The sequence below is a fragment of the Chrysemys picta genome, chromosome 1, assembly GCF_011386835.1.
Source record: "Chrysemys picta bellii isolate R12L10 chromosome 1, ASM1138683v2, whole genome shotgun sequence".
NCBI classification, from domain to species: domain Eukaryota; kingdom Metazoa; phylum Chordata; order Testudines; family Emydidae; genus Chrysemys; species Chrysemys picta.
In genome coordinates this window covers 344035300-344179478 of record NC_088791.1, presented here as the reverse complement: position 1 = coordinate 344179478, position 144179 = coordinate 344035300, and the positions used below count along the sequence as shown (strand labels likewise).

The following is a 144179-nucleotide window of genomic DNA, read 5'->3' as shown; positions in this document are numbered from 1 at the left end:
ATGATACGTTGCTTTTGTATCGGAGATGGGTCTGACTTGCCCTCAGTTACCATGAGGATGAATGAGTCAGGTTGAGTGACTCACCCCATTTATTATCAGGTATTTGCACTGCGGTAGCACATACAGGTCAGGGCCCCATTGTGCGAGGTGCTGTACAGACACATAGCAGGAGACAGTCCCGGCCTTGAGGAGCTTACAATCTTAACAGACAAGCCAAAGAGAGCCTGGGAGGGGAAACACGAGCACGGAGTGGGGCAGTCACTTGCCCAAGGGCCCACAGAAAGTCAATGGCAGAGCCTAGAATCCGGGTCTCCTGGCTCCCAATCTAGTACCTTATCCATTGGGCTCTGCTCCCTAGTTTTATTCCTGTCTGTGGAGTGCCTTTCATTCCAAAATATCTTTCACACACCACACTACACACACTACACCCCCACCCACCCCCGACTGACTGTACTTCACCCACCGTTGCCAGGCAGTGGAACATGGCAGCCGTCTGGCCATGGACAGCCATAGTGCATGACAGAGGCAGAAGATGCCTGGAACTACACTTCACTATACCACAGAGCAGCCTGGCGATTTCCATCCCTCGCATCAGACCCATCATTAACCACTTCATGGCTGGCCTGTTGCTTCAGGAGCTGAGACACCATTGCCGCCCATCGATAACCCACTGACAACCCAACGGTGCCTCAGGCCTTGGCTGGCCCAAGCGGCAGCATTGGAGACGTGCCTGGCACGTGAGGAAGCGGGGAAGTATAAAAAACCCATCACCGTCCGCAGACAGACTTCACAGTCCTGAGGGAACAGAATCCGAGACCTTCTGTTCCCGAACCAGCTAACTGACATTTACCACAGTGGCCTCAGGTTTTGGGCGCCCAACGTGGGACATGGTTGCTCTGATTTACAAACGTGCTGAGCACCCTCCCAATGGCTTTAAGCTCGGTTCACAGAGTGCCTCTATGTGTCTCCGATGCAAGATGTTCTGCACTGTGCCACACTCTCTCATGGTCTAGGGGCAACATTTCTTATCACAACTCTTCTCCCTCAGGCCGTTTATTAACACACAGCTAGGTGTCAATATATATCAAAGTCAGCTAAGATATCATGGTCATGATACTGCATTACAGCCACTGAAGACTTAATTCAGCAACAGGAATAAAACAGGATGTACTTGCTTCCACACACCAGCCCTACCACTTGATCTAAAGACGCATCGCCATTAGCTGTTTTGTCAGATGAAGTGGGTATTCACCGTCGCTTTTTACAGATCCAGACTAACATGGCTACCCCTCTGATCATTAGTTGTTAACATTATAAGGCATATGACACAGTTGAGAAGTTTTGATTGCATCCAGTAGAGGGCAGTGGTGCATGCAGACACCCCCCACAAAGGATGGGCTAGCTGTCATAAGAGACCTTTGCAGCTCCAATTTCTCTGATCTAACCGCACATGCTGCATTAGCTAGCCATCATATTGCCCAATGCATGCCCATCTTGGGAGATTAGGGGGTTGGAAGCTGCACAATGAATTGGTTGGTGTGGGTACCAATTTCATATTTCTGCCTATACCCTGATATAGATCAACCACCATTACTAGAAGCACAAGCAAGGCTAGAAACACAAATAGAAGAAAAAGGGCATCACCCATCAGAAAAATGGCTCTGATATGATTCTCGTGGTGTTTATTTAGGACAGGATTAAGGGGAAGACATTGGCGGTTACATGCAATTAGGGGGAGAAAGAAAAGAGTATTTGGCCCTAAATAAATCAACAATTATATCAAGTACCATGATTCATCCTCTTTCTCCACATATCAGATGCAGCTCCTAATCAGCAAAGGAGAATACAAAGCCACAAAAAAATAATCCAAACTACACATATATAATGATGGGTTACCGCTCACAAAAGAGATCTTGGAGTCATCATTGATAGTTAACTTCTCCTCAATGTGCAGCAGTGGTCAAAAAGGCTAACAGAATGTTAGGAACTATTAGGAAAGGGACAGAAAATATCATAATGCCAATATATAAGAACTGTCATACTGGGTCAGACCAAAGGTCCATCTAGCCCAGTATCCTGTCTTCCCACAGTGGCCAATGCCAGGTGCTTCAGAGGGAATGAGCAGAACTGGTAATCATCAAGTGAACCATCCTCTGTCACCCATTCCCAGCTTCTGGCAAACAGAGACTAGGGACACCATCATGCCCATGCTGGCTAATAGCCATTGATGGACCTATCCTCCATGAACTTATCTAGTTCTTTTTTGAACTTTTTTATAGTCTTGGCCTTCACAACATCCTCTGGCTCAGAGTTCTACAGGTTGACGCAAAAAGAACAGGAGTATTTGTGGCACCTTAGAGACTAACAAATTTATTATAGCATAAGCTTTCGTGGGCTACAACCCACTTCTTCGGATGCATATAGAGTGAAACATATATTGAGGAGATATATATACACACATACAGAGAGCATGAACAGATGGGAGTTGTCTTACCAACTCTGAGAAGCCAATTAAGTAGGAGAATTAAGCAGGTTGACTGCGTGTTGTGTGAAGAAATACTTCCTTTTGTTTGTTTTAAACCAGCTGCCTATTAATTTCATTTGGTGACCCCTAGTTCTTGTGTTATGAGAAGTAGTAAATAACACTTCCAGGTTCACTTTCTCCACACCTGTCATGACTTTATAGACCTCAATCATATCCCCTCTTAGTCCTCTCTTTTCCAAGATGAAAAGTCCCAGTCTTATTAATCTCTCCTCATATGAAAGCTATTCCATACCCCTAATAATTTTTGTTGCCCTTTTCTGAACCTTTTCCAATTCCAATACAAATCCATGGTTTACTCACACCTTGAATTCTGCGTCCAGTTCTGGTCGCCCCATCTTGAAAAGGATATAGTGGAACTGAAAAAGGTTCAGAAAAGGGTAACAAAAATGATCAAGGATATGGAACGGACTCCATACGAGGAGAGACTAAAAATATTATGGCTGTTCATCTTAGAAAAGAGATGATTCAGGGGGCTATGATGGTGGTCTATAAAATCATGGATAGTGTGGAAAAAGTGAATGGAGAAGTGTTTACACTTTCCCACAATAAAAAAAAACCAGGGGTCACCCAATGAAATTAAGAGGTCGTAGGTTTAATACAAACAAGAGGAAGTACTTTTCCAACACAATGCACAATTAACCTGTGGAACTCATTGCCATAGGATGTTGCGAAGGTCAAAAGTATAACAACTGGATCAGTTCATGGAGGATAGATCCAGCAATGTCTATTGGCCAAGGTGGTCAGGAATGCAAACTCATCCTTGAGGCAATCCTAAACCTTTGATTGCCAGAAGCTGGGATGGGAAGACATGGATGGATCTGACCAAAACTGCCCTGTTCTGTACCGTCTCCTGGAAGCTCTGGTACTAGCCACTGTTAGAGACAGGTATGGCCCAGGGAGTCCCCCATACCAACCAGTGCACCATACCATAATTCTCTTCAGGCATGACACAGTCATTGCCCCAACTCATGGTTGTCATAATCTGTATATAAAAAGTGTCATGTAAGGTACCATATGCAAACCAGTAACACGCTGGTCATTAATATTAGTGCATGATGTATGTATGGGGGATGTATAAAGAACCATAGGTGTGTGCTGGAAATAGGTTGCTAAAAATATGTGCCCAAGTCCAGCCGGTCCTAGACAAAGGAACGTGGTTTCACCAGCTTGACTGGGTCTCCAATGTAAATTAAGCAGGGTGAGACCAAAAACAATGAAAAGCACATTTACGTGTGAGGCAAACAAACCCGTCAGGTGAGCAAGTGGGGGGAAGACGACCATTTAACGATTTCAACGGGGGATGGAGATTGCCTCCTGCCTCTTGAAACAGGGTCATGATAGAAGCAGAGGCTAAAGGCCATTTGCTTACCCATCAGTGGCCGGGCACAAGGAGCCAGGGTGCTTGTAATCCAAGACGGTTGGATCCTTCAACCAAGGGGGCTGAAGTCTCTGGGAACTAGGGTGACCAGATGTCCTGATTTTATAGGGACAGTCCTGATTTTGGGGTCTTTTTTTTAATATAGGCTCCTATTACCCCCCACCCTCTGTCCCGATTTTTCACATTTGCTGTCTGGTCATCCTACTGGGAGCTGATTACAGATGCAAAACCTGCTTAGACAAAGATTGTAACTTGCTGAAGGTAAATTCTAGTCACTAGAAAACATGTTTAGTTTTACTTGTAACCATATCTGTGTCTTCTGTTCTGATTGCTTATCACTTACATCCCCGTCCTTTGTTAATAAACGCCTTGTTTTATTACAGAAGCATCTCAGCAACGTGTACTAAAGCAAAGAGTAAAATCCTCAGCCAATCTCACAGGCTGGTGTGTGCCCTGTCTCTTTGGAGGCAGCTTAACTTCTGTGAGGGTCCAGTGGGAGGGACTGGACACTGCAGGGCGACGTCTCTGGGGAACGCAGGGATTGGGGTTCACTGCTTGGTACCTGCGAGGCAAGGTTTGGACTGGCAGAGTCCTGAGGAGTTTGCTAGCAAGGCAGACAAGCTGGCACATCAGGGAGCCGACTCACAGCTTAGCAGGAGCACAGCTCACTCCTGATGCAGCAGGGCAAGAACACGGCGGCTCACAGTTCTGGAGGAGTGGAGCAAGGTGTCCCAACAGGATACTGGGCTAGAAGAGCCATTGGTCTGACCCAGTACGGCTGTTCTTATGTATGAAACATGCCATGGAATCTTAAGCATTAGTCTGGTTTCCAAAGTCTCCATTGGCGCTTGGGTGAAGAGACGAGCCATTATTGCAATAGTGTCTTCTCTTTTCCCTCTTGATTTCTTTCTTTCTGGTATTCCTGTCAACGGGACCTTCAGTAGCTGATGTCCAAAATTTGGTGGGAATTTACTTTGGTGAAAGAAAAGAACTTAAAAAAAAAACAAAAAAGCTTGACTGAGAAGAACAGTGTTCTGGTGGGCGAGGCTGTAACTTCGGGGCGCCAGGTTCAAATCCCCATTCTGCCAGTGCTCCTTTGCAACCCTAGATGTGTCACTGAACACTACATCTCTGTCCCCCATTTGTAAAATATAGATTCTTTCTCTTACCCTGCCTTGTCTACCGAGTTCAATATGTGTTCGTACAGCACCTCGCTCAATGGGGCCCCGATCTCAATGGGCACCTCTTGGTGTTATTATCATCAAATAATAATAAAAATGCTTTTATGGTTTTTTAAAACGTCATAAATAAATAATAAATGTTTGCCTCTATTCTTTTGTCGTGTTCTTATGCCACACCCACCACCGTGGTATTGAGTATTTGGATTTAAACATTCTCCTGCAGAGTCTGCAACCCAAACATTGCAGGATCAGGTTAGTGAACAAGAACTAGGAAGCGAAACTGACTAGACGCTAGTTTCTCCTTTCTGTGGTCCAAGAGAAGGAGAATGTAAGAATGTACAGAAACAACATAAATAGTTTAAAAAAAAATAAGCTTTTTATATACTTTTCAGGTTTGAATCGTGCGGGTTGTCATTATTCACACAGGTAAGGCCAAAGTTTTTATTATATGATTTTTAGAATGACATTAAACTGGCAACTTTCAGATCTAGCTCCAGCTGCACACATTCCTGAGGTTTGGAGTGATCTGGATCTGGGGAGGTTTGGCTCAATCCTTTTAGAGATGTCGCCAGCAGAAATTGAAAAACACGACTCGTGTTAGAAAGGCCGTAAAGGAGCCTGATTTTCAAAAAGTGCTGTGCACCTGCTGTGACGGATAGGGCAGTTTCCTTCAAGAGCCTTGCAAAGCCTCATTGGAGTGAGCTTAATCTTTACAGTCCATTGTATTAAATGCAAAGTATATGTATTATTATGAGACTGTATGTAACTTCTCTGGAGACAGAGATGTGGCCAATGTAAATCTTGGGAAGCGACATGAGCTTCAAAAGATTATTTCAACAATGTGCCAGACAACAGGGAACTTTTGGGACAAAGTTAAGTGGGATTCCTAGGAAATACCCAGGGAGAGGTGAATGCAAACTCCCACCTCTGGATCCAGCCCTTTGAAGCTATACTCTGAGAAGAGAACCGTTGCTTACCTGCTCCTGGAATTAGATCAGAGGCCTGAATGGTGTAATGGAGAAACTGACTTATTCATAGTTGTTCTTGTTCTGAGCAACAGCGGTTAGGAATTTATACCCACAGAATAATCCTGGGGAGGGGTTTGAAGGACTGATCATGCCCCAGGATCCTTGCTTGAGCTGGGGTGATCTCAGGTAAGCTTATTAGCATGTGTGTAGATTCTTTTATTGTTTAAATATGTTTTCTCTTTCTTGCTTTCACCTTAAGAATATATGGGCTTGCTTAGCAAGGGCTGTGTAGTCACTTATAACTGGGAGCAGTTACACTGCATACCACTCTGGAGAGAAAGCAAAGTGCAGCTGCCGGCCAGAGAGGCTGTCTGGCGTGTAGACAGGAGACTGTGCAGCCTGGAAGTACTCCAGGCAGGAGGGCGAGAGATGCATGTCTCCACCCAAGAAAGGCAGTGACTGGGGAGCCAGAAGCAAAGAGTGGGTGCCCTTGCTGGCAGGGCCGGCTCTGGCTTTTTTGCCGCCGTAGGCAAAAAAGCCACCCGCCGCCCTGCCCGCCAGCGCGGCAGAGGAGGGCGCCGAGCAATCCCCGACCGGGGGGAGGGCGGCGAGCCCGCCGCGGCTCTGCTCTCCCCGGTGGCCAGAGCGCCGGGGGAAGGCGGAGAGCCCCCGGCGGCCAGAGCGCCGGGAGGAGGGCGGAGAGCCCAGCCGGGGCTCCCCGCTCTCCCCGGCGGCCAGAGCGCCGGGAGCAGGGCGGGGAGCCCGACCGGGGCTCTCCACTCTCCCCGGTGGCCAGAGCGCCGGGAGGAGGGCCGCTCTCCCCGGCCGGGGCTCTCCGCTCTCCCCGGCGGCCAGAGTGGCGAGGGGAGGGCGGAGAGCCCCCGGCGGCCGGAGCGCCGCGGGGAGGGTGGCGAGCCCAGTCGCGGCCCTCTCTCGGGCAGGAGCGCCCCGCCGCGCCACCCCCCTCCAGGTGCCGCCCCAAGCACATGCTTGGTGGGCTGGTGCCTGGAGCCGGCCCTGCTTGCTGGACCACTAGAGGGAAATACAACTGCCTGAGCCGTGACATCTGCCTGCTGAAAATAAAGGCCCTTTAAGGTGTCTCAAGTGGGGCACTGGAAAACTGAGGCCCCCTAAAATCACCAGTGACTTTTGCAAATCTTGGCCAGTGAGTTTGATTCTGAGCTCAGCTACCCTGGTGTAAATCTGGAGTCACTCCATTGACCTCATTTACACCAGGGTAATGGAGATCAGACTCTAGTGAAAAGATGTGAGAGAGACACTGAAAGGGAACGTTCTAATGTCATCCAGAAACGAGCTGTGGAGATTGTAGCTTTATTGTACCATCACTCACATGCTATCAAGGAGGGGCCTTGCATCCAGAGCTTCTGCCTGTTCTTTGTTGCATTCATGAATGACTCATGGGGGTGATAATAAGCGAGGGATCGTGCAGAGAGGGGCTGTGCAGGTTCCCTACGCAGCTCTGACAATGCACTTCAGCCCTGACATGCTGCATTCCTGCTGTCCCAGTTCTGGGCCTCCCACTCCCCCCACAGCTCTACCAAAGCACCCGAGGCCATGGCGACACTTAAAAATTAGATCGACTTAGTGATGTTGCTCAGGCTGTGAAAAGTTTGCACCCTGCGCGACATAACTAGGTCGACCTAACTGCCTGTGTGGATGCAGCGAAGGTTGATGGAAAAATTCTTACGTCAACCTTGCTGTCACCTCTCGGGGAGGTGGATTAACTACATCAGTGGATAAACCCCTTCTGTCAGTGCCAGAAGCATCTATTCTACAGCACTACAGTGACACAGTTGCAGAGTCCTAGCTGCTGTGGTCTAGACATACACTCTGTCTTAACCTGCAGCTCCTCTTGGAATTCCAGTTCTGGGCCTCATTTCATCTCCGTCGTGACCGTCAGAATTCCCCGCCACTCCAATTCCGGTGCTCGCACAGCTCTGCTAATGCTCCTTCATTTCGCCAAGCAGCATCCATCGCTATTCCTGTTTCGGACCCCATACGAACCCCGCTAAGGCATCTCAACCTGAACTTCAGTGCCGTTGGCTCCTCCAGGGCTGGGCTCCATACATCTTTGCCAATGCATCCCCATCCTGCTCTGCAAACTTCCTCCTTTTCCTGGCCTGGGCCCCACAGAGCTCTGCCAACGTACGTCAGTATTGACCTGTAACAGCCCCCTGCCATTCCTGTCCTGGACGCCACACAGCTCTGCCATTACACCTGATTCCTGACCTGTAGCCACCCCCTGCTGGTCTAGTGCAGGACCCCACACTGCTCTAGCAATGCACCTCCATCCTGACCTGCAACAACCCCTGCTAGCCCGGCTGCAGGCCCCACGCAGCTTTTGTCAATGTACGTCAGTGCTGACCTGCACCAGCCCCCTGCTAGCTCCGTCCCGGGGTTTAGCAGTTGCAGACCTGTAATTCTTTTGTAACGTTGTGTTTATTGTTGTTATCCACGTTGCTATTGTACGGAGGGTAATCTGGGGAGAATCTGGAGCAATTCCCAGATGGCTAAAAAGCAAAAGACCTTCATGCTGCTATTAATGAGAAAGTTGCCTTTTTTGAGGGGGATGAGATAGTAGTTTCATGATATCCCAGACAAGATGCATATAGCTCCAGATTTCCTCGCACTGTCTTACACACCAGTTAGGAGCGTTTTTTGCCAGGATTGTTCTCTCAGCAACCTCTGATTTGCCCCTCTGTGATTCCAGCAGCCCAGTCAATCCAGGAAGGAACCTCCTGTGCAAAGCCACAGAGGTTCATCTAGACGCAGCAAGCGACCTCACTGCCCTGCACTAACAGTCCTTCCGGCGCCATCCTCGGAGACGTGCATGAGGGTTGTCTGTATCATCGCAAGCCGCTCACTCACCAAGCACTTACAACACTGTCTGCAAGTCTTCGCGTACCTTCTTCTGTACCAGGTGGTGTTGGCCACGGTCGGAGACAGGATACAGGACTAGATGGACAGTGGATCTGATCAGGTACAGCAATTCCTATGGAGGAGAGATGGAGCTTCGCACACATGCCCAGCGTGACCTAGTAGTGCAGGTGGCAATCTCAGGATGTTGAGAGACCCTGTGTGATGAGCAGAGGTTGTGTCCAGCATCAGTCGGACTGGGAGCTAGGGAGACCTGCAGAGTCTCTGTGTCCAGCAGCCTCAATATTGAATCTACTTTCGATCTGTTAGAGCCAAGTTGTGTCTGTTCTCTGCTGCACCCCAGAAACCACTGGAGGAAGGCAGTGGGGAGAGCTGTGCTTCTCTCACAGGGGTAGGGCTGCCCCCTGCTCAGGTTTTCCAGGATTGTCCCTTGTTTCTGAGTTAGCTGTCCTGGGAAGTCTGTCAGGGCGCCCCATACACCCTGCCAGCTGTCCAGTTTGATGGGCTCAGATTCGTCCCTGCTGGCCAATCTTTTTGTACTCCAGAGGGGCAGCCCGCCTGAGGGTTAATGAAAAGTAAACTCAAAATGGGCCATGCCTATTAAAAGGAAGCAAGCGGGAGATCTTCTCCTTACAAGCGCACACAGCCTAACCACGCAAGCCCACTGATGTCTAATGCACCTTCTATGCCACATAATGAGCCAAAGCCAAATCCCAGGGCAAGCAGGCAGGATGAGGAAGGCTGCTCTTCAGTTTGGTGCACTGGACTAGGACTCTGGAGATCAGAGCTCAGTTCCTGGCTGTGCCACAGATTCACCGTGTAGCCTTGGACAAATCACTTAATCTCTCTGGCCCAGATCCTCAGCGCCACTGACTTCAGTGGACCTTAGGAGCCTAGATACCTTTGTGGATCTGGGCCTCAGGTTGCCATCTGTAAAATAGGGATAATCTACTGTATTTCTCCTATCCTTTGTTTCCCTGGGCTACATAAGTTGTCAGCACTTTTGGGGCAGGGGCTGTCTCTTGCTTTGCATTGACACTGGTCGCAGTCCATCACCCACTTGTGGCCGCTCACAAGATCCCTAGGCACGCTCATAAGGTGAAGATGTTTTCTCTGGCATCCTCTCCTGATGTTCTGACCCTTCACACTCTACCATTTGGCTGAGGACTCTAAACTCTACTGCTCTTTTACTTAACAGATAAAACAGAGAGCACATCTCATGTAGAAAACAAGTCACCTTAACGGCAGTGCCTCTAGCTCACCCTGTCCAGGGATCCATCTGGGATCAGGCAGGCACATCCTCACCCCTGCTTCATCCGGCTCCTCTAACAGCTCTCATCAGTAGGCGTTGCTGAAAATGGCCAAAGACCAAGAGCAAATAAAAACAGTTTCTGTCTTTTTATTACTTTCTAGTCCCTGTATCAGGTGACTCCCTGGTCAGGCTCTACAGATGACCACAGAGTGCTACCATGTGACTTCATTGCCAAGGCAACCTCTGCCCTGATGAACCAGTTCTGGTTGGGATCTGTTCTGTTGTTGAAAGCTATTTCATTTCAACAGGAGAGCACTTTCAGTCAACAACCCACTTGTTGTTCTTTTGCCACCAGCCCTTGGAATTTCAGTGTAACACGGAGGCAAACAGACGGCAGAGAAGGCCAAGGGGACGGACATTCAAAATGGAGTTTGAAACTTGGTAAAGATACAGACAGAGGATTCATTGGCTCACACAGACTTCATAAATTGAACTGCTAGATCCCCCAAATTGTCATGCACCTGGGCGGTACTGTGGCCTAATGGACAGAGTGTTGCCCTGGGAATCCAGATATTTGTGTTCTAATCACAGCTCTGCCACTGATCTGCTGTGTGACTTTGGCCAAGTCATTTGGCCTCTGTTGCCCTTCCCTCCCTATGTCTACTTAGGCTGTAAATGCTCAGCAGAAGGGACTGTCTCCTGCTGTGTGTATGTACAGCGCCTGGCACACTGGGGGCTTGACCTCAGTGGGGCCATGAGGCATACAAATAAATATAAGATTCTGGTGGTTTAGTGAATATGCGTGTACTTACACAGCTTTGGATTTGACTCATTGGTCTTATAAGGCTGGGGACTGGCAGCTAGATTGCCAAACATGGCTTAGAGGTGACTCATGATTAATTATATTTGAGTAAAATTTTCAAAAGCATCTAAGTGTCTTAGGAGCTTAAGTCCCATTTTCAAAAGGGACTTTGGAGGACTCACTGGAGTCCATGGAACTTAGGGTCTTCACTGCCTAGGTGACTTTTCACAACATTACTCCCTGTGTTTTGTGGCTTTGCCTTCCAGTCCCTCTCAGCTTCAGGTGGATCAACTAGTTCTACCTTATGCATTTCCAAACCATCATTTATAAGGCACTAGAATCATACAATCATAGGCCTGGAAGGGACCTCGAGAGGTCATCGAATCCAGTCCCCTGCATTCGTGGCAGGACTAAGTATTATCTAGACCATCCCTGACAGGTGTTTGTCTAATCTGCTCTTAAAAATCTTCAATGATGGAGATTCCACAACCTCCCTATGCAATGTATTCCAGTGCTTAACCACCCTGACAGGAATTTTTTCCTAATGTCCAACCTAAACTGCCCTTGCTGCAATTTAAGCCCATTGCTTCTTCTCCTGTCCTCAGAGGTCAATGAGAACAATTTTTCTCCCTCCTCCTTGTAACAACCTTTTATGTATTTGAAAACTGTTATCATCTCCCTTCTCAGACTTCTCTTCTCCAGACTAAACAACCCCAATTTTTTCAGTCTTTCATTGTAGGTCATGTTCTCAAGACCTTTAATCATTTTTGTTGCTCTTCTCTGGACCTTCTCCAATTTGTCCACATCTTTCCTGAAATGTGACACCCAGAACTGGACACAATAATCCAGCTGAGGCCTAACCAGCACGCAGTAGAGCGGAAGAATAACTTCTCGTGTCATGCTGACAACGCTCCTGCTAATATATCCCAGAACGATGTTTGCTTTTTTTTGCAATAGTGTTACACTGTTGGCTCATATTAAGCTTGTGATCCACTATAACCCACAGATCCTTTCTGTAGTCATTTCCCATCTTGTATGTGTGCAATTGATTGTTCCCTCCTAAGTGGAGTACTTTGCATTTGTCCTTATTGAATTTCATCCTATTTACTTCAGACCATTTCTCCAGTTTGTCCAGATCATTCTGAATTTTAATCCAATCATCCAAAGCACTTGCAACCCCTCCCAGTTTGGTATCGTCCATCAATTTTATAAGTATATTCTCTATGCCATTATCTAAATCATTTATGAAGATATTGAACAGAACCGGACCCAGGATTGATATCTGCCGGACACCACTCAATATGCCCTTCCAGCTTGACTGTGAACCACTGATAATTACTCTCTGGGAATGGTTTTCCAACCAGTTATGCACCCACCTTATAGTACCTCCATCTAGGTTGTATTTCCTTAGTTTGTTTATGAGGGGGCATGCGAGACAGTATAAAAGCCTTACTAAAGTCAAGATATACCACACCTACCGCTTCCCCCCTATCCACAAAGCTTGTTACCCTGTCAAAGAAAGCTATTAGGTTGGTTTGACAAGATTTATTTGTGACAAATCCATGCTTACTGTTACTTATCACGTTATTATCTTCTAGGTATTGATTGCTTAATTATTTGCTCCATTATCTTTCCAGGTACAGAAGATAAGTGGACTGGTCTGTAATTCCCTGGGTTGTTGTTATTTCCTTTTGTATATATTGGCACTATATTTGCCCTTTTCCAGTCTTCTGGAATCTCTCCCATCTTCCATGATTTTTTTAAGATAATCGATAATAGCTCAGATATCTCTTCAGTCAGCTCCTTGAGTATTCTAGGATGCATTTCATCTGGCCCTGGTGACTTGAAGACATTGAACTTGTCTAAGTAATTTTTATCTTGTTATTCCTCTATTTTAGCCTCTGATCCTACCTCATTTTCACTGGCATTCACTATGTTAGATGTCCAATTGCTACTAACCTTTCTGGTGAAAACTGAAACAAAAAAGTATTTTAGCATTTCTGCCATTTCCACATTTTCTGTTATTATTTTTCCCCCTCATTGAGTAATGGGCCCACCCTGTCCTTGGTCTTCCTCTTACTTCGAATGTATTTTTAGAATGTTTTATTGTCAACCTTTATGTCTCTAGCTAGTTTAATCTCGTTTATGCCTTGGCCTTTCTAATTTTGTCCCTACACACTTGTGTTATTTGGTTATATTCATCCTTTATAATCTGACCTAGTTTCCACTTCCACTTTCTCTTTTTTGAGTTTCAGATGATTGAAGATCTCCTGGTTAAGCCAGGGTAGTCTCTTGCCATACTGCCTATCTTTCCTACACAGTTGGCTCTTGAAAAACAGCCAACTCTCTTGAACTGTTTTTCCCTTTAGACTTGCTTCCCATGGGATCTTACATACCAACTCCCTAGGTTTGCTAAATCTGCCTTCTTGGAATCCATTATCTTGATTGTGCTGTTTTCCTTCTTACCATTCCTTAGAATCATGAGCTCTACCGTTTCATGATCACTTTCACACAAGCTGCCTTCCACTTTCAAATTCTCAACCAGTTCCTTCCTATTTGTCAAAATCAAATCTAGAACAAAATCAAATCTAGAACAGCCTCTCCCCGGTAGCTGTCTCCACCTTCTGAAAAAAAATATTGTCTCCAATACATTTCAATAACTTCTTGGATAATCTGTGCCCTGCTGTGTTATTTTCCCAACAGATGTCTGGGTAATTGAAGTCGCCCATCACCACCACGTCCTGTGCTTTGGATGATTTTGTTAGTTGTTTAAAAAAACATCATCCACCTCTTCTATCTGGTTAGGTGGTCTGTAGTAGACCCCTACCATGACATCACCCTTGTTATTTACCCCTTTTATCCTTACCCAGAGACTTTCAATAAGTCTGTCTCCTGTTTCCATCTATACCTGCTCAGGCCAAGTGTATACATTTTTGATATAAAGCAACACCTCCTCCCTTTTTTTCCCAGCCTATCCTTCCTGAGCAAGCTGTACCCTACTATACCAATATTCCAGTCATGCGTATTATCCCACAGTGTGATGTCAACTGTATCACAGTTGTGTTTATAACTAGCATTTCAAGTTCTTCCTGCTTGTTCCCCATACTTCTCGCATTAGTATACAAACATCTAAGATACTGATTTGATTTCCCCCCCATGTTCTTTCTTGTCTCTCCCTTAAACCTGCTATCACAGCCCATGCTCCCCCCCAGATTCCAACCCTTCTCCCAGGTCTCCATGTTTTTGACGTACCTGTAGGCTTTTGTCACCTGCCCTGTTGAATCTAGTTTAAATCTCTCCTTGCTTGGTTAGCCAGTCTGTATCCAAATATGGTCTTCCCCTTCCTCAACAGGTGAACCCCATCTCTGCTTAGCAGTCCTTCTTCCTGGAGCAGCATCATGGTCAAGGAAAACAAAGCCCTCCTGGCGACACTATCTTTGCAGCCGGACATTCACTTCCAGGATGCATCTGTCTCTGCCTGGGCCTCTACCCTTGACCTCTGGGAAACAGAAAGCCTCTAAATGGACAGAGCAGTCTCATCTCAGTGTCATTTTGCTCTTTAGCACAGTCTAGGCTTTATCTAATGGGAAATCTTGGCTCTTTCGCCATGTTTTTTCTTATTGGGCTGTCCCAACCCCTGCCCAGGAGCATCGCTGAAACAAGCCACGCCCGCATAATCGTTCTTACCACGCACTGAAAAACCACTCAGCCGCTAGGACATTGTGCCGCTCGTCCCCCTGCGGCAATGCCCCAGCGTGGAGGCACTAGAGGTGCTGTCTTTGGGAGCAGAGCTGTAACTCTTCTGCACTTCATTGACCCCACAGATCTCATGGTGTTTTTCAGAAGAGCCGGAGTGGTAGAACCTGCTGAGTTGGCCAGGTTCCAGATCAAGAATTAACGTCTTATTAACAGAAATTATTTGTTTAACCCGTCATGGCGCTCAGCACTGCCCAAAGCACAGACCTCAACAGCCCCTGCTCCAAACAGCTTACAGTGTAAGGGACACAATATAAGATCATTCTATCTACCGAAAATCCCCTTGCAGCTTAAACTAGACAGGACAGCCTTTGTCACTTCCTGTCCTTGGCTGTTCCATAGAATTGCTGTGTGCTGGCAACAACTGCTAAGATCTATCCTGCTGCAAGCTGCATGTCAGGGGAGAGGTCTGAATAATCACATAGTGCATGGAGAAGCCTGGAAGCCGCTGAGATGGAACACGCTGTATAAACGCAGGATGGTTTCAGGCTTGTCTACACATGGAGTTGTTCCTGATTAACACCATGTGTAGACACATTTATTCTGGCATGTAGCTCCTTGTTCCACTGGGTTAAGCTCAAGGAGTTAACCAGGTGCAACTCAATGCGTACACAAGTCCTTGCTATTGGGTTCATGTCCTCCACCGAGTGCAATCTGCAAACCAGTAGTATTAACATTTCTTGTTATCAACAGCTTTCCTTTGAAAAGAGAGCTTGCCTTTCTACCCTGCACCCCCTCCCCCCCCCCCCCAGTAACAATGCTTCTACATAGTAGTAATACAGTCATTGTCAGCTACAGCATCACATGAACTTCAACTGGTGCAGATTTGGATCAGCTACACACTCAAAAACTCAAAGTCCTTCCTTATCAGCGTCTTTAGACCTTATCTACTCTTATCTTTTAACCATCTTAGATGGACCCTTTTAACACAGTTTTAATCCTGCTGACTCAATGTGAATGGGGCCCGCATTTAGCAACCAGCATGTAACTGTTAGGACGTTATTTTCTGTATCTTTAAACGCCCAAGGAGCCTGCCTGTCCAATGTGTGTGGTACCAGTGTGTAGCACATAAGGGAAAATTCCTTCCTGACCATGCAGGTGAAGATCTGACACCCTGAAGCATGAGGGAGACTCATAACACATGCCTGCCAATGGATTTATCCACCACCAATCCTCATCACTTGCACCTTAAAGAGCCCCCTCATCCCGTCCTGACACACACACTCAAAGTTCTCACTCATGGAGACTTTGCATTTGTCCTTTCTTATTATTTAATCAAAATTAAACTCCATTCATACTGAAAGCGTAGGGTTTCTCTTTGTGGGTGGAGAGCAACACAGTTACGCAAATTACTAGCAATATTTAGGATGGAGATTTAGAGTAGAAAGGACTCTACTGATCCAGAGGGAGGGAGCCACAGCCCTAGGTGAGAGTGAGAAAGTAAAGATGTGCCAGGTGTATTAACATGAAATGCTAAATAACATTCTGCTAAAAATAACCCTTCACAATAGTGCCAGGCCTGGATTTGGCCACGCCACTGAATCACTGCCCAGCCACAGAGCCTTGATTATTTGAGATTTTCCAAGGCGTGTGAGGAACGGGCTCCCGTTTCAACCTCTTCCTACCAGTACAAATGGACCATAGAAATGTTCTCAAGCTGGTCCTGGAGCAATGGCAGCGTGTCAAGGCTTCATTCTGCTAATGGGTAAGAGGAGCTTTCAGGACATTTTTGATGCTTTTGGTTATCCACATGGATTCCGACACAGCCAATCCAAACACACCTGAAAGTGGGCTGCGGATGGTTTTCCGAACTGGGATCAAGATACACATTTTGGGCTTGGGCTCTCTCACGGGCTGAACTGGACTTTGGAGCCAAATGCCTCCTGCAGCCCTGGAGAGTTTGAAATCTGGATCCCAGGCCTGAATTTTGCAGCTCAAATGCCTTTTAATTACACACCTATTGATCTCGTTGCTTATAAAGGGAGATATCTTCAGCCTCTCCCCCACTCCTTGAAATATCAACCAGCCAGTGTCATGCACTTGTAAAGTGTGTGTTGCTTCTAGCAGCTATTCCATACAGATAACAGCCAACTAGTGCTTCCAGCTAATAGTGACTCCTTCAGGTCAAGTGAAAGAGGTCTATGTTTTGGGGCTGAAGGTAATGAATTCAAACCTTGCTGGTGAAGGATTTACATCAGCAAATAATAGGGTGAACCATGCGTTGGTAGATTTTGCAGGCTACCATGCCAGGTGTTTCTGCTCACATTGTTCAATCTGCACATTTTCAAGATGGATTTGGACTTGCGGTGACTTTTCAAACCAAGCAGGACATTGTGCAGATTGCGCGGGGATCCAGATCTGCCAGCCACAGCAACCATCCAGTACCCAGCTTGTGAGAGAGTGAGCTGTCATGAAGAAAAGGAAGGGCCTAGCGGAGGAGGAGTCCATGCTTTTTAAAAAGCTGGACTTATTCTCCCCTATCATTATTATTAAAGCCCTGCAGTTGGACCCCTGGGAGAAGGAGGTCAGGACTCCTTTTTTCCTTAGTTTTACCTTTCAGGAAAAACCAGGAAATAGATCCTGAAGTTTGTAATCGGTTCAGCAGTAGATTTGGAGCATGATATAAAGCAGGCTACTCCCATTGAAACATGGGGAAAGGAAAAGTCTGCCTACTAAGGGTAGGTCTACACTTACCCGGTAGTTCGGCGGCGAGCGATCGAACTTCTGGGTTCGACTTATCGCGTCTTGTCTGGACGAGATAAGTCGAACCCGGAAGTGCTCGCCATCGACTGCAGTACTCCAGCTAGACGAGAGGAGTACCGCGGAGTCGACGGGGGAGCCTGCCTGCCGCGTGTGGACCGAGGTAAGTTCGAACTAAGGTACTTCGAACTTCAGCTACGTTATTCACGTAGCTGAAGTTGCGTACCTTAGTTCGAATTAGGGGATTAGTGTAGACCTGGCCTAAGTTCCTTTTAGCAAGGAATGCTGGGAATGGGAGGAGCCAACGGCCCTATATAAGGGCTTGGTCACACTTGCAAGTTTTATCAAAATGTCATTAAGCACCTTTGTGGGACTGGATTTTATGTAGCTTTGTATTTCTGCTGGAGTAATAAACATCTGTGATTAAAGAATGGCTCCATCTCTACCCTCCTTTTCCCCATATTCTCTGTGGTAGAAAAGGCACCCTCACCTTGACTCACTGTGCTGACAGTTTCAGCTCAGGGATTAGACAGAGTGGAATCAGTTTTCATTTATGAATAGTTCCTTCATTCAGTAGGCTAGCACAGGTGCAGATATTATTATCAGCCTTGGTAGCACACTGAGCTCTTATATATGTAACCCATTCAGAAGGCAATGCTCACAGAACAGCTACATGCAGTATAATAAAAACCCATGCGCCTGCTAGCACCAATACATTGCCTGATACACCAAAGGGTTACTGAGCAGCTGGGGAAGCACAATGGACAGCCCCACCACCAGTAAAAGTGCAGGAACGGGTCCTTAATACAATACAGTGAGGAAAAAGGAAGGGCCCACAATGAGGCAGGGTCTTGTGCAAACATGTCAGATGATGAGTGGAACTGGAGGAATGAGGGTTAGGTTTCTGGAGGGATGTAGTTTGGTGTGGCACCAGGGGTTCACCAATGTAATACAGGGTCAGACGGATCAAACGCTAGAGTCTCAGCATATCATGTGATAAAGTTCTGTTCCGGGCAGCGTGGCATCCTACATGTCACCTCTTGGCATGTCCTCCACCAGCAAGGGCTGTTAACCAAGAAGGCCTTGCCCTGGCCTGCTGCTGGCTAATGCTAGGAATTGAGCGTAAGTGTCCTGGCTGCCCCTAAATGGGTTCTGAGAGCCAAGAACTAGAGTAAAAAGCAACAGAGGGTCCTGTGGCAGTCTTAAAGGTGCCACAGGACCCTCTGTTGCTTTGTACAGATTCAGACTAACACGGCTACCCCTCTGATACTTAAGAACTAGAGTGTATGTACCGTAAGAAACCTATTGATTATTCTACATTAAGCATCATCAAAGTGCTGTGTGCTGTGCAAACCAGAGGAACCCATGTCCACTACCTCCAGTAGCTTATTGTCTAAAGACCTTGCCCTGCTTTTGCTGAAGATGAATCACGTTGCCAACAGTCTTGCGATATTTAGTGGTTTTCTTAAAGCCCCAGCTCGAGGAGTCCCGTGTTTATATGAGGATTTTCGCTTTCATTGTTTTAGAAACACGGAACGTGTCTCGTTCTCAAGGCTGCGGTTGGAAATTGTGCGAACATGACTCGAGCGGAACCTAAAGGCTCAGAAACCAGAAAGCAAAGAAAAAACTCCAGACATATTAAAAAGAGGGGAAAAAACGCCTGGTTCTTAAGCCAGTCTCATGAGTTTTTGAGGCCTGACTCATGACATTTGAACATGTAGGGTTGGCAGTGCTGGATAAATATGATGCCCCACAGCACTCCGAGCCGCCACCCACTCGGGGATCTGAAGCCTGGTCTCGGGCATAAACATGTTGCAGCTGGGCCCGCCAGATAGAGATGTAGATAGAACAGCGATCCCTCTGCCAAGCATGGAGCTGTAATTAAGTCATAGACAGAAGCTGTTTGGTTAGACTCTGTCAGCCTGCGAGATGCTGAACTGAAAGCCTCCCGCTGCAGCCTGACAGACTCCTTCTCCCCAGTGCGACAGGCCAAGTTGGGGAGAAGCCATTTCTTACCCGTGGGTGGTAGATTCTGGCAGCAGCCCAGGGACTCAAGGGAACACATCAATACGGGAGTTCATCGTCTGCCGGTCCCAGCTTGTATTTCCTGATGGGAAATGTAATTAACCAGCGCAAAGGAACGAGGCTGATTGTACAAAGAGGTGCTGCCGCGCTTTCTAGCCTGCTTATTCCAGAGGCCGCAGCGCTCCCCAGCATGCCTTCCAGGGCAATGTTTGGGGATGGGACAGTCGGGGTAGCAGTCTACCCTCAGCCTTACTGCAGGAAGGCTCCATCTGCGTCTCCCTTGTGCTTCTTCTTTCCTTGCTGCACCTTTCATGGAAACCAGCATCCCTTAACCGAAAGCGTGGCCTTTTATCCTGACATTTCGCATACATTATTTCAAGGGCCCCTAGGAACCATGTTAGGCATCCAGAAGACACCTGGGTTCTGCAGAGTGGTTGTAGTTACCAGTAAGGACAAGGGTGTGTTGCAGCAGGATGATTAATAAATAGAGGGACTTCCCCCTCCGGGAGGTCTCTAGTTGCTATGTAAGGCATGGCCCTTTGGGCTCCTGTCCTCATGCTACCTGGTGTCAGCAGTGAGTGAATCGCTTTCTCAAATGGAAGAGGAAAGAAGAGACCCTAGCCTGCCAGAGGAGGAAAGTGGCAAATCAGGGAGGAGACCTGTGGAATCTGCAACAGGAAGGAGGCAGAGTCCTATCTCAGCACAGCAATGGAGGTCAGAGCAAGCTGGCTCTGCTAGAGAAGTTTGATTTTGGCAAGGCAGGCAGCTGGCCTGGCTGGATCCAGAGACTTGAGTGATCGCGGATAGTTTCTGGTTTAACAGACAAAGCACCAGTTAAATGCCTTGATATTTGCCATGGTTGATGCTGCGCTACACCTCTCTGATGAGGATACACCAAAGCGAAGGAGGCTTTTGATGTTCATTTCAAGGCAGACAGAACGCTGTATATGAAAGGGTCTCAATTTCCCTCTGAAAGATTTCTAGCGTTTGCATGGGGCTTTGATTTTGACCATTGTACTAGCAGTCCACAGTACCCCAGAGCAACGGGGTGGTGGAGAGAGCAGGGCAGACTTTAAAAAGACTTCTGCCAAACGCAATACACCCACATAAAGCTCTCCTGGCACATCAGTCAACACCGCTTACGTCTGAAACTATCTCCAGCAGAACTTTTGCTGGGAGGAAGACTAAGGATAACTTTGCATGTGGGGCCAATATTGGTTAAACCTAAGTGGCCCAACCTGAAGACATTTTGAAAATGGGATGGGCTGAAATAAAAATTAGCCATCAACAAAACGTCAGTATTTGACTGGGACAAACTGGGGGGTTCTGTCTGAAGCACTTCTGAATTGTGGATGACTATGAAATTGTATCCTACTGTGTCATGAAAAGCCTCTATGTATGTGGCTCCCCCAAGGGGTAGTGGGGTTGGGTCATGTCTCAGCCAGGCCTGAGACAACAGTGAGTGACCAGCACTCAAGCATCATCTATTCAAAGTAAAACACTTTAGGACGACGGGTTTGCTCTAGCTGGGAGAAGACACTTCCTCGTCTTGTCTGAAAGGAGGGCAGGGGGATTGGGAGATATTGGCATAGAAAGTATGCTTATTAAGTTTGCAGATGATACCAAACTGGGAGGGATTGCAACTGCTTTGGAAGATAGGTTCATAATTCAAAATGATCTGGACAAATTGAAGAAATGGTCTAGGTAAACAGGATGAAGTTTAATAAAGACAAATGAAAAGTGCTCCACTTAGGAAGGAACAATCAGTTTCACACATACAGAATGGGAAGAGACTGTCTAGGAAGGAGTATGGCAGAAAGGGATCTAGGGATTATAGTGGACCACAAGCTAAATATGAGTCAACAGTGTGATGATGTTGCAAAAAAAGCAAACATGATTCTGGGATGCATTAACAGGTGTGTTGTGAGCAAGACACAAGAAGTCATTCTTCCGCTTTACTCTGCGCTGGTTAGGCCTCAACTGGAGTATTGTGTCCAGTTCTGGGCACCGCATTTCAAGAAAGATGTGGAGAAATTGGAGAGGGTCCAGAGAAGAGCAACAAGAATGATTAAAGGTCTAGAGAACATGAAGGAAGGCTGAAAGAATTGGGTTTGTTTAGTTTGGAAAAGAGAAGACTGGGAGGGGACATGATAGCAGTTTTCAGGTATCTAAAAGGGTGTCAAAAGGAGGAGGGAGAAAACGTGTTCATCTTAGCCTCTAAGGATAGAACAAGAAGCAATGGGCTTAAGCTGCAGCAAGGGAGGTTTAGGTTGGACATTAGGAAAAAGTTCCTAACTGTCAGGGTGGTTAAACACTGGAATAAATTGCCTAAGGAGGTTGTGGAATCTCCATCTCTGGAAATATTTAAGAGTAGGTTAGATAAATGTCTATCAGGGATGGTCTAGACATGTTCCTGCCATGAGGGCTGGGGACTGGACTCGATGACCTCTCGAGGTCCCTTCAAGTCCTAAAATCTATGAATCAGTGCTAATAAGAAAGCCCAGGAGCGGGTACTGGTGAGGGTCTGTTACAGCCCACTGACACAAACCAGAGAATAGGATGAATGACTCATTACATTCCTGTCTGTAATGCGTGGAAAGAAAAACTGCGTTATGGGGGACTCCAGTTTGGGGGAGACATGCTGGAGGTCTCATGCTGCCAGTAATAAAACATCATTGGAATGTCTAAAAATTATAGATGACAATTTTCTAACACAATGTGTTGCACCCAAAGTATTGCATTTATCATAAAGAGTAGTGGACCTCTTTATGAGGGATAAAAGGTTGCCTTGGGATCAATGATCATGACCCAATTGCATTCACTATGGGCAAACAGAGAACAGTCCCAACCAATAATACATATATTTGGTGCTTAGAAATGGCTGACTTCCAAAAGCTGAGGAAAACTATGAACAAAATTGACTGGGAGGGAAAATGTAGACAGAAAAATGTCAATGAAAATTGGGAGCTCTTTAAGAAGAGTTTACTAGATGGCCAAAAAGCCATGATTCCTCAATCAAGAAACAAGACAACTTTGGCTAAAAATGCATCCTGATTCAGTGGCAAAGTGAAAGCAGCAATTAGAAATAAAAAAAACTACCTAAAAAGGAGAAATAGCAATCAACATAAATTATGAAGTGCAGAAAATTGATAAGGGAAGCTAAAGATATCAGCAAAAACTCTCTTGATTGCAGGGCTAGGGACAATAAGGAGTTTATAAAAGGTATTAGGAACAAATGAAATCCTAGCAATGGTATAGGCCCATTACTCAATGGAGATGGCAAAATTGTTAACAGTGATGCAGAAAAGGCAGAAGTATTCAGTAAATATTTCTGTTCTATATTTGGAAAGAAGCTGGATGATGTACTCGTATCATACGAGGGTGACAAAAAAAATTCCAGTTCTTTAGCAACTGAGAAGATTTTGTCTAACATCCTTCAAGGGAATAAATGTTTTTAAATCAGCAAGCCCAGATAACTTGTACCCAAGAGTCCTAAAAAAAGTATTGATGAGGAGACCTCTGGCCCGATGATGTTAAATTTTAATAAATCTTGGAATTCTGGGGAAATTCCAGAAGATTGGAAGAGTGCTAATGTGCCAATATTCAAAAAAGACAAGAGGGATGACCCTGGTAACTATAGGCCAGTTAGCCTGACATCAACATCGGGCAAAATAATGGAAAGGCTGATACAGGATTCAACAGAAAGAATTAAAGGATAGGAATACAATTAATGCCAGTCAACATGGTTTTATGGAAAATAGGTCTTGTCACACAAACCTGATTTTATTCTTCGAGATTCCAAGTTTAGTTGAAAAAGGTAACTGCATCGATGTAACATACTTAAGCTTTTGTAAGGTGTTTGACACACTATTCTAATTAAAAATTAGTATTATACAGTATCAACAGAGCACACACCAAGTGGATCAAGAACTGGCCATGTGACAGATCTCAAGAAGATCTCAATTGTCAAAAGGGAATCGTCACTGAACAGGGGTGTCTCTAGGAGGGTTGCGCAGGGATCGATACTAGACCTGATGCTATTCAACTCTTTCATCAACAATCTGAAAGTAAATGTAAAGCCACTGCTAATAAAATTTGCAGATGACACAAAGATGGGCGGAGTGGTAAGTAACGTTGAGGCCAGAGTGGTCAGGATTGCTTGGTAAGCTTCAAACAACATGCGTTTTCATACAGCCAAAGTTACACTTGGAGGAACAAGGAAGGCCGGCTCTACCTACAGGATGGGGTCTGTATAATGGAAGCCTGTGACTTTTACTAGGATGTAGGGATCCTAGCGGATGAGCAACGTGAGTAGCGAGTAGGAGCAGGGAGGTGCCGCACCTCGGTAAACGGCATTGGTGAGACCGATGTGGGAATGCTACATACTGTTGTGGTGTCCACGTTTTCAAAAGGATGTTGAGAAACTGGAGAGGGGGCAGAAAAGAGCCACAAAAATGATTGAAACACTGGGAAAAAATGCCTTACAGGGAGAAACTCAAAGAGCTCCAGCTGTTCAGCTTATCCAGAAGAAAAGCGAGAGGTGACTTGATTAGTGTATAAGCACCTTCATGGGGAGAAAATACCTGGTAGCAAGAGCTCTTTAATCTAGCACAGAAAGGCAGAACATAAGAACGGCCAGACTGGGTCAGATCAAAGGTCCATCTAGCCCAGTATCCTGTCTTCCGACAGTGGCCAAGAACAAGACCCAACAGCTGGAAGTTGAAGCCAGACAAATTCAAACTGGAAATAAGGCGTACATTTTTTAACCCTGAGGGGCAGAGCCGGCTCCAGGCACCAGCTTAACAAGCAGGTGCTTGGAGCGGCCAAGGGAGAGGGGCGGCACCTGTGGCAATTCGGGGGCGGCAGGTCCCTCACTCCCTCTAGGAGCGAAGGACCTGCCGCTGAACTGCTGCCGCCGATCGTGGCTTTTTTTTTTTTCCAATTGCCGCCGCCGGTTGCGATTGTGATCGTGGCTTTTTTTTTTTGCTTGGGGCGGCAGAAATGCTGGAGCCGGCCCTGTTTGTCGCCATAGAGTGTAAGCTGAAGGTGGGGATTGTCTCTGATTCATGGAGTATGAGGCCAGAAGGGACCATTAGAGCATCTTGCCTGACTTCCTGTATATTACAGACCATTGAATTTCACTAAGTTACCCCAGAATTAAGCCAAATAACTTGTGTTTGACTAAAGCATCTCCTGCAGAAAGGCAGCCAATCCTGATCTGAAGCAATCCAGAGTGGAGAATCCACCCATTTCTTTGCTAGTTCATTCCAATGCTTGATCCCCCTCAGCAAGGCCGGCTCCAGCATTTCTGCCGCTCAAGGGAGTGAGGGACCTGCCGCCCCCGAATTGCCGCAGGTGCCGCCCCTCTCCCTTGGCTGCCCCAAGCACCTGCTTGTTAAGCTGGTGCCTGGAGCCGGCCCTGGTGACAAAGCAGAGAGAGGTGAACTCACTTGCCCAAGGAAGGTCACACAGCAGGTCATTGGCAGAGCTGGGACTAGAACCTATGGTGTGAGGACATACACACAAAGAGCCTTAAGCAGCAGGTAGTGAACTCCCTGACTGGGAGGTTCGTACATTTAGAAAGCTCCCCCTGCAACCTCTTTGGTTGGAGGGTTTTCTCTCGTTCTTTACAATAAAAGATTAAATCTTAAATTATAAGACAACATATAAACACACAACCATTCAAAATAAATTATGTACATCACTATGTCCCCTTAGCAACTACATTTAAATAGCCTCTTTGAGAGCTCTGATCAGTCCTCCAGGCCATGTTCTCACGTCTGCTAGGTTTGTGGGTGGAGTTCCCTGTGGAGGGGCTCACTTCCTGGCAGAGCACCTGCCGGTCTCAGATCCTCTCTTGGTGGTGTTCAGAAGCACTGAACTCGGTTCCTCCAGAGAAGTCCTTGTGGACTATCCACTAGGTAAGGTCTGGATGTTTCTGGTGAGTTCAGAACCATTCCAACTGTCTGGGAGTTTTTGAGCAAACTTTGTTCCCTGGTCTCAGTTCAGGTGGTGCTTTTGTTCTGTGTTGATGTCACAGATCCTAGCGAGTGCTCGTTCCTGGCCACCCACTGGGACTGCTGTGATGGGAATCCAAGCTTCTATTCGGGGTCCCAAGGGTGTTCCAAGTGCCTGGTGCCTGAACAGAATCAAGCCACCACCTCAGTCTCAGGGTTCCTCAGCACACACTCAGGGCATAGACCTTCTACCTGGCACTCCCCTTCCAAGCCGTCTAGCCCCGCTGGGCGCAGCGCTGACCTTTCAGTCTCCCCGGAACTTAAATACCCACTTCGCGCAGAACTCCACCCAACAGGTAGGAAGCTTCTGGTTACAGTTTAACTCTCTCAGGGGGCACGCAGTGGTTGTGAAGCAGTCAACACACATAGTTTGCACCATCTAACAGCTTTTTATATTTAATCATGTAAAGCACTGGAGAGCTCAGATCGTGCAAACCAGCGAAGCATCCTAACCAGCAGGTCCCTCACTAGCTCCCCCGTCCCTTGGGTGTTCCACTGGGCAGGCAGGGTCCTCTGCCCCCCTTGCCTATCCTGCCTGTAGTCCGTGGCTCCTCCCGCTCCGGGTCTGTGGGCGGCTAATCCACCCCACTATGTCTCCGGGGGGTCGCCTGACGTGGGGAATCAGCGGGGCGATGGGAGACATGAACTCAGGCCTGTGGTCAGGGCCGAACAATAAACATAGTTACGGAGCCCCAGCCCCTGGTCGGGGCCGGCAGTAGAGAGTCTGAGGGCTCAGGCCTGTACTCAGGCTGGGCAGCAAACAGTCAGGCCTCCTAGCTCCGGTGGAGGGCCGACAAGCACAGGCTTCTTGCCTAAGAGTGGGGGAGACTGCCACCCACGGATTGGGGTGGCGGAGGGCCCTCGCAGTGGCAGAGTGGTCTCCCACTGGGTCAGCGGGGTCCTGACCGCAACACGCTGACTCACTCGCTGTCAACGTTGCAGCCAGCAGGGGTTGGCTACCCCGGGCCACTTCCCAACCCCCACCTCAGGAGGGTACCTGGCTCTGTAGAGGGTCGTCCTGGTTGTTGGGGGAGAAGGCCTTTATCGGGGCTTGCAGCTTCACTGTGCTCGGGTCCGTAAATGGCCCTGGCGGTCCTGGCCAGTCCTCAGCTCCCTCGGGAACTCGGAAGCTATCAGAAGGCGTCTGGCTCCTCCGGTAGCTGCCTCCCCACTGAGTTCTCCGGCACGCCTTGTATACTTTCGGCCCTGCCCACCAGGGTTCAAGGAGGGGCTCCTCCCCCTCTGGGTCTGTGGGCGGCCAATCCGTCCCACTACACTGCCCTTGCAGCACCTCCCTCATGCTAAGTTTGGGGGTTAGACTAGCTCAGGGTTCCTCAATCAATGGGACGGGACTCAAAATAGGGTCACCAGAATGTTTCAAAGGGTTGCATGGCAGCTCCTGCCTCACGGGGCTGGCTGGACTCGCCTCCCTGCTCCAGGCATTCGAGATCCAGTGGTTCTGAGTTATTGATAGCTCTAGGAGAGGTATTGTGTATGTATGCTGTGTTTATACAGTGTTTGGCACCACTGGGCCCTGATCTCAGCTGGCACCCTGAAACCCTACTGTAATACCCAAGGTCCATCTAGCCCAGCATCCCATCTCCAACAATGGCCAGTACCAGGTGCTTCTAAGGGAGATGCAAGAACCCAAACCTGCCCTCAGAGAAAGCTTCCTCAAGCAGCACAGCAATCACCGCCTGCCTTACTAGGACACTGATTTACACTCTTTCCTGTTCGGTGTTTATATGGAGCCCTTACCACAGTATCTCAGCACCATCAGGAGCCCCACCTGCTGAGTCAACACTTCCCACAACACCTAAATCTTCCTTAGAGGTTCCCCATCCACATATTAGCTTAACTTACTGCTGCATAGTAGGGAGAGCTGACCACGGTACATTCCAGTGCTATAGTTGAAGGCTATGGTATTGCTGGCTAAATCTGCCTGACTGCTAATTGAATCACATCTACCTCCGTTCAGCAGGGGAACCTCTGTGGTTTTTATCTATAAAGAACCTATTTATCTGAACCCTATTGTTCTGATCACTTTAGCTACATTAACAAACCTTCCGTGCATAAGTACAATTGGACACGCCACCAGCTGGCAGCCTGGTGCCTCTGGCTGACTGGCTCCACAGAGAGAGACATAATTAATGTCCATTGTTGTAGGGAATGCTTTAACATCATTAACTCTAATGACATTTAATGACTTCCCAATTAGAAACATCAGAGCTTTTTCTGCCCTGCTGGGTGAGATGACATCAGCCTCTCTCTTTCTCTGGACCAAATTATTATTGAATTAGAGGAGAAATGTTAGATAAAGGGAACACACAGACACACATCCGGGCAAAGGCATGAGCAGTCATGTCTAGAGGTTAGCATCAGCACAGGCTGAGGGTCCAGGACCAGGAGCCAATAACCAGGAATCAGGCCAGGCTGGAAGGCCAGGAGATCAGAATCAAAATACAAACCATAGGGCAGGAATCAACCAGTTACCAGGCCAAGCCAGAATACCAGGAGGTCAAGACTAGCCAAACAGAACCAGATAGGGTGACCAGACAGCAAGTGTGAAAAATCGGGACGGGGGTGGGGGAGGTAATAGGAGCCATAAGAAAAAGACCCCAAAATCAGGATTGTCCCTATAAAATCGGGACATCTGGTCACCCTAGAACCAGAGGACAGGAACCAGGAGGCAGTAAGCAGGAGGTCAGGATCAGAAGGCAGGAACAGGTAAACACCTGGCAAACTATCCACAGTGGGATGGAGCTCAATTGTTCAGAAAACTTCCTGTTTCCTCCTCTGGCTCAAATAGGGGCTGTAGCCCAATCAGGAGCCTTGGAAATCTCCCAATGACAGTATGGGGATGGGGCTTGTGCCCTAATTGGGCTTCATAACCCCAATCCCAAGTGCTGTTTGTGGGCTGCTGGAGGACTGGAGCGTGCTGCCTTCCCAGAACCCCACAGACCAAGATTCAAGATCCATGGGACCTGGCACCACTCTGTTTCTGTTAGTTTAATGACTGTGTGTGTTATTTCAAGATATAAAATTGGATTTATCTGTGACCTCAAAGCAGCACAACAATAATCTGGAGGGTAAAACTAAACCTAATAATAAATTTATACGAGTACCATTGAAATGTAACAGTGCTGGTGACATTCCTAGTCAACATCATTATCTTCTTCATGACGCTGACAGGCCAGCTCCGGTCAGAGCAATAGGCCAATTCACTTGATGTGTAAACTTCATGAAAACTAATGAAGGATTGTTGTGTGCCATTACATTACAACTGGCATCGAGTATATCTCTGTAATTATGTTTACCCATCAAACACGATTGGAACCTTGGAAATGTAAATGAAGGTTGTTAACTTCAAAGCATGGGTCATTGTGTTTGACAAAGGGAAATTCACAGACCCAGTCTGCATTCAATCAACAAAGGAAAAGCCCATGCTGTGAATAACAACGCTTGCCAGATTGCTCTCAGTGGAAAGGTTTCAGAGTAACAGCCGTGTTAGTCTGTATCCGCAAAAAGAAGAACAGGAGTACTTGTGGCACCTTAGAGACTAACAAATTTATTAGAGCATAAGCTTTCGTGGACTACAGCCCACTTCTTCGGATGCATATAGAATGGAACATATATTGAGGAGATATATATACACACATACAGAGAGCATAAACAGGTGGGAGTTGTCTTACCAACTCTGAGAGGCCAATTAATTAAGAGAAAAAAAACTTTTGAAGTGATAATCAAGCTAGCCGAGTACAGACAGTTTGATAATAAGTGTGAGAGTACTTACAAGGGGAGATAGAGTCAATGTTTGTAATGGCTCAGCCATTCCCAGTCCTTATTCAAACCGGAGTTGATTGTGTCTAGTTTGCATATCAATTCTAGCTCACCAGTCTCTCTTTGGAGTCTGTTTTTGAAGTTTTTCTGTTGTAATATAGCCACCCGCAGGTCTGTCACTGAATGACCAGACAGGTTAAAGTGTTCTCCCACTGGTTTTTGAGTATTTTGATTCCTGATGTCAGATTTGTGTCCATTAATTCTTTTGCGTAGAGACTGTCCGGTTTGGCCAATGTACATGGCAGAGGGGCATTGCTGGCACATGATGGCATATATCACATTGGTAGATGTGCAGGTGAACGAGCCCCTGGAAAGGAGCTCTAAGAGTGGATCCCGGGAAAAAGCCTGTATCTCTGAACTATTTGGGCACTCACAGGGAAGCATTCCAGATGCAAGCCAGAGATCCCCCATGTTATTCTGGGTAACCCCGAGAGACTTATAGAAAACGAGCAGGTTATGACATCTCTGCTATCATTTTGGACTTACAAACGTAGACACATCTGTTAATGTATTTTACCTGGTTTCACCTCTCAATAACTCTCATTTCTTTTTCTTAGCTAATAAACCTTTAGTTAGTTGACTAGAGAAATTGGCTGCCAGTGTTGTCTTTGGTGTGAGATCCAGAGTATCCATTGACCTGGGGTAAGTGACTGACCCTTTGGGTCAAGTATCAGAGGGGTAGCCGTGTTAGTCTGGATCTGTAAAAAGTGACAAAGAGTCCCGTGGCACCTTATAGACTAACAGATGTATTGGAGCATAAGCTTTCGTGGGTGAATACCCACTTCGTCAGATGCATGTAGTGGAAATTTCCAGATGCAGGTATAAATATGACCTTTGGGTCAGTGATTTTTGTGGCGTGATTTTTGGTTTTAATACCCTTTTATCACCAAATTCAGTTGTCTGGGTGGCGATACAGGCTGGGGAGTCTAAGGGGACTGTCTGTGACTCCACGGTAAGACTGGCATGGTGATCCAGGAGTGCACATTTGTTACTGGCTTGGTGAAATCTAATTATAGAAGACACCACCAATTTTTCTGACAGTCTGACCTGAGATTGGCACTCACCGTTGTGAGCCACTCCAGACAGCGTGACACTTATGATCTCTGTTAAGAGTGTGTGGGTTACCACTAAAAGAACAGGAGTACTTGTGGCACCTTAGAGACTAACAAATTTATTAGAGCATAAGCTTTCGTGGACTACAGCCACTGCTGCAGTCCACGAAAGCTTATGCTCTAATAAATTTGTTAGTCTCTAAGGTGCCACAAGTCCTCCTGTTCTTTTTGCGGATACAGACTAACACGGCTGCTGCTCTGAAACCTGGGTTACCACTGTGTTCATTACCTTGGCGTCTACACAGTTCTGCACAGGGAAGAGTGTTCTGACTACAGACACAGTTGATTGTGCAGCGACCCCTACTGGCACAGGCACAAAGTAAGGCCTTGTAGAAGTTCAGATGCCACTGGGACCTTGAAGTAAGTAGTTCATCATCCTCATGTGTCCATCCACATTACAGTGGTGATTCAATATCTGGTTTATATCTATGTGCGAAGACATCCAAATCTTTGTTTGCCAAGATGCTATTTTGACACATTCTTCAAAACTGTCCTCCCATGGTGGGAGTTTGTCCAGTGACTTGTCCTTTGGGAGGGCTAGACTGAGGCACAAGCAATTCAGGTCTCAGGGTCTCCTTTTCTTTCCCACTCTGGTCATGCAGCACTGCTACCAACTTCCTTGCTGCAGAAGTTGCGGTTTGTCCATCACATTCTCCCAATTTGGCAAGATCTCTGAAGCGGTAAGTTCCCTTTGTTTTGACATTAAACACAGATTTCCCTCCCCCCCTCCCCCCGCGCCCCAATACCAAATAGGGATGACAGAGAGTCACATCCTGTTAATGTGGGTACAGCAGGAAATAAGTTGCAGAAGTCAGGAGTGAATGCATCACAAATTGTATGCACAGATATGAAGCGAAGCTTGTCATTTGTGCTGGTAATGGAGCCTGTACAGCAAGGACCAAAACATCTGTATCAGGTGACCTAGTTTGATGTCCTGTCCCTTTAAATGTCCAGGGAGCTCAGTACTCTTCCCCCCCCCCCCCCAATTAAAAGCATCACCTTTGTGTTTGTTTCAGTTTGCAGCCAGAACAATAAAGCTACCACAACAGTCTAGTGTGTGTCCATCAGCTCCCTCTGTATCTGTCTGTCTGTCTCTTTCTCTGCTGGCTCCAGAAATATCATATTTGGCGACATGGAATTTATATCCCATGAGTGTCCAATCCTCCCAATGCCTGAACAGGAAGAATCAGCCAGCTAGAGAGGGGGAAGTATGCAAATAAAGGCAGAACAAAGCATAAGAGTACTTGCAATTACTGCCAAAACTGTTCAAATAGGGTTACCATATGTCCTCTTTTTCCCGGACATGTCCGGCTTTTCGGCACTCAAACCCCCGTCCGGGGGGAATTGCCAAAAAGCTGAAAAATGTCCGGGAAAATGGCGGCTCTGCTCCTCCCCTGACTCTTCGGCTCTGTTTAAGAGCCGAGCTGCCCGAGCGCTATGGGCTTCAGGCAGCCCCCTTGCCTCCGGACCCTGTGCCGCCGGCCGGGCACTTCCCCTCCCGGGCTCCGGCGGCGCAGGGTCCGGAGGCAAGGGGGGCTGCCCGAAGCCGGTAGCGCTGGGGCAGCTCGGCTCTTAAACAGAGCCGAAGAGTCAGGGGAGGAGCAGAGCCTCCAGCCACGGCGGCTCTGCTCCTCCCCGACTCTTCGGCTCTGTTTAAGAGCCGAGCGCTTCGGGCTTTGGGCAGCCCCCATACCTCTGGACCCTGAGCCGCCGGAGCCCGGGAGGGGAAGTGCCCGGCTGTGGGCGCAGGGTCCGGAGACAAGGGGGCTGCCCGAAGCCCAAGCGCTACCGGCTTCACGGTTTGCCAGGCAGCCTGCAGACCCTGCGCCCCCGGCTGGGCGCTTCCCCTCCCGGGCTCCAGCTGCGCTAGGGAAGCACCAGCCGGGGGCGCAGGGTCTGGGGGCTGCCCGGCAAACCGTGAAGCCGGTAGCACTCGGGCAGCCCTTTCCGCGTGGCTGGGAGTGGGAGGGAGGAGGTGGCGGAGTTAGGGCGGGGAAGGGGCGGAGTTGGGTGGGGCTGGGTGGGGAAATGGGCGGGGCCAGGGCCCGTGGAGGGTCCTCTTTTTTTATTTGCTAGATATGGTAACCCTAGTTCAAATAAAGAAGCAGTGAGGGGGGAGCAAGCAGCCATCTTGACTGGACTCATACAAGGTGGCAAACAGGCTTAGCCTACTACACTGAGGGTCTGTAGCCAGTAGAGGGAGCCCAAGTACAACCAAAGGAGTGTGTAAGCACACAGCCAGCAGAGGGTGATCGAGTGCAGATATTCCACAGTTCAAAATAAAGGGAAAAAAAGAACTTCCCTGAAGAAAAGACGTCCAGGAGGCGTGAAGTCCCACAGGAGAGCAGAGAAATGGCACCTTTTGTGGGCAATGCTGGCGAGTTTGATAAAAACCGCAAATCATGGCTGGGGTACTGCAAACATTCTGAGCAATTTGTTACCTGCAACTCTATTCCAGATGGACGACGAGTTTCAACCTTGCTGACAGTGACAGGTCTGAAGGCGTACGAACTAGGGTGACCAGACAGCAAATGTGAAAAATCGGGACGGGGGTGGGGGTGGGGTAATAGGAGCCTATATAAGAAAAAGACCCAAAAATCGGGACTGTCCCTATAAAATCGGAACATCTGGTCACCCTAGTACAGACTGTTGTGTGACCTATTGTCGCCAACTGTGCCTGGAGCTGCCACGTATGCCACAAGTTCTCCTACCCCATCGGGGATAGCAGACCGATGTCAGTTTCACCAGTGACATCAAGGAAATGGAGAGTCACTGCTTCTAGGAAGTTGTCAGAGCATTGTCAGTTCAGGCAAACATTAAGTGGAACCCTGCATGACCAATTAGTCTCTGGGTTACACAATGACCAGGTCTGGAAGAAGTTACTGACTGTATCAGCACTTACATTCAAGAAGGCTGTTGAAATAGCAGTTGCAATAGAGACCACAGAGAAGGATTCTCTGGAATTTAGTGTGAACCAGATGCCCTGTGAGGTATCTGTGAAAATGTTATGATTTGCCAAATATGATAATCTTGTTTATATGTTTGTATCACCTTTGTATTATGAGTTATAGATACTGCCTAGCCTGTTCGATGGCCCATCAAGGGTCATCAGCTGTACAATAAACCCATTGAAAGAGCAGGAACTACACCTTATGAGTCAGCAAGACAGGTAGGGGCATGTCTACAGACAGAACTCTAAGGCTTTTCCATGCCATGTGCTGTGAAGCTTGTGTTTGGGACACAGGAAGTACAAGTCACATGGCAAAAGAATATAAAAGCCAGCTTCATCATCTCAGTTTTGTCTTCATTCCTGCTTCTTCCCTCTGGAGGAACTTTGCTACAAACTGAAGCTCTGAACAAAGGACTGAATGACCCATCCCAGCTGTGGATGTGATCCAGAGGGATTTTCAAGCCAGCAACTCACCAATACTGCTAAGAACCTGATATATAGACTTTGAAGTCTTTGTATGTATGTGATTGCCTTACCATTTAACATCTCTCTTCTTGTTCTCTTTTTTCTTTATAAGAAACCTTTAGTTTTAGATGCTAAAGGATTGGCTATCAGCGTGGTAAGATCCAACCTAATATTGACCTGCCAATGTGGCTAGCCCTTTGGGATTCAGAAGAACATTTTGTATAGCGAGAAGAGTTTTTAAATAATTCTCACTGTACTGGACCTAGGTGCTGATTGGGAGCCAGAGAACCGGAATGCAATAAAGGGGGCTGTGTGCTTTCTCTATTTTTTCCTTCTTGGTAACCAGTGGCGGGGGGGGGGGAGGGGATCAGAAGCACAGCTTGTGACTGGTTGGTGAGTTTACTTCAGTGTTAACCACCAGTGTTTGAGAGAGACTGTTCTCCTTTTTGCAGCCTTCCCTGACCGTAGCATTTTCAGTGAGGGCTACCCCACTCACCTCTGGGTCACAGGGGGCCGTAGCCTGATCCGTGGCTGCTAGCACTGAGTACAGGATCCATCTGGAACCCCAGTATTGTGGCCTTCTTCTTAGCAAGGCACCGACTGCTTGTATTGAGCAACTAAACTCTTCTTATTTAAGCTCGCATAACACAGCACTCAGGGCCTGCTGCTCCCTGTCCCTGCCTTCCCAAATGGAGGAATGACAGCTGCTCCATACAGGCTTCAACCTTTCCTAATATCCCTGTACAAACAGGCCGGCTTTAGCAGGTGCGGGGCCCCACGTTGGAGGCAAATTGTCTCGCGCCCCCCCGCCACTCCAACTCTGCCCCCTCCCTGCCCCATTGGATCCCTCCCCAAATCCCCGCCCTGGCCCCGCCTCTTCCCCAGCACATTGCATTCCTCCTCCTCACCCCTCCCTCCCAGGCTTGTGCTGATCAGCTGTATGGCGGCACAAGCGCTGGAGGGAGGGGGGGAGAAGCAGGACTCGGCTTTTTTTTTTTTTTTTTTCGCTCCGCCGGCAGTTCCGGGACATTGCGGGGCCCTCTTAGGCGCAGGGCCCCATTCCGGGGGAATCGGCTTAAAGCCGGTCCTGACTACAAAGTACTGGGTTTAGACCTTTTTTCTGAGGGCACTGGAGGAGAGAGGTGAAGGATCCTTGGATGCATAAACTGGGAAATCTCGAGTAGGAGCAGAGCATCCGCTACTGGAATCTTGTGTCCAGACCTGGTGTTCACAGTTCAAGACGGATGTTGATAAATTGGAGAGGGTTCAGAGAAGAACCACGAGAATGAGTAAAGGAATAGAAAGCAAGCCTTAAAGTGATAGACTTAAGGAGCTTAACATATTTAGTTCTAACAAAGCAAAGATTAACGGATGACTTGATTACAGTCTATAAGAACCAACACAAGGAACAAATATTTACTAATGGGCTCTTCAATCTAGCAGAGAAAGGTATAACCCAATCCAATGGCTGCAAGTTGAAGCTAGACAATTCAGACTGAAAATAAGAAGTCAAGTGAGGGTAATTAACCATTGGAACAATGTACCAAGGGTCATGGTGGATTGAATTATTTTGAGGGCAGTTCTCTGCCTGTGTTATACAGGAGGTCAGATTAGATGATCAGAATGGTCCCTTCTGCCATTGGAATCTAGGAAAGGAGAGGTGGGGAGGGACAGAATTCTAGGACAAACCCCTCCCAGACCACGGAAATCACCCAGATGCCTGAGGTGAGCCTGCCCCAGGGGTGAAGGAACTGGAAGAGCTGAAAGAGCTGAGGCGGGACAGGAGTAACTAGAATTGGTTCTAGCTGATTGTCCTCTGCCTGGAGAAAGCTTTAGATGTAGCATCCGGCTTGTGAACGAGGCTTGTTCTCAGGGCATACTTCCACCAGCCTTTCCTCCTGGAAGGTGGGCCTCTTTCCTTCCTTCTCCCCTTGCTTTGTTTCGCCTTCCCTGCCAATCCTTTTCTTTCTTTCCTACATGGGGGAGCCTCTTCCCTGATGAGGGGTTTCTTTAGCAATCAGTACTGGGTACTAAGGGGCTCTTTAATCTAATGGAGGAAGGTATAAGGAGACCCAATGGCTGGATGCTGAAGCCAGACAAATTCCAATTAGAAATAAGGCACTTTTTTTTTTTTTAAACAGTGTGGGGGATGAACCATTGGAACCAACTACAAAGGAGAAGCAAAGGGAAGGGGTGGATCCTCCATCTTTTGATGTCTTCACATCAGGACGTGTTTCTGGAAGAAATGCTTTAGCCCAACACCCGTTATTCGGCTCAATGCCAGGGTAACTGGTAAAATGCAGTGGCCTGGGATAGACAGGAGGAGGTCAGACTAGATGATCTAATGGTTCCTTCTAGCTTTAAACTCTGTGCATGACGTTAGTTAAAGTCTTCATTTCAGTTCCCCCCGCCACACCCTGTTGGGAAATTCACATGGGCCTGGATCCTCAGTGGTATGTAGTTCGATGGATATTAGGAACCTAAATGCCGAAGATCTGGGCCTTCCCTCTCTGTGCCTCCATTTCCCTGGTTGTAAACAGGGGCAATGATATTTAAGTACCTTACAGGGGTGGTCCGGAGCTGAACTCATTAGAATGAGCAATGTGCTAAAAGGAAGAGTGGTGCAGCGGTTAGGGTGGTAACCCTGGACTTTCAAGACCTGAGTTCACTACCCAGCGCTGCTACAGGCTTCTTGCAGGACCGTGAGCACGTCACCCCCATTGGGCCCAGATACACAAAGGTATTTAGGCTCCTGACCACCACTGAAATCAAGCCTTTGTGGATCTGGGCCTGTGCATCTCTGTTCTCCACCAGCAAAATGAATAACAGGACTTCTCCAGTTTAGTATTACTAGATACATGAACGATTGTGCAGTGCTTAGCTACTATGATAAGACAGAGATGGAAGCTGCACAGCAGGATGATATATGTATTACGTTCACTAAACCATCAAACGCTTTAATCTCAGGGCTGAAACTAAAATGTACGTAAACTCTGTGATGAAGACATCTCTGAGGGAGTGAAGAATAAAAGGGCTCCCGCCTTCCCTGTATTTATAATATAATCTGTCCTAATACACTTTCCAGCCACAATCCAACTGAGTTACCCGACCCTTCAGCTGAAGAGCCTGCCCTCTACTGGCGGGAACGGAGGTTTGCTGTTTCCCCTCTTCCCCAAAGAGTCTTTCACAGAAGCATCACCAGATGTACAGCTTTGAGCTGAGAGCGTGATGTGTGCTATGGACTGCAGCCCATCAGAATTTGAGCCGACATGAGATCATGAAATTCATTCCACTGGGGACCCCTCGCTGCCATCTGATTGGATCTTGCTTCTGAAGAAGTGAGGTTCTTACCCACGAAAGCTTATACTCCAATACTTCTGTTAGTCTCAAAGTGCCACAGGACCCTCTGTTGCTTTTTAATAAAATTTCTGTCACTCTGCTCAGTGCTAGAATCAAGCTGGGGTTCTGGCTGTGACAAACCAGTGACTAATGCCCTGAGCTAACTTGCTTTGAAATGCACAATGCTCCTTTCTTTGGGAAAAATAACGGAGACTAGAGCGGTGAGAGGAGACACCAGCCCCTGAACACACCCCTTGTCAGCTACCAAAAGCCATTTGGAAACTCAGAGCAGCAGTGAAAACACATCAGAGAGCTTGCTCAGCACACAGCATCGTTCCCTTCCACCTTCTTTATACAGCTGTATTGTGGTCATAAGGTAGATCCGAATCCAGGCCTTTAGCCCATACAGCTATCCGTAGCTCTTCAGTGGGAGTTTTTCATAGATTCCAAGGCCAGATGGGACCATCGTGATCATCTAGTCTAACCTCATGGAGATTCCAGCACATCGCTAGGTATGTTGTTCCAATGGTAAATTACCCTGTTAAAAGTGTGCACGTTACTAGTTCTAGTCTGAATGTGTCTAACTACAGCATCCAGCCACTGCACCGCGTCTGCCTTTGCCTGCTAGATTAAAAAGCTGCGTACCTCAGAAATCCTCTCCTCGTGTAGGTACAGGCTGCGATCAAGTCACCTCTTAACCTTTTCTGGGCTAAGCTAAATAGATTGAGCTGCTTACGTCTCTCACAGTAACACAGGTTTTCCAGACACAGTAGTTTTCTTTGTTGTGATTGCGCATCGTAGGGAATATCCCCTTCTGTCTTGAAGAGGAATTGGTTGTATATGGACTTGGACCCAGATGAAAGCTGGTGACATTCATTATCAGCACTGAAAATCACCTAGTGTCAGATTTACACACTGTTTTGTTTATTGTTTGTACTGCTCCTAGCTAGGGCACTGGACACCACAAAGGAGATAAAGGCCCCTGTTGTGCCAAGCACCCTCCAAACACATAGTGAGACCATCCCTTCCCCCTGAAGAGCTTACAGTGGAGACAGAGGATGGAGAGAGACAGAAGCTTGCAAGCTAAATCGAGAAGGCAGAGAGGGGAGATGGAGGCACAGAGTGGTGAAGTGAACTTGCCCAAGGTCTACAGCAGGTCAGTGACCAACCCAGGAATAGATTCCTAGATTCCAAGGCCAGAGGGACCATTATGATCATCTCGTCTGACCTCCTGTGCCACACAGGCCATAGAGCTGTCCCAAAATAATTCCTAGAGCGGAGCTTTTAGAAAAACATTCAATCTTGTTTTAAAAATGGCCACTGATGGAGAATCCACCATGACCCTTGGTAAGTTGTTCCAATGGTTAATTACTCTGTTTATAAATTTACACCTTACTTCCAGTCTGAATTTGACTAGCTTTTGCTTCCAGCCATTGGATCATGTTATACCGTTCTCTGCTAAACTGAAGAGCCCATTATTAAATCTTTGTTCCCTACATAAATACTTATAGACTGTGATCAAGTCATCCTTAACCTTCTCTTTGTTATGCTAAATAGCTCTTTGATTCTATCACTGTAAGCATGTTTTCTAATCCTTTAATCGCTCTCATGACTCTTCTCCATGAGTGGTTCATGAACCACTAGCTGGGAGAGGTTAGCCCCCAGCCCCACCCCTTCTGCCCAAGGACCCGCCTCCCCCCTCCACTGGAGCACAGAGGCCCCCCCCAGAGCACAGAGCCCCCCTCGCACACACACACACCACAGCCACCGGCCCAGTCCCGCCCTAGGCTAGCCCCCCAGCCCTGGAGTGCCGGGAGGCGCACGGCCCCAGCCTCCCCAGCTCTGGAGCGCGGGAGGGCAGGTGGCCACAGCCCCCCCAGCCCCAGAGCACCGGGAAAGCGGCGGTGTGCGGCCCCAGCCTCCCCAGCCCCGGCCAGAGCACTGGGGGCTGGAGGACTGGAGCTGCACGCAGGGAGCAGTGGTAAGCAGAGGGCGGGCCACGCCTCCCCCAGCCAGTGCAACCCGCTGCCCATGGTCTTCTCTGAACCCTCTCCAATTTATCAACATCCTTCTTGAATTGTGAGCACCAGACCTGGGCACAGTCTTCCAGCAGCAGTCACACCCCGTGCCAAATGCAGAGGTAAAATAACCCCTCCACTACTTGAGATTCTCTGTTTATGCATCCCACGATCGCATTAAGCTCTTTTGGCCACAACATCGCCCCGGGAGCTCATCTTTAGGTGATGATCCACGACTCCCAAATCTTTTCAGAGTGTCTGCTTCCCAGGGTAGAGCCCCGCATCATAAGTTTGGCCTGCATGCTTTGTTCCTATACATTTACATTTAGCCATATTAAAACACCTATTGTTTTGCTTGTGCCCAGTTTACCGAACGATCCAGATCGCTCTGAATCAGTGACTGTCCTCTTCATTATTTACACTCCCCCAAGTTGTTGTGTCATCTCATTAAAACAAAAAAAAAGATACCACGTTAGTTTGAAAGGATCTATTTTCATAAACCCATGTGAATGGTCATTCATTACATTCTCCTCCTTTAACTCTTATTAATTGAGTCCTATATCAGTCGCTACATTTCTTACTCTCAGTGACAGGCTGCCCAGACCTGTAATTACCCGGGTCATCTTGTTTACCTTTTAAAAAAAATAGGTATCCAAGGTCTCAGCCCAGTGCCCTGACCCCCTGGTCCGCACGGTCTCAGGGTATGTCTACACTACCCGCCGGATCAGCGGGCAATGATGGATCCAGCGGAGGTCGATTTATCGCGATCGACCCCCAAGCGCTCTCCCATCGACTCCTGTACTCCACCACGTGCAAGAAGCACAGGCGGAGTCGACGGTGGGAACAGGCAGCAGTCGACTCATCGAGGTGAAGACACCGCGGTAAGTTGATCTAAGTATGTCGACTTCAGCGACGTTATTCACGTAACTGAAGTTGCGTAACTTAGATTGATCCCCACCCCACCCCAGTGTAGACCAGGACCTCAGTCTGCACACACACACAACCCCTAACAGTTTTCAGTTGAAAGGCCCAACCGTGCAAGGCACAGTGAGAACTGGAAGCGCTCACACGTCGCAAAACGGGGCCGGAGATCCGCTGGGACAGCAGACCTGCTTCAAGACATCCACGCTCTTCAGGCCACCTGCCAGGGCTCCATCCTGATGAGCTGGCAGGGATGGAAACGGACAAGGTAGCTGCCTTGTGTGTGCTTCAGACAGCAGGATTCAGTCCCAGGCTGGGTAGCGAGAGCAGGGAGAGTCCCCCTCCCGAATAGCCTGGGAGCTGGCAGAGTAACACAGGCCAAAAGCGCCTCAGAATCCTAAACGGGAATTGATACGGGCTTGGATAATGAGAAACATCCACCATAATCTAGTGACTGAGAATGGACTCTCTCCAGCGTCCTTTCATGATTCTGAACAGCGCCTAGCACAGTGGGGCCTGGGTCTCTGATTGGGGTATCTACGCACAACTGCAAGGCAACTTCTACAGTATCTCCCTGGTTCAAATCCAGACCATGCTGGTATTGACTGAAACGTGCAACTCCCTGGTGGCAGTTTTGTGAAATAAACTGAGCTTCTCACCCTAGATACTGAGGGAGATGTATGGGAAGTATCTGTGCCCGAATTCAGGGGCAAGAGAAACAAGCCAGAAGAACAATCAAACGATGGTGATTATGATCCACTGGGCATAACTGGAATCTGGTGACATGATTCCTCCCAGTGCAATATTGATCTAAATGGGTAACGTGAGTATAGGAGTAAGAAAAGGGGTCGAGCACAAGGTATTTGTAATGCCAGTGAGCTGCAATTCAACAGTAGAGAGTATGGCGGAGAAATGCTCCCAGGTGGGTGACAATGAATTAATTAAAAATGAAGGCTAGATGCAGCATTGTCCAGTGGATAGGGCACTAGCCTGAGACCTGGGTTCTAGATCCAGTTCTGCCTCCGTATGATCTTAAGCAAGTCAATTTCTACCTACACTTTATCTGTTCCATCTATTTAGATTGTAATGCCCAGATCCAAAGGGATTTAGGCGCTGCAGCACCTAGAAAACTACAGGAGCAATCTTGCAATCCATAGCACCTGAGGGAGGCACCCAGTGAATGGGGAGAGACAGGTGCCTTAGAATACGATCCACAAAAACCTGCACGCTAGGGATGGAGCTGCCTAAGCCATGTGGTGGGAGATGCTGAGGACAGGGGTGTGTCCTAAGCTCTGCCCTTCTCACAGAACTAGGCATCGACATATTTTCTTGGGGGAATGACTTAGGCACCTGCTTCACTCAACCTAAAGCTGGGAGAGGAACCAACCACGCCCCTTATAACGCTTAGCCCAGTGCTCAGAGCACTCACCTGGAATGTTGGAGGGCCCAAGTTCAATTCCCCCCTCTGCTGGAGGGGAGAAAGGATTTGAACAGGCATCTCTCACGAGAAAGTGAGCTCTCACCACTGAACTATGGGAGATTCTGATGTGGCTGAAGCTGTTCCACTGTGGATAAAGAAGGATTGGAGTAGGGAGCCAGGCCCTGGGTCTCCCACCTCCCACTTGGGTGTAACTTAACCACCAGGCTACAGCGTCACTCTCACACCTTCTGGCCCAGTGACTAGTTAAGAATTTATCCACAATAGCTTCCACTTCTCCTCCCGCCAGATTTGGAAGGGGACTCAGTGCGGTAGTCAGCCTCTGAGCGTGCCTTCCTGATCAGGCCCCACCCATGAGACAGGCTTTCATCCGCCTATCTTCCCGCGGTTCGTGACTTGCTCTGGAGTTTAGGTGGGAGACAGGCGTCCAGACACCTAGAGGGAGGCAGCAGGGCGCATGCCCAAAGGCAGAGAAACAGGCACCCAGAGAACTTTTTACACAAGTCCTTAGGTGCAGAGCGAGTTTAGGTGCCCACAGCGGTCGGTGGAAGTTTTGTGAATTGGAGCGGAGCCTAAAACTGGTACTTACGTCCCTAAACCTCAGTTTTAGGAACCTGTGTTTGGGGGTTTGGGCATTTATGTACCTTCATGGACTGAGGCCTAAACTCTTCTGGACAGGAATGGTGACTGTTTGTCTGGCCTAGGAAAAGGGGCTGGGGCGACCTGCGAGCAGCTCACCTTCTGCTCAGTGTGCCACGGTGGTCAGAAAAGCAAGTGTTAGGCTCTCCAAAGAACGACATGGAAAATACAAGTATTAAACTGTCATTCTGGAAATTACTGGTAGAACCTCATCTGGAAAGTTGTGTTCAGTACTTGTCACTCCAGCTCACAATGGATATGGTAAGGGGTGAGGGTGAGTGGGGAACCAGATATGGTTGATTAAAAACATTTAGAGGCATAGAGAGACTTCCTTAATAAGGAGTGATTCAAAAAGACTAGGACTTTTCAGTATGGAGAGGAGACAAGCTAACTTGGAGACCTCATTGCCACATAGATTCATAGATTCTAGGACTGGAAGGGACCTCGAGAGGTCATCGAGTCCAGTCCCCTGCCCTCATGGCAGGACCAAATACTGTCTAAACCATCCCGGATAGACATTTATCTAACCTACTCTTAAATATCTCCAGAGATGGAGATTCCACAACCTCCCTAGGCAGTTTATTCCAGTGTTTAACCACCCTGACAGTTAGGAACTTTTTCCTAATGTCCAACCTAAACCTCCCTTGCTGCAGTTTAAGCCCATTGCTTCTTGTTCTATCCTTAGAGGCTAAGGTGAACAAGTTTTCTCCCTCCTCCTTATGACACCCTTTTAGATACCTGAAAACTGCTATCATGTCCCCTCTCAGTCTTCTCTTTTCCAAACTAAACAAACCCAATTCTTTCAGCCTTCCTTCATAGGTCATGTTCTCTAGACCTTTAATCATTCTTGTTGCTCTTCTCTGGACCCTCTCCAATTTCTCCACATCTTTCTTGAAATGCGGTGCCCAGAACTGGACACAATACTCCAGTTGAGGCCTAACCAGCGCAGAGTAGAGTGGAAGAATGACTTCTCGTGTCTTGCTAACACTGAGGGCAAGAGTCTAGTAGGATTTAAAAAAAAAAAAAGATCTGGTAATCATATGAATGAAAACATCACAGTTATAACAGAAAGGATAAAAGAACTATGAAGCTTCATATATCAAGGCAGAAGCCAATAACTAACTGCTGGGTGTTAGGAAGAAGCTTCCCCACTGGCATATTATTCCATAATTGTCAAGAAAGGGAGTTCTTGCATTTCCTCTGTTGCTGCACGTAATGACACATAGGCTGCCCTCCTTCTCCCCATACCCCAGGCTGGTGCACATAATGATACATAGGCTGCCCTCCTTCTCCCCATACCCCAGGCTGGTGCAAGGAGTCCATAGCGTAATGCACTGCTACTGCCCTCCTAGTTTTGGTAAGTGAGGTTTATGGCAACAGAGGTGTGGCTTTGTCACTAACTTCCTGTACAGGTTTAGACAAGTCACTTAATCACTATGTGCCTCAGTTTCTCCATCCATAAAATGCGGGTAATGATACTGACCTGCACGACATTCTGTCCCCTTTAGTATGTTAGTTTTAAAGAAAAATACCTGCTGGTGGCTTATGTACTTAGATGGAATTCTAGTCTGGCTGTTTGACTGACTGTAACAATAAAAAAGGACATAATGCAAATACTGACTTCTTGTTTCGTAATTTTTTTTAAATGTTCCTCCAAGTAAATAACGATCTTGGATTTGTGGCAGAATATTTGGCTCTCTCACTGAATATCTGGCAATTAATCTTGATTGTCCCCATAGGATCTACTGATACCTGCTTATAATTTTGCTTTTTAATTTTACTGATCATTATACAACACAGCAAAAACTAAACAAAAAAACACACCCCAAAACCCAAAAACCTGCAGCATTGAGTTCCCCAGCCCTGGGCTCTCGCCGAGAGGCTAAAAATAGCAGCTGTAGATGTTCAATCATTCCCCCGCTCCCCCCCCCCCCGCTAGGTCTCATTGCCGAGGGTCTCTTTGTGCTGTGTAGACGCATGCATAGAGTTTAAAGCCAGACAGGATCATCAGATGATGTAGTCTGACCTGTATAGCACAGTACACTAACAGCACCCAGTTTGTAAGACTCTGTGCAAAGTAAAATCTATCCTCACATGCAAAATCTAATGTTAATTTCTCAACCCCACTGCACAGCTAGGCAGGACATTCAAGAACATAGAGTTTCCAACACAAGATTAACGCAGCTGTGCTGCACGTCCATATGCATTGAGAGATCCTCCACAGAAACTGCTATGTATACGCAATGTGGACAAGAACTGAAATAGAAACCTTAGGTCTCCTTCGGATCTCACTTTCCCCAGCGTCCACTGGAGTAAATCCATTGTTTTCAAATGAGTTACCCCAGTGTAAATCAGGCGTATGTCAAATCAAAATCAAGCCACTTAGCCTTTTGAATTTCCCACCCATGTATGCCCAGTTTCTCTTCCTACTACTAGTTCATTACGTAACCCTCCTGCCCGTCAGAGTTGGCAGCAACAAGGGCCAGGTTCAGTATCTAGGGGTTCCGTTTCAATAAACACAATGCAAAACCGGCTCGAGCCCCCACCCAATGACCTCGGACAATTACACACCACCCCCCTGGGCACCTCTAAGAGGCAATACTTCCCCTCTCACAAGCACAGAGTCTGAGTGTAGCAAAAGCCTTTTAATAAAGGAGGGAAACAATGCGGCATTATGTTGGGGGAACACCACAAACAGGATTCATAACACAAATCATGAGCAAAAGACCAACCCCCAAGTAAGTTTGGCAGTGTCCTTTTCCCCTCAGTGTCCACTTCCCCTTAAGTCCAGCAACCCAACAGTCACCCCACCCAGTTTCTGACCTTGACCAGTGCAGCCCCCAGAGTTCAGAAGTTCCTCTGCAGAGTTTACCTCCCAGCCTGGGTGGAAGTGGGGGGAGGTAAGGGGCGGGGCATCTCACATGCTTCGCTGCTCGGGTTGACGGCCGATTGCCATGCCTCTCCATGGGGTTCTGCTGCAGTCTTCACCGCCAACTGCGTCTCTCCACCAGCCGCCCTGCTATCCGCTCCGCTCACCATGCTTCTCCGCTAGCTATCCTGCTAGCTGCTCCGCTCCACCAGCCGCCCTGTTATCCACTCCGCTCGCCATGCCTCTCTGCTAGCCGCTCCGCTCCACCAGCTGCCCTGCTATCCACTCCGCTTGCCACGCCCCTCTGCTAGCCGCTCCGCTCCACCAGCTGCCCTGCTATTCACTCCGCTCGCCACGCCTCTCCGCTAGCCATCCTGCTAGCCGCTCCACTCCACCAGCTGCCCTGCTATCCATTCCGCTCGCCACGCCTCTCCACTAGCCATCCTGCTAGCCGCTCACCAACTTGTCTTCAGGGTCCCTCCCGCCCCCACTTAACACAGCTCTCAGCGATCTCAGCTCTTCAGTGACTTCAGCTCTCAATGATTTTAGCTAGTAATAGGGGAGCCTCAGTGCTAGTGCACCACTAGTCCAAAGTAGGTCTAATGCTTAGACTCAGGTATCAGTGATTTCAGCTCTGTAGCATGTAACAAGACTCCTAATGGAGTCAAAATTAGCTCTGTTATTGCACACTGGAGAGAGGAGGGGTAAAAGTGGTGTTTAGGGCCCTCAGAAGGGGTCCACACTACCAGGCACAAATACCTGTCCCCAGCCTCTCTCAATTCACTGGGGTTTGGAACCCATGTCCCTTGCCTAGTGAGTGCTACTTAGTTGAGGGCGAGTCCCTCCATCATAAAATGCCAAGTACAGTTCTACTGTCCTTGATTCACATAACCAGGATAACAACCCTTTATCACTCCTGCCCCAATAATAAAGAAGCTGGGGATCCTGTGAATGATGCAAAGAATTACAACGCCTTTCTAGAAATCAGTGTCGTGGCCTCATCTGGATACTTTGTGCAGTCCTGTCACCCCATCTCAAAAGGATATTGTAGAGCTAGAGAAGTTCAGAGACGGGCAACAAGGAACGAACATAGGTCTGGACAAACTCTCCCATGAAGAGAGGGAAAACATTGGGATTGTCTGCCTCAGAGACATGAATAAAGGGGCCTTCAATTCAATTACAAGGTGGCAACTACCAAACTGATAAAAGGAAATGCTTTTTCATACAACATATAATTAGACTGGGGGATTCATTGCCACAGGATGTAATTGAAACCAAGAATATAACAAATCTAAAAAGGGATTGGATATTTATCTGGTAACATGCATATCCAGAATTATAATCATAGTTAATGCTTTAAAAAAAACTGGAAGGGATCTTAACCTTCATGCTTCAGAGTTTCAACAAATCTCTGGCTATTAGAGACTAGGATTAAATTTAACGTGAGTGACAGGTTATCCCACATCCATCTGCTGTGGGGTCCTTGCACCTTGCTCTGAAACAGGTGACCGGTTCTAGTGACCATTGGAGCTAGATGGACCTTGTGTATTGCGGTATTGCTGTTCCCGTATACCTGGGACTGACTGTGAGGTGCACATGGTACCATTAGCTGGTCTACCATACAGCACCCATTTATTGGGTCATACAGACCAAGGGCAACATATCACAGCACTGTTCTCTACACTGGTTCCCTATCCAGTACCAAACCCACTCCAAGGCTCTGGTGCTAACCTTTGATGGACTAGTGCCTGGAGACTACTAGTCTCTCAGGGAGGGGATGCAGTGGCTGACAGAGCCTGAGGTGAGACTGCCATGAACCATAACCCAAGCATGCTGGGTGGCAAGCTCTCTACTATGGAACTCCCTGCTACCGGACATCAGGATGAGTCAGTTCTGGCTAGTTTTAGGGTGCAATGCAAGATTCATCTGTGTGCCATGACAACTACTAACATAAGCTGAACTGTCATCAGTGCCTTCTTTTGAAGCAAACAGGAGCAACCCTCCTTAGCAAGCGGCAAAATCTATGGAGAGCACGAGCATTTTGTTTACTGGTGAATTGTGTGCATGTGGCATCTAGACACACTATTTCTGGGGGTATTAGATATGGCTACATACAAGTGAAGAAGCAGCACAGGGTGGGTGACGTTGCTGAAGGATCAAGGATCAAGAAAAGGCTCTAGCTTTTCCCCTTTTGGCAACCTCTGCGGGGAGCCTTTCCATGCACGCACGGCCATGTCATCTGGCAAAGCATTACTGATGACTGGGTCTGAAGGCAGATCAGCAGTTTCGAACCCTTTCTCACAAGGATTAGTAGAATTCCATTACTTCTGAAATTTGAGAAGCCTCTCTCATGCCAAGGGGGAAAGTGAGTGTAACCTGAGCAGGTTTCATTCTCCCATTGATCTGAAAAGAACTAGATTCGCTTTTGATGAGTTACAAGTATTTCTCCTTAGAGGCTGATTAATATCCTCGTGGTATTTTTGAAGTATTTTAAGAAAGGTTGTGGGCAATTCTTCCTTTGGTTGTGTCACCCGGGTGGAATGCATCTAAGATACAAATTACAGTAACACTTTTATTTGTGTTGCTTGATGTCATTATTTGACATTTTCAAATCTTGTTATACCATAAGCAAAGCAAAGATTGCAAACAACAAATGGCCATTTATGGAAGCTTATAAATCCAGATACTTTAAAGAGGCAATGATCAGAAGTTTAACCACCCTTACTCCAAGGGGATGTTAAGGTTGAATGAGGAGATAAAGCAGTTAGCTAAGATTTTATGAATAATGTTTTTGTTTGTTTTTACATTTTGGGCATCCTGGAAGGACAGGCTTTACAGGATTAGTTGCAAGAGTTGAAGTGTTGTGGCAGTGTGGCTTAATGGGTAGGGCATTGGACTAGGAGTCAGGAAAACTGGGTTCTATTCTCAATTCATGTCACTGACCTGCTCTATGACCCTGGGGAGTCGCTTGCCCTCGCTGTGCTTCTGTTTCCCCTTCTTTAAAATGGGGGCAGTGATATTGATCTCTGTTAAGTGCTTTGAGACCTTGAGCTCCTTGTTAGCTGCTGTGCATGAGGTAGCCACTGGGGAGTTTTCTTTCTTGTGGGGGTTTGCAAACATTTTCCTCCTCTTAAAAAAACCCTTCTTCTCCATGGCTCACAGGAAGGGAATTCACCATGTCAAAACTCAAAGTTCTCCCTACCCCTGGGTTTCCTGAGTGAACTGTTTACTACGGGCTAGAGCCTCACTACAAGTGTCTCTTTTTATATATATACATACACACACACACACCCTCTTTTCAAGGCCTTTGTGTCATTTCTGTTTTCCTCTTCATTGGTTGTAATAATGCCTTGGAGCTGCAGAAATAACATTTGATCTTTTTGCCCATCCTGTCCTCTCTCACTGGGCAGCTGCCGCTTGTTTTCCAGAGTTGGAAATGGATGTGAAATTGGCTGAGCTGCTGCGTATTTTAACAACAACTTCCACTTAGATCACCCTGATGCCAGAACAACATTCATCTTTGTCCACTAGAATTGGCCAGCACAGCTTCTGTTGTTAGACTTCTCGCTGCTGCTGCAGGGCCAGTAGGGGGAGCACAGAACATTTGTAACAAAGGTGTTTAATTTTTACAATTTCTGGATGAGGGTAAAGAATTTTAGTAGCAGCATAAATGGTCAAAGCCCAGCCAAAGGGCCTGATCCAAAGCCCATTCAAACCAACAGGAATCCTTCTATTGACCTCAACAGGTGTTAGATCAGGTCCAAAGAAAGTTCACTCAATTTGTGCACATGTAACAATGGGTGGGAAATCAAAAAGGGGCAGACTTTAAGGTACAAGTTGATCCAAAGTGTATTTCTTTTATTTATTTCAACCATCCATCCATTTCACTGGGCATGTTTGCAAAAATTAAAATGCACAGTACAATCATTGGAAGGGATGTAAACCCTCATGCTTCAGGGCATGAGCCAACCACTAACTATGTGGGTCAGGAAGTAACTTCCCAGGTAGGTACCTTACTCCATAACTTTCGTTGGGTTACATGTACTTTCTCTGAAGTGGCTAGTGTTGGTCACTCTTGGATACAGGATACCTGATGAGATGGACCATTGGTCTGACCTGTAACAGCAAGCTCATCTTAGAGCCTTTACATCTCGTTTCCTTTACCCTTGTGAAAAAAAATCTAATGTAATTGTAAGCAGAGTCAGAATGAGCTCACCCTTGACATCTGGTGGTGAGCTATGGAAAAGGACTTCAGGGACTGATCTCGTTTGCATGGGCACACCCACCCTGCCTAGCATGATGAACTGCTTGTCCAGCATCTGGTTTGCTTTTTTGACACTGAGCCAAGATCTTCATTGAGCTGTCCACAGCAATGCCCAGATACCTTTCCCACATTGATACAGTTAATTTAGAACCCTGCAAGGTGTATGCGTAATCTGATTTTTCCCTCCAACATGCTTTACTTTGTATTTATCATCAACAGCAAATTTTATTTACCATCATGTTGCCTGTTCACCTGGTTTGTTTTAGGTCTCTCTGAAGGTCTTTACAATCCTCTATGCTCCAAACTTGTATCATCTGCTAGTTTTTCTATCACACTACTCACCCCCCACCTCCAGATCATAAATAAATATATTAAACACCACTGGATTTAGTATGGAATCTTGAGGTGCCCACTGTTAACCTTTTGCCATGATTAAAATGGACCATTTAGTCCTATTTCTTGTTTTCTGTTCCTAGCCAGTTTTTGATCCATGACAACAATACTTTATCGCTTGCCCTTGACTGTTTAGTTTCTTTAGAAGACTCTTGCAAGGGACCTTGTGCTAAATAAATCATCAGTGAGTTCTCCTTTCCCCACTACTTTATCAACATTCAAAGAATTCTAACCGACTAGCGAGACCAGGTTTTCCATTTGCAGACACCACAGTGGCAGAACATGTTGCAGTAGACAAGCCTGGAGATGAAGTTGTGAGGACCACCATGAAGCACCACAGTGCGGTCTCCTAATTAGCCTAATAAAGTAAACGCCATTTCTGGTCACTGATATATGATTGTCCAGGAACAGCAGTGGGTCCAAACGGATCCATGGCCACACACGCACCTTGACAGTCAGAGGTCAGATAACTTCAATGGAAGGTGAGTCAACAGCTTCTGCCAGGTCCCTGAAACACTGCCCTCTTCCTACCATCCTTCAGTGTCCAGTCTCCATGTCCAGAAACAAACTTTGCTGCTTGTTGATGATGCAGATAGCTCCTTACAGGGATAGACAGATACAGTCAGTGATAGTTTCATTCCTCAGGATGTTTTACATACACATTCCCTGGTTCACCAAGAGGGGACCCCAATCTGCCGGGAAGATCTCTGGGGCAGGGGCTGGTTTATCTGCATAAAGCAGCACGTGCACACACTTAAGGTTCCATGGAAATATCCAATAGTAAATAATGGCTGCTCTCCAGCACTGACCAGATCCATGTTTACATGTAACAGGTACAGATTGCAGTTCCACAGTGAGTGTTATATTATTAAAGGCCTAAATTACAACGATCTGTAGAAAGAATTTTGAGTTTAAATGACCATAACTGGTCAGGAACTTTATTTTATGTCTCCTGTGAAAGACAACATCTCTAGCAGTGTGGACCCGCTTGCCTCCAAAACCCTGTTAGGCATCGGTTCAACCGTGGCTCAGAGGGAAGGAATTTCACTTACGGCATAACCATCATAACTTCCCATAGAACCTAGCAGTTCCCGGAATATCTCCTGTCAACATAGTGACCCTGCTTAGCTTACAAGATATAAATGGATCCCAGCACAAGGGGCATCATTTGAGACCAGAGTCACAGGGTAGACTTCACTCTCAATTTATTAAAAACTCTGCTCAGAAACACCCCATAGCTCATGCGAGCAGGCACAGAATCTGTCCAGTGATGATCTATTGGGGGCCAGTGCCATTACACCAGCCATCTCATGTAGAAAATGGGGTAAGGATTCCATTAGAATGACTCCCCTTCCCCTCAGTTCAATAAGGCCAAAGCTCCTTGTGCAGCAGCAAAACTGGATTAGCACAGCAGATCCTCTTAATCCTCTCCAGAAACAACAAAAAGGCACCAATAAAATACATACAGCAAAGCTATTCATACAAGCAATTGTAACTTGAGCTTGTCTTATGTCAGCTACCCTTTGTCTGTCTTCACCTCTTGTTATAGTTGTGAGCCGAACTTCAATTCTCAGCCCCTGAGAACAGAAGCATGTCAGGTCTTTAATGCACCATGCGCATGTAATCGCGCTCTAGGCAAAAATAATTTGGATGCTCCAGTTGAGTTCCTTGCATTTTTCATAGATATTCGATGCTCAAAGGGACCACTGGCAGCAAATGCATGAGCCATTTCCTTAGGATGTGGGTCCTTATGCACCAGACCGTCTATTGACTCCTTCATGATGATCATGCAATTATAGGGCGAGGTTACGCATTTCAATAGGTATTGTTCTGCTAGAGGCAAGGAGGAAAGCTGAAACCACGCAGCCAGCAAAAAATTAAGCTAAGCTGGGAATCGGCTCTGGATGCCGTGCAAAGCAAAGAAAGTAGAGGTTAAATTCTTTCTACCAAATTCCACCCTCATTCCATATGGTCAAAAGTTCTCTCTTCAGCTTTACATATCCATAATAATAATCATCATAATAGACATCAGCAGAGGTTTTCCGCCTTAGAAGTATTAATACTTACTGAAAGATCCAATTTGAAATGTCAATGGCATAAAAAAAACCAACACACACATTGCAAGCCTACTTCATTCTAAACACAGAGAGCGCGTTTCAAGAGCACGTGTTGAGAATGCCTGGGGCAAACGGTGGTTAGTGAAATTTCTTGGTCTGAGCTTTACAAAAATTTCCAAGAAAAGGATAAAAGCAAGAACAGCCAAGAAAGGAGTCAGAATGGGGTCGAGAGAAAATTCTATGCTAGTTAGTGTTATGGGGCCATTGACTTCCATGGAGCTACACTGATTGACATCAGTTGAGGTTCCGGCCCATACACTCGTTTGCTAGTAAAGAAGGATGTGAAGGCTAGGAACAAATACCCATTCCACAGTAGTCATAATCTTTGCTGGTCCTGGATAGCTTTCAGCACTGAGGGAAGGGTGGGTCTAGGAAATTCACCAGTAGCTGGAACAAAGCAGTCTAATAGTCTGGAGAAGCACCTGTTCTGTTCGGTCTATCTGAAGGGTGAGAAGACGCGTTAGGTAAAACACTCTGAGGACTCTGGAGGGAAAAGCAATAGGACAAGATGTACACAGCAAAATCCCCCTGAGAGAACGTACCTTTGCTATGTATAGTGTTCATCACAGTAATAGCTAAGCATTGGGGGGCCTGATGTGCTGTCACCAGGAAATCAATGGACCGTAGAACTTAAGTTGGATATGCAAGTGAACTTCAGGATGGGGAGGGAACATTCATTTCTTTGATACAACTGGATTTATACTATTTGGGATACAGTTACCGGTTTTGGCAGAATCAAGGTGGCACATACTGATTGCTTCCCCATGGACAGGGCTTACTAAAGAGACTTGGCTATCATATGAAGGGACAGTGGAGCTGCAGAGCAGTGGAATTTAAAGCTCTTATGAGACCCAGATTGGACAATGGGACAAAACTGAATCCAGTGAGTTGATGCCCTGAAGGCCAAGCCATAGCTCCCGTAATCTATTGCACACAAACACTAAGAGGAGCTCCAACTAAAACTGCTATTACACTTTGTAGGATCCCCTAACAGTAGAGGAAAAGAGGAGTCTACGAAAACCGAGTACTGACGCACAGTACATTGCTGGCAATGCATGTTATCCACTCATGACCTTGTGGAGTGATTTTATTTCCTTATATGGGCCTGCTGTTCTCTGCACTCTCCTGTTCAATATCTAATGTTCTGCTGGCATCGCATTCCAGGAAAGAAGATACAGAGAGAACAAAACAATTCCACATGCTCTTTTGGGGGAGCTAACACCACTGAACATGGACCGGGATGGCTTAGAAATGACTGATTTCCATGCCAAGCATTGATGGATTTCACCGCACACATTTATTTGAACAGGGCAGTGCAAGTTGATAAGAATGCTTCCCAGCTCCTCCCAAAATTGCTTTCTTTTTCGAATAGCTATTATAGTCAAAGGACTTTTTTAACCAGTCCAAGGCAGCATGGAGAAGTGAAAATGCCGACACTCATTCCAAACAGAATCTGCTCTGCTTAATGATGCGGGAAGTTGTCAGAGGCATTTTTACAAGTTAGCTTTCCAGACCTCTTACAAAGCAAAGGATGTTTATTTTCACCCTTCAAACAATCTGCAGTTTTTCAAGCCATCACTTAGCATGTGTGCATTATTTTTAAACTACCTTCCGCCCTGAGGCGGCAAGATCCAGTGGTCAGAACAGGAGCCTGGCAGACTGAGCTTCTTGATTTTTATTCCCAAATGTCTGAAATTCCCTGAGCCTTAACTTCCTCATCTCTAAAATGGGGACAGTGACACCAACATCTGTAAAGTGCTTTCAGAGATCCCCAGAAAAGAGGCATCATGCAAGCGCTGTGTATTATTATACCTAGAGATGTAGAATGTTAATGCAGGCTACATCCAGGGCAAACAATCTGAACACGGGAGTACAAAGAAAATCTTACTACCTATGGTATTTATATGGCTCCCATTATCTTAGTATTTGAGCCCCTTGCAATCTTTTCATGTATTTATCCTCTACACCCCTGGGAGGTAAGAAGTGCTATTCCAGTTTTTACAGATGGGGAACCTGCCCACTGACCCCTGGTTCCCCCATGTCCTAGGCTAGCACCTTAACCTCTGGCCCACCAAGGAATCTGAGAACAATGGTTAAAGCAAAGGGCCGGAACCTATCATGATAACAGTCATGCCAGAATGTGACCTTTTAAACTTTATAAATGACAAGAGAAACCAGCACCTTTGTCTCCTAGCACAGCACCACATTAAATAGATATAACTGGAATTTTAAAGCATTGTCTTAAAACCCCTTCTGGACTCCCGAATTGTTATCAGGCTGGTTAATAGTTCCAGCTGTATTTTTAATACATGTATCCTTTGTTCTGTAAAGTCTTGGATTGCTTTTATATCTGGAAGCTTTGCCATGCAATTGAATACCATGAACCTGCTTTTTTCAGATTTATACAAGCTATATGGGAAATCAGAAGGTAGCACAACTCTCCAAGAACAATCAGTAACACAAACAAAAGAAGGTAAGTGTTTAAAGGGTTTTATTATTTAACATTACTCTTAGAATATACTTCCAGCTATGCCAAGAAAAATAGAAACATTGAAGTGGTATTTTTCTGGGAAAGATACAAAAGTTCATTGTAAAGATTAAACCAAGGCTTTCCATCCTTTTCCAGTGGCGGCCCTCTACTTCTATTAAAACATGCCCCAAACATGCCAAACCTTACTCAGCTGTAGCACCATAGTGTAGATGTTCCCTAGCTCAACAGAAGGGGGTTTTCTGTCCAGGTGCACAATCCACCACCCTGAGCAGTGCTAGTTAGTTCGACTGAAGAATTCTCCCATCAACACAGCTGCGTTTACACTGGGGATTAGGTCATCTTAACCACAGTGCCCGGGGTGTGAATTTTTCACACCCCTGAGCAACGTAGCGAGGTCCATCTAAATTTTAGCTGTAGATGAGAGCTCAGACAACCAAAATCTCTAGTCACTTTTGACAATTTGGGCTCCAATACTTTGCACATCATCTTCACAGGCTGTTGGTTCCTTGGGACCAATATTTTGCTATGGCACATTTCCTTAGACACTAGACTTTTTAAAAAAACATTTGTACATGGCACATGCCCATTAGACTTTAAATAAATAAAAGCCAACAAAAGAGGAGCTGCATACTTCTTTATGTCCCTGGCTACGATGCAGGCAGGTACACTGCCATTTTCATTAGGACAACCCACCCACATGCCCACCTTCGAGTCAATAACCACCCACTTGTAGAGCTGAGCACACAGTTCCTTTCCCAGTGGCCGGTCGGGCTTGGACCTTCCCCCTGGTTCACTATATCCAACTGCGTGGGAAGCCTTAATGATGTTTTTGCAAAGAGTGATGGAGCACAAGCAGTGTCATGGTCTATAATTAGGCATCCAACACTTTACAGAGGAGGTACTTAAGGAAGAAATGGTTGAGAGAATTTTATATGTGGTACTTTGTCCAACAAAGATTATAAAGGCAGAGAGAAAACTATTTACCAGTCTTGGGGGAGAAATCAAATTCATTTCATCCAGTTATAGCGGCAGCAGATGTTCACTATTTGTATGTGTGCCTGTTACATTATAGGTTTTAACCAACCTGAACGTTTAAACAAACCAGACAAAAAAAAAAAAAAAAAAAAAAAAAAATCAAACGATTCCACTAAAAGGATTAGCTTCTTATTTCGTCCATCTACTCCTGGAACAGGCCTTAGTACCAGACAGGTCAAAGGCCATGCTTAAAAATTTAAAATGTCATCATGTAAACAAGTTAACAGATCTCCAAGTGTTCCTCTAGCGCTTGCTCCCAGCTACGGCTTTCTATATGGCCTAGCACAGAAACAGAATTACAAGATAATGGATACAATTAAGTTTTCTGATGCAAAACCTGGTGCGGAGAGCTTACTTCCACAGTAAGCAAGATATTGCCCACCAGGGTAGCCCATCTGTTGTTCTCCTCCAAAGCCGAACGCTACTGAAAGGAGTGACATTTCCAAGCTGCCCAGGGATCGTGGGGAGAGATTCAGTTCATTTCTTCTGGAAGAAGCCCATGATGGAGACTTGTTTGTTGGCTTTGCTGGCTGTGGCTGCCCCTTTCTTCGGAGCCTTCCGATCCTCCTTGGGTTCTTTCTTCACAGTGGCCGTGGACTGACTGTGTGCAGCTGGCAGCTTGGACTTGATGAATTCCTCTTCACTATCTGTACAGGATTCGCTCTCGTAAACCTTTTCAGTTACTGGAAAGAGAACGTGGCAGGAGTGGTTAAGCCTTTGCTCATAACAGCTGCAACCAACCAAGCAGTATATTCAGGGAATCAATGAGGAGGTATGAGAGGCACACAACGGAAGGACAGTTAAAATTAATAGCATCCTGGCTCTGCAGTTTTCGTAAGTGGGACAATTTGGAGAATCTGCCTCGGTTCAGTGTATGAATACTGGCTGATGCTACAAAGCGGTTATAAAATTGTTGCATCAGGGAATGCCGTTATGAGGATGTGGAACGTACCAGTTGCTGACACAGATGGCAACATGTATCCCCCTACCAGACCAGGGACAATGGAGAGGAGTTAAGATTAACATGTGCTCTGGACCAAACAGTAGGGCATGGAAAGTAGGAGAAGCTACTTCTTCAAACTTGTCTAACATAGAGAAATACCCAGACAGGGCAAAGAGACAGGTGACAAAGCAGGGCTTAAAAAACAAACAAAAAAATAAACAGACTCAGGAGGAGACAGGACAGGAGAGTCTGGGCAGGAGAAGGGAGGAGGCAGGTAGGTTTTTGAAGCATCAACTTTAACCAGGGACCAGCCAAGGTCGCAGAAAGCCAGTGGGGCTGGAAAGACAGATTCAGAACAGAAGTCACAAGATGCAGAGGAAGGATCCTGGACACCCCAGAGGATTCTGCCCAAGCCCAAAGAACTCTCCGGAGTGGGGAGGAGCCTGAGGCAGGGAAACGCATATAGGCGCATTTGTTATTTTGTACAGGCCCTGTGTATGAGGTAAACCATAAACTAGAAGTCTCACACCTTTGGTGGCATTCTGGGGAACATGCAAGAGCTGCTGGGGAGGCCTGGGGGAGATGACTCCGGTTTCAAAGTGCAGTCGCCTAAGTCCTGGAGTCTACACTGCCAAAAAGGGAGTCAGGCACAAGATCTGCCCCTGGAGCGCGTGCTTAGAGACCCAAAGCCAAGCTACACTCTACCCAGCCCCAGCAAATTAAAGGTACGTGGGATTCAGCATTTGGATCCCCTCACAGCAGTTTGGTGAGTGACCAGTAGAGGGCGCTCGATCAGATTCGTGACATCAAGTTACGACAATGCCGGCAAGGCAGAGGGCAAAAACAAAAGAACTAGTTGGGATAGCTCCCAGTGACACAGTAACAATACCTAGCTCTTATGCAGCACTCTTCACCCACTGATCTCAAAGCACTTAGAGGCAGCAAGTATCATTGTCCCCATTTTACAGATGGGGACACGGAGGCCAGAGGTGGAATGACTTGTCCACGGTCTCTCAGCAGATCACAGAGCTGGGAATAAAACCCAGGTCTCCTGAGTCCCAGTCCAGTGCTCTTATCAGCTGGGCTAGGCTGCCTCCCTTCACTTTTAAGATGAACGGAGTGAGGCTACGTACTGAAAGATGACAGATCAATAGCCGTGGAGGATTACGTCCTCTCTTCTACCCAGGGCCTTACGCAGTGTCCATCTGAGTGCATATCTGAGTGCATAGTCAGCCATAGAACAGGTTCCCCACCCACGCACTTCAGCCCTGCTGGGTGGGACTGTCTTCCTGGGTGAGAGGGCAGGTCAGGTGCCAAATCTTCTCACTGCATAGACTTTGCAATATGGAGGGTGCCAAGTACACTGAAGATTTTTGCAACAAGAACAATTGTCCGCTAGGGACTAGTTTGTAGACACCAATTCATTTCACACAGAACACGCAGCAGCCATCAGACAGTAACGGCTTTCAGTAACTACTGACCAGGACTGAATCTGAGCCGTTACCCTGGTACGGATTCAGCCCAATCCGAATCCCACCCACTCCCACAACAGCATTGCTAGGGCAACCGTTCCCACCAATGCTTACAAAAAGCATGATACACAGATGGTCTGATTTTCCAAGCTCCTGAGTGTGACACTGCACCCCATATTCTTCACAGTGATATTATGATATGATTATGATAATCATAATGTATTTTATGCAAAATAAGTCCTGTGCGGTGTCATGGAAAAGGTTATGATTTGTTGAATATGATTATCCTATTTGTATGCATGCATCATTTTTGTATCTGAAGTTATGAATATTTACTATGTATCTGTATTTCCAATGTAGTTACACCTGGGTAACGCCCACTAGACAAGATGGTTTCATTCTAGACAGTGTGTGAAGAAGGGCCTATTCAGGGTAATGGACCTTAGGAAAACAATGGGCCTTAGAAGAAGTTTATCTCCCACCGGGGAAGCCTTCCTGAGGATGCTACAGACAGCCTCTGAGTAATGGCTGCTATGACTTTACAAAGACATGTGATGTAACCACATGTCTCTGGACTCCATCTTGGGATGTGTTTTTCCACAGACCGGTCTGGGAGCTAAGCTTTGAAACAAAGGGTTCCCGCCATATGCAACAGCTATATAAGGCGGGGAGTGACATCATCTGGTGTTCTTTGCTACCCACACAAGACGACTCCTGGAAACAGAGGAACAAAGACTGAACTGGGGGAAGTGCTGGACCCAAACTAAAGGGATTTTTAGCCTGTGAATGGAACACCTGGGGATTGCTTGCCCCTTAAGAATCTGCAGCCTGCTTGTATCATCTCTTAGGGGGAGAATCTGCTATTCACACCCAATCTTGTTAGTATTTTAAGTTTAGTTTGCGTTTTTTGTTTATTTGCTAGGTAATCTGCTTTGAGCTGTTTGCTATCACATTAAAATCTCTCTTTTGTAGTTAAACTTATTTTTATCTAAACCAGTGTGTGGGAATCATAACTTGAGGCAGAAGGCTGTTGCATATTCCTCTCCACACCGAGGGAGGGGGCAAATTTTATGAACTTACCCTGTACAGTTCCCTGTGCAGTGCAAGAAGGTATAATTTTGGGTTTATACTCCAGAGGGGGTGCATGCCTCAGGAGCTGGTTGTTGCCCTAGCTGTCGCCTTCGTATGCAGGGCCTGGTCAAAGTGCCTGCATGTAACTACAATTGTGTGTGTCCCGACCTGTATGTATGCTGCTGAAAGTGCAGGCTGAAGCCTGGAGGGCTTTGCAGCTTGTCACAGCAGTACAATGAAAGAGGGAGCCCAGGCTGGCGGGTCGGGGGGCTAGGTGGTACCCCAGTTCCAGGTGTCACCCTGGGGGGAACCCATCATACTGAGCACCTGAAGATCCACTGACTGTTGTGATGATGGCTATATGTATACCTAGATTGAGAGAACTTGGTGCTTCTGAAATTCAGATGAAGAGCTCGTTCTTTTTACGTAACACCTCTCTGAAAGTTATTACAAGCTATGGAGACACAAATTAAACCTAGGTGGTTGCTTCTTTCTACAGAGAGGGTAATAGCAGACGTTTCAAAGCAGTACTGGAAAGGGTTCATTTAGTAACCAACCAATCATTGAACCCAGATGAGTATTACTTACTGGGATTCTCCCCTTTCACAGCGGTCACAGTGTTTAATGATCATAGAATATTAGGGTTGGAAGGGACCTCAGGAGGTCATCTAGTCCAACCCCCTGCTCAAAGCAGGACCTAATCCCCAACTAAATCATCCCAGCCAGGGCTTTGTCGAGCCAGGCCTTAAAAACCTCTAAGGAAGGAGATTCCACCACCTCCCTAGGTAACGCATTCCAGTGCTTCACCACCCTCCTAGTGAAAAAGTTTTTCCTAATATCCAACCTAAACCTCCCCCACTCCAACTTGGAACCATTGCTCCTTGTTCTGTCATCTGGTACCATTGAGAACAGTCTGGATCCATCTTCTTTGGACCCCCCTTTCAGGTAGTTGAAAGCAGCTATCAAATCCCCTCTCATTCTTCCCTTCTGCAGACTAAACAATGCCAGTTCCCTCAGCCTCTCCTCATAAGTCATGTACTCCAGCCCCCTAATAATTTTTGTTGCCCTCCGATGGACTCTTTCCAATTTTTCTACATCCTTCTTGAAGTGTGGGGCCCAAAACTGGACACAGTACTCCAGATGAGGCCTCACCAATGCCAAATAGAGGGGAATGATCACGTCCCTCGATCTGCTGGCAATGCCCCTACTTATACAGCCCCAAATGACGTTAGCCTTCTTGGCAACAAGGGCACACCATCGACTCATATCCAGCTTCTTGCCCACTGTAACCCCTAGGTCCTTTTCTGCAGAACTGCTGCCTAGCCATTCAGTCCCTAGTCTGTAGCAGTGCATGGGATTCTTCACTCCTAAGTGCAGGACTCTGCACTTGTCCTTGTTGAACATCATCAGGTTTCTTTTGGCCCAATCCTCTAATTTGTCTAGGTCCCTCTGTATCCTATCCCTACCCTCCAGCAATTCTACCTCTCCTCCCAGTTTAGTGTAATCTGCAAACTTGCTGAGGGTGCAATCCACGCCATCCTCCAGATCATTAATGAAGATATTGAACAAAACTGACCCCAGGACCGACCCTTGGGGCACTCCGCTTGATACCGGCTGCCAACTAGACATGGAGCCATTGATCACTACCCGTTGAGCCCGACGATCTAGCCAGCTTTCTATCTACCTTATAGTCCAGCCCATACTTCTTTAACTTGGCGGCAAGAATACTGTGGGAGACCGTATCAAAAGCTTTGCTAAAGTCAAGGAATAACACGTCCACTGCTTTCCCCTCATCCACAGAGCCAGTTATCTCATCATAGAAGGCAATTAGGTTAGTCAGGCATGACTTCCCCTTGGTGAATCCATGCTGACTGTTCCTGATCACTTTCCTCTCCTCTAAGTGTTTCATAATTGATTCCTTGAGGACCTGCTCCATGATTTTTCCAGGGACTGAGGTGAGGCTGACTGGCCTGTAGTTCCCTGGATCCTCCTCCTTCCCTTTTTTAAAGATAGGCACCACATTAGCCTTTTGCCAGTCATCTGGGACCTCCCCCGATCACCATGAGTTTTCAAAGATGATGGCCAATGGCTCTTCAATCACATCCGCCAACTCCTTTAGCACCCTTGGATGCAGCACATCCGGCCCCATGGACTTGTGCTCATCCAGCTTTTCTAAATAGTCCTGAACTATCCTTTCTCGACAGAGGGCTGGTCACCTCCTCCCCATGCTGTGCTGCCCAATGCAGCAGTCTGGTAGCTGACCTTGTTCGTGAAGACAGAGGCAAAAAAAGCATTGAGTACATTAGCTTTTTCCACATCCTCTGTTACTAGGTTGCCTCCCTCATTCAGTAAGGGGCCCACACTTTCCTTGACTTTCTTCTTGTTGCTAACATACCTGAAGAAACCCTTCTTGTTACTCTTAACATCTCTTGCTAGCTGCAACTCCAAGTGTGATTTGGCCTTCCTGATTTCACTCCTGCATGCCTGAGCAATATTTTTATACTCCTCCCTGGTCATTTGTCCAATCTTCCACTTCTTGTAAGCTTCTTTTTTGTGTTTAAGATCAGCAAGGATTTCACTGTTAAGCCAAGCTGGTCGCCTGCCATATTTACTATTCTTTCTACACATCGGGATGGTTTGTTCCAGCAACCTCAATAAGGATTCTTTAAAATACAGCCAGCTCTCCTGGAGGGTTTAGCTCTATAAAACAATGCTTACTAAAATGGATCTGGAGTCAACTCCACTGATGGCAACCATCAACATCCACAAGTAAACACTGATCCACCAGATTCCAATGCAGCATTCTGGTATATTTCTAGTAAACCATTTTTTTCTTTAGCAACTCTACTTTTTTTTTTTTTTTGCAGGTGTCTGAACTTCACTTCTGGAAAATTGGCTTTTAGTTGTACCAACTAAATCAAATGAGGTCTTCTACACAATCCGCAGCTGTACGGAGAAACCATTTAGCACCAGTCCCTGTGGTACTAAACCCTGCTCCTCTGGTGTGATTAGTCAGTCAAATAGGGACTAAACACAAGCCAGTTTCTCTTTACAATCAATTAGCTTTTCAACAAGCAGCCTTAAGAGGCCGTTACTGCTGGCTGACACACTCCCTACCTTTGCTCTTAGCATGAATTATCCTCAGAGGTTAAACTACCCTATCTGTGTGCAATTGTTTATTGAGGGTTTCCATTAGGCCCACGCTGTAAGAGACGGTCTGTAGGATAGAGAATCTAGCATTTAGCTGAATGTTTTTCTTTGCTAGGTTGTCTTGCGTTTTTGTAGTAGCCAGTGCACATTTCAAATGCTGCTTTTCCATGGTAAACAGGGATTCAAACACTCTCTCAGGCCTGGACCAGCCCAATACCTGCAGGCGTTTACTAAATCTGAAAGCGTCCCACTGTGACGTTAGCAACCAATCTCATAAGAAGCAGAGTTAAGTAACACTTGGTCCACACACATTTTTGAACCAGTAACACTCTCTTGGTTAGGGGCGTGATTATTAACAATGGAAAGTTATAGTAGTAATAACCCCTGGTGTGGACACAGTTATAATGGTGTCCAGGTATCTTATACCAGTATGAGCGACTCTCCTTCCTTTCAGGGATGCAGGTCTCATATACACAGGAAAAAGTTATTTTTTTGTATAACTTAAGGTGCGAATTTAAACCAGTATAGTTATACCAAAATAGACCACCATGTAGACATTCTTATTCCAGCATAAAAGTGCCTTTTTTCAGTTTCGCTTGTGTCACTTGGAAAGGCGTTTAAGCTAAACACTAAAATAAAGCCACTCTTATACTGGAGTGAGAGTGTCCCCATGGAGGATTAGAACTGTATAACTGCAGCTGTACACCTGTTAAAACATTCCTCACGCAGTCAAGCCCTAAACTATAGGAGCAGAAGTACCTTTATACCAGTATAACGGCATCCACACTGGGGTGGTCATGGTGGTGGGAAGGGGTTGTAGAACTTCAGCTATGTCAGCATGGTTAAAAAACTGCACAACATTTGTGATTAGACAAGCCTTTAGATTAAGGACCTGATCCTAAGAGATGGTGAGCACCCACAATTCCCACTGACTTCAATTAGGTGCTGCAGGTGCTTAGCACCTCTCAGGGCTAGGCCCTAGAATATTTGATTTGCTTTACAATTACCAGTTTCTAGCTGTAGTCGTTCTTAGGAAAGTGGCACTAAAATCATGGAGACACTCAAGGGAGGGTATATAGCAGGGTGATATTCAGAACAGTGAGATCGGAAGCTCCAATATCTTGGCTCTGATCTAGGCAGCTTTAACCCATTTTAAAAAGGTGAAAATCCCATAATTCAAATGATACAAATATTTTATATCAGCCTAGGAGGTCTGTGAGACTTTAGGATTATCAGGCCTACACGGGACAGGGGGAGAGACAGGATGAAATGGGGACACAGCAAGTTCTGGACCACAGACCAGTGCAAATTTTTGGTACATAAAGTAGTATTTCCTTCTTACCCAATTCTAAAGCATCATAGCCCCATCTGACTCTCTCCTTGCTACTCTGAGCCTTTTCCAAGTGCACCACAAGGGCTTTATTTTCCCCTCCATAAAACTGTAGTGGATATTAATTCGTAAACCAAAGGTCTGCCTATTTCACAAGAGACCATTTAAACCCATGGGCCAGTGGGGAAAAAGGCAAGCTTCCCAGTACTGGCACATTTGGAAAAGGCTGAATAGAAAAAGGAATGCAGAATCCTTTGCTGGAATAAAAGCTTTAATGTTCATTATGGCGAGCTCTGGATGCCGACCTTATTAAAACACTAGCTGTCGAGCAAGGTTTTCATTTTCCTTCCAAAAATCTTAACGGTCCTATCTGGAGTCAGGAGTGCACAACACCCCATCATGCAAACTCAACGAGCAATTCTCAACAAATCCGTTTCCCTCTGACAAAAACCTAGTACTAGAGCCTTTCGCTACTATTGAAGCCAGTTACTTTCCTGCTAGCTTTAGCTTTCTTTATAGGAGATATATAAAACACAGGACCTGATCCCTCTCCTGGAATAAGCCGAGCTCCCTGGATTCCATTCAAATCAACAGGGGTTGAGGACACTCAGTATCTTGTACTATCAGGCACACGTTGTGTTTAGTATAAATAATGCTTCCGCCAGTTTTTCAAATGTAAAGAAACTTTATAAACGTTACCTAAATCTTACAACACTCTTGCAAGGTAGGGAAATAGGTGCCTTGCTCAAAATCACCGAATGCATCAGTATCAGAGCTAGGTTAGAATTTAAACATGCCAGACCTGCCTCCTCCCAGGGGCTAGAGAACACAGGACTGCTAGGAACAAAGGATTTGCTTTTTAGAGTTTTAAATCCCAAACATGCTGCTTGTTGCTCTTACCCAGTTTATTTGGGGTATTCCGCGTTATACTGAGGGCCAGATTCATTGGTACAATCCAGCTGCTCTGGAGCATTCGATCTGCTTTGTGTCACCAATTAATCTGATCCATAATCTGAGGCATTTTTTTTTAAGGTATACATTTTTGAAAAGGAGGGAAAGTGCTAGTGCTGGTTATAATGGTAGGAAAGAGGGAACAAAAGAAAACATTCAATGACAACTTCTCTTCACCCTCCTCTGACAGAGGGACAGTTACAGTGCAGGAAAGTGGAGTTGGAAGCCTTAGAGCTCAAGAAAAGAAGAATAAAGTGACACTGTGGGCCCCTTTCCTGGATAGGTTTGGTCTGTAAAACTTGCAAAAAACCCAGTGACTCTTCAATAAAGTGAGCCCTACTTGTGGGTGCGGGAGAGAGTTAGCTATTCTTACCCATGCAGCCTTCATCATCCACAAACGTTTTGGATTTCAGCACGCGCTTCCGTTTCCGCTTCTTCCCTCCTGTCAAAGCCTGCAGGGTATCACAAGGGACCAAGAGTTAAGGCAGGGTGCGTGTAGAGAGCTTCTATGGGCATGATCACCAACAGCCAAATGTCCGTCTCGTTATCAAAGTCAGGTCTGACAAACCATCCTCCCTCCCCCACAACACCCTCCAGTCCTGCTTCTGCAAACACTCTGGATTTCCCCACTTTATCAAGACAAAAACATATATAAATGCAAGTGATCACCATAATGTGCCTTTACCTCAATGGTTGCTGGTTCTAGTTCAATCTTCAGTGCAGGCTCTGGAGAAGGCAAGGGGGGGTTAGCTTCTTGAGGTGTGGGAGATACTGAGACATCTGCCAAAAGAAAAAGAGCTGGACATAGTGATGGCATTTGGGACAGTGCCCCCGTATTGGCTTGCAGCATTTCCCATGGCATTTGTTAAGTACATTTAGCCCTTGCCTGTAAAGTTGCTGTCTTATTAAAGTCAGGGAAAGATGTTCCAAGTTGCATGCCTAAAGTCAGGTATCTGAATCCATGTTTAGGCCCCAAGTGACTGGCTAAATTGTCAAAGGTGCTGCAGACCCCCCGTTCTCAATGGTCGGAATGGGGGAAGTGTGTGCTCAGCACCTTTGAAAAAAATCAGGCACTCACTTCAGGCCCCCCTACTGGAATATTTTAGCATCAGTTAATAGCTATATATTTCAAGCACTGACAGACCCTCACAATGGGAGGCAAAGCAATTTTCTGCTAGAGGCACTTAGGAGACTCTGAATTCCCAATTCAGTGAGCAACCTTCACTAAGTCACTCAATTTCTCTGTCTCTACCCATTGGTACAATGGATGTGACACTTACCTCACCAGGGTACTATGAATCTCAAACAACTAATGCTTATAGGCGCTAAAATTCTTTGATTAAAGGAACTAATAAGGGCAAGTTACTATTATTTGATCTAAAGAGCTCACCAAAGGACATCTCTCTCCCCACCCTCCCATTACAATGGCTAGGTAAGAATTATTTCATCTGTTAGTACAATCTTTTCAGCGTTTATATTATGCAGTAGATGGGTGGGGAGGACCTAGCAGTGGCGCAAGCTTCAAATTGCAAATGGAACAAAACCTGATGCTGTGCTACCTTCTGGAGTCTGTGGAGAGCAGCAGCAGCATTGGCGCTTCCCATAACTTTGCCAGACAGAAGCCAACAAGGTTTGTAGTCGTGTAAGAGATCTGGGTTCGGCAGAGGGAGAGAGGTGTGAGCGGGTCGTGAGTTCAGCGCAGGGCAATGGGGAGAAGTGCCTTGTATCACTCAAGAAGCATCGGTCTGACTAGCTTATGTGGCTGTAAGAAGAGTCCTCTTCAGCCCAAGTGAAAATTGCTGCTATGTGAGGCTTCAAACCTGGGGAGAAGTAGTAGTGGGGGGAAACCTCCTCCTCCAACCTATTGCTTAATAAGAACAATGGAAGTGTTGGCTGGGGGGGGGGGGGGGGGGGGGCACAGTTCCTTCTGGGCTTCACCTCCTCCTTGCCTCTGCTTGCCGTAGAGCAGCATGCATCCTGTAGTTGTAACATGAATTCTGGATCTGTAACTATCCCAGCTGATTAGGTCAGTGTTAAGAGTTCTGACTGTGCCAGGCGTGTGGCCAACTGACCTTCATAGGTTAAGCAGGGCTCAAGTGAAAACAGTTGGCTGCCAATGTAAATAATAAATTACATTCTTCAAACCAGGACTCGATCTCATAACTTCTCCAGTGACTGAGACACAGAAACACAAACAGCGAGCAGGATCACATGACTCGGTATTTCAGCTTGCTGCAAACAATCGATATGTGGCAGGTGTCGTGCAAACACCAGAACCTCACGTGACAAAGTGGGAACTTTCTTAATGTTTTGCATGAATACTGTCCGTGCCCCAGCTTCCCCCTATGTGTTGCACAAGTATCTAGGTGGTGAGACAAGGGTATGTGATCGTGGCAGAGATCCTTTGAGGGCAGGTCTGACTGCTGTAGAGCTCGAAGGAGCTGGCTGAAGGAGCTGGAGACCAAAGAGAGATGCCCGGTAAAGAGAAAAAGGACGGAGGATGGGCAACTGGGCGTGACTGAGGGAGGGCTCCTGGCAGCTGGGCAGTCACCTGGTTTGGGACTCAGGGGGATCCAGAGCCCTGCCCTCCACCCCCTCCCCCAAGATGGACTTTGCTGAACCTTTCTACTTTCTCTGCTAACAAGAACTGTTATATGCTGTATTCCAGATGACTAATAAACCCGTCTGTTTTACAACGCTGGCGGAGAGTCACTGCTGACTGGGGAGCTGGGGGAGTATGGCCCCTTAAGGGGGCACGTAAGGCTTCCCCAGGTGTCCTATTCAGGTGGACTCACTGCAGGAAACTCATGGCATAAAACGCATGCTGAACACTCTGAGGTCAGACCCAGGAGGCAATGAGGCCAAGGAGGCTCGCCCTAGTGAGTGCACCCTGCGGGGTGCCACCCTACAGGAGGGTCCTGTCTGAGCTTCATTCAGAGCGGTTCCAGACACCGAGCCTCTTCACCCATGACACCTAATCACTGATCTTTTCTGCAGGTGCTACCTGCTGAGATAGACAAAGCTCGCTACTGGCCTTTCCCAGGTGAGAAGCTGCAGCAGTTTCAAATTCTCCTCATTTGCAATTATTCTGAAAGTAACTACAGTCTGGAAAACTCCTTTGCAAGGCTTGAAACATTCACTAAAGGCTAGCCAGAGGACTAAACCTACTAGCATAAGAATCACCATACTGGGTCAGACCAAAGGTCCATCTACCCCAGTATCCTGTCTTCCCACGGTGCCCAATGTCAGGTGCCCCAGAGGGAATGAACAGAACAGGTAATCATCAAGTGATCCACCCCCTGTCACCCATTCCCAGCTTCTGGCAAACATAGGCTAGGGACACCACCCCTGCCCCTCCTGGCTAATAGCCATTGATGGATCTGTCCTCCATGAAATTATCTAGTTCTTTTTTTAACCCTATTACAGTCTTGGCCTTCACAACATCCTCTGACAAAGAGTTCCACAGGTTAAATGTATGTTCTGTGTAGAAATACTTCCTTTTGTTTATTTTAAACCTGCTGCCTATTAATTTTATTTGGTGACCCCTAGTTCTTGTGTTATGAGAAGGAGTAAATAACACTTGCTTATTTACTTTCTCCACACCAGTCATGATTTTATAGACCTCTATCATATTCCCCCCTTAGTCATCCCTTTTCCAAGCTGAAAAGTCCCAGTTTTATTAATCTCTCCTCATATGGCAGCCGTTCCATACCCCTAATCATTTTTGTTCCCCTTTTCTGAACCCTTTCCAATTCCAATATATCTTTTTTGAGATGGGGCGACCACATCTGCCTACAGTATTCAAGATGTGGGCGTACCATGGATTTATATAGAGGCAATATGATATTTTCTGTCGTCTTATCTATCCCTTTCTTAATGATTCCCAAGATTCTGTTCACTTTTTTGACTGCCGCTGCACATAAGTGGATGTTTTCAGAGAACTCTCCATAATGACTCCAAGATCTCTCTCTTGAATGGTAACAGCTAATTTAGACCCCCAAATTTTATATGTATAGTTGGGATTATGTTTTCCAATGTGCATTACTTTGCATTTATCAAGATTGAATTTCATCTGCCATTTGTTGCTCAGTCGCCCAGTTCTGAGAGAGCCCTTTGTAGCTCTTCCCAGTATGCTTTGGATTTAACTATCTTGAGTGGTTTTGTATCATTGGCAAAATTTGTCACGTCACTGTTTACCCCTTTTTCCAGATCATTTATGAATATGTTGAATTGGACTGGTCCCAGAACAGACCCCTGGGGGACACCACTATTTACCTCTTTCCATTCTGAAAACTGACCATTTATTCCTACCCTTTGTTTCCTATCTTTTAACCAGTTACTAAGCACGAGAGGAACTTCCCTCTTATCCCATAACAGCTTACTTTTCTTAACAGCCTTTGGTGAGGAACCTTGTCAAAAGCTTTCTGAAAATCTAAGTACACTGTATCCACTGGATCCCCCTCGTCCAAATGCTTGTTGACCCCCTCAAAGAATTCTAGTAGATTGGTGAGGCATGATTTGCCTTTACAAAAACCACGTTGACTCTTCCCTGACAAATTATGTTCAATATATGCCTAACAATTCTGTTCTTTACTGTAGTTTCAATCAGTTTGCCCAGTACGGAAGTCAGGCTTACCAGCCTCTAATTGCCGGGATCACCTCTGGAGCCCTTTTTAAAAATTGGCTTCACACATTAGCTATCCTCCAGTCCTCTGGTACAGAAGCTGATTTAAATTATAGGTTATAAACCACAGTTAGTAGTTCTGCAATTTCACATTTGAGTTCCTTCAGGACTCTTGGATGAATACCATCTGGTCCTAGTAACTTATTACTGTTTAATTTATCAATTTGTTCCAAAACCTCCTCTAATGACACCTCAATCTGGGATAGTTCCTCAGATTTGTCCCCTAAAAAGAATGGCTCAGGTTTGGGAATCTCCCTCACATCCTCAACTGTGAAGACCAATGCAAAGAATTCATTTAGTTTCTCCGCAATGGCCTTATCGTCCTTGAGTGCTCCTTTAGCATCTCAATCGTCCATTGGCCTCACTGGTTGTTTAGCAGGCTTCCTGCTTCTGATATACTTAAAAATTCTTTTGCTATTACTTTGAGTCTTTGGCTAGCTGTTCTTCAAATTCTTTTTTGGCCTTCCTAATTATATTTTTACACTTCACTTGCCAGAGTTTATGCTCCTTTCTATTTTCCTCACTAAGATTTAACTTTCCCTTTTTGTAAGATGCCTTTTTGCCTCTCACTGCTTCTTTTACTTTGTTGTTTAACCACGGTGGCACTTTTTTTGGTTCTCTTAGTATGTTTTTTAATTTGGGGCATACATTTAAGTTGAGCCTCTATTATGGTGTCTTTAAAAAGTTCCACGCAGCTTGCAGGGATTTCACTTTTGGCCTTGCACCTTTTAATTTCTGTTTCACTAACTTGCTCATTTTTGTGTAGTTCCCCTTTCTGAAATTAAATGCTACAGTGTTGGGCTGCTGTGGCGTTTTACCTACCACAGGGATGTTAAATTTAATTACATTATGGTCAGTATTACCAAGCGATCCAGCTATATTCACCTCTTGGACCAGATCCTGTGCTCCACTTAGGACTAAATCAAGAATTGCTTCTCCTCTTGTGGGTTCCAACACTAGCTGCTCCAAGAAGCAGCCATTTAAGATGTCATGAAACTTTATCTCTGCATCCCGTCCTGAGGTGACATGTACCTAGTCAATATGGGATAGTTGAAATCCCCCATTATTATTTTGTTTTTTATTTGTATAACCTCTCTAATCTCCCTGAGCATTTTGCAGTCATAATCACCATCCTGGTCAGGCGGTCGGTAGTACACCTCTACCCCGATATAACGCTGTCCTCTGGAGCCAAAAAAATCTTACCACGTTATAGGTGAAACAGTGTTATATCGAACTTGCTTTGATCCGCCGGTGCGCGCAGCCCCGCCCCACAGGAGCGCTGCTTTACCGCATTATATCCGAATTTGTGTTATATTGAGGTAGAGGTGTATATCCCTGCTGCTATATTCTTCTTATTCAAGCATGGAATTGCTATCCATCGAGATTCAACTGTACAGTTTGGTTCATTTAAGATTTTTACTTCATTTGATTCTATGCTTTCTTTCACATATAGTGCCACTCCCCAACCAGCACGACCCGTTCTGTCCTTCCGATATATTTTGTATTACTGTGTCCCATTGATTATTTTCATTCCAACAAGTTTCTGTGATGCCTATAATATCGATATCCTCATGCACGAGGCACTCTAGTTCACCCATATTATTTAGACTTCTTGCATTTGTATATAAGCACTTTAAAAAAACTGTCACTTTTTAGCTGTCTGCCATTACATGATGTAATTGAATGGTATTTTTCATTTGACTGTTTCTCATCAGATCCTACCCATATTTTATCATCTTCCATCCTCTCCTCCTTACTAGGACATAGAGAATCTCCATTAATAGATCCTCCCCTAAGGGATGTCTCTGTCCGAACCATTTGCTCCTCCACACCTGTCGGCTTTCCCCCAGCTATTAGTTTAAAAACTGCTCTACGACTTTCTCAATTTTTAGTGCCAGCAATAATCTGGTTCCATTTTGGTTTAGGTAGAGCTCATCCTTTCTGTATAGGCTCCCCCTTTCCCAAAAGTTTTCCCAGTTCCTAATAAACCTAAACCCCTCCTCCCTACACCATTGTCTCATCCACGCATTGAGACCCTGCAGTTTTGCTTTTCTAACTGGCCCTGCGCGTGGAACTGGAAGCATTGCAGAAAATGCTACCATGGAGGTCCTGGACTTCAATCTCTTACCTAGCAACCTAAATTTGGGTAGGGGTGTGACCTGTGTGCTGATAGTTATACCAGTATAAAGGTGCCTTATACCAATACCGGGTAATACGCTTCCTGAACTGCAATAAGCTATACAAGTATAACTGCATCCACCCTAGCGAGGGTTTTGACACTAACTAGACTGATAAAATCAAAGCAGCAACACTTTCTAGCCTAGACAAAGCCTAATTTGACAAACTGATTATAACTGCATTGCTCAAGTGAAAATCTTCTAAACCAAACAGGATTCGAACAAGGAGGGAGCTTGGATTCACGAAACACTGGAATCAATTATATTCTTGTTCTTATACACACACTGAATGTTATGCATTACTGCTGATGACACACTGCTCTTGTCTGAGTATTCCAATGAATTCCAACCCCTCCTTGTTTTTAAATCAGATTTGATTGAGAAGGTCTTTGCCTAAGCAATAAAGGCACCAGTCTTCTGGATTCAAAACTGACTGGGGTTGGCTACAAACAATTTAAGTGAACTTGGGCAAAAGGGGAAGAGGAGTAGCACTATGCCAAGACTATTTACAACACCTATGAACTACATATTCAGAGACAGGATACCAGGCCAGATGAACCACTGGTCTGATCCTGTGTGGCAGTTCCTATATTTCTAATTTAATTAAGAGTCTGGTGATGACATTCTTAGAGTAAAGAGACAATGAACAGAAAACTGAAAACAAAGGAAGAACAGCTGAGGGCATTTTTTAGAGATACCAAGACAGGAAGAAGAGAAGACACATATCCCTGGATCAAATTTTGAGGGAAGTGACAGGATAGTGTACCCAGAAGACCTAACTACCCAACGTATAATAATAATCAAGAGCAGATATTGAATGAGAGAGACCAGAAGAACTCTAATGCAGAAGAGACACAGAAGTGTTGGTGTACAGCAAATATGATGCACTTACAGTGCAATATAGCAACAAAAAAGAGGCCAATGGAACTTTGGGTTACATATGTACAGCAATGGAATAGTCTCTTTCTTTGGCTCTACTGGAAAGAACCTTGAAATAATGCATTCGGTTCTGGTCACTTTCTTACCACAATGATATTGACAAATTGGAAGAAAATCATAGAAGAGCAACAAAAATGATCAGGTGGCTAGACAGGCTGATTTTAATCTTCCCTCATAAGAGCTATGTAAAGCAGCTTGGGAACTAAAGGGAAAGGCCAGATAACATGATGTAAATACCAAGGAGGGTGAGCAGGGTTTTGTTTTGTTTTTTAAAACAGTGGTACAAGGAGTTGTACTTAGGAATAATGTGACTAAATTAAGAAAGGAAAAATTATGATGGAACATCAGGAAAAAGTCCCCGAGAGATTTAATCAGCCTGAGGAACAGTTTCACAAGGGAAGTGGTAGAAGTCAAATCATGTGGGACATCTAAAACTAGATTGGACAAAACGTGAACAAAGAAAGCAATTCTGAATTAGCAGGAAGATTGACAAGATAATCTAAGAGGTCTTTCCCACCTCTAACTTTTATGACCACCTCTATTCATTCTCGAATACTGCACAGTATTTCTCATAAAGCAAGAGTATCAATTCTCATTCTGTATTTCAACCCTTTTCCAATACAACCTAGTATATGTTGTACCTTTTCTTGTTGTTGTGCACTGAATGATGGCTTCATTCATTTTTCAACAACTTCCAAATTCTATTCCTGATTAGCTCAATGAATGACTGTTTCATTTAACACACATTCCCCGGTTTGGTTCCCAATTATCTACATTGAACAGCATCTGTCACCTCAAATACCCAAATCCTTTGGAATCTGGCTATGCTGTCCCTCGTTACAGGCCCCAAAGTTCTGTGCATTCAGCTTCTATCAAAGTCAATGACAGCCAAAAACACTCAGCATGTTGCTGGGTCAGGCTGTATTGTTTTGCCTCCCATTTCTCTATTATCTGTATTCTTGAAAGTCTCACTTTTAGTATTGCGTCTGACGAAGTGGGTATTCACCCACGAAAGCTTATGCTCCAATACTTCTGTTAGTCTATAAGGTGCCACGGGACTCTTTGTCGCTTTTTACAGATCCAGACTAACATGGCTACCCTTCTGATACTTTTAGTATTGTCATCCAAACCATTTCTATAAACATTATGAATACTCAGGATCCTAAAAACTAACTCCTGGGGCACCCTACTTACAATTTACTAAATGAACTGGTTATGACACTGAGGAGGGCGCTATACCTTTCACAGGATATCGAAGAAACCACTTTGCACAAGTTAGTGCAACTGGCACAGAGCCAGGTCTGAGCTAAGCTACAATAAGACCAAATTACTTGGGGCCTCCAGAATGCACATTGACGTGGCTTGTGGCAAAAATATTGAGGGAAACTCAGACTGCAGCCACTTGCATGGATACTGGGCCCACAAATACTTCTCGGGTCTTCCAAATTATTCCCTCAACTGTTAACACCACCCAAAGCTGTTAAAGTCATCACTCAGGCTACGTCTTCGCTACCCGCCTGAATCGGCAGGTAGAAATCGATCTCTCGGGGATCGAATTATCGCGTCTCGTCGGGACGTGACAATCGATCCCCGAATCGACGCTTGTACTCCACCAGCACAGGTAGGAGTAAGCACCGTTGACAGGGGAGCCGCAGAGGTCAATTTGCCGCCGTCCTCACAGGGGGGTAAGTCGGCTCAGATACGTCGAATTCAGCTACGCTATTCGCATAGCTGAATTTGCGTATCTTAAATCGACTCCTCCCCCCCGCCCCCCCTCCCCCGTAGTGAGGACGTAGCTTCAGTAATATGGTCAAAACAAGAACACCTGTTCCAGGTTTCCTTGGTTAGTTTCTTGTAATCACATCTTCTTACCTTCATCTTCACTGCTGTCAGACTGAGGTCGTTTGATTCGCCTCCTCTTTTTCTTCAGATTTTCATCCTCTTTCTCCTCGTTATCGGACATATCCATCCTCTTCGCTCTACTGGCATAAAGGAACAAATTGAACATGCTTCACACCTCTAAGTGTGCTTATAAAAAAATGACACACAGATTTAGGCAACTACAATCTTCAGATTACAAGGAAAACAAGTACCTCACAGACATCTCCAAAATGCACAACTAAGTATGTAAGTGGATACACACACGCGCGCACATGTACGGACTTTATTTATGTATTTTTAAGATTATCCTTCTCACCAATTCCCAGCTCTTCATATGGTGAACATTTCTCGAGCACCCCTCCAGTGCAGCGTGCAGAGGGGTTTGTCTAGAACCTCATCTTGCTTGACCAAGGTAGCCTGGCAGGAGTGCATTACCGACCTCGTCACCACAGCTCAGCCTTCTAAGAACTAGTGTCCTAACAGAGCCACTCAGAAGTTATTTTGATAGACTCCTTGCCACTGACTATGAGGTAGTGTCTCAGATTTCTGGAGCCATTTTTTAAAGACTTTTTTAATGTAATCGCATTTTGCTGGAAAAGTAAAACAGCTTCTTTCTTCTTTTAGAGCTGGCGCGACATGCCAGACTAAAAGCCCTGGAGGCTGAAGGCCTCTGCATATTCACAGAACAGGTAAGCCCAAGTAGTCTTCCCTACACTGCCAAAGTGCAGTTTCCAGGCCCTTGGCTTCTCAAATGAGATGATCTACAAGGAGGCCAATTAGCAGCAGCTGTGACAGTGAGCTGGGTGATGTGTATACCTATGCAGCAGGAAATGGAATGAGACCACCAATTAATTATACCCAGGCCACCAAACAGCCATGAGGCTGTAATGATTTTTGGTCTGTCAGCTTGGGTTGGATTAAAAACACAGGACTGCGCTTAATTTTACTTGGAACATCACCCAACGTAATTCAGTGTCTTAAAACGCAGCAGTACATCAGTTACTCCAACCATCAAGCAGAACTCCACATGTTGAAAGCTGTCTGTACACATACGTTTGGGAATATAAATCCACCCTGCAATACAGGTGCTCTTGCCAGCTCCCCATATTGCTCTCAGGGGTTACCAAGTTTGTTCAGTGTGGGCCACAACTCAAAGAGATTGTCTCGTAGAACACCTCCCTGCCCACTGGTGATTACCTGGACTACCGCCCTACCATTTGCAATTGCATAATGTCCCTACTGTAGCTACAGCTATTGCTTACATGGAAAAGAAATACTAGGAAAGAATTTTAATATATTTTTAGCTGTCTTTAATGCAATTTATGTTGCTGGAAACAAGGATTTGAGCCAGCACCACGTGCCCAGGCAGCTCTCTGCATACCATCAGCAAGCAGTCCTATGGATCAGAGTTTGAAAACCACAGCTCTACCTTCTTTTGTCCTTTTGCTGAATTTTCACAGGCTCCATTTTCTTCCCAGGTTTCTCCACTGCTGCACTGGGGGGTGATTTTGGTTCCATTACCGAAACTAAGGGCTTGGCTACTGTTTTTTCTTCCTTTGGCTGTTCACACTCAGAGCTGACTTTAAGCTTATCTGTGAATAATACAAACAAAGTAAGAGCGCACACTGGTTATTCAACATGGACTGGAAATGACAAAGGAATTAATGAACAGTGTCTGCACTCAGTCAACCAGAGATGGAAGACGTCACTACAGACCACATCCAGAAGCATCATGGGATCCTATATGACCTTACAACTGCAAGCCATACCAGAAAAAGGGCACCACCACACTTCCATATGAAGGGGCAGGCATGATCCCCTCTACTGCTCTAGATGAATCCCTCAACGCAACATCATTTCCATCTTCTGGGTTCAGCTCAGCCACTTCATTCCTATCCAAGTTCAAATATTAGTCAGGTACGAGAAGCAGAGAAACAGCAAAATCCAGGACTGATGAAGTGCAGATGGAGCTGTGTTTAGCTTCTAGGATTGTGACACAGTAGCCCATGATTATTATTTGTATTACTGCAGCACCGAGGAGCCACAGTTATAACCTAGGACCCAGCTGTGCCAGGCACTGTACAATCACAGACTAAAGAGATGCTCCCTGCCCCAAAGAGATTACAATCTAAGTACAAGACAAGAGACAACAGATGGACACAGACAGACAGGGGAGTACAAAGAACCAGTGAGACAATATTGGTCAGAATGATAGGCAGTGGTCTTATACACCAGCAGCCTAACCACAATGCCTTGATTTCACTCAGCAGCCTTACATGTACACTGAACAGGAGAGGCGACAAGCTAAAACCCACATCTTAGATACTTCAAGGAGCAAGAGTAAGTATTCAACAACTGAGTCAACAAAACCTCACGATCAATGGGATCAGAGGCTGCGGACAGCTCTAATAAAATTGCCATCAGCATCTTTCTGGCACCCATCCTTTGGCTCATGCTAAATCAAGCCGTCAGTTGGACGCAGGTCCATCAAAAACAGGTCAGCTGCTTCATCTAGCAAAGTTTCAGTGATCCTAGCTAGGTAACGCATCTCACCTATGACACAAAATGTCCATCCGCATGTTGAACAGCAAAAGTCAGAGGACCCAATCATTGTTTGTTATTGCCAGAGTCTTGAGAGAAAGTTTCTGAGGCTAGGGAACACACATATTAGTTCCCAAGAGCCAAGTCTCTCTCGGCCCCCTTGTTCCTGGCAATGCTGCTCCATCCTTTCAGTCACCAGACAAAGGTCATTGAAGGGGTGTATTCGCAGGAGCTCAGTACCAGAGTAGTACACAGTACACCACACACGGCAACAGAGTAGAGGAAGAAAGTCATTTATTCCAAATTAGTTACCTTTCCATTGTATGTCAGCTTCTCCACTTTTTAGAACACGTTCTTTTGATCTTGGGCTCTTTGTAGATATTAAGTATTTAATTGGATTAATGGTAATAACTGCTCATATAATTTTAAAGTTTATGATGACAATCTCCTCACCTCACACTGTCATACCTTAACAAAACAAGGACTTACAATGGAAACCTAAGCGGATCTCTATCACTATGATCAGACTCTACTCTAATATCAATTATTAAATGTTCAATGCTAGATCCTGCACTGTGCAAAATCCAGCAGATTTCTTTCAGAGCAACACTACCCATACCACCCCCAACTTTGTTCCGGAAACACCTCATTGGCTCCTCCTCCTTTTCTTGCTACCGGTGCACATTTGAAGGAAGTCTTACACATTCGCTCCCCAAACCCTTTCCTTTCAGAATCTTCACATGACTTCACTTAGAAAAATCTCCCTCATTCATCCATTCCAACTGTCCGCTCTTTATTAGCCCACAAATGATCTAAATTCCAAGACTGGGTACCTCCTCCTCCTCTGCTTTCTCTCTCAAATCACTACCATTAACACACTCCATGCACAGCAGTTTTCAGGAACTATTTTCAAGTAGTCAGTTCTCCTGCACCAAAATGCTCATTTTAAATCCAAAATTTTATGCAATAAAAATTCTTCCTGGGTTAAAAATCTGTATAAGTGTCAGCCCAATTGATCTCCACCTAATACGTTTCTAGTATGAAATATTCCACTTACAACTCTCCTATATAGCAAAGAATACACACTTGCTATCATCCATATTTTCACTGCTTCAATACTTTACTAAAACAATGATTTCCTAATGTTCCAAAGTAGGCCCTTCCTACAATTAGCCCACCCATTACCACAATGATTTCAGGAGACAGATGCATATTATATCATGCTTACTCATGGCAGCTTTTCCAAAAAAGTTGCTCATTGCATTCCCTTTGGGTGGAACTTTGCTGCTTACTGTAGTTGCCTGGAAGTAAAGATAAGAGAAACTGTAAGACGGTTTTTCATACACAATCAAAATTCTAGTAAAAACAAGAATTAACACAAGGCCTCCACCAAAACTGGCACATGCAGCCTTCAAAATACATAATACTGCAGTCTCTAGATACATAAAACTCACTAATACAACATACTGATTTTCTTCTTGTCAACAGCATGTTTATGGGAAAACAAAGACTGAATTTCTCCATTGCAGAGACTTCATCTTTCAGGGAATTGTTAAAGGAACATGGAACTTTTCACTCCTAGGTCACCAGTTCAAGGACAACCCAGATCGCAAAGTCATTCCCATCTGATGGCAGTTCAGCATAATTTACTAAATAAGCTGCTGGGGTTCAGACCGATTCCCAGTGAACCAACGTTCGTATCGGAAAACGCCACTACTCCAATTTGCATTGATTGACAAAAGACCACCCAAAGACTGAACGGGCCATGGAGATTTAGCTACCCCATTACAATGGCACACTAGTAGAACAGTGCAAAGGAGCTTGCACTTCCACTACGTGTGCTATGCCTGTTCTATAAACATACCCAATCTGCAGGGTAAGAGTTTCAAAAGTGCTAATGGGCATTAGATGCCCGAGTCTCATTGACTTGCAATGGGAGTTTACTGCCCAACTCCTTTAGACTCCAAGACCATCAAGCTAGCATAGTTCACCATCCCTAAATTCACTTTGAACCAATGTATGTTCAATTATGAAAACTGACATTGTGAAGCTACCTAACCATTTTTTAAAAATATCCATTTATCTGTCATAGTGTTTTAAAAACCTATCGGCACTACTCTAAATTAAGGTCTAATCTTCCTGCCATTCCTCTCTTAAAAAAAAAAAAAAAAAAGTCTGAATACTATGAGTATCCTACCTTTCTCAGAAGAAACAGGGGATAAGAGTTTAGTATTTTGGGCACATGAAAATCAAGCTGCAAATGCCTCTCTCAGAGTCCAAACTTTAATGACCCTAACATAAGTTATCATCTAGGGAGATGTCATAGATACTCTAAGTTCACATTCCAGTAACTGCTAGGAACAGTTCACTTTTGAGCACTACAGAGGGCAGGAACTTCAGCTGGCATAAATTGGCATAGTTCTACTGGACATAATGACTAAGGCCACCAAATTATAAGTTATCACTATTTAAGAATGGCCCTGACATCAAGACTTTTCAGAAAAGACAGGACAGAGGGCTGAGAGAATAAAAGAACTCAAAGTGTAACAGCAAGGTTTCATCAGACTTTCCAAATAGACTGAGTTTCTGCAGCCTTTCACTAGAGTGTACTGTTGGTGCAGCCAAAGAGACTTCCCCTTTTCCTTGTCTGTGAATGAACGAACTAAAAATGGATATCAAATATTAAGATACTATATATTGTGTTGTCAGATAGAAGTAGTAGGAAAAATAGAGAATCAGCCTGCATCAACAGTTGTGATTAAATGAAGTTATATGTGTAAAAGGGAAGTCAACTATAAGGGATACAACTTTAGACAAAATGTTGTAAACTTTAATGACAGGGTTTACCTCAGGGGCAAATCTGTTCGCGAAAAGGGGTTGAATTCATACTGATTTCTTGTAGTTTAGTGATAAAGTAATATTTGTGATCAAATATGCTTATGGTATCAAGTTAGAGAAATACATCTGTGCTGAAAGAGTCAGTAAATAAAAAAAGATTGAAGTAGTATGTTATGAAGACATTTGATCGCAAAGTAGAATAATCAGAACTGTACTGATCAATAAAGCACAGACCCAACTGCACCATATTTACAAAGGTCCCACCACTGTTGTTAAAATAAGAAGTGGAAGATTTATACAGCTATATCAGCCTACTGGGGAGCAACTGTTCTTTAAGTGACTTTGAATTGTATAATGGACTTTTAAAACAAGTTTAAAGAATGCCGAGGGACTTTGTATTAGCAATATAAACTTAAAACTGGACATTTCAGCAGCTAGCAGAGTGTTGATGGAGGCACTGCAACCTGAGCAAGCATAACAGCAAAGCTGGCCAAGGGAGGTCCCACATAGGGGCCCATGGAAAGTGAGGTAAGTTATGGAGGTAGGTTGCTGACCAGAACAAACCACCCGGTGTGTAATGTATGTCCCAAGGTGGTTGTACCAACAGCTATGATCAACTTGTCTTACGCAGGCTCCTATGACAAGATGTTTTGCACAGAGTGTCATTCTGTACCAAATGACTGGATGATAGCTAATGTGACGCCAATTTTTTTTTAAAGGGCTCCAAGGGTGATCCCAGCAATTACAGGCAATAAGCCTGACTTCAGTACCAAGCAAATTGGTTGAAACTATAGTAAAGAACAAAATTGTCGGACACATAGATGAACATAATGTTGGGGAAGAGTCAACGTGGTTTTTGTAAAGAGAAACCATGCCTCACCAATCCACTAGAATTCTTCGAGGGGGTCAACAAGCATGTGGACAAGGGGGATCCAGAGGATATAGTGTATTTAGATTTTCAGAAAGCCTTTGACTAGGTCCCTCCCCAAAAGCTCTTATGCAAAGTAAGCTGTTATGGGATAAGGGGGAAGGTGCTCTCATGGATAGGTAACTGGTTAAAAGATAGGAAACAAAGGGAAGGAATAAATTTTCAGTTTTCAGAATGAAGAGAAGTAAATAGTGGTGTCCCCCAGGGGTCTGTACTGGGACCAGTCCAATTCAACATATTCATAAATGATCTGGAAAAAGGGGTAAACAGTGAGGTGGCAAAATTTGCAGAGGATACAAAACTACTCAAGACAGCTAAGTCCCAAGCAGACTGCGAATAGCTACAAAAGGATCTCACAAAACTGGGTGACTGGGCAACAAAATGGCAGATGAAATTCAATGTTGATAAATGCAAAGTAATGCACATTGGAAAACATAATCCCAACTACACATATAAAATGCTGGGATCTAAATTTCACTGCTACCACTCAAGAAAGATCTTGGAGTCATTGTGGATAGTTCTCTGAAAACATCCACTCAATGTACAGCGGCAGTTAAAAAAGCAAACAGAATATTGGGAATCATTAAGAAAGGGCTAGATAAGACGACAGAAGATATACTGCCTCTATATAAATCCATAGTACGCCCACATCTTGAATACTGCATGCAGATGTGATCACCCCATCTCAAAAAAGATATATTGGAATTGGAAAAGGTTCAGAAAAGGGCAACAAAAATGATCAGGGGAATGGAACAGCTTCCGTATGAGGAGGGATTAATAAAGTTGGGACTTTCCAGCTTGGAAAAGAGACGACTAAGGGGAAATATGATAGAGGTCTATAAAATCATGACTGGTGTGGAGAAAGTAAATAATAAAGTGTTATTTACTCCTTCTCATCACATGAGAACTAGGGGTCACCAAATGAAATTAATAGGCAGCAGGTTTAAAATAAACAAAAGAAATTATTTCTTCACACAACGCAGTCAACCTGTGGAAATCTTTGCCAGAGGATGTTGTGAAGACCAAGACTATAACAGGGTTCAAAAAGAACTAGATAAGTTCATGGAGAATAGGTCTATCAATGGCTATTAGCCAGGAGGGGCAGGGGTGGTGTCCCTAGCCTCTGTTTGCCAGAAGCTGGGAATAGGCGACGGGTGGGGGGTGGAAATCACTTGAGGATTACCTATTCTGTTCATTCCCACTGGGGCATCTGGCATTGGGCACTGTGGGAAGACAGGATATTAGGCTAGATGGACCTTTGGTCTGACCCAATATGGCCATCCTTATGTTCTAAAAGACTGCAAAATTCCAGCCCTACTTGCAAAAACTCAAAGGCGATGCCTCATTTTCTGATTGGATAGTGAGAGAGAACAACTCTCATTTTTGATTGGACATTTTGAATCTTCAGCAGCAGTATGGTCACCATATCATTGGTCCACACCAGCACCTCCAAAACAGGAGCCAAGTGGGACCACCCAGCAGATATGAGATAAAACGACCTGTCTCCTTCATCACATCACTTTCTGAAAGTCAAAGACACCTGGAAGGTAGAAGACGGGTCCTGGGCATCCTCCCGGTGACATCAAATACTATCTTGGATAGGCACCTTCCCCTGTCATTTTCTATTTTACAGCAATTCAGGTTGCCTGCTAGAGCACTGGGAAGAGTTGTCTGTTCTTTCCTCCACCTGCATTTGCAGTGCCAACAGTGAACAGTGAGCTGAGAGCTGACAGCTGAGGAAAAATCTGATAAGTAATACAGAGTTTTTCTTAGTTGACTGATTACTGAAATTAGGTACAAATTAGTAAGGAAGTTTTCATGCTTGGGTATGAGCTTTAAAGAGTGTCACAGTTACAGTGTGTGTCCTTGTTTTGTAATAGGTTCCAATCAGCTTTGTTGTAAAGTATCTTTGAAACTAAACAAGTTACAGTTGTTAACTAAGATTGTGAAATGGTGTACACGTCTACCACAGTTAAGTTTCATACTGCTTTTTGAGTTCTAAGTGTACACAGACATAAAATGAGATCAAGTATGCAAGCCTCTTAAAAAGAAAGGTGATATGGGTGATCAGTTAAGCAGCTTGTCTAACTAAGGTTTGAATTATCGTTATTACATGGACATAGTTCCACTGACTGCAATAGAGTTACGTTGATTTACACCAGCTGAGGACCTGTCCCAAAGTCTGAAGGAGAGCAAAAAAACCACAAAAGGCTTGGAAAACAGAACTTCTGAGGAAACGATAAGTGAATGAGGCACAAACTAGCTACAGAAAAAATGACTGAGCCGACATCATTAGATATTTTAAATGAGGAGAGGGTTTAAGTATTCTCGGGCGACAATCAGGCTAGAATTCGAAGCAATGGGAGGGAGTTGCCACTGACAAAATTTATTTAGATTGAAGAGTAAAAGTGAAGTTAGTAAGGCTATTATCCAAACAAATTGCCATAGGATGTTGAGGTAACTTACAATTGTTGTCTCTCTGGACTCTGGTTTAGTTTCTTTATTTGTGTCTTGGGGTTTGGAAGCTGATTTTGTAGCAAACATTCCCATGATGCCTTTGGGCTGAGGGGAGGGCTGTTTAGCAGTTGATGAGACATGACCATTGATTGTAGGCACATTGACAGCATGTGTGTCATTTGGTGTCTGAGAATCAGCCTGTGCAGACGTCTGAACTTGAGAAACTTCAGCTGACGTCCTGGGGACTGCAGCAGCACACTGAATGCCACTAAACCTGGGTGATGGAGTGAAAAATTTAATTAGCACTTTAACGTCTTATTTTCCACCTCAGCTTCCTCTCTAGTAGTGTCTTACTTTCCTGGTTCTATATTATACTGTTTTGGGGGAAAGGAGCAATTTAATTCAGGCACGGACTACAAAGAAAAGCTAGCACACAGTTAGAATGGGAGAGACGTCACTCTGAAGCGATCATTCGAACATGTCAGCAGGGGTTGAAGCATTAAAATACAAAACATGCTGATCAAATTTCATTGAGGAAAAACACTTGTCATTACACAGTGGGAAAAGGGGAGGGAAAGTAGCTCTATTTTATTCCTAAATTGGTTACATTTGTATTACCAGTGAATCACTTGCTAAAGCTTTCCATATAAATGTAATCATATTTTGTAAATATATTTCATCTGACAGTCTACAACATGAATGATCTTATTTTCAGAATTTCTAATGCACCTCTCACTGTGGTAGTTTGAGAGAGCTATTTTAAAGTTCTGTATGGCCTAAACCTTAGCAATTTTTAAGTCAGAAACATGGATTTACACCAAGATACAGATTTCACTGCAGAGGGTGCCCTAGGATACATTAATATCGAAGTATGGCAACTATGGCCAGACTTTGTACATTTTAATTGGAACATAATTTTCTATCATTTACTATGGTGCTTGCTATCATCTAGTCAGGAAAAACAACTCTCTGCCTCCCCCGGCCCCCAAGCTACAGGACATTGGCTGGGATAGTAAACGTTCTCTTGTAGGCGTTTGTGAGGCAGCTACGTATCTATTTTAGGATTTGTACTGCTGCCCCTAACTTTGATAGCCGAGTACCTTCCACATAAAATAGACTGGCCATAGGAAAGTCCCTCATGGATTTCATGGCGCTATCAGCTATCACTGTGGAAACTAAATTCACTAATTTGCCCAAGTGTACAAAGAAAAAAGTACGCAACAGGTGTTTGTAAAACAGAGGTGCATAAATACAATGGAGATCGTAATTTCACGAGAGGCTCAAACGTGGAGTCATTATCGAATAGCTGTTGGGAGGCCTATTTAAAGTTACTTTGGTGGCCTCAATCCAGTCCCTTGCGGACAAATACCGACCCAACAGAAATCACCTCCACCACTGGCATTACTTGGCCCCCTGCTATCAATCTCAGAAAGGAAAAAGAATTAGCCAGCCATGGAGACAGAATTCCCCTCAATTCGGAGGTGATCCCTTTCCCAATCAGGTGTGGGGAAGGCTTGCACTGCCTCTGCCCAGACTATCTGTTCTGTACAAAAGGACATCATTTTCCAGGGCACCTTTTAGAGGAGGCAGCATGCTCCAGCAGACAGAGCACAGGAGTGGGCATCAAGAGACCTGGGTTCTATCTGTGACTTTGCCTTTGACTGACTAGGCAACTTTGAGCACATCACTGCACTTTTCTGGACTTCGGTTTCAATTTGCCCTTCTGACTGACAGAGTAACAACACAGACTCGTGTTTGTGAAACCCTGAGTTCTACTCATGAAGGGTGCTATATAAATGCAACTCATCAGCCCTACATTCAAACAATTTTAAAAGGAAAAGGGGGGTCCAAGAAGAACGTCCATATGATAGCACTGCTTAACTCACTTGCTGCAGTTCTGCAGGTTTGTCTTGACGATATCATAGTCGGTATTGTAGAGGGGCCCGCTGTCCTTCAGCATGGCTTTCTGAATGCTGTAGACATGCACACTGGCAATCGTGGCTAGCTTAGACTTCATTGCTGAAAATCAACAGGAAAGCCCTTCATTAGCACAGCCAGCCTCAATCGAAGACGGCAGAAAAGCTGAAGAGCGGTCTGTTTGATACCAGGGTTCTAACTTCGAGAAAGCATTCTTGGATCTTAGTACCACCCGTTTTTAACCAACCCACTGACTCAGAATTCAGGCTACCGCAAGCACATCAAACCTGTTCTCCACTCTACAGTGGCTTCTCACAGAATACTCAGTAAATTCCAAAGTCTCAATCATAATCTTCCAGCTGCTCTGTGGCCTGGATCCAGGATATCTAAGAGATTGCATAAAGCGCTGGGCTGAAGGCTGTGGTTGACAACTCTCCTCTTGCACAACTGAATTTTCTATCATAAGACTAAAGTTTATCCGCGCGGGAGACAGAGCTGTCATGGAGGCCGGTCCCGGGCTGTGAAATGAATTCTCATAAGAATTGTGGACCATCATAAACCTCAACACCTTCCATTCCAAGTTCAAGGCATATTTTTGATCTGCTTTCTCTAATATGGGTCTATTATAGGAGCGAATGTGTGAGATTCTGTAGCCTGCAATGTGCAGGTCAGACTACATGATCATGATGGTCCCATCTGGCTTTGAAGTCTATGAGTCTAATATAAACTCATAGCAACATGTACATAAAAGACAACAACTACAGAAAAAACCCTATTGAAACAACACGCTCCACCATACACACAACTCTCTCCCTGGAGAGAGGATGAGAGAATAAAACACATGGCAATGTTAGTCACTGTCTAATGTACTACTGGAAGGTGTTCAGATACTATGGTAAGGAGCACAGTACAAGAATGGAAAAATCCCATGTTAGATTTATTAAGTTTTGGTTTTCAACAGTGAAATGACAAGAGCCTGACTAGTGAAGCTGGAATGTTAGTACTGAGGGATCTGTAGACTCAACCGAACAACAAAAATATTGGTATATTATCTGATGCCAAAGTCATTAGATGGAAATTATTAATGGCCTGTAGTCATAAGCGTTTAGGCTGAGATTCATCAGATCTCACAAGCAGGGTTAGGCTCAGACAGTTAGATGAAAAACCAACAGTGAATGACCCCAGCTGCTTCAGAAAGCAATGTTAGCAGTTTAGTAAGTAGCACTTCCCATTCAGTACTTAATCAAACATCCCTGTATGGGGTTATGGGACACTATGCTGTAGAGATGTCTGTCGGATGAGACATTAAGACACTCATGGCTAATGCAGATCCCCACTGCACTTCTCAGAAAGTAGGACTGTTGGCCCCAGTGTTCTGATTTCGCCTAAGCTTCCCTTGTAGTATCACAGTCAGATTCAGAATTCTTCTCTTCCCATCCTAAAATGTTGTGAGGTGTTGCTGTGCACTGTTCCCGTACCGCTGCATTCCAGCCTAGAGGTAGCTGACTCAGTGACAGGTGAAGTGATCCCTTGTTCCATAAAAAAAGTGCTACCTAAAAATCAGTTACTAAGTTTGAGCAGTTATGCTGATGGGGCCTCAGATTCTAAAAGTTCTAGGAAAAAGCTAATGAAAGAGTATACACCTGAATCCAACAATTTGATTAAAATACCTGAAGACAGTGTGTATAGATGGCAAGTTTTTAAGCTTTGTTGACATTGTTCCTTCAGAGAAAAAAAAAAAGTTACAAAAGCATAATTCCCCAAATCACCTACCTTCCAGTTTATCCTCTCTCACTACTGCAACCTTGTGGCACTGTAAAGAAATGATAATTTATCACAATGAGGAACCAAGGTCTTGAAGTTTAAAGAAAACAAAAGAAATGGTCAATGGATATTCAATGCAGCTTCATAGTAGCACAAAACTTGATTATGGCTCTATCATAAGAGTCTTTTGGGGCGTTGTAGGCCTACTTTCCTGGGGCAATATCCCTCAAATCACTACAACATTGGAGAAACACCCAATCCTCAATCTCTGGCAGCAGCAGATGAAGCAGTAATGGAACAGCTGCCCAAATGCATTAGAACAAGAACAACTGTGCAGCACGGTAGGTGTGCACAAGCTAATGTAGCTGACATATGGCTGTGCCAGGAACAAATCTGATGCATTGACCCATCTTAGGGCTGGTCCACACTAACCCCTCAGTTCCAACTAAGATACGCAACTTCAGCTACATGAATAACGTAGCTGAAGTCGAAGTATCTTAGTTCGAAATACAAGGTACTTACTGCGGGGCCACACGCAGCAGGCAGGCTCCCCCGTCGACTGCGCATACTCCTCTCGCGGAGCAGGAGTACCGGTGTAGACGGCGAGCACTTCTGGGATCGATTTATCGCGTCTAGACAAGACGCGATAAATCGATCCCAGAAGATTGATTGCTTACCGCCGAACCCGGAGGTAAGTATAGACGTACCCTTAGTTGTAAGCATTTAAGATGACCGACACATTACAGTTAACATGATTAGCGCAGACATGGTTTTATACAATGAGAAATTGAGTATTCATCGAACAGCCAGAGAGACAGATCTAGGGAAACGTGCTCCACAATGCTCAAATCAGGAATTATTTGCAATCTAATGATGAAAAACTCTGTGTAAGAGCTAAGTATTATTATTGTGTACAGCTGGATTACCATGTTAAGAAGACTGCAATGCATGCAAAAAAATATCAGAATTCATGGGTCTGACAACATTTATCAATTGTGTGTTCATTCAATACCCACAACCAGGCAGTCGAAGTGGGAGGAAAGAGAAATCTGGGAACAGTCTAAGAGCCAAGGATAGGAAAAGCAGCAGCCTAAGCCATCCCTTGAGGGTTGGAAAAGGTAGTGGAGCAGTGTGACAACAGTAAAGTGAGCATGTAGTGAATAAAATAAGATACTATGAAGAGAGATCTATGAGGTGTTCAATTTCCATCTCTCCACTCAAGTAATTCTTGCGGTGTTAAATCTACAGCCCTGCAGCAGCCCCTCCTGAGAGGAGTCAGTACTGCAAGATCATCAAGATCTCTCAAATTAAAAAACAAGGTTTAATCTGAAATGCATGACGCAAGCTCATTAGTCTCCTCCACATTAAATGACCTTGTGTCAGATAAAGCCTCATCTATTCCAAAACCTGTCACCTCTTCCAAGACCAGGCCTTTTCTTTCAGTTCCTACAGCTCCTCTCTGGGCGTCTCTCAAAACTTATTATTTCCCCCCATGCAGTACTTACAAAATGCTGCTCCTAAGTATTATCTTCCTTGCGTGTTATTCTAATTACATGTTTTAATGTCTCTCAGAATGGATAAAAATATACATATTTTTAAAATTATAAATGGATGTTCTATATTTAAATTAAATATATTTTGATTTTAAAAATTAAACTCGTTTAAAACTAAATTTGACACTATGACAGCCTACAATCTATGTTAAGGCCTAAATTTACTGTAATCTATTCAAATCATGTAAATGAATAAAAGAAAGCTGCATCAATGAGCCCTCCCCAAATTTATGAATTAACATATTCTGTTTTATTAGTTACATATAGAAACAGGGGAAAACCTATCTTTAACTTTTGAGGTCATCTTAAGCTTTATAAATGTCAAAATGTTATGTACAGCATTAGTAAATATCTGTAGTATTTAGTCTTTACAATAAAACAAATCCTGGTATTTATATTTTTTTCAAATGTAAGTATTTTCAATTTTTGCTGTACAGAAAAGCTTTGGCCCTTATTACTTTGGGTTTCAGTTTAGCTAGCAGGTGCAGAATTAATACTTTCTTGTTTTCCTCTTCCAATCTATGGATAAAATCATGGGGTGAGGACGAGATCTACTAATTTTAAAAACATGAAGGACATGGAATCAGATTTTCAAGTATATTTAGGCATCTAAAGTGGGATTTTCAAAAGCAACTAAGCAATTTAGACTCCTAACCCCCATTAGTTTCACTGAGAATTAGGCACTTAACCTACTTAGGTGCCTAGCGGGATTCACCATGTGCATCTTTAGGTGCTTAAATACCTTTGTAAATCTGGCCCGGGGTGACCAGACACAACCCTGCAATTCACTAACTACAGTTAATAATTCCTTTTTTAAAATAAATATCAGTTAGTTTTAAATGCAAAACATGTCTTGTTAAGCTTACTTTCCCCCCCCCTTATGTATCCAGCACATTTAAGGTGATTTTATTTAACCAGTTAAAAAAAAAATTAAAACACTATTTTTTTTGCATTTTAATTTAATTCCAATTTCCATCCAAATGCAGCACGACAAATATCATGATTAAAAAATCATGTGCATTCTTCACCATTTTCTAACATGAATCTAAATAAGTGTATGTTGAGCTATATAATTGTTTAAATAAAGGTGTACAGACAGAGTGCAACCTCCTGGTTAGCAAAAATCAGAAGTATCAAGTTTAGCGTGAAGGTTACGTTTAGTTGCAAATCAACATTTTCTAATGGTTACCAACCAACCAATGAGAATTGACCCTTCTTTAGGAAAATAGGTAAAGTACAAATGCAGAACAAGATTAAAATTGATTATTTAAATCAACCTACCCTGATATCTTCACTGGCTCTCACTGCTCCATAGCTCATCTCTTCTCACCTTACTTTCAAGAGCCTTCATAACCCTACCTTCCTTCCCTTTTAACTCGTGTATCGTTCCACATTGCTCTGCCAATGATGCCAGCTGCTGGTATACAGGCCTGTCTCTTAGCCTGGGATAGAATTTTGGGTTTGGTTTTTGATACTTTGATATCCTTACTAACGTGTGTGAACAAAGACAGTGTGTTGCTTCTGCCTAACCAGATGGGGTTTACAGCACAATGAGAAGAGATAAGGAAGAGAGTTAAAGTGTTGCTGGGCATGGTGGGAGATTAATATGCGAGTGCACACTTGAAGACTACCTCGACTCCTATATCAAGGCAAGGTCAAACAACCAGTCGGGAGGGGCAAGAGGGGGATAGGAGGGGAGGCATAAGAAACACTAAAAAGCCGGAGAAAACGGTGACCCTTGCTGAAACACAACCTCACTCCTTACCCCTCCCATGGGGTACAAAAGAGGTGATACCGAAGCCCCCAGACTCACAACCCTCCAAAACGGAACATCACCATAAATTGTAAGTGGTGGGATCCGGGGTGTACACTACAGGTATAATTATGCCTGCTAAGAAAGAGGTCGGGGGACAGGGAAAGCTCTGCGTCAGACAGAGCTATGGCTATGCTTGCTTGATTAACCTCAATAAACATAGCATGGCCTGCACTTTGGAATATGGTTTTCTGCTTTCTGTCTGTGTGACAAGAACCAAGGGAGGGGCGAGGGAAAAAGCCCTAATACCCGCTCTGACACAGCATTTGCCCACTAGTTCTCTGAAAACAGCCTGCATGCCTTCTTCCACATCACACCTTACTTGCCCTTCCTGAGCTGGGCTACAAGGCTGCTACCTTCTCCGCATTCAAATCCTTCCTGAAGGGCCAATTCTAGAACAGCATCTATCAAAGCCAACCAACCAGTAATGGCCAGTTTGAGAGGAAATTGGAGACAGTGTAATATCAACAGAATAAATCCTTCCTCAGTCTGCCATTTTGTCTGTCAGATTGTAAGCTCTTTGGACAGAGACTGCACCTTCTTTTATGGTCATATAAGATCTAACACATTGTGGGCACTACCAGAAATAAATAATAGTAAAAGCAGTAATAGAGGTTTTGCGCCAAAGATTACAGAACAAGGCAGGACACAGAGAAGCAACGCGCACACAATTGAGGGAGTTGAGTACTCACAATGTGTCCATTCTGAATGAGATTTCCTGCCACTAAATAGGTGACATGGAGTTGAGCTCCTGAATTCTCCTTTCTCTTCCTTTCTACATAGTCATACAGCATCCTGTACAACAAAATAAACCAATGTTAACCACCTGCAAGGAAAAGAACCCTTCACCCCATCATCTACCAATTCCCAGTGAATTATGACATTCATAGGATCAATAAAAGTAAAATGTTCTGAACTCACTAAATGTGTTTATTTCTTCTGAAGAGATCTATGTAGCTCAAAAGCTTGTCTCTCTCACCAACAGAAGTTGGTCCAATAAGACATTACCTCATCCGCCCGTCTCTCTAATATCCTGGGACTGACATGGCTACAACACTCCATAGTCCTATCTAGACATTTATACCATGCCTATCATTAGGATATTAAAGGCTCTGTTCACATAATACACATACTGAACTACCAGTTCCTGTTTTGCCCTCACCTCACGTCTCAAAACTGGGTTTAGACAAATTTGTCTGTGTGTGTGTGTGTATATCACACACATATAGCAATTCATTGTATTTATTGGGATACTTATATAAATTCCATCACTTTGGTATCCATAAGATACACCTCTACCTCGACATAACACTGTCCTCGGGAGCCAAAAAATCTTACCGTGTTATAGGTGAAACAGCGTTATATCGAACTTGCTTTGATCCACTGGAGTGCGCAGCCCCGCCCCCCCGGAGCACTGCTTTACCGCATTATATCCGAATTCGTGTTATATCGGGACGTGTTATATCGGGGTAGAGGTGTAGTACTGAAACATCTCCCATTTATGTTTTATCTAACTAGCTCCTCTTCACCTGAATCTTCCTACCTCGTCCCAAGGAGAACTTTTTTCATTCACCCTAGAACACAGTCCAGCCCCCAGAACTCAGAACAGCTAAATACACAAATGGGGTCCGCTGTCCATCCTCAAGAACCTATTAATCCAATATTAGGAATGGATCTCTGGGCTATTCCTTGGCCCTCTCCCTCCATGGTGGGAAACAGGAACCTAGGACTCTCACTGGCCCCGTATAGCCTACCCTGAGAAGTTGATGTACAGACCACTTCCCAACAAACTTCCTAGAGGAATCATATGGCTCCTGTAAGTACCACACCAATGACTTTAATGGACAATTATGTACTTCAGGAATGTAAATTACTTTCATCTTTTCACAGTCCTAGCAAATGAAGTACAAAGAGCTATGTTACTACGACGTTAAGATTGTAAATATACATTGAAGTCTGGAAATGCCAAAAGGTTCTGATAGTAAAGTTAACTTGTCCATATTGCAAATATTTAGCTTTGGTTATTATCTAGGCTGTTAAGTGTAAGTATACAGTGAAGTGTGCATTTAACCCCCGGATAGTGATTGCAAATATTTATTTGTAGTCTGGATCAATTATTGTTGCTGTGAGTGGCTTTTTGTATTTCCTGACCGTATTTTATATTTCCACCTGGACGTTGCATAATACAGGGGATCACAATCCTGAGATCAGATATGCACAGGCAGCCTCTTACATCTGCAAGGATTGAACTGCAGGACTGGGCCATTGCTTGTAAAACGCTTTCAGACCTTTCAGCAAGACAGGACTTATACACATTCCTACACGAATACAATTCTAAGATAACCATTTCTGTACATAATATTCACACATGTTATATGAAGCTATAGAATCATAGAATATCATGCTTGGAAGGACCTCAGGAGGTTATCTAGTCCAACCCCCTGCTTAAAGCAGGACCAATCCCCAACTAAATCATCCCAGCCAGGGCTTTGTCAAGCCTGACCTTAAAAACCTCTAGGGAAGGAGATTCCACCACCTCCCTAGGGAACCCATTCCAGTGCTTCACCACCCTCCTAATGAAAAAGCTTTTCCTAATATCCAACCTAAACCTCCCCCACTCCAACTTGAGACCATTGCTCCTTGTTCTGTCATCAGGTACCACTGAGAACAGTCTAGATCCATCCTCTTTGGAACCCCCTTTTCAGGTAGTTGAAAGCACCTATCAAATCCCCCCTCATTCTTCTCTTCTGCAGACTAAACAATCCCAGTTCCCTCAGCCTCTCCTCATAAGTCATGTGCTCCAGCTCCCTGATCATTTTCGTTGCCCTCTGCTGGACTCTTTCCAACTTTTCCACATCCTTCTTGTAGTGTGGGGCCCAAAACTGGACACAGTACTCCAGATGAGGCCTCACCAATGTCAAATAGAGGGGAACGATCACGTCCCTCGATCTGCTGGCAATGCCCCTACTTATACAGCCCAAAATGCCGTTAGCCTTCTTGGAAACAAGGGCACACTGTCAACTCATATCCAGCTTCGCGTCCACTGTAACCCCTAGATCCTTTTCTGCAGAACTGCTGCCTAGCCATTTGGTCCCTAGTCTGTAGCAGTGCATGGGATTCTTCCGTCCTAAGTGCAGGACTCTGCACTTATCCTTGTTGAACCTCATCAGATTTCTTTTGGCCCAATCCTCTAATTTGTCTAGGTCACTCTGGACCCTATCCCTACCCCCCAGAGTATCTACCACTCCTCCCAGTTTAGATATGAGGGTGCAGCCCACGCCATCCTCCAGATCATTAATGAAGATATTGAACAAAACTGGCCCCAGGACTGACCCTTGGGCACTCCGCTTGATACTGGCTGCCAACTAGACATGGAGCCATTGATCACTACCCGTTGAGCTTGACGATCTAGCCAGCTTTCTAGTCACATTATAGTCCATTCATCCAGCCCATATTTCTTTATCTTGCCGGCAAGAATACTGTGGGAGACCATATCAAAAGCTTTGCTAAAGTCAAGGAATAACATGTTCACTGCTTTCCCCTCATCCACAGAGCCAGTTATCTCATCATAGAAGGCAATTAGGTTAGTCAGGCATGATCAAACAGAGGCTAGGGACACCATTCCTTATCTATCCTGGCTATTAGTCATTAATGGACTTAAAGATGGGCACTACATTAGCGTTTTTCCAGTCATCATGGACCTCCCCCGATCGCCATGAGTTATCAAAGATAATGGCCAATGGCTCTGCAATCACATCTGCCAACTCCTTTAGCACCCTTGGATGCAGTGCATCCGGCCCCATGGAGTTGTGCTTGTCCAGCTTTTCTAAACAGTCCTGAACCACTTCTTTCTACACAGAGGGCTGGTCACCTCCTCCCCATACTGTGCTGCCCAGTGCAGCAGTCTGGGAGCTGGCAGTAGTCTTGTTTGTGAAGAGAGAGGCAAAAAAAGCATTGAGTACATTAGCATTTTCCACATCCTCTGTCACTAGGTTGCCTCCCTCATTCAGTAAGAGACCCACACTTTCCTTGACTTTCTTCTTGTTGCTAACATACCTGAAGAAACCCTTCTTGTTACTCTTAACATCTCTTGCTAGCTGCAACTCCAAGGGGCCTAATTAAGCATCTCTTTCTAAAGCAATACTCACTTAAGTGAGGCATAAATAAGGCATGCTAAATACAATCCTAAATAAGTGTCTGAGAGAAAACACAGGACTTTACATCTTTCTGGAAAAGATTGGATTTAATTTTTTAATCAAAACCACCAACTAATTAGGCATTGCCACTGAATAAAAGGCTTGTGATATACACAAACACTCACTGCTTAGCCTGGTTGACATGAACCCCCAGGGTGAAGCTCAGCCATTTGTACGTTACCTGCAACAGAAAAAAATAATTGCACAGGTCAGTGGCTCTCAATCTGAGTTCACGACACACACAAAACCCCATTCAGTGAGTCACTAAATCCCACCAGCCTTTGAGGAGACTAAGAAATGGAGAGAGGAAGCAATTTGTCTAAGTGTATGGTACCATGCTGAGCACACTACTCGTTCTTAAAAAATATTTAACAAGCTACCTCTACCTAAATGGTGCATATTTGTGAATGTTGTTTTGAAACAGTCTAAGAAGGGCAGTGATATAGCCAATGACATTCAGAAAGCAACACGTGGACATTGCTGAGTTGAGGTTTCCAAAGCAGAGAAGAAAATAAAACAAGCCCCAATATATAATTGTGAAAAGTGGCTGCTGTTCACGCAACATTGCTCTCAAGGACCCGTCAAGGGTGTGGTGGATTCACCATAACTGGCACTTTAAATCAAGAGTGGGAGTTAAAAAAACAAAACAAAACATAAGCTCTAGTTCAAGCAGCAATTACTGGTCGGGGGAGAGGAGTTTCTAGGGCTTGTGTTATACAAGTCAGACTGGATGTTCACAGTGGTCCTTTCTGGCCTTGGAATCCATGTCAAAGATTGCCATGGCTCTCTTTGGGTCTCACACACAGGGCAAACTTCAGTTATGTTACAGGTACTGCAGCATAGCATGGCAACTTCTTGGCTTCTATTCCTGGCTCTACCTCGGAACTGTTATGTGACCCGGGGTAAATCATCTCCTTGTGTCTGTTTTCCCTCCCTCCTGTCTATTCAGACTAACATGCTCAGGGCAGGGCCTGTCATTAGGGGTTGTTGTACATCTGTTTTTATATCAGCTTAGACGCTAAAGTTTACTGAAATAAGTTGTAAGTTATATAAGCACCTTCATAATGGTATAACAGTGTCCACACTATGGGGGTGCACCACTTTAACTATATATATTTCTAAAACAATATAGTTAAACTGGTACAAAAACTGTGTGTAGACAAGTCCTTACTGTGTTTCTGTACAGTGCCAACCATAACAGGCCTTAAGTATTTTTGTAATACAAAGAAACCTAGTTAAGGTTGTATAACTGTTTCCATTCAAAATCTGATTTCAGTCACTTGTAACTTTCACCTTTTGGGTTGAAGTTTTTCCTCATTTGTCTCTGCCCTATGGTGATTTTAGGAACAATGATTTTAGCAAAAATAGTTCATGTATAGGGAAGGACAAGAAAAATTGGAAAAAATACTTTATAACAAAATTTATGGCAGTTCTCTACAGTCAAAATAGTTGACTAGAAAACTGCAGGACGGAAGCTCTCCCTAAAAAGTGCCCTCTTTAAATTATTCCAATAAAGCGGATATTGATGTAACTGAATTGTGTGCCTTTAAAAGCGAAGTACGGCACAAGTGGCAGTACATTTTTATCTAAGACACCAAGCTTGTAGCTCTAAGGAATACCCGGCTTATCCATGTGTTCTGCATTATGAGGTGGACATGCAGCACTGCTGGAAATGCTGTTCAGCAGGTAAAACGTTCCCCAGGTTCATAAGCGATGCAAGGTCAGAGTCCTGCCCCACCTACATTCCCATACCACTAGGTTGCAGTTGTGCTGCTCCTTCCTAAAAATGATAGGAGACAGAACTTGCCACAAAGCTGGTCTAACACATGGGAGGTGGTGCAGGGTAGGGCCTTGGTACTAGGAGTTTATTCTATTGGTGCTTTGTGAGCCCAGTGCTGCTGCTTCTAGTGGGAGTGAGTTAGGAGTCATGGAATCCATCCAACTGCATTGCAACCTCCTCCCTGCCAACTGCCGGATATCCCTGCTACCCTCCAGTGTCTCCCATCCCTCAACTCCCCTCCTCAACCCCCTGCATCTCCCCCATCCTGCCCATCACTATCACCAACCCATATCCCCCTCCCCAACTCCCCTCCCGCACAACCCCCTGCACCCCGCATCCTGCCCATCACCACCACCAACCCATATCCCCCTCCCCCAACTCCCCTCCCGCACAACCCCCTGCACCCCGCATCCTGCCCATCACCACCACCAACCCATATCCCCCTCCCCCAACTCCCCTCCCGCACAACCCCCTGCACCCCGCATCCTGCCCATCACCACCACCAACCCATATCCCCCTCCCCCAACTCCCCTCCCCCACAACCCCCTGCATCCCCCCATCCTGCCCATCACCACCACCACCCCATATCCCCCTCCCCCAACTCCCCTCCCGCACAACCCCCTGCCCCCCCATCCTGCCCATCACCACTAACAACCCATATCCCCCTCCCCCAAATCCCCTCCCCCACAACCCCCTGCACCCCCCATCCTGCCCATCACCACCGCCACCACCAACCCATATCCCCCTCCCCCACAACCCCCTGCATCCCCCCATCCTGCCCATCACCACCACCACCCCATATCCCCCTCCCCCAACTCCCCTCCCGCACATCCCCCTGCACCCCCATCCTGCCCATCACCACCACCAACCCATATCCCCCTCCCCCAACTCCCCTCCCGCACATCCCCCTGCACCCCGCATCCTGCCCATCACCACCACCAACCCCAGTGCCCTCATCCCCCAACTCCGCTCCCAGTGTGCTCGTCCCCACAACGCCTCCCAGTTCCACCTCCTACCCCAACTTCCTGAATCCCAGCCCCAGCCCCAACCCCGCCGCCTCGCTCCCGAGCGCCTCCCTCCCCGCAATCTGTTCCCGCAGCCCCGCCTCTCACGATGCGGTTCTGGTCGGTGACGAACTCGTCGATGTTCTCCAGGTAGAGCTCGTCCTCCATGGTGCCGGGGCGCGGGCCGGGCCGCTTCCCGCGCGGATCAGCGCCCGGGAAAGCAGGGCCCCGCCGCCTCCATAGCAACCCCCGGGGCGTGCTACGGCGGCCGCGCAGGGACACAACCCGCCGCACGCTCCGTCTTCGTCTTCGTCCCCGCCCCCTGCCCGCCTGTTTTCTGCGCGGCGCTTTCTGCTTTGGTGTCTGCGCGGGCGCGGGGCCGGGAACCCCCCCCCGTAGCCGAGCTCCAGTGACCCTCGTCCCGAACCCCGCATTGACCCCCCGCCCCGCACCTCCCGCCCCGAGCCCCCCAGTGACCCTCCGCCCCGCACCGAGCCTCCCAGTGACCCCGGCCCCGAACCTCCTGCTCCGAGCCCCCCAGTGAACCCCCGCCCCTAACCTCCTGCTCCGAGCCCCCAGTGACCCCCGCCCCAACCTCCCGCTCCGAGCCCCCCAGTGAACCCCCACCCGAGCCTCCCGCACCGAGCACCCCACTGACCCCTGCCCCTAACCTCTCGCTCCGAGCCCCCCACTGACCCCCCATCCCGGACCTCCTGCCCCGAGCCCCCCACTGACCCCTGCCCCTAACCTTCCGCTCCGAGCCCCCCAGTGACCTCCTGCCCTGAGCCTCCCGCCCCGAGCTCCTCAGTCACCCCTGCCCCGAACCTCCTGTCCCGAGCTCCCCACTGACCCCTGCCCCTAACCTCCTGCCCCGAGCCCCCAGTGACCCCTGCCCCGCACCTCCTGCCCCAAGCCCCCCAGTGACTGCCCGCCCTGCACCTCCTGCTCTGAGCCCCCCAGTGACCCCCACTCCGAACCTCCCACCCCGACCCCCCCCAGTGAGCCCCGCCCCGAACTCCCGTCTCGAGCTCCCCAGTGACCCCCGCCCCGAGCCTCCTGCCTCGAGCCCCCCAGTGAGCCCTGCCCGGAGCCTCCCGCCTCAAGTCCCCCAGTGGCTCCCGCCTCATGCCCCGCAGTCGCCCCCACCCTGAGCTTCCCTCCTCGAGCCCCCCAGTGACCTCTGCCCCAAGCCCCCCTGTAATCCCCGACCTGAGCCCCCTGGTCCGAGTCCCCCAGTGATCCCTGACCTGAACCCCCACCCAAGCCTCCCGACCCAAGCCTCCCAGTGACCCCTGCCTGGAGCCTCCTGCTCCGAGCCCCCCAGTGAGCCGGCCCTGAGCCTCCTGCCTCAGCCCCAATGACCCCTGGCCCAAGCCCCTCAGAGACCCCCTCCCCCTAGTGACCGCTGGCCTGAGCTGCCCTGATCCGCCAAGTGACACCCTGAGCTCTCCCTTCCACCCCCGCAGTGATCCCTGCCCCGAGCCTCCAGTGACCCACACTCCAAGTTCCCCCAGCGACCCAAGCCCCCACCCGCCTTCCCCCAGTGATTCCTGCCTTGAGCCCCACTGCCCGCCTCCCCCAGCGATTCAAGTTCCCCCTGCCCAGAGCCCCTGGCACACCCACCCCCAATGATCCCAGTCCCCCCACCTTCCTATCCCCAATGATCCCAGCACCCCCTTCCTGAGCCTTGCCCCCCCGCCAAGGACCCCCAGCCATGACATCTTGCAGGGCCTCAAGCCACCATAGCCATAATCTCTTTCATTATCTGATTCAGGCAATTTAGAACCCCGTAAAGTATATAAGTAATTTAATTTTTTTCTCTCTAATGTAGATTACACTGATTTAATTTGCCATTGTGTTGCCTATTCATCTAGCTTGTTTAGGTCTGTCTCAGGTTCCTTGCAGACCAATGTGGTCCTGACTGATATAAATAACTGTGTATCATCTGCAAATTTTGCTACCTCACTACTCACCTTGCCCCCTTTCCAGATCATTAATAAATCTATTAAACAACATGGGATTTAGTACAGAACCTTGAGATGCCTGCTGCTAACCTTGTGCTTTAAGGAAAATTGACCATTTAATCCAACCCTTTACTTTCTCTCTCATTGCCAATTTTGATCCAAGACACTACTTTCCTTTCATGCCATGACTACTTAGCTCCATTAGTAGCCCGCTTGTGCAGGACTTTGTCAAAGCTCCTTTGGAAATCTAAATATATCAACTGGTTCTTCATTCCTTAGGTTATTGACACATTCAAAGAATTCTAAGACATAAGAGAAAAACAATTTTGTTTTGCAGAAACCTTGCTGGTTAGGTCTGATCTTCCAGGTTTTTGGTTTTGCTGTTTATCATTTCAGCCAGCTTACCAGGTACAGGTGTAAAGTTTACTGGTTTATAATTTTCCAGACCAGTGCTAGAGCATTTTTTAAATATAGATATATTTGCTACCCTCCAATCCTCTGGAATGGTGGATGTTTTTAATGAGAGATTTTATACTTCTGTTAGCCATCAGTCACTTCATACTTAAGCTCTTTCAGAAGTTGAGGCCTATGGACTTTTGCAGCGTTTTTTTTAACTAACCTTAGAGTATTGAAATCTCTATTTCCAAAGAAACTTGTTTTCTTCCCTAAGAAGTATACAGTCTACTGTAATTAACAACTACAATTCTTCCCTTAGAAGACAACAAAACATTAAAGTTTATTAAATGACTGACATGCACACAACATAGAAACCCTAGGAAGTTTTAAAATAGCCAAAACAACACTGTATGGGTTTGTTGACATTATGCATGGTGAGTTATGGAGGTGCAAAAGTACAAAACATGCAAATTGGAAAACCACAAAAACAAATGACAAGGTGAACACAGAACACCAGTACTGTCTGAATAATTCAAATTCACAAACAAATTTAAAGAAAATAGGAAGGTGTTAGAAACATAAAGAAAGATCAGAAATGTTAGATAACAGGAAAAGGTTAGTAATAGGAGAGAAATCAGATAAGGATTAAACAAGTTTAGGCTGGTGGCTATTCTGAGCACTCAGTCTATTAATGTATACTCACATACCCATCTGCACTGTTACCTGTCCTCCATCCCACCTCTGTTTGCCTATCACCCTGTTGTGGCTTGTCATAATCCTAGAATGTAAATTCTCTGTATCCTGCCCCTGTTCTTGTTGAAATCAAGAGCAAAACTCCTGTTGACTACAATGGACTAAAATGGCCTATGAGCCCCAAATCTGAGACTGTCTTTATTTTACTCATTTTACAGAGCATGGGACAGTGGGGCCCTGATCCCAGATTGGAGACTTTAGCTGCTCCTGCAATCTCAATAAGATTAAGAAGAAAGAATAAGATTAAGAAAGTATTAAGAAAGGGGATAACGTCTATAAAGCACCTAACATGTTTGGGAGTGCCATATGAATAATTACACCACAATATTAATTCTCAAGTGTTTACAGTTGGTGTTTTCTGATTTTTGGTGTGCTTAATGTAGTGGGCTACTGTTCATAGCGCCATCTATTTAGTCTTAGAACTAAACTGCACTGGCATCTTCTAACTCTCATCAGTAGTGACAGATGGTCCATTGTAATTCATAATTTTCCTATGTAGATGTAAAGTTGCAGAGTAGAAAGCAAAGATTTGGAGGTGAATATGCATTCAGAACATTCTTGTCATCACAATAGAATTGGGGGCACTTTACTGGTACTGTAATGAACTGGCTAGCATGTATAGGTACTGGGTGAAACAAGCACTTCTTTGTTGTGTGTCATTGGGCTTAGCTGGAGGGGACAGAGGATTAGACCAGCGATTTAGGCAAGAGCAAAGACTATCCTTGAAAGTGAAAAAAAAGGGATTTGAATTTAATGGGGAAGGAGACAGGAAGCTAGTGAAGAGATTCAAGAAGAATGATGGGTGGGCGTGGCAGGAAAGGATTTGTAGCAAAACTGTGGCCATCTAGGACTTCACGGTTGTTGGGATCCTGCACCTAGGAACTACACAGCAATAGCTGAGAGAGAACTCAGATCTTCCTGTTCCAAAAGCCCACATCCTTGCTACTTGAGCTAAAGCAGAAAGACCCATCACGCAGTTACACAGGTCTGATTCTGACACGTACATCAGTTCATACAGCATAGGATACAGCATCATGTCCCCAGTACACCCATAACAATTACAGTTTTGGACTGAACAATTTTTAACACATGATTAACCCTAAATTGCATAGTAATTATAGGAGTTATGTCTCCAGCCTACACTGCATCTCAGTGGTGACCTGCTCTTACACGAACACTTCAGTGATATATGGTGCCAGTTTCCAATTAAACAACCTTTATTTGTCCTGAACAATAAAATGCAATTCAATAATCAGAGAAGAGAACAGAGATGTTATTTCAGATATTTTTAACCTGCATCCACTAGAAACACTCCAGCGACATTCTCAAGCAAGGTTTTTACTGCTCTGTAAGGAATACAATTGATTACACTGTCAAAAAATAATTCCCTCTCCCCACCCCATTATTGTAGCCAATTTAATATCCAGTTATGGTCCTAACTAGAAATAATAAACCAGCAGTTGTCAAGAATCACACACTTGACTTATTTTTGCCTTCCAGTTAGTCCAATGAAAAGGTGTCACCTACAAATTGGGTCATTCATTTATTGTGTGCCCAAGTATATACAAGCATCAAAGGGGGAGCCGTGTTAGTCTGGATCTGTAAAAGCAGCAAAGAGTCCTGTGGCACCTTATAGTCTAACAGACGTATAGGAGCATGAGCTTGCATCTGAAGAAGTCGGTATTCACCCACGAAAGCTCATGCTCCTATACGTCTGTTAGTCTATAGGGTGCCACAGGACTCTTTGCTGCAAATATATACAGTACTGTGGAGAATAATCCTGCATCAGCCAGAGAGATGGACATGATGAGCGAATAGACCACTCTTCTTTAAGAAAATGTAGTGCAGGTGAAGGGCCCACCAATTGACAATGTTGGAGCCCAATTCTTTTGCCACCGGATGCAAATAACGACTTGACTTCACTGGGACTTACTTGTACACAGTGGTAGGAGAAATGAGTTTCTGGAACCTGAACATTTTTGTTAGTCCACAGAACTAATCTGTTCTATTCAGGTTTTTATGTAGTGCCTATCTCTGTGGTATCTGCTGCTATCTGTGTGAGTTTCCTCTTCAAATATGCTTCATCCCTGAGCTGGAGAAGACACTTGAGTCAGAAGGGAGTTCAGAAAGACCACTTAAAGGGGTGAGTTCAGTCTCCATGTCTATCCAAACCTTGTATGCTGTGCACTTGTAGCCATGTTGGTCCCAGGATATAAGGGAGACAAGGTGAGTGAGGTAACATTGTTTATTTGTTGGTGAGAGAGAGACAAGCTTTCAGAATTTGGTCCAATAAAATATACTACCTCACCCAGCTGGTATCACTAATATCCAAACCTTGGTCTTTTTGCGGAGAAGGGAATAAGTTTGTGCCAGTTTGGGTGGCATTTGTGATCTGGATACCTTTCCAATAAGATCTGTACCAGGGGTAGGCAACCTATGGCACGCGTGCCGAGCTGATTTTCAGTGGCACACACTGCCTGGGTCCTGGCCACCGGTCTGGGGGGCTCTGGATTTTAATTTAATTTTAAATGAAGCTTCTTAAACATTTTTAAAACCTTATTTACTTTACATACAACAATAGTTTAGAGTCCTTATATGGTTATATTGACCAGGGGTTGGATTTGAACTGGTGAAAGATTGTATCCCATTATCATGTCATATAGTGTGCCAGTCATTGTGAGTCTATGGTATTGAAGTCACATGATAACAATTTGTATGCGGTGCATTGTCAAAGGCAGGATAACGTTTCCTTGCATTATGTCCTGAAATCAGGTATGTGCTAATTTTTTAGTTAATCCCTTGCAGACACCTTTCTCTAGCTAATCTAGCTATCTGTGTTCTTACAGGGGCACCCATCACCAGAGTGTATGAGCCCTCAGCCCACCCTGACAAGATTTGTTAGAAATCTGAAGCACAATCATAAACCTCATTTTTCAGAAATGAGCCTCTCTGTTGCAGGGTCTGTAGCGATCACTGAAATATCAGGTTTCAGAGTAGCAGCCGTGTTAGTCTGTATCCGCAAAAAGAACAGGAGTACTTGTGGCACCTTAGAGACTAACAAATTTATTAGAGCATAAGCTTTCGTGGGCTACAGCCCACTTCTTCGGATGCATAGAATGGAACATATATTGAGGAGATATATATACACATACAGAGAGCATGAACAGGTGGGAGTTGTCTTACCAACTCTGAGAGGCCAATTAAGTAAGAGAAAAAAAACCTTTGAAGTGATAATCAAGATAGCCCAGAAATCTATCTCCCCATGTAAGTATTCTCACACTTCTTATCAAATTGTCTGTACTGGGCTATCTTGATTATCACTTCAAAAGTTTTTTTTTCTTACTTACTTGGCCTCTCAGAGTTGGTAAGACAACTCCCACCTTGTCATGCTCTCTGTATGTGTGTATATATATCTCCTCAATATATGTTCCATTCTATGCATCTGAAGAAGTGGGCTATAGCCCACGAAAGCTTATGCTCAAATAAATTTGTTAGTCTCTAAGGTGCCACAAGTACTCCTGTTCTTTTTACTGAAATATCAGTCAAGCATTGTAGTGGATTGATCCCTAAACTAAAGAAACAGGGCCTGTCACAGAACATCTGGGTTGGTTTTAGGAATATGTGAAATTTGTGGGCCATCCCAGTGTGCCAGACCCACCAGTTGGCAGGACAGTCTCACAATGAACTTGGGGACTTTGAGTCCACTTCATCTTTGAGCACATTGATCGGTACTCTATAGCCTATGTGTCCATTTGGCAGAGAAAAAGGAGGGGGGGGGAAGATTGTGAGTGGGGGATGAAAAGAGACAACAGAGATGGGTGTGCCCCCTGCAGGTTATAATCTGACTGAAGGTTCCCAAAATCATAAAGCCAAATCTGGTACTTATGCTGCTGCACTGGATAAATGTTATTACAGAAGGCAGAGAAACAGCCCCATCCTTCTCCCATTGAAGTCAATAGGGATTTTCCCATTGATTTCAATGGGAAGGATCAAGACCAAAATTATCCACACGCTATTCATTGTAATGAAACAGTGAAGGTTTTGTGCAGGTTCCAGGACTTGCTGATAATTATGTTCTTCCCAAGGCCAGTAAAGTTCCTGTGGGGCTTCATCTCATGTACCATCGACTCCTTGGGCTAAGGCACTCTTATCCAGAAGCACTTGACACACAGCAGCTGATTAAAAAAAACAACAATAAACATTACAATGTGCAACCAGAAGAAAAGGAAATGATTTGCTACTCATTTCCCCCTTTTTAAATCTTTTAAAAGATATAGTAAAATGAAATGCTGATCATGGAATCATAGACATGTAGAGCTGGAAGGGACATGGAGAGCTCATCTAGTCCAGCGCCCTGTGCTGAGGCAGGGTCAAGTAAACCTAGGCCATCCCTGAGGGGTGTTTATCTAACTTGTTCCCAAAAAATCTCCATTGGCAGGAATTCCACAACTTCCCTGGGATGCTTGGTCCATAGTTAGCAAGTGTTTCCTAATATCTAACCTAAATCTCCCTTGCTGCAAATTAAGCCCATTACTTCTTGTCCTACCTTCAATGGATATGGAGAACAATTGATCCAAGTCCTCTTAATAACAGCCATTAAGATATTTGAAGCGCCCCCCCCCCCCCCGTCTTCTTTTCTCAGCCCTAAACGTGCCCAGTTTTTTTAACCTTTCCTCATAGGTCAAGTTTTCTGAACTTTTGATTATTTTTGTTGCTCTTCTCTGGACTCTCTCCAATTTGTCCACGTCTTTCCTAAAGTGTGGTGCCCAGAACTGGACACAGTACTTGCACTAAGGCCTCACCAGTGCTGAGTAGAGCAGGACGGTAACCTCCTTTGTCTTGTATATGACACTCCTGTTAATACACTCCAGAAGGATATTAGCCTTTTTCGCAGCTGCATCACATTGTTGATTCATATTCAATTTGTGATCCACTATACCCCCCAGATCCTTTTCAGGACTACCACCTAGCCAGTTATTCTCTATTTTGTAGTTGTGTGTTTGCTTTTTCCTTCCTAAGCGAAATACTTCACACTTATCTTTACTGAGTTTCATCTGTTGATTTCAGACCAATTCTCCAGTTTGTCAAGGTCGTTTTGGATTCTAATCCTGTCCTCCAAAGCGCTTGCAATCCCTCTCTCTTTGGTGTCATCTGCACATTTTGTAAACATACTCTCCACTCCATTATACAAGTCTTTAATGAAAATATTGAATAATATTGGACCCAGGACTGAATCCTGTGGGACCCACTAGATACGGCCTCCCGGTTTGACAGCAAGCCATTGATAATTTCTTTCTGAATATGGTCTTTCAACCAGTTGTGCACCCACCATATAGTAATTCCATCCAAATGACATTTCCCTAGTGTGCGTATGAGAATATCCTGGGGGATTGTGCCAACGGCCTCACTAAAATCAAGACACATGGTGAAAGCAAGTTACTGGTAGCACAAGTGAGACCTCTGGTATAGCAGTGTAGACATGGGGAAAATGAGGCACCAGTAGTTTAAGTGAGTTACCCAAGGTGAGTAGCAAAGTCAGGGCTAGAACCAAAGTTTCTTGATGCCCTGCCCTGAACGCTAGTCTCCGGGCCACTGGCTCGCACACAAATAGTATTGTCATCAGCAGAGTTTGTTACAAAATGGCATCCTAAGTGGGACTTCAACACCTGTGGATCTCAGGCCTGGTCTACATTGGGGGGGAGGGGTGGAAATTGATCTAAGTTATGCAACTTCAGTTACGTGAATAACGTAGCTGAAGTCGACATACTTAGATCTACTCACCGCGGTGTCTTCACTGCAGTGAGTCAACTGCTGACGCTCTCCCATTGACTACAACTGCGCCTCTTGCTCCGGTGGAGTTCCGGAGTCGACAGGAGCGTGTTCGGGAGTCGATTTATCGCATCTAGACTAGACGCGATAAATGGACCCCCGCTGGATCGATCGCTGCCCGCCGATCTGGCGGGCAGTATAGACAAGCCCTCGGATACTCAAACATAAAAGTTAGGTGTACATTGCTATGGCACTCGGGGATGTGAAAAATTCATAATTCTGATGACCTGTGCAGACGCAGATAGGTCAGTGGAAGAATGCTTTTGTTGACCCAGCTACCATCGCTCAGGTAGGTGGTGTTCCTGCAGTGACAGAAAAGCCCATTCCAATGCTGTAGGAAGTGTCTACGCTACAGCGACATAGCTATGTCGCCGCAGTTGTGCTGTCAGAGCATAGACATAGCCTCAGGATAAGCTTTTCTAACAGGGGAATATATAATGCACTGGATTACTGTGTCTCATCATGTTTCCCGTAAGTGGCTGGCCCTAAAACTATCACAGCCCACAACATACATTAGGGTTGCCTCCCCTCCGGGTTTTGGCTTCTGTGTCCGAGTGCCACTGAGGGTTCGCAGATGCCTGTTTTTTCACCGGAAAGTCTGGTCAAAAAAGGGACCTGGCAGTGTCCGGTCAGATGTACTGACACCAAAAGTTCGGTTACTGTGGGTGGAAGGAGGCGCCTGGTCATTAACCCACGCCAGCCCCTGCTCAGCCGGGGCCACCTCCTACCTGCAGGCAGGCACCTTGTCAGGCTGCAGCAGCTCCCGTCCAAGCCCCGGAGCAGAGAGAGCCCAGCTTGGGGGAAGAGGGAGGTGGAGACGATCCAGTGAGTGACGGGGGAAGGGGAGCGGAGGAGCGAGCAATGGGGGAGGGGCCTTAGGGGAAGAGGCAGAGAAGGGGCGTGGCCTCTGGGAAGAGGTGGAGAGGGGTGGGGCCTCGAGAGAAGATGTGGGGCAGGAGCAGAGCCTTGGGGGAAGAGGTGGAGCAGGGGGCGGGGCTTCAGGGGTCCAGTTACCAACAATTAGAAAGGTGGCAACCCTGACATACAGACTGGGACCTACAAGGTTAAAATTGAGGTTAGCAGCAGTCTGCTGCATTTGATCGTAATCAGATATAGCGCGTTGCCAGTGTTCCTGGCCTACCCTCAGCGTTTTAAACTCTCCATTTTTGTGGAAGGGCCGGAACAGGAAGGGTACAAAGGTGAGAGCTGTATCAATAGGGACGTACACAAACTCTCCAGCACAGTCCTTGGGGCCCAGAGAAATCTCCTGGGGAAAGCAGGCGGCCCGGCAGAAACCCCGGTAATTGGCACAGCCCCAGTTTCCAGTGCCGACACCCAGACCTGGAGAAATAAAAAACTGGCATTTAAGCGTTTCCTTGCAACTGACACAAAAATACAAACCCTCCTCTCATAAATCTACTTGCTATTTTAGGGCCTGAGGTGGCAACTCATAGTCCCACTGGGCCTGGTGTGACCCTGTTGCTACGGGTGCATTAATTTCAGTGGGGTTATTCGTGGGAGTAAATAGTGCAAGATTGGACCTGTGGGGGGAAATCTTTTATACCCTGGTGTAAATCAGCATCGCTTCAATGACCTGCGTCCGCTCCCACTGAAATGGAGGGGAGTTTGGGCATTGACTTCAATGGCAGGTCTGGTCCTTAAAGAGACAATACAGGATCTATTAGAGATGGGCTGAGGAGGTTGCGTGCAAAAACTACCACTCCACCATCCTATCACCAGGCCTACATTCTACTCTTGCATAAAAATGTCACATGCACGGGGCCAGAGTCCTATAGCGCAGAATCCATCACCTTGCCGGATGAAGCAAGAGCAGAAGTTAACACTGATGGCGGGGGAGGGAGTAGCGGGAGGAGGATTTGTTACATTTCATCATCTGTCCCACGGTAAATTTAGCGCTGGATTGAGGAGTTGGCAGCTCTGGTCTCCAAAGCACTCTCTGGGGAATGCACACTTTTTGGTTATCTCCACTTGTGACACTCTATACCTCATGGGAACACCCTGCACCCCCATGTTCGTCCTTGTAAAATGATTGTGTGGTATCCAATGCAAAGTTTGTTGTGTTAGGTGTCTTTGGAAGGTTCATGATGCACGGAGCATTGTTGTTATAGTGGTGTTATAGGTTGTAATTTCATGTATATAGTTATGAGGCTGAAAATGTGTCCTTATGGCTTAAAACAAGCCCAGGCAAAAACTCTCCAGGAACAGAGGCCCAGGCAAAACTCTCCAAGAGCAGAGAGGCAGTTCACACCTCATCAGGGCATGTATGGGACAAACCCAGCCCAGCCTCACAGGAACAAAGGACACTGGCCTAGGCAGCAACGAAGGATCTGTTGGACAGTTTGGGACTATGACGAAGTAATGCTCACCTGACTCTGAAGAGGAGGGGGGCAACGTCAAGACGGAAGAAAGAACAGGATAAAAGGGAGAGACGTTTGCCATGCTCCCCTCTCTTCCATTTACATCTACACACACCACCACCAAGCGACTGAAGCACTGATCAAAGCGGAGAGCCTGGCTGATAAGCAACCAGCCAGCCTGTGGTGAAAAGCACCTAAGTTTATAAGGGCATTGAAAGTCTTAAGATCAGTTTAGAATGTGTTTTGCTTTTATTTCATTTGACCAAATCTGACTTGTTATGCTTTGACTTATAATCACTTAAAATTTATCTTTGTAGTTAATAAATTTGTTTGTTTATTCTACCTGAAGCAGTGCGTTTGGTCTGAAGTGTGTCAGAGACTCCCCTGGGGATAACAAACCTGGTACGTATCAATTTCTTTGTTAAATTGACGAACTCATTTAAGCTTGCAGCATCCAGTGGGCATAACTGGACACTGCAAGACGGAGGTTCCTAGGGTTGTGTCTGAGACCGGAGACATTGGCTAGTGTCATTTGGTTGCACAATCCAAGGAGCAGCTTACATGCCAGAGGCTGTGTGTGAACAGCCCAGGAGTGGGGTTTCTCACAGCAGAGCAGGGTAAGACTGGCTCCCAGAGTCGAGGATTGGAGTGACCTAGTAGATCACCGCTCCAGATAACACCAGGGGAACGTCACACCACCGTATAAGGCAACTTCACCAATATCAATTAAGACCATAAACATAAGAACAGTCATACAGGGTCAGACCAATGGTCCATCTAGCCCAATATCCTGTCTTCCGACAGTGGCCAGTGCCAGGTGCTTCGGAGGGAATGAACAGAACAGGGAATAAGCAAGTGATCCATCCCATCATCCACTCCCAGCTTCTGGCAATTGAAGGCTAGGGACACCCAGAGCATGGGGTCGCGTCCCTGACCATCTTGGCTAATAGCCATTGAGGGACCTCTCCTCCAGGAACTGATCTAATTCTTTCTTGAACCACGTACTATTTAAGTATGACAACATCCCTGTGGAGTCAGTGCTTGTGTCCCCACTTTTCATATAGGGAAATTGCGGCAAAGCGAGGTTAAATGACTTGCCAAAGCTCACAGAAGAACGTCAATAGCAGAACCAGGAACAGAACCCAGGAGTCCTAGCTCCTAGGCCTCTGTGCTAACTACTAGATTACACGCCCCACATAGTGACAGTACCTTACCAGAATCATTTGAAATGAGATGCCTATCTATACCTGATGTGATTGACAATGGAAAAAATCACGTTTCCTGTACAGTTAATTACCCTGATAGGCTGCACCTGGGGGAGAGCCAGAGATTTAAAGGTTGTTTGAAGACTGAGCCCAGCAGAGAAGGAATGGGTGGGGCTGGTATAAAGGCAGGAAGTCAGCAGCAGAAAAGGACTGCAGGGGGGTAGTCTCCAGTCACTCCGTGGGAGCAGGGAGGTATATTTGGGGCTATGGAGTTAAGTAGTCAGTGAGTTTGGGCTGGTAAACCCAGAGAGGGCGGGGAGCCAGAAGACGTAGGAAGGAGTCTGGGGAAAGAACAACAGGGTCTGGGAGAGAGCAGACCTGGGATTCCCGGACTAGAACGCGGAGTAGAGGGTGGGCCCGGGTTCCCCACTGGCCACTGGGGAAGTGGGCAGTGGAGCAGAAGGCTGCCTGGGACTGTTGTCTGACTCTGATAGGATTTTGCTACTCTGGAAGGGGAGGACTATAGTGACATGGCCAGGGGGCCAAGCCATGAAGAGAGAGCACCCTGAGTCGCAGAGAGAGGCAGCAGGGCGAATGAGTGAGTGACAGAAGGGGGTGTTGTTCCTGGATGGAGCTAATCCCCAGAGCAGCCAGGAGGAGGCGCCCTAGCAGTGAGTGTATCCCCTGACAGGCTCCCACAATAATCCCCAATATTGTCTCTGGATGAGAACTCCAATTGTTAAAAATCTTTCTCAGAGGTAAGCCACATCCAGTAAGAAGAAAAGCGCTGAGCTCATGTGGACACAGTAAAACCAATCGTAAGAGACCACTCAAGGGACTGACAACAGTTGGTGGTATAACAGAGTTGTTTCCTGGTAAATGCTGAGTATACATTTGGAAATAGTTTGGGGGGGAGGGGGGCATTCTCTTCAGTTGCCCAACAGGGTGGTCTTTTGTGCAGGTTTTGCTGTGTTACTCTAAGGATGGGAGAACACTTTACAAATGTTAGCTAACCACTTGACACAAAAGCCCTGAGAAACGCATGAGTATTATCCCTATTTTATGGATGAAGAAACTGAGGCACAAAGGCCTGGCTTAGGGACTTAGGCCTTCGCTACATGAACATTTAGCTTGCAGCAAGCTGGGGTATGAGTCAACGCTGCATTAGCCTGCCATGGACTAAGGGCTTGTCTACACTTAAAACGCTGCAGCGCATCAGTGAGGATGCTACCTACGCCAACGGGAGAGGTTCCCCGACGGGTGTAGGTAATCCACCTCCCCAAGAAGCAGGACCTAGGTTAACAGGAAAATTCTTCTGTCAGCCTAGTGCTGTCTACACTGGGGGTTAGGTCGGCTTTTCACACCCCTGAGCAACATAGTTATAACTGACCCAATTTCCTAGTGTAAACCAGGCTAAATTGTCCACATGCACCTTGCTGATGCAGGTTAACAGTCCTGTTTCCAAGAGGACTAGATCAAAGCACATTAACAAACTGTTAATGTGCATCAGCAGAGTCCACATGGGCCATTAGTCGGCAGCAGGCTAGTGCGGGGTAGACTCAGACACCAGCTTCCTGCCAACTAAATGTTCATGTAGAAAAGCTCTTAGACAGTGCAATGCTCAGCATCACAGCCCCTAACTTTTAGGCACCTAGAAAAATCACCGGAACACCCTGTGATCCACAAAGCCCGAGTTAGGCACCTAGGCTCCTATACAATGAACGGGGAGTGATAGGCACCTTACAGTGTAATCCACAAAAAGCCAGCCTGCTCAGCGGGGCATCACCTAAGCCAGCCAATAGACATCTAAGCTGCCTGACTCCAGGGGATGGGTTCCCATTTGCAGCTCACGAGCAGGACACACACCTTGCGATACAGGAACCAGAAGCCATCTCCTGCTGCCAGGGGACTTAGGCACCTACACTGCCTCTTGCTGGGGTGAGTTAGGTATCTACCTCGCTCCACAGAAAAGCAGCCAGAGGCAGAGGTGCTGCCACTCAGCTTGTAACTTTTAGCCCCGTGATTAGCACACTCACCTGGGATGTGGGACACCGAGGTTCAGTCCCCGCTCTGCTGGAAGGGGACGAGGGAATTGAACAGGGGCTTCCCACCTCCCAGAGCAGGCTCTAATCACTGAGCTATGGCATATTCTGCTGTTGGGTGCTCTCAGTCTCGCCTGGTGAAGCTGTGTCCCTCTGGATAACTATTGAAAGAGCAATTGAAGCATGGGGACCGGTTCCTAGGTGTCCCAAGTGGGTGCCCTCACCAATGGACTACCGACTCCTTCTCACTCACTCTCGTGCCCAATGAGGATTTAAATGTTTATGCAGAGTGGAGCAGCTTCCACAAGAGAGACTGAGGAAGCCCCAGCCTTTGCTCTAATCACTAGACAATTTTCTTCCAATCGTCACCTATAAACTCATGGTAATACTGTACTTACAGATGCTCAGAGCCAGAGCCACCAGCACCAGCAGAAGCAAAACCCGAGGACTCATCATGGTGACAGCCACGTCGTGGACACCTCCCTGAAGATTAGCAAAGTGGCTAGTGTCCCTGGAGCCTTGTTATATACTACAGCCGGAAAAGAGCACCTTGGGGAGGAGTCTATTTAGCTGGGTTCTGTTAATGTTCTAATTAATATTCCATCGTGAGATTTTCTAAGACATCTAGCAGTGCCTGAGCAGAATGAAGGAAGGGCATGGGAGGAGACACCCCAGTTTCAAAGCCCAGCTAATTAAATCTGCCCAGAGCTGAGCTAATTATTGATACTGAAGAATCGCCTCATCGTGGACTTTATCATGAGACATCTATTAGACTAGAGTCTGCTGAAGAGATCCAATGTTCTGGGGGAAATATGTTCCACCTGACTAACGGGCAGTGATTTCAATTACCAAATGAAACTCACAGGATCGATGCACAAATAGAGACACAGGGCTGGATTCTCCTCCCACCAGTGTAAATCAGGAGAAATTCTATGGAAGTAAATGGAGTCTTTCCAGTATTGGTTTCATACTGGTTTAACGCTGGTTTGGTGTAAGTGAAATAAGAATCAGGTCCTTAGCCTCCTTCCTCTCAAATGCACAAAATGAGCTACAAACAAGCTGGAGGAGTTACCATCAGTCACTTTCACTTACACCACAGAAATTGATATGCCTCCTGGCTTGCAACAGACAGAAACAGAACAGACGTCTGTTACATTTTGAACATGGCCTTAGGGCTTGTCTTCATGGGGAAACTAAACAGAATAACTATTGTGGAATGAGCTATTTGGCAATAACTCACCACACAGACCCTCTATTCCAGTATAAAAATCACTCTATTCCAGACTAAAAATGGCTAGGGCTGGAAGGGACCTCAAGAGGTCATCTAGTCCACCGCTCCGCACTGAGGGAGGATTAAGTATATATTAATTATAAATAAGCATAATTATTATATAAGTATCATTTATATTACTTCAATAATTCTATTAAATGTCTTCATAAATGATTTGAATAATAGCATAGAGATACACTTATAAAGTCTGCGGATGATGCCACACTGGGAGGGGTTGCAAGTGCGTTAGAGGACAGGGTTAAAATTCAAAATGATCTGGACAAACTGGAGAAATAGTCTGAAGGAAACAGGATGAAATTCAATATGGACAAATGCAAAGTACTCCACTTAGGAAGGAATAATATTTGCACAAATACAAATGGGAAATGACTGCCTAGGAAGGACAACTGCAGAAGAGGATCTAGGGGTTACATTCTGGGATGTATTAGCAGGAGTGTTGTAAGCAAGACACGAGAAGTAATTCTTCTGCTCTACTCAGCACTGATAAGGCCTCAGTTGGAGTACAGTGTCCAGTTCTGGGCACCACATGTCAGGAAAGATGGGGACAAATTGGAGAAAGTCCAGAGAAGAGCAACACAAATGATTAAAGGTCTGGAAAACATGAGCTATGAGGGAAGATTGAAAAAATTGGGTTTGTTTAGTCTGGAGAAGAGACGACTGAGGGGGTGGGACATGATAACAGTTTTCAAGTACGTAAAAGGTTGTTATAAAGCGGGTGATAAATTGTTCTCATTATCCTCTGAGGACAGGACAAGAAGCAATGGGCTGAAATTGCAGCAAGGGAGAATAAGGTTGGATATTAGGAAAAAATCCTAATGATCAGGGTGGTTAAGCATTGGACTAAATTGCCTAGGGAGCTTGCGGAATCTCCATCATTGGAGATTTTGAACAGCAGGTTAGACAAACACCTGTCAGGGAGGGTCCAGATAATATTTAGTCCTGCCTGAGTGCAGGGGACTGGATTAGATGACCTATCGAGGTGCCTTCCAGTCCTACATTTTTATGATTCTACTTGCAATTATAATATAATTATAACTGCATTATCATAATTAATGAATAGCTTATAAAAAGGTTAAAATGGCTTGTTTCACAATTGTTATTCTGGTTAATTTCCCTGAGGAGACAAGCTTTTAAACAAGAGCTGGAAGAGGCAAAGCACCAAATGGGAGCAGTGCCTTACTCCACAAGGAGTCCTGTTGGAATCAGTGGGACCACACACCAGGAGCAAGGCTAGTAGATGGTGGAATCAACACTAAGTCAAAGATCCTGAACTCCATTCTAAAATCTGGCTCCAACGAGAAAAATAAAGAGAAGACATTTGAACAAGTAGGAATTAATGAAAATCTCATAAAAATAACTAGTGATAAAGGGAAGGAAATCCTTGGGAAAGCGGAATCGGGACAGCTATAGTTATGCTATCCCAGGAGCATTGCAGGGAAGGAGTCATGCCTCGGAGAAGCACAATTCCCTCCCTGTTTCCTCCTTGTTCTGGGGGGATAGCAGTTTGCTGCTGGCCTATACTGTATCAGTAGCAAATTCCAACTTCCTCCCCATCAGCTCCATTGTGTGTGCAGGGGGGCAGAAGCAAGGCTCCAGCCAGTCCCTGCTCTAGCTCGGGGAGGGAGTAGTGGGCGGACGATATGTACTCTCTCCGGCACACTTAGATCCTAGGTCTGGGTAGTCCAAGCAGGGGCTCTTACTTTTGCTAACACCTTGTGTGGACAGGCATTACAAGCTGCCAGAATTTAGCTCCTACTGAGATCCAACTTGGGAAACAGCAGGCTAATAGCTCTGGGGGGAAATAACCCAATCACACATGGCCAATGGCAACAAGAAACAGTAACGCTGATGGAGACCCATTGAGTGGTGATCGAGGTCAGAGAATTAGACTTGAGTTTGTAATATGATATGACAGCAACAAAGACCGGTGCAATTTTGGGCCACACAGACATTGTGTCCCCACTGGGGAGATAACAGCCCCCCTCTGTCGAACTACAGTGCGATCCGAGCTGGAATATTGCATTGCATTCCGTTCTGGGCATCTCCCCACCAAAATATCAGGCTCTAATGTAATACCTCTCTCTGGCAGCAGGTGGCAGTATATAATACTGTGCTGCCTGCCTGCCAGTGACACTTGTGGTTGTTAAAACGCTGCTGCCCCTTTTTGTAATAGCAGGGGAGTTCATTGTTGTCCTGCTTAACTTCAAACTCGCATGCTGCAGGCTGTTAAATGATCGCATTGCTGCTCCACAGAAGTGGCTGCATTTCAGTAGTAGGTGGCTTGCCTCTCCTCTGAGATCTTCCAGGTAGAAAGGTGTTGTATAAACATAATGTTTAGCTAGTCCTGTGTAGGGCTGGGATTTCAAAGGGGCCTCAGGTGAGACGAATGTCGGAATTTTCTGTAATGTTTTTACGAGCTATCCGTATGACTCTGCACCTGTCACTGTGGCATGGTTACCCACTTGGGGGGAGGGGGGAATTCATTTTCTCTCTAGGACATAGAAAATCAGGCTAGGAGGTATTTGAGGCACAGAGCCATTGGGGTGTGTCTACACTGAAATTAAAGACCCAGAGCTGGCCTGTGCCAGATGAGTCAGGCCCACGGGGCTCAGGCTAAGGGGCTGTTTAATCACGGTGTAGCGATTCAGGATCAGGCTGGAGCCCGGGATCTAGGACCCTGCGAGGTGGGGGCGTCCCAGAGTTCAGGCTGCAGCCCGAGCCCAAACTGTCTACACTGCAGTTAAACAGCCCCTTAGCCCAAGCCCCACAAGCCCGAGTCAGCTGGCATGGGCCAGCCGCGGGTGTCTAATTGTAGTGCAGACATACCTGGGGAGGGCTGGAATGGAAGCAGCACATTGGAATGGAAGACACTACAGCAGTGGTGCCCAAACTTTGCCTCTCGCCCCACCCCACCCCCATGATGCAATGTGTCCACACACACCCCCACCCCCACTGGAAGCGGAGTTGTGGCCTGGCCGTGGGCTGGGAGTGGAGCCATGGCCAGGAGCCAAGAACAGGAGCTGGGGGCCGAGAGTGGGGGCTGGAGACTGGGAGCAGGGGCCAGGAGTGTGGCCTGAGTGGAACTGGAGTCAGAGTGGGGCTAGGTGGCACTCCCGTCTCACCACCCGCCCCCCATGGGGGCTGGTCTGGGCCCCACTGTTCCCCTCCAGACATTCCTCTGCACCCCCTTAGGGGGGGCATGCCCCACAGTTTGTGGACCACTGCTCTACAGAGACATTGGGAATCCCAATAGATGAAGATTAACACCTAGCTGCAGAGGCCGCTGAGGATGTGGACACAGCCTGGCTGTGGCAGGAGAACAGACAAGAGGTGTCAGGTGATTCTGTTAAGAGGTGGGCTGTGTTAAGAGCTCAGAGACACAGGGCTGTCACTGGGACTGGCAGACAAAAAGGACAGAACACTTTTCACAAAACGATCACTCCATAGCTGACCTCTCAGTCCTGGTCCTCAATGAAAACCTGCACAACACCAAGACAAGCCTGGGAGCTTAAATTCATAACTCTGCTAGACACTTAAAATCATGATCTTAATAAGGACACTGGATTTATGGCTTATTAGAACAATTTGTAACCCACTAACCCCCTGTTTTTGTCCTATGCCTGCAGGGGTGTTAACGGGCCACTTCTCCTGGAATGGTCCCTTAGAATACGTGGTAGCTACTATGCTAAACAATCTCTGACACTCTGAGGACCTTTCCCAGACCTGAAGAAGAGCTCTGTGGAGCTTGAGAGCTTGTCTCTCTCACCAGTGGAAGTTGGTCTATAAAAGATATTATCTCCCCCACCTTGTCGGTCTAAAAGGGGCAGAGACAGAAAGGAAGCATAGACGGTTTCTTCTGTCTCATGGCTCAAGACAGCCATGGCTCAGGCCAGTCTGAACCTGTATTAATCTTTGCTTTCTGTGCTAACCGAAGGCCTTGCAGATTCTGCAGGCCAGATGACTAATAAATTGTTACCTTGTCTTGAAAAGACTGCATAGTCTCACTGCAAATGGTTACTGAGAGCCTCCAGCAGGAGTCTGACTCAGTTGGATTCGTTGCAGGGACCCAGAGAGACAGGGATAACTGGCATCAAAAGGCCCAGGTTCGGAGTAATGGAGCCTGCGGGCCTGCCCTGGAGGAACTGTGGACTCTTGGGGTCTGGCACCCTAAGGAATCACTCCTAAGCAGGCTGGGACCTAGACGGAACCCTGTCAATCCATGACGTAAGGCAGATAGGCACTCAACCCCCAGACTCGACGCTCCTTTGGAAGAAGATAGTAATTCCTTTGGAATTCTAATAATAATGATGCCCCTCTGCCAAGCGATAGATGTCGGACTTTAGAGGTCTGCTTTCCACTGGAGAAGAAATCAGTGATGCAGATCCTGGGTGTACTCTTAGAGCAACTTGTCTGTTTACATGATATACCCCGGTCCTTGAACAGAGGCAGCCTACACAAACAACAGTCAGGCAATCCCTTCTTTTGGGAAACTCGGCCAAAGCACCAGCGCCCACTTCCCAGAAACCAACTCTGTCCCGAACAGATTAAGGCAGAGAGCAAACTCTCCTACTGTCTGCAAGTAGCTCCCCCAAAATAAACCACATCACAAAACTAACACAACATAGCACGTCTTCAACAATAAATATTTGATAGAGACCATTGCTAAGCAGACCCTCAAGCGGTGATGGCCCATGGAAAACTAGAGTCCATTCAAATGTAAATGAGTATCATTTACAGGCTGAAAGAAGAACAGGAGTACTTGTGGCACCTTAGAGACTAACAAATTTATTAGAGCATAAGCTTTCGTGGACTACAGCCCACTTCTTCGGATGCATATCCGAAGTGGGCTGTAGTCCACAAAAGCTTATGCTCTAATAAATTTGTTAGTCTCTAAGGTGCCACAAGTACTCCTGTTCTTCTTTTTGCGGATACAGACTAACACGGCTGCTACTCTGAAACCTGTCATTTACAGGCTGGTAGCATGTGGGGGGAAAAATAAGATAGAACAACGGAAAGATCAACCTAGATGCTGTTAGTTCTCCCGCCCCGCTCCTTCGAAAAGGAGCAGATAGTCATTGTCCTTGGTGAGTTGCCCCCACACTTCACTGATTATTTTGCAAAACTCTAAAGCAAGCAGAGCTTGAAAGGACTAAAAATGTCAGGAGAGGACTCATAAAGGAAGCCTGACCTGCGACCAGGCCATGTTCAGATGTGATGCCCTCTGCACAGGGGTGAATGTCACTCCATGAGAACTCAAAGAGGATGCGGATCTCTAGCATGAATGCGTCATTTTTTTACTTAGTGAGGCTGGGAAGGAAATTACAGAAGTTTGGCCGGACTTAAAAATAAACTCACATGACGCACATGACCCCACGGCATGCTGGAGAATGATTCTTCTTCCTGGTGGTCACAACAATTGCATTCTCAGCTGGCATCATGCTTGTTTTGCTGGTAATAAAATTGTATACATCCTCTTCCTACCCTGCCTTTCTCTTTCTCTTGTTCTTTTTTTTTTTTTTTACCATATTGGAGTTATTCTTGCATCAAGAAATGTTGCTCTTGGCTTGATGCAGGAGCTTGGTTTACGGAAGGAATCCTCGGATCTTAACGTGTTGCTCATCGTTTTTTTTAAGACCTCTTTTTTGTTTTTTCCTCCTTTAAATGTCCTGTTCTGGGCCTTGTGGATGATTTCCTGACCTTGGGAAACATGCCTGGTAGGTGCAAAGCTGCTTCTACACCTAACGCATTGTGCAGTGTTTTTCTTGGTTTTGCAAATGATTTTCAAGGCAGGAACAAACTTGTTTAAAGTCATTTTGCTGAACACTTCTTTTACAAAATGATCAGCAAAGAAGTAGATGCAGGAACAGGGCCTGATTACACCAGTTTTGCATTGGGGTAGCTCCAGTGACTCCAGGGAAGTTACTTCTGATTTGCACCAGTGTAAATGAAAGAAGAATCAAGTCTCTAGTGGGGTTAAAAAAAGGGGGGGGGGAATTCTTGAAGTGGATTTAGGACAAGGACCTGATCTTACAAGGTACTGAGCGCTCCACAATTAGCATTTCTAAGACACTTTTCATCCAAGGATCTCAAAGCACTTTACAAAAGAAGGCAGGTAGAATTATCCCCGCTTCACAGATGGGGAAACTGCAGCACAAAAAGTTAAATGACTTGCTAAAGCCACACAATGAGTCAGTGGCAGACCCAAAACTAAATCCGCAGTTCCCTGACTCACAGCCCAGCAGTTCCCAGCACATTGCAGGACTAGGTCCAAAATTTTCACAGCTCTAATCTATCCTGGCTTGTGCTTTGACAGGATGATTAGAAGTGATACAGTCCATGGAGTGAGGATCGCCAGACTGTGTGATCATCCTGAAACTAAGAAATTTACAACAGTGCCTCCAACCGGACCCCATTGCTTGCTTTGCTGCCCCATGGATAACAGTCTCCACGTCAGTCATGTTTGGATCACTGGCCCAGTCCACGCCCATAACTGTAATGCGTAAGTGAAAGTCCTCATGAAAGAGGAGCGCTGGGATCAATGACATGGACTTTACAATTTTCAGAGTCACACATTCAAGCATACAGCTTCATGTCTAACAACAGGCAGCTGTGCACATGAACTGCCAAGGGGGGGACATTCACCCTCACGCAGCGAGCCAGCACAAAGCTTATGCACCACGTCAACCTACTTCAAGGATAGGGTTGGGGACATTTCACCCTCTGTGCACACAGTAACCAGCTTGGTGCATGTCCCTGCTTGGGCTCCAGTCCTGCATCGAGATACACTCGTCAATGGCACTGACTCCATGGAGGCACAAGAGTCCTCTCACATGGATCTCAATATAGGATTGAGGCCTTACACAATGCAGTGACCGACACTTCAGACACATACTTAGAGGAGAAATATGGATTAGATACCACTGCCTATCATGCCGATCAATATTGTCCCATTGTTCCCTTGTTCTCTCCCACCTGTCTGTATCCAGCTGGTGGTTTGTCTTATACTTAAATTTTCAGCTCCTTGGGGCAGGGACTGTCTTTGCGTTGTGGGTTTATACACCACTTAGCGCAACGGAGTCCCGATCCATGACTGGGGCTCCTTGGACCTACTGTAATACAAATGATAAATAAAATAATAAGAACGAATAATAATGGTAGAAAATAGATATGTAAATAACAGCTATATGGGTCCTGCACATGCACACGTGCGTAGCTTTACTCGTGGAAGTCATCTCACTGATTATCATGACACTACTCATGTACGTAAAGTTACTTACATGACATTTACATGACCATGCCGGTAGCACCCAGCCCTTGCAAACCTTACTCATGCCAATAATCCTACGGACACCCTAATAAAAATGTAAGACGTGAGCTTCTGCATCATGATCAGTAGAGCAGTGTGGCCTAGTGGATGGAGCACTAGACAAGAGAGCAGAGTCCTAGTCCTGGCTCTACCCATGGGCTGCTGGGTGACTTTGGACAAGGCACTTCCCGCCCCTTGCCTCCGTTTCCCATCTGAAAATGGGGATAATGACACACACCTCCTTTGTAAAGCGCTTTGAGATCTGCTGATGAAAATCCTAAGTATTATTAGTATGGGACATGTGCTCTTTCCAGTTTTATTCCCAACAGTACAGAGTCTAAGCTTCAGATCAAATTGGCTCCATTTGCCAGTTAAACTGCCAACTCCCCTGAGACCTGAAAGGCAGAGAAAAAAGTCACCAAAACTTTGGGGCAGTTGCCCACAAAAGAGGAGTCTGTAAGGAACCCTCCTTAGTTGTGGGTAAGTCTTAATTCAGGGTGTTAGAGTTATGTAAGCACTTAGCTGAATAACGTGCCTCAAAGCCTTCTGTGCTTGTCTCTCTTGAGTCTGCGGTCATGGGAAAAGTACATTGGAGATTTATAATCTGAGGACAGTTTACAGCTTGGCTCGGAGAAGTCTGATTATATTGAGATATTCGAGTCAGGTGGCCAAGATACAAGTTACTTGCTGTGACAGAGAAAAGTTACCACTACTAGAGGGTAAAGTAAGGCCTGATCTATAGTCCATTGAGACTCCTATTGACAATGGTCCCTTGTGGCCTTAAACTCGATGCATCCGTGACTTCAGTGGGCTTTGGATCAGGCCCACAATGATATCTGGCTGCTAGAGCTGATACACTGTGGTCAGACCAGACATTCTGCATCTAAAGCAGAGGTAAGTGAACACGTGCCTACTTTGAACTGCTCCCTATCTGAATTCCACTCAATGAATCCGGAGTGAAAGGGAACAACTGAAATACTTACACAGGTGTCTGTCCTTAGAGGGAGACCACCAGCTCCAGACTTAACAGCCTCCACAGTGCAGAACATTTGCAGGGCATGAGAAGATGCTTGCACTTTTGAGATCTGATCTTGCAACTGGACTGCATTACAGTTAATGGGGGGAAACATAAGAATGGCCATACTGGGTCATTGGACCTATAGATTCATAGATTCTAGGACTGGAAGGGACCTCGAGAGGTCATCGAGTCCAGTCCCCTGCCCTCATGGCAGGACCAAATACTGTCTAGACCATCCCTGATAGACATTTATCTAACCTACTCTTAAATATCTCCAGAGATGGAGATTCCACAACCTCCTTAGGCAATTTATTCCAGTGTTTAACCACCCTGACAGTTAGGAACTTTTTCCTAATGTCCAACCTAAACCTCCCTTGCTGCAGTTTAAGCCCATTGCTTCTTGTTCTATCCTTAGAGGCTAAGGTCTCTAGTCATCTAGCCCAGCATCCTGTCTTCTGACAATGGACGGTGCCAGATGCTTCATAGGGAGTGAACAAAACATGGCAATTTATTGAGCGATCTACTCCCTGTCATCCAGTCCCAGACTCTGGCAGTCAGAGGTTTAGGGACACACAGAGCATGAGGTTGCATCCCTGACCATCTTGGCTAATAGCCATTGATGGCCCTGTCCTCCATGAACTTATCTAATTCTTTTTTGAACCAGTTATACTTTGGGGCTTCACAACATCCCCTGGCAACAAGTTCCACAACTGGGCTGTGCGCTGTGTCAAGAAGTACTTCCTTTTGTCTATTTTAAACCTGTTGCCTATTAATTTCATTGGGTGACCCCTAGTTCATGTGTTATGTGAAGGGGTAAATAACACTTCCCTATTCACTTTCTTCACAACATTCATGATTTTATAGGCCTCTATTATATCCCCCAAGTCGTCTCTTTTCTAAGACGAACAGGCCCAGTCTCCTCATGTGGAAACTGTTCCATAGTCCTAATTGTTTTTGTTTTCCTTCTCTGTACCTTTTCCAATTCTAATATTTTTTTTTTTGAGAAGTGGCAACCAGAACCGCATGCAGTATTCAAGGTGTAGGCATACCAGGGATTTATATAGTCACATTATGATATTTTCTGTCTTATTATCTATCCCTTTCCTAATGGTTCCTAACATTGTTTGCTTTTTTGACTGCCGCTGCACACTGAGTGGATATTTTCAGAGAACTCTCCACAATGACTCCAAGATCTCTTTCTTGAGTGATAACAGCTAATTTAGACCCCATCGTTTTGTACATATAGTTGGATTATGTTTTCCAATGTGCATTACTTTGGAAGCATCAGGATCTGAGATAGTAAGTGCAGAGAAATATGGGGGATATATTTATTCTCTTTATAAAGCACTATCCCCACTTACGGTGCTATATAAAAATATTAAGTAATAATAACAAACCCCCAGCCCAAAGACCGGAATAGACCTCGTTAATTACCTTGGGAAAAGGCATTTTTAAAAGATATGCTACATGTCATCAGTGCAAATGTCTGTGGGAAGGGGAGGCTCAGGGAACTGGTAATGAGATACAGAGCCTTTCACCTGCAGGTGTTGGATCTGAACCTCACTCTGGTCTGTAGTGTGGCATATGGTAAATTAGTTTGGTGGGTCTCACTCTAGTTCCATGCAGACAGATGCACCTATCACAAAAACACCACCACAGTTAGCATTAATCAGTACCCTGGATGGCTTTTGGATATGGAAAGTGAATTCCCCTCTGACTCCACAGCAGGTGACTCTTGGTCCTTGTTGAGACACATTGACAGGGCTGTGGGCGGGGGAGTGGGGTGGCTTGCTCTTTGAAGTTGATCCACTATTTGGCGAATAAAGAGATGACTTCAGTCTCCAAGGCAGTGAACCTCATGCTCGCACGGAATGAAATTCATAAAAAGCCTGATCCTGTGAGATGCTGAATGTCCTCAGATCCCATTGACTTGAATGTGATTTAAGGCAGCTCGGCAGCTTGCTGGATTGGGCCCTAATGGAATCAAAAGTCTGCTGTGGTGGTGATGGCAGCAAAGAAAAATAAGGAAATTCACTCCACAGGCTGACCTCCAATCCCCAGCCACAGCAGGGAATTTCCTTAACTACTTCCTTAATACACCCTGCTGTGCGTGCGGCCTGGAGGTCAGCCTTAACTGTGGATATCCTTGTGTTTCTTTGCTTCCGTCACAGCCTCAGGAATGTATTTTTGGGTCAATGAATATGCTGTACCAGGGGAGCCATAATGGTTTTGGCTCTAATCACAACTCACCAGGATCCTTAAGATGTTCTATGCTTTCAGTCCGGATGGTTATTTCTAATTGCCGTAGGTAGTTAAATATTTGCTAAGCACTAATCCACAAAGGCATTTAACCTTTGTGGAGCTGGGCCTAAATCTATAGAGAAAAATATGAATTTTCAAAGCAGTGTTTGGAACTAGCTGTCAGCATCTTCAGTATCTCCATGAATGGAGATGGGGTCCTTCACAGAGAAGTGCCATTCTGCTGAGACTTCACAGGCCATCACACTGTAACCAGTTCCTGAGTTTGGAGACAGGAAGTGCACCACAGTGCATGAAATCATGAGAGAAGCTGGACACGGTCACAGTTGTAAGGTGTGTTAAAGGAATCTCACAGTCCAAGGTTATTAATACAAAACCTTTCATGCTTCCGACATGCTAGGAAAAAAAGATGAAGATGCTCTGGTTGGGGAAATAAACGTCGACTGTAACTCGTTCAGGCAAGGATCCTTTTCCTGTTCTGTGTTTGTACAGCACCTAGCACAATGGGGCCAAGTCCAGGTCTGGGGCTACTGCAATACAAACAATAAAAACAGAAATAAAGAGACGGATGAAGCAATTGGAATCTCTGCCAGGCTTGGAATGTGGCACAAAGGGGGCCCTTTGAGTGCAGGGAGTCAAGAAGTCACAACACTTCTCAGATGTGATGTTCTTAAAAGGAGATTTGGATTCTTCTTAAGAGGCTCAGTTTAGGTTTGTCATTGACCTCAATGGCGCCAGGATTTCACCCTTTGAGTCTCATTTAGTAGCTGTATAAAATAAGGAGGATACCTGCTTTACAAAGCTGACCTATATTAATGTTTGTTCTCATTGCTGTGACCCTTGTCCTCCCTCTCCTGCTCCTTCCTACTTGTTATACCTTCCTACTTCGTTATATACTCTGTGGATCCATGTCTTGAATTTGATGGCAAGCTCCCCAGGGCAAGGACTTCTACTTCCGGTAAAGTGCCTAGCACAATGGGACGCCGCTATTTTAATAAAAAACAATTACAGAGGTTTCAAGAGGCACGGTTGTTTGTAAAGTGCGTTGTGCTACTCAGATGAAGGCACTATGGCCAGGATTCTCAAACTGGGGGTTGGGACCCCTAAGGGGGTCACAAGATTATTACCTGGGGGGTAGTGAGCTGTCAGCCTCCAACCCAAGCCCCGCCTTGCCTCCAGCATTTATAATGGTGTTAAGTATATAAAAACATGTTTTTAATTTATATGGGGGGTCGCACTTAGAGGCTTGCTATGTGAAAGGGGTCACCAGTACAAAAGTTTGAGAATCACTGCACTACGGTAATAACATTGTGTGCTTCCGTTGTGGCAGATTGACAAGATCCTGTAATATCCTGAACAAATTTTATGGAATTAAGCTAAACTTTACTGAATTAAACTAAACCTTACTGGATTAGGGTAAATACCTTTGTACATTGTATTAAAAATGCAATTGTGTATATGTTATTGTGGCATTGTATGTATCTTCTCTAGTAGCAGGAGGATACTAATGAACTTCCTCCTTACCAACCCTTTGAAACCACCCCCCTGCAGAGATATGCCTATCCCAGTTCAAACTGGATTCTCCAGGGACCAAGAGACAAGGAAAAATCTTTTGGATAAATGACCTGGGTTTAAATGGACTCAGGGCCTTCTTCCTGATCCAGCAAACAGATGTGACCTTTATTCCACAGAGGGTCCCAATCCTCAGTATAGGGTTGGAGGATAGGGCCTGCCAGAATGCATGTTAGCATGTGTACAGGTTGAGGTTCTGTTCTCGTTTTTAATGTTTTCACTGTCGTGCTTTTTAGCTTATATCTGCAACAACTCTCTGTTATCAGTATCTGAAGACAAAACAAGCAAGTCTATTTAGTCTCTGCAGTGAAGGCAGAGAACTGTGCAGCAGAGCCATACCCTGCTCAGATGGGACTGAGACGCAGGCAACAGCTGGGGAAGCCGAGAGTGAGTGCCCTTGCTGGACCTCAGGGGAGGGGGAGAAATACAGGTGCAGTTACCCTGAATGGTGAGTCATGTTCTGGAAAAATGCAACATTGTACGCACGCTTTACAAAAATTGTTATGCCCTTATATCTGGAGAAACATTGAGCCATCTCTTGCTGTGTTCCATGCAAATACTCCATATCCTCTCGGCTTCAAAAGCCGGATATTGACAGTAAATATTGTAAGTATACGACCAAGCTAATTCTTGGCTTCTTATTTACGAAGGATCCCAGACCTATTACATACCATTTTCCTGATCTTACGCATGCACCACCACAGCAAGCCAAAAAGGAAGAGCATTTGGCTTTGATGTCCAGCAAAAATTTGATGATTAATCACAAAAAAGGAAATAACTTGATATACATACAGACAGACACACACAAAATCTTGGCACAAAATATGCAAATCTCTTCTGCTAAGGGCAGACACAGCAAGCCAGATTCTGACCTCAGGCCTGGTCTACACTAGAAAATTAATTTAGTTTAACTACATTGGTCTGGGGCGTGAAAAATCCACGACCTTGAGCAGCGTTGTTAAGCTGACCTAAGTCACCCCATGTAGACAGTGCTACGTTGATGGAAGAATTCTTCTGTTGATCTATCTTCCGCCTCGGGGGGAGGTGGATTACCTACACTGACGGGAAGGGCTTTTCCCATTTACGTACCTAGCATCTACAGTGAAGCGCTATAGCCTCAGTTGCAGTAGTGTAAATCCAGAGTAACTCCACTGAAGTCAATTAGTGAGATCAGGAATTGGTGATAAAGAGAGCAGTGCTGAACTAAACTGGATCCTGAACTGAATGGAGGCAAGCCAGTGCAGTTGTTTAACGAAACTGGCTAAATGTGGTCGAGCGTGACCTGGCACAGTACGACTGTGTTTATTTGACGGTGCTTTTTCCCAGGCTACACTAATCTTATAGACCTTTATTACCTTTACTCCTTTTCAACAAAGGAGTAGGTAAACAGAAGAAAGTGCCTCTTATCATTCACTTCTGCCTTTCTTGCAATTTCTCCAGTACAACAGTAACCACACTCTAGTACTTGCAAAAAGGCTGTTGGCTGAGGTGAGAGCTAATTTGTTTAGAATTACTAAAAGTAGATATCCAGAAAATAAGATTTGTGATAAAGTCAGTTTACTAATGCAATTGATAGCTCTATAAACACTAAATGCATGAATTGTAACTTTTATATGATTCATCTAATCGATAACTTGAAACAACAGCTTTACAAGAGCTCACTGGGTACAGTTTATTTTGTTTTTAATGAATGATTGACTCATTTAGCAGTTCGGTGAAATTTGAATATTTTATAGAATAGTACTTAAAAGCTAAGATTGGATCATTGGGTTATTCTCTAAAGGCCCGACATGGTTAATTTCAACCCACTCAGGATCTTAGTCCTGATTTTTAAAACAAACTTTAATTAAAACTATTTACTCTTATTGGAAAAAGGCAAATATAGTGCCCATCTTTAAAAAAGGGAAGAAGGAGAACCTGGGGAACTAAAGACCGGTCAAGGAAACTATTTTGAAGCACTTAGAGGAGAGGAAGGTGATCAGGAACAGTCATCATGGATTCACCAAGGGCAAGTCATGCCTGACTAACCTAATTGCCTTCTATGACGAGATAACTGGCTCTGTGGATATAGGGAAAGTGGTGGACGTGATATATCTTGACTTTAGTAAAGCTTTTGGTACGGTCTCCCTCAGTATTTTTGCCAGCAAGTTAAAAAGGTATGAATTGGATGAATGGACTATAAGGTGGATAGAAAGCTGGCTACATTGTTGGGCTCAATGGGTAGTGATCAACAGCTCGATGTCTAGTTGGCAGCCGGTATCAAGCGGAGTTCCCCAGGGATTGGTCCCGAGGCCGGTTTTGTTCAACATCTTTATTAATGATCTGGATGATGGGATCAATTTCACCCTCAGGAAGTTCATAGATGACACTAAGCTGGGGGGAGAGGTAGATACGCTGGAGGATAGGGATAGGGTCCAGAGTGACCTAGACAAATTGGAGGATTGGGCCAAAAGAAATCTGATGAGGTTTAACAAGGACAAGTGCAGAGTCCTGCACTTAGGATGGAAGAATCCCATGCACTGCTACAGGCTAGGGACTGACTGGCTAAGCAGCAGTTCTGCAGAAAAGGACCTGGGGATTACAGTGAATGAGAAGCTGGATATGAGTCAGCAGTGTGCCCTTGTTGCCAAGAAGGCTAACGGCGTATTGAGCTGCATTAGTAGGAGCATTGCCAGCAGATCGAGGGAAGCGATTATTCCCCTCTATTCGGCACTAGTGAGGCCACATCTGGAGTATTGCGTCCAGTTTTGGGCCCCCCACTACAGAAAGGATGTGGACAAATTGGAGAGAGTCCAGCGGAGGGCAACGAAAATGATCAGGGGGGCTGGGGCACATGACTTACGAGGAAGAGAACTGGGCTTGTTTAGTCTGCAGAAGAGAAGAGTGAGGGGGGATTTGATAGCCTTCAACTACCTGAAGGGGGGTTACAAGGAGGATGGAGTTGCAGTGGGGGAGGTCTAGGTTGGATATTAGGAAACATTATTTCACTAGGAGGGTGGTGAAGCACTGGAATGGGTTACCTAGGGAGGTGGTAGAATCTCCATCCTTAGAGGTTTTTAAGGCCCGTCTTGACAAAGCCCTGGCTGGGATGATTTAGTTGGTGTTGGTCCTGCTTTGAGCAGGGGGTTGGACAAGATGACCTCCTGAGGTCTCTTCCAATCCTAATCTTCTATGATTCACAATAATCATTTGTAAGTTTAACTACAATATAATTCTAGACTTGGTTTTGTTACTAAAATTCTTTAGCTCCATTTTGTACAAATGGGTTTGTTATTATAAGGCTGCTCATGGGTGCTGGGGAGTTTTGCTCTGGTTTTATTATGGTAGGGTTACTCATCACAGGTTGGTATGTTCCTGGAGCGTGCTTGTGAATGCTGGGTAAGGGGAACACTGGAGTGTTGCTGTAGAGTTGTTGCTGTGATATGAGCTGCTTGCAGTTTTGTTTTTGTTTAACAAAAAACTCAAACAATATATTTTGCTGCCTTCTAAAAAAACCCACCATATTAACTAAGCTATACTAAATGTCACGTGGGGAATATCCCCTCTCAGACTGGGAAGCTCCTTTCCTTACTTCTGCCTGAAATGAAACCTACATTTCACGGGGCTTACAATTGCACAAGTCACAGGCCCTGCACTGTGCCAACAGCAGTCTGTGCTGCTAGCACGGTGATAACCTGACACATGTGCCATGCACCCACTAGTTGTGCCTGCTGGGATTGCTCTTAGGATTTGCTGGCCATTCTCTGTACTGTTCTAATGTGCAATGGAGCACAGAACAGGGGCTGTGCACTGTATAAGAATCTCCAGGGCAGCTCGCTCCCAGTAGGAGTTGTGGAACTTCATGAGTTTTAAGACAGAGCTGGACAAATTTATGAGTGCAATTGTCTGACAGGGTTGCTTCTGATGGTAAGGGGCAGGGCTCACTTCCAGTTTATGTTTCCTTCATCAGGGTTTCAGCCAGCCACCTGGAGGGATCAAAAAGGGATTATTTTTCTCCCCCGCCCAATGTATTCTGTTTTGGGTTTTTTTTATTGTTTAATTTATTTGTTTTTGTCTCCTTCCTCTGAAGCACCAGAGATGGCCTGGGCTGGAAATGGACACTGGATAAGGAGGGCCAGGGCTCTGAGGTGGGCGGCACCAAGCACGCTCTCTCAGGTGCTATTCTTGCTCACATGCTCAGGGACTGATTGCCATACGTGGGATAGGGAAGGAATTTTTCCACAGGTCAGTCTGGCAGTGACCTTGCGGGGTTTTCACCTTCCTCTGCAGCGTGGAATGAGGGTCACTTGCCAAAGTTATATCTGGGTCTATCTCACTTAATCACGTCCCTGCCATTGCAGGGGCCTCAGGCACCGATGCATCTTGGTCCCTTGTATTGTCTCCCTGTGGCACATAACAGTCTAGTCTCCAGTGGGCTGGAATACTTCGGTCTCATTTGGGTTGTTGGGTTAGTATACGCGTTCTGGGTGGTGTTGGTGGCCTGTGATATACAGGGGGGTCACACTAGATGATCTGATGGTCCCTTCTGGCCTTAATCTCTATGACTAACTCACCAGAGTCAGTTAAAAGGACATTACATTTAAACCACTGGAAAGCATCAATTCCACTTAAATTAAATAATAAGAGAGGTGATGCAATGGTGGGGAAAGCAAAGCTTCATCTGTTGATGGGTCACACACTTGGCATATAGGCATGGGGCTAAGAGCACAGAATAACCCACTACATTTTACCTAACTTCACCCCACCCCACCTCCTGCTCCACCCCCAGACTCCCACCCCTGCCCTCCTTATGCATCAGATCCCTATTCTATGCAAAATCAACCTGTCACAGACTCACAGATCGTGCCCACTCTTGGCCCCGTGCGGACCCTGGGAGGAACCCCCTTCAGTGTGACAGCCCTTCTCGGGGGTCCACTCTCTCTCGGGGGTTAAGCCCCTCTACCTCCTGGAGCCGCACCTCTCGGAGCCTTAGCACACCTGTTTCTCGCCGTGGGCTCCCTCAGGGAGTCCACTCGCTCTGGACCCCTAGGGCCTCCACTCCCCAAAGGGAATAATGTAACCCTGTTCTCTAGACTGGAGTGACACTCAGCCAGTGTAAAACAGGAAGGTTTACTGAGCGTTTGAACATAGCACAGGAAACTCTCAGAGCCCTCGAGCCTGGCTTCCCTCAGCACAGCACATCCAAGTCTCCCCTTCTTCCAGGTGGGCTCTGCCTGCTCTCCCTCTCCAGCCCAGAGCCCTCCTGCTTCCCAGCTGGGCATCTGATATCACCATCCTCAAGCCCTGCCTCTGTCCATTGTCTTCTCTCCAGGTAAACAGGGTCGCCTGGGCCTCCTCTCCTCTCTTCCGTCCTCTGGCCCCCTCTGGCTGAAACCGGCTTGTTAGGTTACCGGGGGTCCTCTCTTTACAGCCCATTGTCCTCCCACTGGCCAGAACTGGCTGCGACTCCTGAGCTGGGCCTCTGGGTCACCAGGTCGCCAGTCGCTGGGGTATCCATTCTCCAGGCCATTGGCTGGTGTCCCAAGTTCCCTAGCTGGTCCTCTGTAACAACAAACTCCCTCTCCCATCACCTCGTTAAACCAGTAACACCCAGGGAAACTGAATCCCGCCCCCTCTGCATGCAAACCATTGGAAAAACAAGAAAAAAACAAGACAATTCCCCCACTTCATCACACAACCCCACCGTTGATTCCCCATCCCACCCTATCCCCAGCTTCACCTAACCTCTACTCTCACCCTACCCTACCTCTGTTCCCCAACCCCTCACCCACCTGACCCAACTCACAGCCCATCCCAGCCTAACCTCAGCTCCATCCCTGACCCCTTCCTCACCCTGCCCCCGACTCCACCTCAGCGCCATCTCTGAACACTACCCCACCCTACCTTCTCCTGCTTCTGACCCCACCCCCAGATCCACCTGACCCTACCCCACCCTGCCTTCCACTACCCCACCTCTGACCCTTTCCACCCTGCCTTCCCCCGCCTCCACCTCAGTGCCATCTCTGACCCCTACCTCACCCTGCCTTCCCCCCGCCTCCACCCCAGTGCCATCTCTGACCCCTACCCCACCCTACCTTCCCCTACCCTACCTCTGACCCCTACCTCACCCTGCCTTCCTCCGCCTCTGAGGCCTACCCCACACTGCCTTCCACTACCCCACCTCTGACCCCATCCCACCCTGCCTTCCCCCGCCTCCACCTCAGTGCCATCTCTGACCCCTACCCCACCCTACCTTCCCCTACCCTACCTCTGACCCCTACCTCACCCTGCCTTCCTCCGCCTCTGAGACCTACCCGACCCTGCCTTCCACTACCCCACCTCTGACCCCATCCCACCCTGCCTTCCCCCGCCTCCACCTCAGTGCCATCTCTGACCCCTACCCCACCCTACCTTCCCCTACCCTACCTCTGACCCCTACCTCACCCTGCCTTCCTCCGCCTCTGAGACCTACCCGACCCTGCCTTCCACTACCCCACCTCTGACCCCATCCCACCCTGCCTTCCCCCGCCTCCACCTCAGTGCCATCTCTGACCCCTACCCCACCCTACCTTCCCCTACCCTACCTCACCCTGCCTTCCCCCGCCTCTGAGCCCTACCCCACACTGCCTCCCCTACCCCACCTCTGAGCCCTACCTCACCCTGCCTTCCCCCGCCTCTGAGCCCTACCCCACCTCTGACCTCTACCTCACCTCTGACCCCTACCTCACCCTGCCTTCCCCCACCTCTGACCGCAACCCCACCCTGCCTTCCCCCGCCTGTCCCCGCCTCCACCCCAGTGCCATCTCTGCCCCCTACCCCACCCTGCCTTTCCCCACCTCTGAACCCTACCCCACCCTACCTTCCCCCGCCTCTGAGCCCTACCCCACACTGCCCTACCCCACTCCCAGCCCCGCCTCGAGTCGCCCCCTCCCCGCGCTCCCCCAGCCAGGCAGGCAGGCAGGGATACACCGGCAGCGGCGGGGCGATGCGGGCCCGGCCGGCGGTGCGGCTGCTGCGGCTGGGCCGGCTGCCCTACGCGGAGTCGCTGGCGGCGCAGGAGCGCTGCGTGGGGCGGCAGCGGGCGGCGGGCGCGGGCGCGGCGGGCTGGCTGCTGCTCTCCGAGCCGGCGGGGCCCGTGTACACGCGCGGGCTGCGGGGCGGCCCCGACCCGGCGGGCGAGGAGCGGCGGCTGCGGGCGCTGGGCGCCGAGTTCCGGCGGGCGGCGCGCGGGGGGCTGCTCACCTTCCACGGCCCGGGCCAGCTGCTGGCCTACCCGGTGCTGGACCTGCGGCGCCTCGGCCTCTCGCTGCGCGCCTACGTGGGGGCGCTGGAGGCCGCGGCGCTGGGCCTCTGCCGCCGCCTGGGCCTGCCCGCCGCGCACGCCCTGCCGCCGCCCTACACCGGCGTGTGGCTGCGGGGCCGCAAGCTCTGCGCCGTGGGTGAGCGCCGGGCCGGGCCGGCCGGGATCCGGGGGGAGGCGGGGGGCTGGGAGAAGTGCGGGGCTCGGGGGGTCCCGGGGCAGGAAGGGAGTGAGGGGGGCACCGGGTCCCTGGGGAGGAGTCAGGAAGAGGAGTGGGGGTAAAATGGGGGGCAGGAGAGGTGGGGGTTGGGGTATGTTGGGGACTCAGGGTCCCTGGGGAGGAGGCAAGAAGAGGGGTGCAGGGGAAATGGGGGGCAGGAGAGAGGTGGGGGTTGGGGTATGTTGGGGACTCAGGGTCCCTGGGGAGGAGGCAAGAAGAGGGGTGCAGGGGAAATGGGGGTAGCAGTCGGGGGATGCAGGGGGTCCCTGAGGAGAAGGCAGGAGGGGTGAGGAGGTCATGGGGGGCAGCAGAGAGGTAGAGGATCAGGGGACAAGTGGAGACTTGGGGAGCTCCTGGGAAGTTGGCAGGAGATGGGGCTGAGCGGCCTTGAGTGAGTTAAGAGTAGTTTCAGGTTTTGCACCCGCCCAAGTGCCCCACCCGTGTTCGTGGTTTTATGATCACAAGCCCTGATGCTGCAATGAACCGCGCAGACTCCAGTGGGGCTCAGCACCGATGCAGGGATCCACCCATGGGGTTTTCAGTGCAGGATCAAGGCCATGGTTTTCTGCTTCGCCTGGTCTGCTCTAATGAGTCTTACTGGCATTGCTGTGTTGGTTTGGGGTGTGATTTTTACTAACGTAGATATGCCAGTAAAGCGGTAGTGTGGACACAGTTATAACGGTGTTTATACTGGTATCGTTTATCCCGGTCAGGGAAATCCAATAAGCACTTTTATACCAATATAAATATGTCCACACTAGAGGTTTTTGACAGTATAGCTCCTAGCGTAGACCTGGTCTACCCTTAAAATTTTTGCCAGTGTAGCTATGTTATCAAGCGTGGAAAAAATCACACCCCATAACTGACCTGATGGTGGTGGCAAAAGCACAAGTGTAGATGCAGTTATACAAGCAAAACCATGCTTTTGCTGATATCGTTTATTTCATTTAGGGAACTGATATAAATTATACCAGCAAATGCACTCTTCCTGGTATAAACGGCACCTCCACTAAGATGGTTTGCTGGTATAGTTACACTGGCAGATCCTTTTCTAGCAGAGACAAGGCCGTAGCGTAGCCTTTATTAAACTGCTTCTCCTTTCATGTGCTGCTGTGTGAAAGATCCATGGAAAATAGCAGGTAGAGTGACCTGATTATACATGGAGTGTGGCTAAAGGCAGTCCACATACTGAAATAATAGAGATCCCCCTGCACGCTAATCTCAATTCTAATAATGTTAGGGGTTACTTGTAAATCACTAGGAACTACATTTTTATGCCTCAGTCCTGGAAAGATTTATGCACGTGTGTACCATTACTCATGTGTGTAATCTCATTGGATTACTCCTCTGCACATGTGTAAATCTTTCAGGACGTGGGCCTTAATAATTCCTGGAAACTTTCTGCTACTGAAAAGCTCTATGATTCTCTAAAAACAATGGTCACAGTACAGTAGTGTAGAATCCCAGCTCTCCTGTTGTGCAGTGCAAAGCAGGAAAATCAGGGATCTACTATGTATGACTGTGAACATGCACATCATGCTGTCCTTTGCCCTCATTCGCTACCAGAGCCAATCCTGCTAATAGGCAGGATTTGCCCAGTTAACAAGCAGATATTTACAAGAATTTCACTTCCTCATGAGGGACTGCACACCATGCCTGCATGTCTCTGCAATAACAATGAACCCAGTGCCCTGGGCTAGATTTGTATTATAATAGAGCCTGGGAACCCCAGTCACAAATACAGTGCAGACAGGCAGGTCTCTGTCCCCAAAGAACTTACAGTTGAAGTGTAAGATGAGATAACAGATGGTGGGGGAGTACAAGGAAACATTGAGACCGTATTGGTGAACGTGATAAGCTATGGTCTCAGTGCCCTCGCTGCTGATAAGCACTACAGCATTGGTGCCGCATCAGCTGGGCAACTTATGTGGTAAGGTGGATAGGAGTCTTAGTGTGAAGGGGATATTTAACCATTGGTACAACTTGCCAAGGGCTGTAGCGGATTGTCCATCACTGGTAATTTTTCAATCAGGATTGGATGTTTTTCTGAAAGATCTGATCTACGGGTTATTTGGGGGAAGTTCTGTAGCTTGTGTTATACAGGTCAGGCTAGATGATCACAATGGTCCCTTCTGGCCTTGGAATCTGACATTTAAGATGACTTTGGGGGAGGGGTGGTGTGTGGTACATAGCACTGAACGAGTTGACATGTATGTTTTGCTTTTCAGGTGTCCATTGTGGAAGGCATATAACCTCTCATGGGCTGGCGCTGAACTGCTGCACAGATCTTACGTGGTTTGATCACATTGTTCCTTGTGGACTCGAAGGGACGGGTGTCACCTCCCTGAGCGAAGAACTCCAGAGACATGTCACAGTTGATGAAATCACTGAGCCTTTTCTGGATGCTTTTGAAGAAGTGTTTCAGTGCTCCCTAACTTCCCATGAGGAATCTATCGGATAAAGGGCTCCGAGTGCCTCACTTACCTGTGGAAATGTGAATATTTCTTTGGTGCTTTCATGGTGTTACTAGAAATCCAGCTTGCTTGTTCCATCTTCCTATCAGCAATTAAATCCGTGTAACAAACTGTACTCCTCGCATTTGAAACATATTTCTTGCTTTTGTAAAAATGAGCTGCTGTGTCTTTAAGTATACATGGGTCTTTAAAAAAAACAACACGGAGTACTTGTGGCACCTTAGAGAATAACAAATTTATTTGGGCATGAGCTTTCATGGGCTAAAACCCACTTCATCAGATGCATGGAGTGGAAAATACAGTAGGCAGGTATATATACACAGTACATGAAAAGATGGGAGCTGCCTTACCAAGTGGGGGGGTCAGTGCTAACAAGACAATTCAGTTAAAGTGGAAGTGGGCTATTCTCAACACAGTAGGATACCAAGGGAGGAAAAATCACTTTTATAGTGGTAACGAGGCCAATGTAATCAGGGTGGCCCTTTTCAAACAGTTGACAAGAAGGTGTGAGTAACAGTAGGGGGAAATTAGTTTTTGTAGTGACCCATCCACTCCCAGTCTTTATTCAGGCCTAATTTGATGGCGTCCAGTTTGCAAATTAATTCCAGTTCTGCAGTTTTTCATTGGAGTCTGTTTTTGAAGTTTTTTTGTTGAAGAATTGCCACTTTTAGGTCTGTTATTGAGTGTCCAGGGAGATTGAAGTGCTCTCCTACTGGTTTTTGAAGGTTATATTTCTTGACATCTGATTTGTGTCCATTTATTCTTTTGTGTAGAGACTCTGCGGTTTGGCCAATGTACATGGCAGAGGGGCATTGCTGGCACATGATGGCATATATCACATTGGTAGATGTGCAGGTGAACGAACCCCTGATGGTGTGGCTGATGTGGTTAGGTCCTATGATGGTGTCCCTTGAATAGATATGCGGACAAAGTTGGCAACAGGGTTTGTTGCAGGGATAGGTTCCTGGGTTCGTGTTTTTTGTTGTGTGGTGTGTAGTTGCTGGTGAGTATTTGCTTCAGGTTGGGGGGCTGTCTGTAAGCGAGGACTGGATTGTCTCCCAAGGTCTGTGAGAGTGAGGGATCATCCTTCAGGATAGGTTTCAGATCCTTGTTGATGCGCTGGAGAGGTTTTAGTTGGGGGCTGAAGGTGACGGCTAGTGGCGTTCTGTTACTTTCTTTGTTGGGCCTGTCCTGTAGTAGGTGACTCCTGGGTACCCTTCTGGCTCTGTCAATCTGTTTCTTCACTTCAGCAGGTAGGTGTTGTAGTTTTAAGAATGCTTGATAGAGTTTCTGTAGGTGTTTGTCTCTGTCTGAGGGATTGGCGCAAATGCGGTTGTATCTTAGAGCTTGGCTGTAGACAACGGATCGTGTAATGTGGTCTGGATGAAAGCTGGAGGCATGTAGGTAAGTATAGCGGTCAGTAGGTTTCCGGTATTGGGTGGTGTTTATGTGACTATTGCTTATTTGCACTGTAGTGTCCAGGAAGTGGATCTCTTGTGTGGACTGGTCCAGGCTGAGGTTGATGGTGTGGTGGAAATTGTTGAAATCCTGGTGGAATTCCTCAAGGGCTTCTTTTCCTGGGGTCCAGATGATGAAGATGTCATCCATGTAGTGCAAGTAGAGTAGGGGCGTTAGGGGACGAGAGCTGAGGAAGCGTTGTTCTAAGTCAGCCATAAAAATGTTGGCATACCACTTTAATTGAATTGTCTCATTAGCACTGACCCCCCACTTGGTAAGGCAACTCCCATCTTTTCATGTACTGTGTATATATACTTGCCTAATGTATTTTCCACTCCATGCATCTGATGAAGTGGGTTTTAGACCACGAAAGCTTATGCCCAAATAAATTTAGTCTCTAAGGTGTCACAAGGACTCCTCGTTGTTTTTGCTGATACAGACTAACATGGCTACCACTGTGAAATGTGTCTTTAAGTATACATTGCATTCTGACACTGATCTTGGCCACCTCGATCTCTTTGTCTTAATGACCAAATGATATACAAAACAGGACAAAAAAACGAAAAGAGGTTTAATTTTCCTTTACACTAAACCCCCTTTACACCATTTTGGTGGTGTTACAATGCTTTGAAGTGGGTGCAGGTGTAATTTACTTCTACTTAAGTCCCCAATATACTGCCAGAGCAGTGTGAAGGGGTCATAGCATAAATGGGGATAAAGCCCAGGAATTTCTTTGACAAACTAGATGCTGCGTCTGAGCTGAGCTTCCCCGGAGAAGTAAGTTTGGAATTAAAACAGGAAGGGCCGTGTGATTCATGTCTAGTTTGTGATTCATGCTAACAGCCAGATCCATTTCTGCAGTACTCCTGCCTAGGCGGTTATTTCCCACTATGTATTTGTGCAACTGATTATTCCTTCCTAAGTGTAGTACTTTGCATTTGTCCTTACTGAATTTCATTGCATTTATTTCAGACCATTTTACCAGTTTGTCAAGATCATTTTTAATTCTAATCCTGTCTTCTAAAGTGCTTGCAACCCCTCCCAGCTTGGTATCATCCGCAGACTTATAAGTGTATTCTCCATGACATTATACAAATCATTTCTGAAGATATTGAGTAGACCTGGACCCTGGACAGATTCCTGTGGGACCCCACTTAATATCCCCTTCCAGGTTGACTGTGAAGCGTTGAAAATGGCTCATTGAGTAGGCTTTTCCAACCAGTTATGCACCCACCTTATAGTAGGTTTATCTAAGCGATAGTTCCCTAGTTTGTTTATGAGCAGGTCATGTGAGATGGTATCAAAAGCCTTAGGCTAAAGTCGAGTTATATTACAAGGCTTGTTATCCTGTCAAAGAAGGATATTAAGTTGGTTTAACATGATTTGTTCTTTGACTAATCCATGTTGACTGTTATTTATCACCTATCTTCTAGGTGCTTACAAATTGATTTTTTGATTATTTGCTCCATTATCTTTCCAGGTAACAAAATTAAGCTGATTGGTCTGACTGGTTAGACTAATTCTTTACAGACTAACACGGCTGCTACTCTGAAACCTGTCTTTAATTTGTCAGGGTCATTTTGAATTCTAATCCTGTCCTCCAAAGTGCTTCCGTCCCTCTCAGCTTGGTGTCATTCTCAGATTTTATAAGCATGCTTTCCAGTCCATTATCCAAGTCAGTAATGAAAATATTGACTAATACTGGACCCAGGAGTGACCCCTGTGGGATCCCACTAGATATGCTCTGGTTTCACAGTGAACCCTTAAGAACTACTCTCTGAGTTCAGTCTTTCAATCAGCTGTGTACCCATGTTATATTATTTCATCTACACCACATTTCCCTAGTTTGCTTATGAGAATGTCACAAGGGACTGTCTCAGAAGCCTTACTAAAATAAACATATATCACGTCTACTGTTTCCTTCCTATCTGCTAGGCTTGTAACCCTGTCAAAGAAGGAAATTAGGTTGGTTGGCATGGTTTGTTCTTGAAAAATCCATGCTGGCTATTCCTTAGAACCCTATGATTAAAAAAAAAAAAATTAAATTAATGGAGATATCCTATCTCCTAGAACTGGAAGGGACCTTGAAAGGTCATTGAGTCCAGCCCCCTGCCTTCACTAGCAGGACCAAGTACTGATTTTGCCCCAGATTCCTAAGTGGTCCCCTCAAGGATTGAACTCACAACCCTAGGTTTAGCAGGCCAATGCTCAAACCACTGAGCTATTCCTCCCCCCCCAAATGATCATTTAGGTGCTTACAAATTGGCCATTTAATATTGATGGTTTGAGTATCTTTCCAGGTATTGAAATTAAGCTGACTGGTCTATAGTTCCCCAGGTTGTCTTCTTCCCCAAGAAGAAGGATACCAGGAGCGTGTAATGGAATTGAACCAAATAGTTATTTATTAATAACCTCATTAAATTATTTCTTTTAGTGAATTCCCTTCTGGCATTTACAATGCCTGGGTCCTCATCTTGCAATAACCTCTGCTCAGGTGGACCGCAGAGCAGAACTCCCATGACTCTACTGGGTCTCCATACAATCACACTGCTCTGTCCATGTAGTGGACCCTTGGAGGATGGGGACCTTAGATCTCTCCCGGCCCGGAACACTTGGACAACTGGGAAAGTGACAAGATTATCAAAATCCTGAAATCAAAAACTGGGAGGAAGTGTTGTCTAGTGTACTCGACACAGGACTGCGACTCAAGAGATGTGCGTTTGGGTCAGCCACATACTTTCTTTGTGCTTACTTGGGAGAGATTTCCAAAGGCACAGAGGACAGTTAGGCACCGAATGCCCATTGAAAGTCACTGGGAGTTGGGTACATACCTGATTCAGGCCTTTGCAAATATCCCCCCTTAGCCGCTCCATTCTCAGTTCCCCATCTGTGCAATGAGGATAATACTTCCCTACCTCACAGGGGTGTTGTGAGGATAAAATCTATTGATGATTGTGAGGTGCTCAGATAGAGCCCTGCATGGATACAAAATTTGTATCCACATCCAATCCACAATCCGCAAACATGGTATGCAGATATCGGCAGATTTGCAGGGCTCTACACTCGGGTACTACGGTGATAAGGGCCGCCTAAGTGCCTAGATAGGTATTGGCTGCCATACAAATGAAACCTGGTTAACGAAGCGGGGGAGTGATTGTTATTCAGACTGTTTAACTCAACCTGACACATAGCTGGAAGAAAAGATCTTGATTCAACACCCACGTAAATCGATTAGTGGCTGCAAGAGCTGACACCCCAGTTCTTATGGCCCTGCAAGGGCATGTGCAAGTCATGATTTGATATTCCTAAAGTAACAAGAAAAAAGCAGCCCCTCATCCCCCAACTGCATTAAAAAAAAAAAAACATGGTCCCCTCCCACCTCCTTTGCAGTCATCTTTAACAGCATATGTATTTTTAGTGTGAAGCTAGTGCATGCAGGTTAAGGCTGCTATAGTTTTCTTTGGGATTGTCTGTAGAAGACTCTTAAGGAAGTGCCCCGTCCCCCTCAACAAGCTCCTCCTTGCCTATCAAACATAAGCTACTTGTCTTCACTTTCAAGGCCTATCCTCACCCTATCTATCATTTCTCATTCATCACAAATGTCAACTCCTACCTTCATTCATCCTATGATATTCATCGCTGTGACATTCCCCAGGGTACAATCTGGACTGATGGACAGTGATGTCCCCTCAATTCTACAACCTGGGGTGCCATTTATACTGCTTTGCTGTGAGAACAACCACTCCTGGCCTTCTCACACCCAGCCTCTAGCATGTAAATTATTCTAGCTGAGTTATATGAGTGCTTTTAGCCAGCCACTCCTGAATTATATTTCAGAATGACACCAGAAAATTCCCAGTCCTAAATTTGTCCTCAGAAATGTGCTGCTTGTACTGCCCAGTATCTTCCTGAACAAGCTCATAGAAAGTCCATCATTTCATTAATAGAAAACAATATGCACATACCTTGGCATCTCAAATGGAGCTTCCCACGTACTTCAAACACACACATGTTTAGATAAAATAATGATAACTACAGAAAGAAATATTTTAAGTGATTACAAGTAATGAGACATAAAAAATCAGAATTGGTTACAAATAAAGAAAAGATAAAACACGAACAAATACCTAACTTAACAAGCAAAGTAATTCAAACCAAAAGTCTCTCACCACATGTTCTTTTGCAGTGTTGGACCCCTCCACCAATCCAATGTTCCGTTCCTTTTTTTGTTCATTAGTCATGGGTGTCATGGGTAGAGAGAAAGGGAGGAGAGGGGTGATTTGGGGCCTCTGTTCCTCATTTTTATGCCTCTTCCTCCTCTGAGAATCATCTCCAGTTGGGGTTCTGGTGGCAGCCAGCCTGTTTGCATGGGAATCTCCAGCTGTTCCATTGCCAAGATGTAAATTTCTTGCTCACATCCTTCTTCCTGCCACAAAATGGACACTTACCCAGGTGATAGTCCATTTGATTATGCTGATACCTGGCTGAGGCATCAGTTTGCCTTTTGTCTCTGAGGAACTGGCTTGTGCCTGCTTTTCTAAACTTGGAGCATGTCTCAGTAAAGTCATACAGTAGAATCTTTATAACTTTACATACAATGTTGCCATACATATTTACCAGGACAATAATGTTCGGCAAATTGTGAGCTTTCAAATGATACCTCAGAAGGCATACTCTGTACAAAGTTTACAATAGGCTGGTAAAACTTAAGGGTACAGACTGTCACAATTGCCCACTTGTTAAGTTTTTAAACAAGCCCCTTTGTGCTTTCTCCCATGGTGCCTTTAAGCTTGAGAGGTTCTCCCTCTAAACATGTGCAAAATTAACTTATTGTCCTACTCCACAGCCCTTTCTAAAATTCTCCTTTTCCATTATGTCTATTAAACACTTGACAACAGTTAGGCTGAAACCACTGCCTGTCATGCTAACTAGTGGTGTCTCATTGTTACCCTGTACTCCCCCATCTCTCTCTATCCATCTGTTGTCTCTTATCCTACACCTAGGCCTGATCTACACAAGAAACTTACATCAGTACAGCTACATCCACACCCCAAGAGACATAGCTTTGCCTGTGACGGGTTGGATCACAGAACCCCCCTTGGAAGCTGCCACCTGATGTGACAAGACTACTTCTGCTCCTGCCTTCCTGCCCTGTCAGCTTAGGACTTCAGTGCCCTGCCTGGTTTGAGCCAGACTCGCTAGCCTGCTGCAAACCCAGACCCAGGTCTGAATCATGTCCCCTAACAGCTATAGGCTTACCTGAAAGCAGCTAACAGAAATGTTCTTGTCTTTAACACTCTGATGCCCAACTCCCAGTGGGGTCTAAACACAAATAAATCCGTTTTACCCTGTATAAGCTTATACAGGGTAAACTCATAACTTGTTCGCCCTCTATAACACTGATAAAGAGATATGCACAGCTGTTCCCCCGCCCCCCCGGCCAGGTATTAACAGATACTCTGAGTTAATTAATAAGTAAAAAGTGATTTTATTAAATACAGAAAGTAGGATTTAAGTGGTTCCAAGTAGTAACAGAAAAAGTAAGTCACCAAGCAAAATAAAATAAAACATGCAAATCTATGTCTAATCAAACTGAATACAGATAATCTCACCAGTTCCAGAATGCTCCCTTTTACAGACTAACCTCCTTTTAGTCTGGGTCCAGCAATCACTCACACCCCTTGCAGTCACTGTCCTTTGTTCCAGTTTCTTTCAGGTATCTTTGGGGGTGGAGAGGCTCCCTCTTTAGCCAGCTGAAGACAAAATGGAGGGGTCTCCCACGGGCTTAAATAGACTTTCTCTTGTGGGTGGAGACCCCCTCCCCTCTCCTATGTAAAGTCCAGCTCCAAGATGGAGTTTTGGAGTCACCTGGGCAAGTCACATGTCCATGCATGACTGAGTTCCTTACCAGCCAAGCCACATTCCTGGGAAAGCCCAGATGTGTATTGGTGTCTCCAAGTTCATTGTTGGCTTAAGTGTTTCCTGAGTGGGCACTTACTGAGAATAGTCTTTTCTCAGGAAGCTGACCAACTGCTTCACTACAGCCTACTTAGAATCAAACAAGTATGTAGCCAATATTCATAACTTTGAATACAAAAATGATACATGCATACAAATAGGATTAATAGATTCAGTAGATCATGACCTTTACAGAGATATGTTACATGGCATATGTAGCATAAAACACATTCTAGTTATGTTATAGATATACATTCATATGCATATTTCCATAAAGCCTTACTGGAGGTACCGTCACAATGCCAACCTAACCGCCGGTGTAGACTGTGCTAGGTCTAGCTAGACCTAGCTACCACCTCTTGGGGAGGTGAATTACCTATGCTGATGGAGAACCCCTGCAGTCAGTGTAGGTTGTGTCTACACTGAAGCACTACAGTGGTGCAGCTGCAACAGCGTTTTAAGTGTAGCCATATCCCCAGACTGTAAGCTCCTTGCGGCAAGAGCCATCTTCTAGTTCTGTGTTTGTATATCACCCAGCATAATGCTGTCCTGGTCTATTATGAGGGCGCCTACAGTAATACAAGTAATTAATTATAATAATAATGTTGAAGGGCTTATTCAGAAATGCAGGAGACAGCATGCATCCTTTCAGCACCTGGGGAACCTTAGAAGAAAAATGCCACTTATTTTTAAAGTCTCACCACTTCACCTGCTTGTAAAAATAGATAAAAGAGTAATAAAATAAGATTAAATATAATAAAACAAGTAAAGAAGCAGGTGTTATTTTGCTTGCCTAGTGATACAAAGTCTAGGATTGCAGGTTTGCGTAATACGTTGTGTACTTACTTTAGGCCATCAGCCAAGCCCTTGAGAATGTGTTCAATGAATTATAGCTTGTTTTTATCGTACATCCAGAGAAACTCCTATGGTTTCTTTGAAAAGCAAAGGATCCATATTCTGTTGTCAGAAGGGGCTGAAAAATGGTGCCAAAGGCAGATAAATATCTGGAAAAGGTGATTAAAAAAATTCCACTAGCAGGACGAAATGGTGGGAAAGTGAGCATAGTGAGCAGAAAATAGGAGGGTGGTTTGAATTGACACGATCCAAGGTCAATATTTGTTTTGAAAACAAGTTAAAAGCTTTCTCGTTAATCTGTTTTCCTCTCCCATTGTTAGGTGTGATTCAGTTCAGGAATTCAGTCTCTCAGGGTTCTTGCCTTCGGTAACCAACTACCAACATTTTGATTTATTGGAAGGGAGAGATTTAAACAAAAGGACATTACCACTGGAATGAATTCAGGGGAGAAAATTCTCTCTAAGTGGAGGCTGAATTCATTTCTGAAGTGAGTGGAGCCCCAGCATTAAAACCCTCCTCAAGCTTTGATCCCATCCCAGGCGATAACTACTTAAATTGTGCAACTTTAAGGGGGAGGGGGCTGAGATTTTCAAAACTGTCTAGAGGATGTGCAGCTCCCATTGATTTTAATGGAATTTGGGCATCTCAGGTGGCTCTGATAATCTTGGCCTTTGTTTTCTCCCGGTTTTCATGGTTTTTGAACCTACTCTTCAGTACAGTCAAAGGGAGGAGTGATATGCTCCATGGCCTTGGCTAAGTCAGTTACACTTTGGCTCTTTGCTTCTGGATCATGGCAATGATAATGCCTACAGCTCATGGGGGCATTGGGAGGCTTAAAGGATTTTAGGACTTTCAAGACTATATAGCTGGAATGAGGGGAATTCACCTTTGTGAGGTGGAGGACCACAAAGTGTGGGTTATTTTCCACCAGTACTCCCAACTTACTGTCGAGAAGACAGAATAAAACTAGCCAGCCTGGTGGACATGATATATCTTGAGTTTAGCAAAGCTTTTGATACGGTCTCCCACAGTATTCTTCCCAGCAACTTAAAGAAGTATGGACTGGATGAATGGACTATAAGGTGGATAGAAAGCTAGCTACATTGTCGGGCTCAATGGG

The 144179-nt window shown here is 45.9% G+C and overlaps 2 protein-coding genes and 2 long non-coding RNA genes across 5 annotated transcripts; 2 read left to right on the top strand and 2 right to left on the bottom strand.

The window, feature by feature from the left end:
- Nucleotides 1-54361: 54361 nt before the first annotated feature.
- Nucleotides 54362-97129, bottom strand: POLD3 (DNA polymerase delta 3, accessory subunit). Of its 2 annotated transcripts, none has more exons than XM_008175453.4 (12): nt 96911-97129; nt 94144-94199; nt 90515-90617; nt 86466-86505; nt 84662-84794; nt 82785-83049; nt 77781-77853; nt 75441-75603; nt 74003-74112; nt 65016-65110; nt 64704-64782; nt 54362-56096 (listed from the first exon to the last, which is right to left on the bottom strand). In XM_008175453.4, exons 1-12 carry the CDS (start codon nt 96968-96970, stop codon nt 55891-55893), a joined length of 1383 nt encoding a protein of 460 aa, XP_008173675.2. In that variant the 5' UTR covers nt 96971-97129; the 3' UTR covers nt 54362-55890. The 2 variants fall into 2 exon arrangements, with proteins under 2 accessions (XP_008173675.2, XP_008173676.2); XM_008175454.4 differs by having other exon boundaries at nt 74003-74109; nt 96911-97128.
- Nucleotides 97130-100242: 3113 nt separating this feature from the next.
- LOC112060638 (uncharacterized) lies at nt 100243-132172 on the bottom strand. The gene is made up of 3 exons (XR_010601293.1): nt 132037-132172; nt 106971-107085; nt 100243-104090 (listed from the first exon to the last, which is right to left on the bottom strand). It is a non-coding gene; the product is annotated as an uncharacterized LOC112060638 (long non-coding RNA).
- Nucleotides 101916-115328, top strand: LOC122172885 (uncharacterized). The gene is made up of 3 exons (XR_006173430.2): nt 101916-102058; nt 108472-108524; nt 111770-115328. It is a non-coding gene; the product is annotated as an uncharacterized LOC122172885 (long non-coding RNA).
- LIPT2 (lipoyl(octanoyl) transferase 2) lies at nt 131611-134903 on the top strand. Its single transcript, XM_065596247.1, has 2 exons — nt 131611-132233; nt 134543-134903. The coding sequence occupies exons 1-2, from the start codon at nt 131780-131782 to the stop codon at nt 134773-134775; spliced, it is 687 nt and encodes a 228-aa protein (XP_065452319.1). The 5' UTR covers nt 131611-131779; the 3' UTR covers nt 134776-134903.
- Nucleotides 134904-144179: the final 9276 nt, after the last annotated feature.

What these genes read in the sequence shown, in the direction of transcription:
- POLD3 (XM_008175453.4), bottom strand. Translation starts at nt 96,970, where the DNA reads ATGGAGGACGAGCTCTACCTGGAGAACATCGACGAGTTCGTCACCGAC. An exon ending in TCATTCAGAATGGACACATT is followed by an intron (nt 86,506 to 90,514) that starts GTGAGTACTCAA and finishes ATTTCTTTACAG; the next exon opens with TGCCACAAGGTTGCAGTAGT. An exon ending in GAGAGAGGATAAACTGGAAG is followed by an intron (nt 84,795 to 86,465) that starts GTAGGTGATTTG and finishes GTTGATTTTCAG; the next exon opens with CAATGAAGTCTAAGCTAGCC.
- LIPT2 (XM_065596247.1), top strand. Translation starts at nt 131,780, where the DNA reads ATGCGGGCCCGGCCGGCGGTGCGGCTGCTGCGGCTGGGCCGGCTGCCC. An exon ending in CCGCAAGCTCTGCGCCGTGG is followed by an intron (nt 132,234 to 134,542) that starts GTGAGCGCCGGG and finishes TTTGCTTTTCAG; the next exon opens with GTGTCCATTGTGGAAGGCAT.